This window comes from Helicoverpa zea, chromosome 15 (genome assembly GCF_022581195.2).
Source record: "Helicoverpa zea isolate HzStark_Cry1AcR chromosome 15, ilHelZeax1.1, whole genome shotgun sequence".
In the NCBI taxonomy this organism is placed as follows: domain Eukaryota; kingdom Metazoa; phylum Arthropoda; class Insecta; order Lepidoptera; family Noctuidae; genus Helicoverpa; species Helicoverpa zea.
In genome coordinates, this window is record NC_061466.1 from 11284651 (window position 1) to 11428829 (window position 144179).

The 144179-nt window shown below is 37.9% G+C and overlaps 8 protein-coding genes and 1 non-coding gene across 16 annotated transcripts in view; 5 read left to right on the forward strand and 4 right to left on the reverse strand.

Annotated features, from left to right (window-relative positions):
- The first annotated feature begins 1917 nt into the window (after positions 1-1917).
- On the forward strand, positions 1918-8428 carry LOC124637080 (cytochrome P450 6k1-like). The gene is made up of 9 exons (XM_047173405.1): positions 1918-2093; positions 4492-4692; positions 4892-5044; positions 5289-5473; positions 5819-5976; positions 6101-6219; positions 6569-6674; positions 7566-7814; positions 8135-8428. Exons 1-9 carry the CDS (start codon positions 1935-1937, stop codon positions 8320-8322), a joined length of 1518 nt encoding a protein of 505 aa, XP_047029361.1. The 5' UTR covers positions 1918-1934; the 3' UTR covers positions 8323-8428.
- A 2825-nt stretch (positions 8429-11253) lies between these two features.
- LOC124637079 (cytochrome P450 6k1-like) lies at positions 11254-17319 on the reverse strand. Its single transcript, XM_047173404.1, has 9 exons — positions 17141-17319; positions 14371-14571; positions 13502-13654; positions 13241-13425; positions 12960-13117; positions 12700-12818; positions 12318-12423; positions 11770-12019; positions 11254-11515 (listed from the first exon to the last, which is right to left on the reverse strand). Exons 1-9 carry the CDS (start codon positions 17297-17299, stop codon positions 11329-11331), a joined length of 1518 nt encoding a protein of 505 aa, XP_047029360.1. The 5' UTR covers positions 17300-17319; the 3' UTR covers positions 11254-11328.
- Positions 17320-34193: 16874 nt separating this feature from the next.
- On the reverse strand, positions 34194-35418 carry LOC124637091. Its single transcript, XM_047173423.1, has 3 exons — positions 35178-35418; positions 34723-35105; positions 34194-34471 (listed from the first exon to the last, which is right to left on the reverse strand). The coding sequence occupies exons 1-3, from the start codon at positions 35203-35205 to the stop codon at positions 34232-34234; spliced, it is 651 nt and encodes a 216-aa protein (XP_047029379.1). The 5' UTR covers positions 35206-35418; the 3' UTR covers positions 34194-34231.
- Positions 35419-35538: 120 nt separating this feature from the next.
- On the reverse strand, positions 35539-38224 carry LOC124637019 (cytochrome b-c1 complex subunit 2, mitochondrial-like). Its single transcript, XM_047173332.1, has 8 exons — positions 38042-38224; positions 37560-37789; positions 37079-37367; positions 36837-36964; positions 36410-36582; positions 36116-36235; positions 35706-35873; positions 35539-35628 (listed from the first exon to the last, which is right to left on the reverse strand). The coding sequence occupies exons 1-8, from the start codon at positions 38222-38224 to the stop codon at positions 35552-35554; spliced, it is 1368 nt and encodes a 455-aa protein (XP_047029288.1). The 3' UTR covers positions 35539-35551.
- Positions 38225-40948: 2724 nt separating this feature from the next.
- On the forward strand, positions 40949-42836 carry LOC124636782 (kynureninase-like). The gene has a single exon (XM_047172925.1). The coding sequence runs from the start codon at positions 41028-41030 to the stop codon at positions 42306-42308; it is 1281 nt and encodes a 426-aa protein (XP_047028881.1). The 5' UTR covers positions 40949-41027; the 3' UTR covers positions 42309-42836.
- LOC124636781 (ATP-dependent Clp protease ATP-binding subunit clpX-like, mitochondrial) lies at positions 42457-84101 on the reverse strand. 2 transcript variants are annotated; one of them, XM_047172923.1, is made up of 13 exons: positions 83681-84101; positions 69329-69466; positions 66812-67022; positions 62990-63168; positions 61240-61356; positions 57292-57436; positions 56746-56837; positions 56220-56373; positions 54975-55170; positions 51849-51941; positions 51223-51351; positions 46807-46971; positions 42457-43638 (listed from the first exon to the last, which is right to left on the reverse strand). In XM_047172923.1, exons 1-13 carry the CDS (start codon positions 83748-83750, stop codon positions 43585-43587), a joined length of 1743 nt encoding a protein of 580 aa, XP_047028879.1. In that variant the 5' UTR covers positions 83751-84101; the 3' UTR covers positions 42457-43584. The 2 variants fall into 2 exon arrangements, with proteins under 2 accessions (XP_047028879.1, XP_047028880.1); XM_047172924.1 differs by having other exon boundaries at positions 46791-46971; positions 83681-84100.
- A 316-nt stretch (positions 84102-84417) lies between these two features.
- On the forward strand, positions 84418-113815 carry LOC124636865 (sorting nexin-27). 2 transcript variants are annotated; one of them, XM_047173067.1, is made up of 9 exons: positions 84418-84728; positions 107725-107827; positions 108732-109005; positions 109332-109429; positions 109542-109788; positions 109874-110037; positions 110309-110498; positions 110955-111136; positions 112579-113815. In XM_047173067.1, exons 1-9 carry the CDS (start codon positions 84460-84462, stop codon positions 112645-112647), a joined length of 1596 nt encoding a protein of 531 aa, XP_047029023.1. In that variant the 5' UTR covers positions 84418-84459; the 3' UTR covers positions 112648-113815. The 2 variants fall into 2 exon arrangements, with proteins under 2 accessions (XP_047029023.1, XP_047029024.1); XM_047173068.1 differs by lacking the exon at positions 84418-84728 and adding an exon at positions 99090-99510.
- An 8125-nt stretch (positions 113816-121940) lies between these two features.
- LOC124636954 (myogenesis-regulating glycosidase) overlaps positions 121941-144179 on the forward strand; it is a 37391-nt gene continuing 15152 nt past the window's right edge. The window contains exons 1-3 of one of the 6 annotated variants that reach the window (XM_047173248.1): positions 121941-122218; positions 134308-134866; positions 143965-144062. In XM_047173248.1, coding sequence (XP_047029204.1) covers positions 134330-134866; positions 143965-144062 — 635 coding nt within the window. In that variant the 5' untranslated portion in view covers positions 121941-122218; positions 134308-134329. Of the gene's footprint in view, positions 122219-124740; positions 124915-132498; positions 132638-134307; positions 134867-136423; positions 137015-138669; positions 139057-142329; positions 142396-143964; positions 144063-144179 lie in introns of those variants that run through there. The other 5 variants (XM_047173249.1, XM_047173247.1, XM_047173250.1 and 2 more) reach the window with 5 other exon arrangements.
- Trnal-uaa lies at positions 127251-127334 on the forward strand. Its single transcript has one exon. It is a non-coding gene; the product is annotated as a tRNA-Leu (tRNA).

A 144179-nucleotide genomic window follows, 5' to 3' on the forward strand; every position in this document is an offset into this window, starting at 1 on the left:
AATAATTTTTCAAATTGGTTTTGGAGTTTCTGAGCCCTTATACCCTACAAGTAATCAAAAAAAAATGTTTCATCTATAGTATATTAGTAAAGATATAGATAAGATTCTTAAAAATTACATGTGAAATAAATTGGCCAGACAAATATCTAGACACACGGCAGTGTGTCCGCCAAGTTCGAGCAAAAAAGGCGACACACCGGCCGTGGGTTATATTACACGAACCATTTCGGGCCAAATTCGACCCCCCTGTAACTCAAAATCTATTTTATTTACGCATATCAAATTTCTAGTATCTGTTGAGACCCCCTCACTTATCTAAAATACAAAATTTCATTAATATACCTATTGTAGGTCTTGAGATATTGACGTCAGAAAATCGCTATTTTTACTATACACTCACTGACTGACTCACTCATCAAAAACCTAGACCACTTCCAATGGTCGTATTGACTTGAAATTTGGCATGGAGGTAGGTCTTTATGTCAAGGTAAAGGAAAAAATCTGAAAATGGCCAAGTGTGAGTCGGTTTCAAAATAATGAAGGTGTTTTATACCCGGTGTAAATTTATACCCCTAAGGAACTAAAACGAACTAAATTTATCTATATTTATATAATATATCTTCGAATGGTACAAAGGTTTGTATTTAGTCAAAGTAAAGTAAAAATCTGAAAACGGCCAAGTGTGAATCACTTTAGAAAATAACGAATGTGTAACTTTGATCCACGAACATAATATATGATAACATGTCATGTCAGTCAGTTGGTAAATCTAGTCATAGTTAATCTAGTTCATTTCTTTGTAGGAAACATAGTGCATATTAAAAAATCTAAAAGATAGTATAAATGAGACATTTCTTTAACTAACTTCATCATAAGAAAAAAATAAAATAAACAACCTTACAAAAATAAATGAAATCCCACCCAAAACAAAAATGTGAAAGACTGCCAAGTTCGATAATATGGGAATGCTTTGCCTATAAAAGAAGTGAGATCTGAATAAGTACCAAGTTCCATACACATACCTCAGTTAAAAATAGTTACTTTTTAATGATGATTACTTGGCAAGTTTTAATAGAAAATTAAATACTTGATTCATTGCGTTTAGTAGGTTTATAACAAGGTGTATGAAAACTTGCCAAGTAACATCATAAAAAGTAACTATTTTTAACTGAGGTATGTGTATGGAACTTGGTACTTATTCAGATCTCACTTCTTTTATAGGCAAAGCATTCCCATATTATCGAACTTGGCAGTCTTTCACATTTTTGTTTTGGGTGGGTTATCTTTTACTCAGCTTTCAGGAAGCGACATATATAGTATCGTCACTTTCACGCCAATATTCACCATGTTTAATCAATATTTAAGCTTATACTACGTACAATATGTTATTTATAAACATAATTATTTAAATGAAATATTCGATTCATATACCTACCAAATAATCAAAACGTGTTTTAAACCATCAAAAACATCAACCACATCAAAAACCAACCAGTATGTTTTGGTGAAAGAGGAACAAATATCCGGAAATTATGATTTAGGATATCATATATGCTTATTATATTAACTATTTAACACTTCAAAGATACTCGTCGATTTTCCTTTTACAGTCTGTTTTATGCCGTCGAATTAAATTAACATAATTCTATTAAATAGATAGGTATTGTTGCGCAGAAAATAAAACTGCTAGGAATTAGCTTTCTCGTTTCAATAATAAAATTCAAGATTCACTCAGACAAAGTCGCGTGCAACCTCCTAATTTACACACACAGCAACAAACCCCAATTTCTGTTTCTCAAAAATAACTAATAAGAGCTAATCAGCATTTTTGTCTGCATTCAGTTATCGGCGCGATGATAAAGGAATAATACTGGTATATATACTTAACTGCCCATGAGTATTCATCTCAGTGTAACGCAGTGTCAGTACTGATCATGATTGTAATACTACTGTTAACAGTGACGGCTTGCCTCAGTGTGTGGCTGGTCACTAAATGGAGACGGGTTAGGAGGTACTGGCTTGAGAGGGGAGTTCCTCACTACCCTCCCCATCCCGTTTTGGGGAGCCTCACCTTTTTGCAGAGGGAAAATCCTGTGAGTAGCTCTTTAGTGTTAAAAAAAAATATTAAGAAAACAATATTCATGAAAATCGGGTATAAACGATATTAAATAATTTCAAAACATATTAGATAAAATAATAAAATCAGAAATAAATTAAAAATAAGTACCTATTCTTTGTAATTTTTGTGTTAAAAATTAAACCCCGCAAAGTTGGGGTTGCTAAAAAACAGCCTCATCTAGGCTTTCGAGAATATATACAATAAAACTTAGTAATATCAGTGACAAAAATAATAAAAACAAATAAAATTCAACAACATTTCCAAAGTTATGTCCATTTTATGAATTCTGAAAGTTTTCACCGCAATAATCATAAGCAAAATAAAAGATCCACAAACGAGTTTTTCTTCGAAAATTCCAAAAACTGAAGCAGTGAAAATAAAATTCAAATAACACCGCGAACCCCCGGGGTAAAACTACTATTTTTAGCAAAAACTTTCTGCTCTGTTATTTTTACAAAATATCTACGGCGCAGTATTTTCGTGATACTCCGTATAAAAACAAGTGAGTTTGTTCGCACGACCCGAACCTTACCGACTGAATATTTTGATATAAAACCAATTATTTTTGTTGTTTCCTTTAAAAATGAAACTAATGTAAACAGCGTTGTTTGTTTGAAAAAAACACCTCAGCGACATTAATGTTCTTTGTTGTATTATCTGCGAATATTTCGTCACGCAAAATCGCGAAATGGATTTTTCAACGCGAGCTTTACCCAAAGTCAGATTCAAAATATAGCAAACCATTCATTCAGTAATTGTAGTATGAAAACTATCACAAACATTCTGACCTTGACATATGAATTCTTAAAAACTGTAATTTTATAAGTTCTACATACACAGGTAACATACACATTATAATGGCTTAAAGCTGCGAACAAGTGTGAACCCCTTTAGTGCACAGCAACATTAGGCATTTAATGCCAGAACATAATAATATTAGTAGGATGTAATGTAATGTATTAGTCGATCGATCTTAAAATGACTCATTAGGTTTATACATATGTAGGTATTTATAATTAATTACGTTTTATAATAAGTGACATAAAGAGCATGCAATACTGATTTTATTTACGTATTAGAATAGTAATTTACATCTTTACATACATTTTAAAACGTGAGTACCTATCTATATGGCCTTCTGCGCATTTTATATTAGAACTAGCTTCTGCCAGCGGTTTCACCCGCATCCCGTGGGAACTACTTCCCGTACCGGGATAAAAAGCCTATAGCCTTCCTCGATAAATGGGCTATCTAACACTGAAAGAAATTTTCAAATCGGACCAGTAGTTCCTGAGATTAGCGCGTTCAAACAAACAAACAAACAAACTCTTCAGCTTTATAATATTAGTATAGATTACTCTGTTACGTGTCTGTTACACCGTAATTAGATTTTTATGTTTTAGTTAAGGACTAAGTAGGCTACTGTTTATAGAAACCAGAGTAATATCCTCTGAAGTCAATCCCTATGCATGCGTAAAAATTTCGCAACAAAAAAATGCAAGCGACTAGACATCAGTTTTAAGTCAACAAAAATTACGCTTTTTGTTCTATAAATATTTTTTTAGACAATGGAATAGCTAATAATATTACGACGGTAAAAAGGCAAAAGGGGTCAAGCGCCACATTTTGCGATTTTAACTTTTTTATTGACCCCAACTCCACTATTTTTTCTCTTTCGAATGGTCGTAATATCGTTTTCCTAGCATGAAAAAAAGTCACTTGCACCAAAGAATTATTTGTACTGAAGTGCCAAATCGATACTTGCCAAAAGTGCTCAAGCGACACCAACTTTACCTTGCTTGGTTGAAGGACCATTTTGTGTATGCCGTTGTTACGCCTTGTCATTTGGCATAATTTTAAAAACAATATTAGAAGTAAATATGTCGTTTGTATCCATTTTTCTTTTATTTGTTTAATAACTATAACGTCGCTTACACCAATAGTAAAAATTGGCAATTAAACATAATTGGCGCTTGGCCCCTTTCTTAAATAATTTTATTTTCATTACGTTGCATTTGATCCACACAACACGCGCCAGCGCCTGGAGCTTAGGCCAAAATCTAAATATTCCAACATTAAAAATTGGTGCTTGACCCCTCGCGAAAGGGATAAACATGGTTAAAACCTGGGGTCAAGCGACATCTATCTTTGAAACTATTGATCTCAGGCTTATTTTAATGTAAAATTATTAAAGAACATTGTATTTTAGTAAACTTTTCTGAAGATTGTGATGTGATTCAATAAAGCAATAAAGAGATATTATTTTTTAAAACTTTCTTTTTACTCTCCTGAACAATATGATCTGTGGTGCTTGACCCCTTTTGCCTTTTACCCGTCGATCCGACAATATTTTATTTTCTATAATTTCCCAGTCACTATGGATGCGCAAACTATACAAGGACTTCGCGGCGCCCTACGTGGGCATCTGGCTGTTCTGGCGTCCGGCGCTGGTCATCAACAGCCCCGACATCGCCAAGAGAGTGCTCGTCAAAGACGCTGATGTCTTCAGGAACCGGTTCCTCAGCTCCGGCAAGACTGACCCCATTGGAGCACTTAATATCTTTACAGTTAATGTAAGTACGAGCGAAAAGCAAATGGTACAGTTCGCGTCAAATAAATTAGCCCTCCAGTGTTAAAGTAGTAGAGATTTGTTCATCCATTTTTGAATATATAGTGCTTTCGAGTTGCTAACTTCGGGGCGGCAATGATTTTTGACGAAAACAGAGAGATAAAGATATGTAATCACATTTTAACAGGCAAAAAATGTGACAGGATCCACTATGGAGCTCCTTGAGGAGACGTCTGACATCAGTGTTCACGGCTGCCAAGTTGAGGAGTCTCAACGGCATCACGGTCAGCAAGACCAAGAATCTCCTGAACCGTATTGATATAGAAATACAGAAATCTGAACCTATAGACCTAAGGGTGAGTAGGTATTCTGTTAATAGCCTGAAAGTCATATAACTCAAATATTTTCATGCACATTTATCACTTCTGCAAATTGCTCCTTTTAGTTAAGCGCTTAGTTTTCACAAAGTTGCTTCGCGTGTTTACTGTTTTGTCATCACTAGCTAGTAGTCAAACAAGTATGAAAATATTAACTGACCATTTAAACCAGACAAAAATGTCGTTCCAAATGGAATATTAATAACATACATATTCTTCGCAGGAAATCTTCACTGATTATACAACAGACGTTATTGGAGAATCAGCATTTGGTGTGACGAGCAACTCACTGGTTGATGGAGACAGCATTATGAGGAAGGTCACCAGGGAATTCGGGAGCTTCGACCTTCACAGAGGACTGTCCTGGTCAAGCATATTCTTCTTCCCAGAACTAGTTGATATATTCAGGTTAGTAGATTCATCCTTCTAAAAATTAATTGAAGCGAGTTTCGGAGTTTGTTTATGAAATGGTTAAGAATATAAGTACGGAGTTAGGTGTCGCTGGTTAGATGGCCATAAGCTTTCAAACTGAGTGTCCTAGTTCCTTCGATATGGAGAATCAACTAGTAAGTTTATAAAAAAAATGTTTAAAAAATTATTCTGTATTGTCACAAGGTTGTCCTGATATAAAGTTACATTTGTAATATCAAATCCGTTCCCAACTTTTTCCTCCTCTAACTTTAGCAAAAAGCGGATGGCAAAATATTGTTTTTTCATTTCTCTTTTATCATAAACCCTTTATGTTCTTTCCAGATTTTCGTTTTTCCCTAAGGACACGATGGAGGTACTGCGGAAAATATTCCGTAGTGTTATCGCTCAGAGGGGGGGCTATGAGAAGGAGGTCAAAGATGCAAGGGACCTGTTGGATGCTCTGCTGAAGATCAAACAAGAAGCTGCTAAAGAAGATGAAGGTATTTTAGGCATTTTGACAATAGAATATCAGTATCTTTCATTTGTTTTCGTCAGTCAAGATCTTCATTTAGCCAAAAATCATGCTATTCTGAGCATTTTTCAAAGTATTTACCTTCTTTCTAGAAATAAACGAAGATTTACTTCTGGCGCAAGCAGCTATCTTTTTACTTGGAGGCTTTGACACGTCAGGTGGAGCACTGACTTGGACTATCTACGAGTTAGCTTGGAACCCGCAGTACCAGGTAATGGTTACACCAAATACATACGAGTATGTACAGCCACGGTACTAAAATAGCAGGGGGCAAACAAACATCGTCCTGCCCCAACGACCACCTATCTGTGGTGCACTCTGATGAAAAATGGACGAGGCTAAAAATACAAGGTGTTGATTTGCATCTGTGCTATATTTTAGGAGGTTGACATAAAATACGTAAATATTGATTGGAATTACAGTAAACCGGAAATATTTAACATGTTGCGTACTTTTTGCCACCAACTCGCATGCAGTATGGACAAATCTTGAGGAAGACCTTTGTCCAGCAGTAGACGATTTTTGACTGTGACGACGACTAAACTAGATTTAATTTCCAGGAAAAACTTTATCAAGATGTCTTGGAGACAAAAAGAAGGATTGGAGACCGCAACTTTGATTCAGCTATCCTGTCTGAAGTTCCCTACCTTGACTGTGTTCTAAAAGGTAAGATTACAAAAAACATTATAAAAGTATGAAAATACCTGGGGACCTAAAGTTACCACAAGATATCGCGTAAAGTAAAATTCTATTTCTATTTAGGCCCATACGAAATGAAAGCGAAGCAGAGGGATCTAATTTTTAAACAAATTTTTAACAAAAGAAATTTTTAAACAAAGTCTAATCTGTTCGTTGAGTCTGCGTTACAGAACCTATACGTTATATATTCATTGTACTCTTTGCCTGGCAACGCAATTATTATCTCCATATCGTCACATTTTCATTTTTTAGTGCAGCTACATTTATCTATCTTACCCTTTTGCAATGAACCAGAAAATTAAAAACATTATATTCCAGTACAATTATAAGACAGCTACAAAGCTCCCGAGATAATTATAGTTCTCTATCTAATATTTATTTATACAACGCAAATCATTATATTATTCTATGTAAATATAAGTATGCAATACAGTTTACTTGACTCATTAGTTAGTATACTATTAACAATAGTTACTTGTTGTATCACGTTTATTTAAATAGCTACAATATGTATAAGAAACATTACCATATTAACATCCAATGTTATCAATTAGCATACTTACTTGTAGAGTGCTATGTAAAATACTAGATGTATGATTCCCAAAAGCTTTGTTTCCAATCCCAATGGGGAACATGTTTTGCTTCTCATTTTCACCAATTCCACTATTCGGGTATACTTACCAAATTACAATTAACAAAAAAATAACACATAAGCTATTTTTCCCTCAGTATGCGATTAAAACCGCGGACGAAAGCTAATATGACATAAAATGTGATTTCCTTATTTTGGATCTCCAATGTATGATATACACCTCACATAGCAAACAAGATTAGACTAGACCTATCCTTTTCTTACAGAAACCCTAAGAATCTTCCCTCCAATGGGCTGGTTGGACCGCATAGCTTCCAAGGACTTCAAAATCGACGACAACTTGACGATCCCTGCTGGCACCACGGTCTACGTAAACGGGGTCAGCATGCAGATGGACCCTCAGTACTTCCCGGAGCCAGAGGTGTACAACCCTGACAGGTTCCTGCCAGACAATGAGAGGGATATCACCCCTTACTCGTATATGCCGTTTGGAGAAGGACCTAGAAGTTGTATAGGTAAGAAGTAGTAAAAAAAATTATGGTAGACATAAGAGTGTCCTTGATTACACCATTTATTCGGGCCATTCAATTCAATTACATAGTAAAAAAGAAATAACACCGCCAGAGTTTGCTTTTATCGAAAAACTGAGTCTTTTGCCCAGGAAAGAACTATGTATGTACCCACCCCCTTTTACTGAGCCTTAAACCTGCGCTTTTTATTAAACAAATATGAGATTTTTAAGAGACAAGTCAGCTAAGAGTTATCAGTGAGTGCTAAGTACTCAAAAATAAATCTTATCTGTCAAGCTTTAAAGTATGAATTCCTCTGTTTGCAGGAATGCGTTTCGCCTTCCAGACTCTTCGCCTGGGTCTAGCAGAAATCTTACTGAAATACGAAGTAAGGGCGCTGCCTAACACTCCGAAACCTACCGAATGTCAAGTGGAGAAGAATGGATTGTTCTTCATGCCCTCCGAAAAACTGTCCGTAGAATTTGTGAAAAGGGACAACGAATTTGTATCGTAATTGTATAATTTTAAATGATAATGTAAATAATTTCTTTTTATAAGAATTTTTAAGATTAATTACATAAGTATAGTTTTTCACTAATAAACTGGATTGTTAATCGTTATTAAATTGTTTTATTTTTCATGAGTTGACAGACAATATCCCAGATAATTTCTGTTATAAACTAAGTATTTTTCATGTAAATAACACTGCTTATTAACGATAGACCAATGAAGGATCTTATAACACATAGGTACAAAGACGCTAGCTAATCTACTGAAAGTCCTTGAGCGCTACACCCTTTGATAAAAAAAAACCTCAATAACATTTTCAGGGCTTCGTCGCGTTATCGACAATCTGCTAGCGCCACATTTCCCACCCCTACAGATTAACACCCTACCAGTTTATATATCATTACTGGCTATCGATGTCGCCACCAATTCTCATTAACGATAGTGCTGCGATCGTTACGATAACCGTTATTTATAGCCGTTATTTCAAAGGGTTATTTTTTCCGTTCAGTTGTTGAAGATTTTTTTGGGTGTTTTTTTTTTTTGTGGTTGTTGATAATCGCGGGTGGAATTTAATGGCAGATGTGGTCGCAGTTCTGTAATTTTCATGTTGACTTGAACCCTTTTCTGACACTGAAAGGAAATCAATATAAACTTAATAAATTATAACAATGAAGCATTCTGTTTCAATAAAACAATAATTAAAATACCACAAACCTATTCGTAGTTATGCACAAATTCTTCGTAACAAAAACTTTCATCGAACTAGAGATGCCAACAGAGCCTCAAGAATATCGAAAAAATAACGTTAAAATACGGTTATTAGTGTCCCATGCCTAACATAGCCATTATAGCTTAATCGTTAAGATAAAGGGATAGCTTCTTTTTATGATCCCTCACGGTTTTACGACTTAAGAATAGTGTTCACTTACGGACTTTGTAACACAATGTTACAGCACGAAAACTACCTCAAATCTTCAATGTTGTGTTGATTGAAGCGGTAGAACTACATAACACCACCCTTTCTTATAAATATAATTTCTCAATGAAGTTTAATAAATATTCAAAACTGTATTTGCTGCTTATTGGTGTATGATTTGCTGGTAAGAAATTTTTTTATAATCTTCTCAGCATAACATACTTTTGCACAGCATTATATGACACTCTATAACCCACCATCAATAAAAATTTCCTTTTTTTCGTTATTAGGTGCATGTTACTAAAAAAATTAATATTATACCTATAGATCCACGCATCATCCTATCACATTTCGTTGTGTGTTCTCGCCTTAGATAATCATCCCCTTACAATCTATTAACGTAAAGTCAGGACCCTATATTCTATGTAGTTATTGATAACTAACGCGTTCTTTAATAACGTGTATCTTTGGGATTATTATAACATTATATACTTATCTAATAAATGTGTCAGTAGGACGGGAAGACGGCAAAAAAATAAGTAAATATAATTTGGAACACACGATTTTCCGATTTTGGATGGTTTGGAAAGATTTTATTCAAATGTAAAGCAGCTTTAACAGAATATAGAAAAAAACTTCCACAAGCTAGCTTATCTTTAGTAGATAATCGGTTTACTGTGGATTTTTATAAACTATCTATTGTTTTCAGATCTGTTCTTTGGTAAGGAAATCAATAGATACCTACATCTTTTCTTTATGTAAACTTTATAAAATACACGTCAGTAGGTACATACGAGTATATTAAGACACACTTCCTGAAGCCGACTATAATCTCAAAATAACTAACAAGAAAATTCAACCAAATCACCATGCAACCTTTCTTCAAGCAGGTAGACCAAGATCCGCTAATCACCGAAGACTGCCAGGGATTACTGACTAATTGCCAATCACTACTCCCCGCTTGGTCCCTGCCACCTTCCCTGAGAGAACTCCCCACTTGGTCCCTGCCACCTCCCTTAAGAGAATTTGAGGGCAGTCAAACTTCTGTAGGTGTAATTTGACCAATTAACTTCGGGATATTGTGATGCATTATTTAAGAGGGAAAGTGTCAAGAACGTTGAGATTTGGTGGTTTTGATCGATTTTGGGTCATGTTTCTTTGTCTGTAATATGTATTGATTTATATCCTTTTTCTTTTTGGTACTTACAGTTTTCTTGCGTTTGAGTAGTGTTGAGGTCTACGTATCAGCCAGAAATTTTATTGGGTCTCAGCTTATTACATTAAAAATACAATTTTGTTTGAAATTATACGAATACAAAATATGTAGTAAGTTTGCAATAAGCTCTGACTTATAGCTGTGAAAATCCTGAAAATTAGTATAACGTTTATTGGTTTATTTATTGATTAGACTAATATTTAAGGGTTTACAATATTATAATCCTAAAGATTTTCGCAAGAACTAAACATAAACCCTTAAATAAATTCGTACACCAACAATAAGAAACGCGCTCATATTTCACTGTGAATAATAAAACAGTAGGTAAGTAGGATAAATTCAAGAAAACAATTTTGAAATCCCAAGACACGAGCTTTAGTGGGACGTTAGTAAAAAAATCCTCTTACTGGTAATCTGACGTGTAACGAAACGTCCCGGGCGAAACGTTTTTGCATTCCAACGAAAAATATTCAGATGTAGGTTAAATATTTTTATGGGCCTTTTTTATAGGGAAACTGTTGTTTGTTTTAGGGTTAAAAAGAGGTGAATCAATAGAGGTTTGTATGTATGTATGTGATAGCTATTATAAAAATAATGAATGACCGTTAGGACTAGAGAGCTTCTTTCATTCCAACCCTATCATGTGATATATCGTTGAATAGGTATTTGAAATAAATAAGGGTTTACCAATATAATTTTTCAATAACATGAATATTTTCGGAAATAATGGCTCCTAAAGTTGAAAACCATATGTTACCCTACCCCCGTCTAACTTTTACCCGTTTATTAGTAAAAAAATATACTTATGTAATTTTTTTTAATCTTAAAAATCAATATAAAATACAAAAATATTAACATTATTCCTTAAAATGATAGAATTACGATACAAATTCATTGTCCCTTTTCACAAATTCCACGGACAGTTTTTCTGAGGGCATAAGGAGTAATCCATTCTTCTCCACTTGACATTCGGTTGGTTTCGGAGTGTTGGGCAGTACTCTCACTTCGTATTTCAGTATGATTTCTGCTAGACCCAGGCGAAGGGTCTGGTAGGCAAAACGCGTTACGCTTCAATTTGCTTATATAAGCGAGGGTTGCTAAAGGCTCACTAAAAGAGGGTGGGTTCGTATACAGTTCTTCCCTAGCCAAAAAGTCCCAGTATTTCTTCTTGTTGTGGTGTTACCTTATTTTTTTTCTGTGAGATTGAATTAAATGAAATTGCCAGAATAGTTTAATCAAGGGCACGTTTCTATTGAGCTGTCTTACTACTGATTTTTCTGATGTCTGCTCTATACCATAAAATTTCTAACTTCCACTAACCTATACAATTTCTAGGTCCTTCTCCAAACGGCATATACGAGTAAGGAGTGATGTTCCTCTCATTATCTGGCAGGAACCTGTCAGGGTTGTACACCTCTGGCTCCGGGAAGTACTGAGGGTCCATCTGCATGCTGACCCCGTTCACGTAGACCGTGGTGCCAGCAGAGATCGTCAGGTTGTCATCGATTTTGTAGTCTTTGGAAGATATGCGGTCCAGCCAGCCCATTGGAGGGTAGATTCTTAGGGTTTCTGTAAGACAACGAATGGTCTTATCCATACCTACTATCTTGTCTAAACCTATATGTTATGCGATGCAAGCATCATTTATGGAAGATCCAAAATAAATGACTTTGTTTATTATATCCTTCGTAAGCAATTTCAGTGGCATACCGAGGGAAAAGTAAAAAAAAACCCTCGGATCTGAGCCCAAATAGAAACAGAATTTTACTTTACTAGATATCTTGTAGCAACTTCAACGTCTCCAGGTAGTTGTCATACTTTTTACAAAAGAGTTATTTTTACAGAATAATGGTATTTGCAATCTTACCTTTTATGACACAGTCGAGGTAGGGAATTTCGGACACGATGGCTGAATCAAAGTTGCGGCCTCCAATCTTTCTTTTTGTCTCTAAAACCTCTTGATAAAGTTTTTCCTGAAAATATAATAAAAACTATGCTGAATATACTCGATTGTAGCATCTTCTAAGCTAAACTAATAATCCCTTGCTGAGGCTGGTTGTCAGAGCCCCTGGCATCTGACTGACCAATAACGACTGTCAAACATGTTCAGATGTCAGCTGAGTCCCATCAATTTAACATACCTTCGGAATCCAGAAGGAACTCGTGATGAAAAGATAGTCACCCATCCACGGACCGACCGTGCTAAGCGTTGCTTAACCTTAGGAAAGAGTTCCTGATTATACTAGTACCTGGCACTGCGGGTTCCAAGCGAGCTCATAGATAGTCCAGGATAATGCTCCACCTGAAGTTTCAAAGCCTCCAAGAAGGAAGATAGCTGCTTGCGCCAGAAGTAAGTCCTCAGTAATTTCTATAAAGAACATGATGAAGCATGTTCAGTGGGTTTAAGAATAATAATAGTATTAAAAAAATGAGAATTTCATGATTTAATGACGATGGCAAACCAAATGAAAGACACTATTATTCCATAGCTAAATTATGCTTAAGATACCTTCATCCTCTTTAGCAGCTTCTTGCTTGATCTTCAGCAGAGCATCCAGCAGGTCCCTGGCATCTTTGACCTCCTTCTCATAGCCCCCCCTCTGAGCGATAACACTACGGAATATTTTCCGCAGTACCTCTACCGTGTCTTTAGGGAAAAACGAAAATCTGGAAAGAACATAAAGGGTTTATGATAAAAGACAAACAAAAACAATAATTTTGCCATACGCTTTTTGCTAAAGTTAGCGGGGAAAGAGTATGATTTATTAGTAGAAGGATAATCCCACTAACCTAAATATATCAACTAGTTCAGGGAAGAAGAATATGCTAGACCAGGACAGTCCTCTATGAAGGTCAAAGCTTCCGAATTCCCTGGTGACCTTCCTCATAATGCTATCTCCATCGATCAGTGAGTTGCTTGTCACACCAAACGCTGATTCCCCAATAACGTCTGTTGTATAATCCGTGAATACTTTCTGTAAAGAATATTTATGTGGTTAACATTCTATTTGGAATGATATGTTACTTTCAGACCAGGAACAAAATACTCACCCTTAGGTCCATTGGTTCAGATTTCTGGATTTCTATGTCAATACGGTTCAGGAGATTATTGGCCTTGCTGACCGTGATGCCGTTGAGACTCCTCAACTTGGCAGCCGTAAACACGGATGTCAGACGTCGCCTCAACGAACTCCATAGTGGATCCTGCCAGAAAAATTACATGGGGTATTTAATAAGCTTGTTTCTTTGTTCGAATTGGTATAGCTAATTAACCCATTCTTAATTAGAGAACGCCGATTTCAAATAATGTATCTAGCAGAAAAATCAAATGGTGCAACAATTATTTATTGGTGCTTTTTGGAATTTATGTCATTATCCTCTTATCCGACGTAGGCATATGAATATATACTTCTGTTTGAATAGTTTTTGTAGAACGTTAATTTCAAAATTGTTGCCAAAATAACATTTGCATGCTTGTAATTTCATAATTATTAAAAAGTTTTTTGCTGTGTATAAAAAGATAATATTATTCTGGTCCTAATTGCAATATAATTCTGATTTGATGACCCCTTAGATTATATATCGCCGATGTCACATTTTTTGCATGCGAAACAATGTACCTAATGATCCTTATTTAAATCATTCTTTAAGAATGTTCTAGAGATACAGTTTTCGTCAAAATGTCATTGCTTACTTCGACTGCACGATATTCAAAAATGGCAAATCACTACTACTTTATCACTGGAGGGCAAAGTCCTTTGACACGAACTGTACCCCAATTACATAATGTGTTGAGGTCGGCTTCCAGTCTAACTGCATGCAGCTGAGTACCTACCACTGTTTTACACTGTTTTACTACTCAATCCAGTTACTCGTTCAACCCAATACCTTGGTAAGACTGGTGTTTTACTGGTACTTACGTTAACGGTGAAAATATTAAGTGCTCCAATGGGGTCAGTCTTGCCGGAGCTGAGGAACCGGTTCCTGAAGACATCAGCGTCTTTGACGAGCACTCTCTTGGCGATGTCGGGGCTGTTGATGACCAGCGCCGGACGCCAGAACAGCCAGATGCCCACGTAGGGCGCCGCGAAGTCCTTGTATAGTTTGCGCATCCATCGCGACTGGGGAAGTGTGCAAAGTTAAATATTGTGGAATAATCTATTTGATTGTCTGAAAAAATATTTATGGAACAAAAGCGTAATTGTTGACTAACGGCCAGTTTCTTCATCAAAAGTAAAAGTTAAAGTAATGTCTAAAGTAAAAGTAACGGTCAAATTCGTTTTTCAAGGCTAAAGTGTCAGCAAAACTAATAGAAAAATTGAATTTGACCGTTACTTTTACTAGATTGAACGACGTATATGCAATATGCATATAGGGATTGATTTCGAAATTCCAAGTTAATCCGGAGTGTACTACACCACGATGCAACAGTGTGATTCAAATATAAAACGCGCAAAAGACCATACACATAGATACTAACGTTTTAAAATGTATGTCAAGATGTCGATTACTATTCCGATAGGTTAATCAGTATTCCACACTCATTACTGCACCTTTATAAAACATAATTATGTATAGACCTGTATACAGAGTATATACCTAGATAAATTAAATTAAGAGCAATTGAGTTATGGACTTGTGGAACTTTGCATTACGTTTGCAGTGTCCTATAGGGAGTACAAATCAAATTAGCTTTAAGCCATTATATGTGACACCTAAAAAACTACGAGTTTGAAAGAATGCTTGAATATTTGTTTGTTTGTGACGCTCTCACGCAAAAATCACAGAATGAATGTACGGTTTGCTAAATTTAGAATACAACTCTGAATTAAGCTAGTGTTTGTAAAAATACTCGTAGACTTTCTATACTTTGTGTGACGAAATATTCCCAGATAAAACAGAAAGTACATTAATATCGCTGAGGTGTTTTTCCAAACAAACAACGTTGTTTACATTAGTTTTATTTTTAAAAGAAACAACACAAATAATTGGTTTTATATCAAAATATTCAGTCGGTAAGGTTCGGGTCGTGCGAACAAACTCACTTGTTTTTATACGGAGTATCACGAAAATACTGCGCCGTAGATATTTTGTAAAAATAACAGAGCAGAAAGTTTTTGCTAAAAATAGTAGTTTTACCCCGGGGTACCGCGGTGTTATTTGAATTTGGGTATGATTTAAGCTGTCACCAATTTAATTAATTTTGTGTTTCTTAAATAATAAGGTTTGCCCTCAAAATAGTAGATTTGTCACCAAAATGTAGTCACCAAACAATATAAAATCAATTCCACAATAAATTACCGAAAATCATGGAGATATGGGGTCAAGTACCAAATAAATGGTTTTGTATGTATTATAATAGGTTTGTCCTAATAGTATTTAAGCAAACTAATTTAAAGAGATCACCAATAAATCATATATTATATCACTAGAAAATTTCATGAAGGTCTAAAAATGTAGGGTGGTCGTCATCATCCTTTCAACCAAAAGAGTCTACTACTTAACTGGCCATGTGCCTCTCCCAAGGGTCTTAATTTCCATAGGTAGTATAAATATATTCAAATTAAATTTCTAGCTGAAATCAATATTTATTGTTAAAAATAACAATCACTGAATAATCAGCGCTGGTTTTGAAGGATTTTGAAGGGCGCCCCCTTTTTCTTTTCTGGCCGATAAGTAAATTTTTTTCCTCTGGTGGGGGGTTGGCCAGCTTTAAGCGTATGGCTAATCCGATAATATGCTTGCACATAATAATTTTTCACATCGCGCATCGTATGATCGTACCTACAACCAACCTACAACCCATTAGTTGAGGCCCGAAAGCGCGCCAATTTGTCTCCCTTCCCTTCCTCTTCCCTTTGAACATATTTTCATTAATAATCATAAACTGATGTATTAAATTGGTAACGAATACATTATTTTAATAACTGAACGAAATAAAATGTAACTACTGTATTGGTGACAAAATAACAAATAAAAAGGAGTCGCAGTCAGGGATCGATTAATCGATTTATTTGGTGACAGATCTACCATTTTGAACACCAAGCTATTATTTAAGTAATAAAACTATTATTATAAGAACGAAGTTTATATTCATGTAATGCACTACAATTTTATTGGTAATCCATCTCATATTTTACACATTATATTAACAATAATTTGGTAATTCATACCTGGGAACACTCTTTGTTTTCTGAGAACGAAAATATTTCGTGGCGATAGATCTATTTATTAGGTGATACAACTTGATGACAGATATAAATTTTGGTGACAAAAAATATAGTTCCCTTTGAATTTTATTTTCACTGCTTCAGTTTTTGGAATTTTCGAAGAAAAACTCGTTTGTGGATCTTTTATTTCGCTTATGATTATTGCGGTGAAAACTTTTAGAATTCATAAACCGGCGTAACTTGTAAAATGCTGACGAATTTTATTGGTTTAATATTTATTTTTGACACTACTATTACAAAGTTTTATGTTTTAATTTTCGGTATACTTAATTGCATACGTAGGGTGCATTTTAGCAACCCCATGTTTATTATAATCAAGATCGGCTAGAATCATTTCTTCCGTTAGCGATTTAATTGGTTATATGTTTAAATCACATATGTTTTAAAAGGACTGGAAATTCGTTTCTATTATTTTTTAATAAAGATTGTTTAAAAAAAAATACACTAAAATGCTACTCACAGGATTTTCCCTCTGCAGAAAGGTGAGGCTCCCCCAAACAGGATGGGGAGGGTAGTGAGGAACTCCCCTCTCAAGCCAGTACCTTCTAACCCTCCTCCATTTAGTGACCAGCCACACACTGAGGCAAGCGATCACTATTAACACTAGTATTACAATCATGATCAGTACTGACACTGTGTTACACTGAGATGAATGCTCATGGGCAGTTAAGTATATATACTAGTATAACTTCTTTATCATTGCGCCGATAACTGAATGCAGAATATAATGCTCATTAGCTATTATTAGTTAGGGATTTGTTACTGTGTGTGTAAAGAAGGAGCTTGCAAGAGACTTTTGTCTGCGTTGATTTTGGATTTTCTTAGTCACAGGTCACTCAAGTCGACATTCTTACTGCCCCGATAAAAATGACGACACGGGTTGAGTTGCAGCTTTATTAAAGAAACGCCCAGTCGTTAGTAATTAAATATAACAATAACAAAAACCTATCGGAACCCCGATTATGGTCACTGTTGTTAGTTCGAAAGCTCTCGAAACGCTATTTGAATGAAATTGTTTGGTCTACAACTTGTACTTTTAGGATGTTGTAATTTGTCAGCATATTTGTTGCCTTTTATCTACGTGTTAAATACTCCGTCATTTACTATTTTTTTTTAATTATCTGTTGTCGGACTCATAACACAAACTATAAATAGCTGACCTTGAAACTAACCGACTTACCGACCGTGTGTAAAAGATGTCTTATTTATTTATTCATATAAATAACAGATATTATTATGAAGTGCCCTAGAAATATAACAAATGTAGATAAAGTCACGTGTATATTGAATTAATATTTCAGATAGAACAGGTTAGCACTAAGACCACTGATCATTTAGGTACTTACACCAATTTATTTATTTATTTATTTAGAATACTTTTTGCACATTGTACAACGGCGGACTTAACGCCTTAGGCGTTCTCTGCCAGTCTACCTTAGGGTGACTCATCTGTTTTAATACTGAAATTTCAATTCTGGCTCTCCAAAACTCAGCCAAGACTGCAGTACAGCTACACCAATTACATTAAAATTCAACTTTAATAATATTATAGTCAGCCACGACGGCGTCCGTTTTCAAAGAAAATAAGTGAATTGTGCGGGTTGCCAATGAGTAAATTTAAGAGGTCCCTCAGAAATTGGCTTATTGATAAATGTTTTTATACAGTCAAAGAGTACCTAGAGGAGAAAGAGTTTTAATGTAAAATGATTGTAGGTACTTTTTTAGCTATAAGATTATAGAACTTTAAATATTTGCATGACTAATTATAAGTCGAATATAGTGAGACCATATTTTTTTTATTGTATCGACCATCATATTGTACCTATATTCTGGCAAATAAATAAATTTCATTTCATTTCATTTGCCCAAAGAACAGATGCACTCTATTTTCTCACTCTCATCAGCCCGATGGCAATGCAACACGACCGTGGAAGAGATCAGGCTCAGGAACGACAGGCTTAACCTGTTCTCCAAAGCATAGAACATTCAGTTATAGGCGCTATATAAATCTACCTACGAAGTACGATAAAATTCCATACATATATCGGACAGAAAACCGATTGAGAACATCGATATGGCGCTTAGAGTTCGTCCCCGGACACCAGTTCCGAAGGCTTTGTTCACACCTCTCAACTAACTTAGAGGATTTTTGTCTAAAGCCCTTTGTGACAATACTTGTAAACCCTTTTGTGTCGACTATAAAGAAGTTGTGTTCGCACGTAAGTTTGTTTTTTTGTAGAGATAATGTTTTGAAATAGTGAAAAGGAATAAGTATGAAGAATCATTTTTCTTTTTGCTACGAAGGACTTAAAGGTCCTATGCGTTTTGTATAGTCTAACTTTGAGGGGAGGGAACATAAAATCATTTCATGATGTTTTTATCATCAGCGGCATCCAAAGCAATTTATCATCATCAATATATATCTTCCGAACGTGAATAAAGGCCGCCGTTTGTACAGAGAAATCGTTGCCGTAGATCACACACACACCTTTGGTATAAGGTACAATAGTTATTTGTTATACAAGAGTGCAAAGTTGCTTTTTAACCGCGGGCTCAATTTTGATGACCGAGCAAGCGAAGGATTCTAAAATTGAAACACTCGCTACGCTCGTGTGTCGGGATTCTAAAATTGAAACACGAGCGTAGCGAGTGTTTCAATTTTAGAATCCTTCGCTTGGCTCGCTACGCTCGTGTTTCAATAATTAGAATCCTGAGCGATAGCGAGGGAATCAAAAGAGCACAAGGTGAAAAATCTTTGCACTCGAGTGCAACACGTAACTTTTCATCCCACCTCATCGAGGAAATTACTAAATGCAAAAAAACAAAATGGCGCGCACATACGAGTATCAAATTAAAAAGATGTACCTATTAAAGTTAACATATTTGAAAACTCACTTTAAAAATGAAACGACGTTAAAAATCTGTGTAAAAACAATAATAAAAAATACTTAATTAATTAAGCAGTATTTTATTTATTTAATATGTATTTGTTTGAAAAGTCTTATCAACATTGTCACAAATGGAGTATTGCACACGATGTTCTAAATTCAAATCACTTTGCCGCTCTAGAGGATAAAAACGACTTTTGCGCTCAGATATCAAAGGGTAAAATTACTCTTTCCGAGATGGTGGGATGAAAATATTATTGTTAAGCTGACAGCTGACCTGTACGAAAAGGACTACTGAGGCAAAGTTTCACCATGATGTTCTCAGCCCTTGCCACACAAATGGTTACAGTCCAAGTTCAAAACTGAAAATTCATACTCACACAAAAATCCATTTACAATGTACTCTGTAAAACTTATAATACACGCCTTCATACGGTTATAGTACTATTCAAACAGAGAAATGTCGAAACATACGTCACAGAAACTGTATGTCAACACAAACAGCTAGGTAATTCTCGTTGAAACAGGTAGTTTACTAGCCACGTGCCGCGGTTGCGCCCGGGGCTTCAGCACCTATATTTGGAACAAACAACACAAGGCAGGAACCTGTACTTAGGTACCTAGCTAGGTGTTTATGTAACAGGTAATCAGAAGAGGTGGTTATTCTCGGTAGTAGTTGGTTTGAACTGGTTTCTACTTAGCTGGGAAGTTATGTGGATAGCAGTTATCATGGAGTAAAATTGTGATGCAAAGGAATACTTACTTAAAGATCATTCTGTGAGGAAGGAAACATGCATATGGGATAAAGAAAAAGAGGGCCAAAAAACGCTGAAAAGATTGTATAATTATCACACATTTTTTTTGTGAAACCTTAATAAATAAAAAAATTCCTAATAATTCTAAGCTCGATGCTCCTAATACGCATTGTTTTCAAAATGACTGTTCTTCCTCTTGCTATATTATTCTTTATCTATTTTGCATAGGTACTACTCTACTACTCTGCATTAATAAGTTCAGTAAAAAAGTGTGAGTAAAAAGAGAATAGAAAAAAATGAAACAATAAATCATAACGATGGTGTATGGGCCGAAGGGGCACGTAAGGTCGCCGCATAAGAACGTTAATTTATTTTCTGACTGTACCTACGGCGGGAATATGAAAATTTCTTCCATAGGGACTTCTTGCAGACGAGCGGTTGTAGTATTTTGAAAATCTCAGTTTTTAAGTCTACTACCCTGGACAGAAGAGAAAATGTATTCTTAATTTCTTTCACATTCAGGCTTCAATATTGCCTTATGAACAGCTAGGCTATGGCAATAGGAGTTTCCCTGCAATATCAAAGTTTTTTTTTTAATTTAAATGGACGTACAGGTGCTTATAAAAGTCAAAAGCTAGGTTCAAGCAAGATTCCAAAGACTTAGTACCATGTTCCAAAAAAAAGGCAGGAAAACTCTATTAAATAAAATTTCTATTTGATGCACAGTTCTCATTCCTTCTATACATTTATACATCACGCTCTAGTATCCCAAGATGGTCATAAGGCCATTTACCATTTCTATTCTTATTTCAACCGTTTCACCCGCTCGTCTGCCCAGCCCTTACCCAACTGGTCCAGTTTAATTGGAACACAGTAATTTATCGTGGGATCTCTGTTATCCGATTACGGACCTATCGAAATTGTATTTGAACGAGGGAATTAATTTAACTATGCACATACGATCTCTGGCTACGGTGGCTGGTGGCTCGTGGCTCGTGGCTGGTGGCTGATTGGGTTCCTTGTCTGTTTAAGCTTGCATTTGCATTATTAATTATTATCTTGGAACTATCTCCTTGTGTTGAGAGAGCATATTTAATCATGTAAAGACAAGATATGAAATCATTTATTTGTAGCTTGGGTTTTGATTTGAAAGTGAATTCATCCGGATCAGGTAAAATATAAAAAAAAATCTTTATTCCTAAAGGCTTAGACCGTACTGAAACTATGGTCTTTCCTTAACCATTGAAAGATAAACAAAAATTCATACTAACTATAGCCCGCAAGATACTCGCAACTCCATTGGTGTTACATGTATCCATGGGTGACGATATTCAAGTAACGTAGTAGGGAAGAAGAAAGAAAAACTCTTACCACTCTACATGTACTCAGAGTGATCAAAATAAACCCAAAAACACTATAAAACAAAACACCACACGTAAAATCAAAACAGACTCCCAGTTGGGTGCCAGTTTTTCATCCAGGTGAGTTACGATAACTAACTCAAACAGGCCAGGGGCGGCAAACAGTGGGCCGCTTGTTTTGTTTCACTTTGTGATGACGACTAACGCTGTTAGCTCTTCATTTGTTTGTTCTAGCCTTTTCTCTAGGGCTGGGAAGAATTGGCAGGTGTGAGAAAGTCAATGTTTTGAAAAGTGATGTAAAGATTTATTTTAATTCGTCGATTGAAATAGTGTGCGGAAAACAAAGAAGAATGTTTCCTATTTATTCCAAGGTTATATTTAACAGTATTATACTTAGACGTAGATCATCAGTCCAACGGTCTATAGGTCTGCCTCTAGCTCTCTTGCCTGTTGGACCTTTCCATATTGTGACGAGTTTCGTCCATCGTTCACCCTTCGTTCGTATCATGTGGCCAGCCCATTTCCACTTCAACCGCATTGCATGCGTTACCGCATTTATAACTTTGGTTTTGCGCCTTATAACGCTGCTTCTTTGTTTATCTTTGAGCTTTAGGCCTAGAATGCTTCTCTCCATAGAGCGCTGGCATGTGCGTATTTTTGTTTTCGTGTATTTATTGTAGATCCAGGTCTGTGCTCCGTATGTCAGGCATGGTAGTATACATGAGTCCATGACTTTTTTCTTAAGATATAATGGAAGTTTTTTTTTTTTTTTTTTATATATTTTAAAATACTTATGTAATAGGATTAAGTCAAGGAAACAAATAAAGGCTTATTATTATTATTATAAATGTATGTCTCTTCCAGACCTCGGGACTACAGAGTCCCGGATTTTTGGGAGGCGAACGTGGGGCCGAAGCCAACACGCTGAAGCCCTTTTGAGACAACTTTAATGAAATGGTGACACAAAACCGACGATTATCCCTGTATACACTATAGAAATGTACCCAAGGACAATCCCCGGTCATGTGCTAAACTATTGCTAACTATGGATGAAAACTACTTGGGCTATTGTGATGGGATGCTAATGGACTAGGAATGGGGAAACTACGGGAACTATGGCACCTGCCGATGACAATGTATTAAATACATGTTAAAATGGCAGGTGGAGACTCGCCAACTCACTTACTGGGCCCCCGGGAATCAGTCGCTAAATCGCAACAAGGGGGCAACAGGGACATGAGCGGCTGAGAAGGGTGAGGATACCTCGGCGGACTTTAAACGCAGATCACGCGCTCCCTGTGGGTCCAGCATCACCGGCCCACTCGCCACTTACCACGAGGCACCTACCCTCCGAGCAGGACTAACCTTGCTCTAGCGACTCCACTCTGACCGGCCGATGAAGGCAAGCCAAGAGGCGGGAGACCTATCCCCCGTCATGCTTCACTCCGGCAAGCCGGAGATGGGGGACAGTATACTCTCCCTGGAGCACTCGGATATATAGCCCCGCGGGGTCGCTACTCCCCGTCATCCGCCTCAGATGCCCTGCGGGGCTTATTATTATTATTATTATACTTAGACGACGTTGAAGCGTTTAGGCTTCAATTTTTAATTGAGCAAAAATAATTTAGCCTTCAACGGAATTTTAGTGGCTGCCATAAAACCTTAAATTAATTGGTTTCTTAGATATCTCAAGGACATACTTAATCTCTTCCAATTCCATCATTCGACTCTCTATAAAAATAATTCTTAAAATCCTATCTTCATTTTTTGCTTGGTTTTCGTCACTTACCTATTATCTACCTAAGTAAGACATATTTAATACAACCACTGCTCAAACCACAGCAACTCACAGCATTAATTCTAAAATATGTAAATACCGTCTTTCAGAGAACTTGTGAAACTTCCTCACAAAGGACAGCTGATGGAAAATTTGCATTTTCTCCCACAACGATCTCCCGAACGGCTTAATCATTGGTGATTGAATAGTTGGCTGCAGCCCAGCTGGCTGGGGCTAGCTATAACGTTACATGACTCGAGAACTTGATGTCATAGTTTTCGATCGACGGGAGATGTTGATGCTATTGGAAACTGTAATTTATACTAGTTGTTAAGGTAAAGATTATTTTGTTACTTGGTATAGGATTGTAAAGCTAGAGCTTGTTTTGCAAAATAAATAAAAACTCATTATTATCCCTAATTGCCTTGTGTATGTATTCGAAAGTAAACGTAAGCAAACTTAACATTAAATTAAATCTATAAAATGTTTGAAAAATATGTAGCGTTAATTCCGCGAGAAAATCTATGCTAACCAAAAAATCTAATTACAATACTTGCAAATCCAAGGCCTCCTGCAAATAAGAACAGAATCTGTTAAAACAATTTCGCACCTCAGCGAAAATTATATGATACAAACTTATTTCTCCGAATAAGCCGAGAAAAACGAAAATCTTAACAACTACATTTGCCTTTTAAAACAACCCTTATTTCAGGACTTTTTAGGCGTACCTATACCTACATATTATTATAGTACCTACAAAAACCTTTTTAATTTCTTACAGACAGTAAAGGAATTTCGCGAAACGGTCCTTAATTAAATAATTAACATTTTGTACACAAGAGTTTTTCAAATATTCACAATCTTGTAAAAAAAAAACTGAAATATTTACGATTTTTAATTGGCTTTTATATTTTTTTGATAAAAGTTTGTGGCTCCTGAAAATATCGGAAACTGTGTTTCTGATTTGTTTGACAAACTGTTGCCTAAACCAATATTGTTTGATGACAAACGCGGAAAAACTTTGTTTTTATTTCCCACGATTTTTACTTTTTGTTCGGTAAAAGAACTGTCAGATGCAAACATATGAATTATTTCAGGCAAGTTTTTATGCTATGTATCTCCTTCCTATATATGCGGGTAAGCTCTTAGCCCAGCAGTGGGATACTAAAATGGGTGATGATGGCCAGTGCATTTTCTCCATATGAGAACAGAATAAAATACATTACAAATGAATCCGGAATTGTAAAACATACCCTATTTGCTCTAGTGTGTGTAACACAGTTTGTTATTTTATCACAAGTTTAGGCCATAAACCGATTAAAGTCGTGTCAGCCGTAATAAATGTAAAATACATTAGTTTACTCACATTATTTATTAACTATTCACTGCAAAGCGCTATAGCAACATTAAAACGTTAGTTTATTTATTTGTGGTCCGATTCATAAGTGTCAGCGATTTACGATTTGTTCCTATTTATTTCACAGGTGATCAATAGAATCTAATTCAAAAGCATTGTTTGTTTAAATATAGGTACAAAATCGGAGCAGCATTTAAGCGTTACAATGGCGTGTTTCGCGTTTACAATATTAAGACTTTGGAAGCTCATATTTAATTAACAGCTATACCTCTCTCTAATAGCAAAATTCACATGTATAGTTTTCCTCTTTCATATTTTATAATGCCCTACCACCATACTATGATAATATTATTATTCTTTATTGTACACAAAAACATATAAAAATACACACAACACAGAGAAGACATGTACAAAGGCGAGCTTAACCCAGAACTGGGTTCTCTAACAGCAAACCTTAGAGCGATAGAGAGATGCGATAGGGAAGAGAAAATTAAAAGTGCACAACATTAAACAAAACAAAGATAAAACTACATAACATAAAACTAAGAAATAGAAACTGCAATAAATTAGAAACAGATTCTGCACTATACTGCACTACACTATACTATACTGTAACTCCTTTCGACGCTAAATGTAAATACAGTCTAAGGGACAAAGTAAGTAATCATACAACAGCTAAGTTACCCGCTCCCTCTTTAGCCTCAACCCAGCAATAAAGTAGGTAAGCTGAGCCGGCTAGCAAAGTAAACAGTGCTAAACTAATGAATTGCTCGGAACCGGTGTATTTTATTACGAACATACCAGCTATGCGCACGCTGCATACTGCACAGTTATGCAGTTTCACTTACAGGGCTTTTTTTCGGTAAATATTTGAACTTTTAACCCGATACAGGGTTATGATTTTAGTGTGGTGCGTTAGAGATTTCATTTGGGCTTTGGATATATGTATAACCTTCTTTACTGAGTTCCGAATAAAATATAGTTTTGAAGGGTCTGCTTGTCGGTTTGGGTATTTGTCTCTTCGATCGTGTTGGACTTCCGTGCCGTCCGTCGGATTATAAGAGTGAAGGAAAAGAGAGTACATAGGTAAGTACCCTAACCCGTGTTTGCATAAACGATTGTGCACTATAATTATGTCCTGTACAGCTAGCTAATCTCTTTCGAGAACAGCCGTCAAAGTGACCGACAACCGATCTTAACGCCATTAAACTATGGCCAAGTTCAGCCAATTTATTTGCTGCAAATCAGCAATCATGCCTTTACATTATTAAGATCTCAAACCAAATCTGTAGAGAAATCTAACTACAAACAGACCAACGAACTTAAATTGAAAGTCCTAGCATTGATTTAGTTGTTTTGATTAATATTCGCCCTCAGAAACTTGGCTTATTTATGCGAAGGGTCAGATCAGCACAGCGGGCGTTTCTACTCGATTCTGTAATATTGTAGGTACCTAATAGCTGAAACTAGGGTGAATGTAATTTCTTGCCTAAATCTGAATATATAACAATGGTATTTAAATTCTTGATAGCGACTTTAGTAATTATTGGGCAAAGTGGTTAAAATTTCTTGCAATTTAATAATTTTGAATTGGTCAGAAACAGTCAAACAACAGAGTTGGGTACAACTGGGTAGAACTATAGGCACATTCACATTACCAATATTCTCCAACGCAACACTAGTTTGTAACCATTATTCTGTCGAATGCATCTACAAATTGCACTGGAGTGTTGGATAAGTGGGATTATCACGGTTTAGAAGACCCAAAACTCTTTTATAAGAAGAAGCCCAATTCCAAAAACTATTAACATTAATAACTGCACTTTAAAAATTATATAACAACTCCTTCTATCACCATAACGACTTCAAGTTTGGGCGTTAAAACATATTTACGTCGTAATGCATATGCGTCTCAGAAACACTAACGAGCCGGCATGAACGTTAAACTTTCCACTAGAAATAACTTCAAAAGGGTTCAAAATTATGAAACGTCATTAAGCTATGCCAGAAAAAAATATATAATATAAAAATCCCTTTGAAAGAGCGGAAAAATATATTGAATATTCATGACACTCTAATATACCCCTCCAGCAGGACTGCGGCTTCAAAAAAAAGTTAATTGAATTTCCAGAGGAATATTTGGAAGTCTATTTAGATTTAGTGAAGCCTTTTATTTTTGTATTGGTCGAGGAGCTGCCGGTTTAATGTTTGTGTTATTTACATACCAATATGCCTGTTGAGTATTTTATATAGGTACAGAATATAATATTTTAGGGTTTGATAGTACATTTATCGAAGAAGGCTATTTAAGGCTACATTTTATCCAACCACGCCAATAGTTGTCACCGGATCACGGATGTAAACCGAACAAAAACTTTGTGACCCAAAAGTTTTTTACATAGTTCCAGTGCAAAAAAAATCATCTATGGCTATTTCCCTAAAAGTTGCAGCTTTCTGAATATAATAAGTACCTATAATATTTATCTTCCATTCAATCATAAACTAAAGCAAATATAGCCGTGCCCCTGTCGACGGCGTCGTCTGATTCAACTAAAACCGATTTAAACCTGTGCCAATTGGATTTTGGTTTGCTTTCTACGGAAATTGAATAATTCCACTTTCCTCTATCGCTGTACTCTCTGTTGGGGCACTAAGTAGGAGACTTAGAAGGCCAATTGTAAATGCCAGGTTCAATAATCTCGGAGGTGAGTACCACATGGGTCGATCGGTCCTAAAACTCGTGGCATGATAGCCTACTTTGTCTAGAGTCTAGACGAGTTCCTCCGTGTTTATGAAGGCACGATAAATCGGTGGGTTTCGGTTCTCATTTGCAAATTGGCATTCGTTTCAGCTACACAGAAACCAGAAATTCTGACAACCCGTCTTAATAAGGAGTACTTATCGGGTTGAGGCGACCGTCCTTGTAAAACACTGATACACAGTTGCACCTGGTTAGACTGGAAACCGACCCCAAAATCATTAAAAGGATAAGCAGAGTATGATAACAGTGTTTAAACTACAGTTCATAATAAAGTCCCCGCAAATTCGCAAAAGTGGATCTTCTGTATTCAACTGTCCAGCTAGCAATTTAGTATCGGTAGTGTCCATTAATTTAATTTTATTCCGACCTCTGGCCGACGGGGTCACGTTCCTGTTTTTATTGCGATCTAATACGTTTATTTTGATGACAACTAATGTACTTTGTTGGCTCCATTCCTCCTAGTTACTGGTTAATGTCATCATCATATTGAATTTTAGGGGGAATAGCGGCTGAATAAGAATCTTGATGAAAAGGGCATTAAAAGCTAGTTATGAAAGCGTCAAGGTTATGAAGCTGCAACATAGGAGAAAGATGTTTCGAAAAAGATCTTGTCCTTGCCAAAACCAATCAGAAAGTTAATGAACACAGACCTTGGTCAATGTCTTTTTATTTTCTTCACTATTTGCTAATATTTTCTAATAATTACCTCATCAAGTCCAAAAGCAATTATGGACGCATAAATGACGGGTATTAAGCTAGTAAAAATCTAAATACATACACTTTTTTATTTTATCTCCACTTAATAGAATCTAAATAGTTAATCTTTTCAAATGTTTCTCATTCCCAACTTTCGATATCGGGCGTAAAATTTAATTATCATCAAGAATTTCTTTTATTGAACTATAAAAATTGATAGCGCTGTAAATATTGAGATTCGTATTAATTTCGCACTCCTTTGGCTGTTGATAGAACTTTGATATTATCATCACTGTTATGGAGAACTCGATGTATTTTGATATTTTGGTTCAGGCCATTGGTGCAGTAATCGCATGTCTCCGAAAAATCTATGCCTACAGAAAGGATTTTAGTTGTAAATTGTAGTATAGGGCTAGCTAGAGAAGCATTCCGTAGGTAAGTACTCATAAAAATGCCTTAGGTACAACATTCGTTCACTCACTGTTTTTATTCCATTTGAGTTAACAAGATTACAAAGAAACAAATGATTATGTGCAAATAAGTTAAGCTCGTTTCTCCAAAAGTAACTTAATATTCTTTTGATAGTATCGCCATTCAAAGAATACTTTTTTGTACGAAATACACTCTTAATTTACCTACTTGTTATAACTAAGCGGAACTTGAGATAGACTGATGTTAATGAATTATTTATGCTAAAATATTAGAGTCTTTGAAGAAGACTGGGTGGCTAGCCGACAGTGAATGCTAAGCAGTTTCCTTGATGATAATTATACACTTAACTGGCTGCTCTAAGACAGATTGTTCTACGTGATTTTACATCCATCGACGAAATAATGTTTCAACGTAGGTTTGTTATTTTCAGAATCGAGATCATTTGCATACCAACCAAATATTTACCTAAAACGGTTTAGTTGTTTTGACGTTAAAGTGAGACATACAGAAAGACAGAACCTAAATGCTACCGGTGGAACACTATTAAGTTGTTCTATAATATTATTATTGTAATTTTCTCTATTATCAGCAGCTAAAACTAACTTACAAAAGGAAAATGTAGGTATAACTACTTCTAGAAATATAGGTATACCTAAGTTTTTCCAACACATTAACAAAAATACATTTCAGAAAAAGAAATGTCATTCAGGAGATTAATATTCATAAATTACAGCGTAATAAACATTCTTATATCCGAGGGTTGTCATAAAAACCTCAGATCTGGCGAACGCTCGTGGGTAACTCGCGGGTCGCCACGGGTCGCCTGGGAGGGTCGAGGGCGCCAGGAAATTGGACGCCAGACTGAACTATCGCGGATTAAGTTCAAGAAATGGGGAATAAAAACTACTTTAATGGCATTTTTTTTTTGAAGAAAATAAATAGAAACCGTAGAGCTGTACATACTCAGGGTACCTTCTATAGCGTATTGCTACTTACAGCCTTTTTAGCCAGGGTTTGCTGGCCTGACTAACAGCCAGTTTCTTCATCAAAAGTTAAAGCCAAAGTAAAAGTCAAAGTAATGTCTAAAGTAAAAGTAACGGTCAAATTCAATTTTTCTATTAGTTTTGTTGTCACTTTAGCCTTGAAAAAACGTATTTGACCGTTACTTTTACTTTAGACATTACTTTAACTTTTAATGAAGAAACTGACCGTTAAACAACCAGAGTTGTCAGATTTTCTGACTCCTGAATTAACAAAACTCACCAACTTAACGTGCCTTCCGAACCGGGGGAACTAGTTAAGTCCAAATGGATACCTATCCACGGAACTGACCGTTTCAAGCGTTATTTAAACTTATAATTCGATCGACCTGGCTGTTACTTATCCACGACCTCCTCAAAATCATAAATTACCACAAGTAATATTATAAGCGAGTAACCGCCAAATCAAATTACCGCGCCACTATCCAAGAGATTCCTAGCCTCTATTATAAGATTGAAGTCTTTGATGTTATCTACTACCATGCTCAGTTGTTCGTATTTCCGTCTGTGCGTAGCTTATGTTTGTGTTCTCTCAGCTGTTAATCCTGCTCCACTAATTAACTTACTTATCCACGTCATTTCGAATTACTCGGAAGCTCGTTTGATAACGACCTACTTAAACCTTTTGTGTTATCCTTAACACCTCGTAGAGTATGGAAATAGAAGATCTAGGTGGGTAAGTAAATACTATTACTTACGTAGTTTATCTGGTGGTGAGTGAATTAATTGAAATTATACGTACATTGATTTGATTAGATATTTATTCGATGAGTTCTTACACTCATCTGGTAGGAACTAGCGATTCTTCACACATCCTGATGGCAAGGCCCGTTAATAGCCTCACCGAGAAAAAAAAATGAGGCGCTGCGGTAGAAGATGTAACACTCAATAGTGCAACTTCTCATAATGAAAATACCTAATCGAAATAAAGTATTTATTATTTAAAGAATTTTTCAATTGACAAAAAAGGCATTTAAGTAGGTATGCCACCACAGATAACGAAAAAATAACTCATTTAGCCATTTTTTACACTATGTAAACGCAGCTATCTTTCTCATTTATAACAGTAGGAAAATTTTAATATTAACCATTATACATAATGTAAGTGGATAGAAATTTCTTCGTAAAGACAAACTTTTAAACACAAGCGTTAACAAACTCTTAGTCTGATAGTTCAATCAGCAACAGCAAATACTTGGACACCTACATACAAAATCTTCCTACAAAGCCCAAAATTGTGAGCACTAAGTCAAAAATATCGATTGTCGGTTCCTGTAGGAGACGCCATCTTTAGAAGCAAGCCAGTCAAAGGGCGCCGTGGAGCGTGCGATGTAGATAAACGCTTTGAACTCACTTTCGTGAAAGATCTGCTCATAATGAATCCGTGATTGTCTGACTGCTGATATTTTTGTATTTCACTTTGAACGAGATGCTTTTGAAGTTCAGTTTGAATAACTATACCTTTAGGTGTTATTTAAATAGGTGGGCCTTTTCTTGAGACGGTGTCCTTGATTTAGGTTTTGTTTGGATTTCAAATTAGGCGATCTTTGCGTATTTTCTAATACTTATTATTTTCGAAATCTTCTCCACTTCAGACCAGTTAATTGTCTCACTATATTTACAACTAGGTATCATTTATAAAAGCGCGTACCTTTCTAAATACATAGATCGAAACATTATTGGCACAGTTTGTTACAATGCATTTCCTTACCCACTTAAGGCTTTTACTTTTCATTCATAAACCATTCACAATCGCGGCCCAGATCAGCAATACAAAGGTCCAACAAAAGATTTTCAATCATTCAACAATCCCGTGTCAATCCCGGGATCCCGTCATAATACAACCGCGGGATAATATGTATTTACACGGGACACGAGGTCGCATGTAAATAACCCTGTAAGAAGGGTCGCGAGAAGGGAAAATGACAATAGTCATATTTTAAGCCTGACAACATTGTTGATCAGGGGGATTAGAGTGAGCTTGTAATTAGCTGAATCAGTAGGGGTTGAGTTATTGAAATAATGCTCTAGCTACTGTAAAATAGGGATACCTAGACACTTGCGCGCCTTAGTGCGCTTTGCGACTCATTTGGAAGATCTTCAACATGAGATACGAAGAATACACTGTAGAAAAATACCTTTATGTCGATATCTACATAAGTCTCTGAATTCTGATCGTTATTCACCACGAGAAATTGATACTTACAACCATACCTCACCAAAAAATGTAAACAAACCATCAAGTCCAAACACGAGGGGTCATTAATCCATGTCAATGAAACTCCGAATTTGTAATTAAGTCCGGTAAAATGGAAAAAATAAAGCGTTTGACAGCGAAGCGACCTAAATATCGGAGGCCAGAGATAAAGCGGAGCGGAGCGAAGCGAGCAATAGGTAATGTACATAGTTACCTACTCATTGAAATGCTTACCTTATCCAAAATAATGGTATATTATACTCGTTCGTATGACGAGTGTAATATACCATGATTATTTACATACATTACCTACTTACTTGTGAATTTGTTAACATAACTGGACAGGGATTTGGCGCCCACGTGGGCCTTCAGATAATCAAGGAACATAATATAATCAAAAAAGTCCAACAAGGAACTTTAATTTGAAACGACCTTCCTACAAAGTGATGGCTTTCCTAGGTTACTTATAACTTGTACGAGGATTTAGGAAATTAATATAAATTGACCCTCAATGGATACCTATTACAAGACTGATAATATGTAGGAAAGCTGCACAAGTTCGAAATCTTTTGTCAAAAATCGGCCACATGTATCACAATTAACGACTGAGAATGTAAATAAATAAATAAAAATAACCGCCCCAAAATAAATGAAAAGTATTTTGTAAACTCGCTAGCAGTGTGACCGCACCCCACTCTACTAATCTTATTTTGATTTGCTCTGATGAATACGCGCAAAATATTTCTTTATTTTTCGTTTTAACTAAGTCAATAATAAATCACAAAGAAAGCCGACATTACTTATGCACTGCAGCTCGTGGTTTTCTTGAAATACTTACAGATATAACACTGGGAACTGTGGGTATGCCTACAACACTAGGTAAGTTACTTGTGACGTCACACTTCTTTACGATTAATTGAGAATTAGGGTTGATTTATATTAGGCCGGGCCGTGTCCGGGCCGTGTACGTGGCTCGAACGGGGCACGGACGTGAAACGTAAACGTAAAAGCCCGGCCGTGGCCTGTCCGGGCCACAAACGACGCTCGTCATACAAAATGTATGTAACGTTTCACGTCCGTGCCACGTTCGAGCCACGTACACGGCACGCCCCGGACACGGCCCGGCCTAATATAAATCATCCCTTAGAGATAGGCAGATGACCGAATGTACACCGCCAATTTAATCCCTTATGTAGTACACCCTATGAAATATCTTATGTACAATACTTATAGACTCTCTTATGTACACCCCCATATCATATTATCATGTTTTGTTACTGTTTTTTTAATTTTTTAAAGCCTTTTTGTTTCCATTTATTTACAATAGTATGTTAATTATTATTTGTTTTAAATTTTGATTTAAAAAATGGATCCCATATGCGTATAGGCCTCCTTCATCTTCTTCCATTTTTCTCTATATAGGGCAACAGTCTGCCAACTGGGCCCTGCAATCCCAGCTATGTCATCGGCCCATCGCTTTTTAGGTCTTTCAACTCTTCTTTTGCCTTTTGGACCATTCCAGTTTGTAGTCAGGAGGGTCCACCTGTTGTCCTTGCATCTGCATGCGTGGCCCGCCCATTTCCATTTCCACTGTTACTGTTACAGCCTTTTTATCGTCCCACTGCTGGGCAGAGGCCTCCTCTAACACAGAGAAGCATTAATCACCACGCTTGCTCACTGTGGGTTGGTGATTTCAGATTATATAGTCCAGGTTTCCTCAAGATGTTTTCCTTCACCTTTTTGTCAGCCATTGGTGTCCAAGATATACTTAGAAAGTACATACAAACTTAGAAAAGTTGCATTGGTACTTGCCTGAACTGGAATCGAACCCACACCTGCATACTCAAGAGGTTCTTCAAGTTGGTTCTTTACCCACTGGGCCACCATGGCTTCATGTATTGTATAATACTCCTATGTACTACCTACCTCACATACTCATTTATCTACTCCCTATTTAGTACATAGGAACAGGGAGTACCCTACCTTTGTACCGCTTATGTACCTCATTACATATTGCTACTATGTAGAATCTTATGAACTCACCTCAATACCTTTTTGAAATCTGCTATTTAAATTACTCCAGTGTACTCTGTCATCCATACTACATTACCCTAAATACTCCAATATGTAGATACTCCCCCTATGTTCAGCCTTATAGGATGGAAGTACCCACAACCTTTTTAGAGTGCTCCTGTTAGTAGGATTACCAACCTTTCTAGTCTTAACTTTCTAAATAACAAGCCACCATCTAAATTAAACTACTTTAATTCTTAACAAATCAAACTAATCAAGCTTTGTAAACATCTGTGTGTTTATAGTTAATCTTCTTGTCTATGCCCAGTAGTTGTCTTATGATGAACTCGGGTAAACGCTTGTGTCTCCATCGTGTGGGCAGTGGGGTGTGGTTGGCTCGACGTATCTTCCCGGCTACATACTTCTCAGCTTCAAACTCATTGGCCTTTTTTACCATGGCCAGTAAGGAGTTTTGGAAGATTTTTTCCTTCTTTTGGCGACGGTGCTGCTTTATCTGAAATTGAAGAGGAAAATATTTGAGTAAAAAGGGTTTGTAACATATATCAGTGAAGCCTCGTTTTCACTGTAAACATTTATATACATTGAATAGATTGCTTTATATGAGAAATAGCAGACAACTCAATACAGGAAAGTGCTACAACTTTTGGATCTACTTTCTTATTGCAATATTGTGCAGAAATCAGAAGGTAATGTTACGTTGTAAATGTTTATAAATAAGTATTTTAATAAATAATGAATACATACCCTAGCCCAGGTGTACCTCATCTTCTTCCACAGCTTCCTTCTCTGATGTTTCTTCATCTTCTTTCTCCGAATGACTATCAACCTCACTGCATGCATCTCTTCTTGCCGTATAGCTGGTAGACCAATCTCATCCTTCCTCCACTCTTTGTCCAACAGCGGGAGGATAGAACGAGGGTTCACAATCGGTATGTACGGTATTGGGTCCTGAGTTATACCATTGGGCTTTCGTTTATCGATAATTTCAACGCCGACACTCCTCGGCGCAAATGATAGGACTTTAGGATTGCAAACCAACTCATTCTTCGCTTTTACAACGTGAGGAGCAATAGGTTTACATTCCGATATGGTTTTCAGCGCCGTATTGAGGTTGAGAAGGCGAAATTCTGAAATAATATAATGAAAAATTGAGAATAATATTTAGGGTAAGTATAACCTCAAATCAGTTGCATACATACGTTTGATGGTATTGTGAAGAGAGTTCATTGTAAAGCTTTCTTCTTAATATCTAAAATATTACATAATTCATATAGTACAAGTAAATAGGACGAATTAATTGTTTTTGGAGTTACACAAGTTTAGGTTATAACTATGACTTGACACACTGACAGATTGACATTGTCAACTTGTGAAATGTCAGTGACACTGTTGACATTTGAGTGTTGCCAAATAAAGGATTAACGAGAATTTTGTTTTAAATTGTTTTTAGTTGGCATAAATTAATTTTAAAAATGAGTATATGATTGTTCAGTAATTTCAATATTATTTATTTCAAAGAAGTACTTCTAAAATCAATAAATCATATAATATTCTAGTTTTTGAAAACGTTTCTTCAGAAACCACAAATAAGTTCTTTGTCGTGGGGTACCCGTCCGACGTCACCTACCACTGCTATAGCCATGTCTCGATCTAAAGGAAATATAACACAATTTAATTTAAGTAGGTTATCACAATTAATATAAATATTTAATATAATATTTACTTACATTTACTCGATAAACTCTGCGCAGTACCGGATATTTCATCATTAGTAATCTGATCGATCATATTCATGGAAGTCTTGGCACTGTCTATTTGAAAGCCGCTGGCTAATTGAAGAGCTAGACCCTCAGTCAACTTCGTACAGTAATCATCGTGGATCGCTAAGCTTACTTCTGCAAAAAATAATGTAGGTTTGTACTTAGTACTCATACAAAATACTCGCAGACTCCAGCAAATCACGCTACCACAATCTATCAAAATGTCTTTTATTGATTTTCAACTTAATCTTGATCAGTTTAAGGTTCAATGTTGATTGGAGCAGCTTGATGTACCTACTGGCGTCTATATCTACACTCTCTACTGACAAAGGAGAAAGAGCTGACTATACAGTCACCAAGTAAGTTAGAGAACTTACTTAGCCTCTTCTTGCCGACGTCAATCTGCTTGAAGTTGAGATCTCCAACGTTCGTGAGGAACTCGGAGGCAGCAATCGCGACGTTCCACGCTGTATTTGAGCGAGTTTTTGCTACTATACCTGGAAATAACAAAAATGATTTCAGTTCATTGATCTCCCAGTCAGACCTGATAAAACAATAAGCGTTTAGGTAACCATCACAATAATCGAAATTATTTAAAAATCAGGAGTTATAGCTAAGTAGGTAGTCATACTCACTTATCAATCTGGTAGAGTAGAATACTAAATGCTTACCAAAAACGCCAGTATCGGCGTAAGATATGTTGAAGGCTCTATAGGTAGTGTGTACGTCTTCTCCTGACATGAGACCTAGTGGCTGCTGCGGCGTGCGGTCCATGTGGTGGCTGCCGTCTTGAACGTTCCCTGTGCCGCAAGCATGCGCGATTATTGAATGCTTGAGGAGAGACCTGGGACAGATATCGAATTTGAAGATGTCGGTAGCTACGGAGAAACTGGTACTAAACCTAATCTTGGCTTAACCTATATCTTCAATAAAAGCTAAAATTTTGTAATTTTAACAACCAGTTTTACCTAGCAGTGAGTACCTACATACATAAGTGGGATATCTAAGACGTCTTACAAAGGGCCATATCACCTAACATATGGTTGAAAAAACACTATAGGTACTTAATATGTATGATGATGATGATAGGCAACTTACGGTAAATCACAAGTGCCGCATCCGGGTACCACGACACATATCCAGGTGTCGGTGCAGGGTCCCATATCGTAGTACTCGAACCCTCGCCGCGCACGCGACTGTACGTGAGGCCTTGATGGTGGTTTTTCCTGGGAAGATAGTTATTGTTAAAGAAACAGGTTTAATTCAACTGGTTTTAATTTACCCAAAAATTTATTCAGCTAACTGAAATTAATAACCACAACGCTAATGGCAACACTCACTCGTCTCGGCTCTATCGCTTCTGCCATCTTCATTGTTTCTTCAAAAGGTACACCCACGCTAGCCACCGTACAATGATCAGTCTTGTAATGATAACTAGTGTAGCTGTTCAGAAGTTCACCAGTTATGCCCTCTATCCTACATTCCTGACAGTACATAGAATTGGCGAGTGGGCCTCCCCAACATGCTGTTTGGGCCAAGTCTATTACACGTTGTTGTGGGTGAATGCGGTGCAGATCATCTTTGATCAATGGTTTTAAGTCTTCCATCTCCCATTCTTTGAAGCAATTCCTAAAAAATGAAGGCATAAGATCATTTTAGAATGATTTACTTGAATAGTGTGTAGATAAAAGAGTCGTAGGGGTCTTAAATCTACAAAGAAATTAAGAGACGATTTGCTCTTGATATATAGAAAAATATGTGGGAGCTTTTTAACTTACTTCCCAAAAAGAGGGAGGTTCTAAATTCCATTCATAATCATACCTGAGAACAGTATCCAACAAAAAGCACTTCATTTCGGAGAAGGTAGTGACGGGACACCTGAGCGTGTAGGCTATGGACTGCCTGTCGCTGGTGCACGTCAGCGAGGCTCCTTGTTGAGTCATGTAGCGCATCTTCGTGTATCCGGAGAAGGCGCAGCTTGAGGCGCAAGAGGCGGCGCGGATGAAGTGGCTCGCGCCGAGGAACTCGTCTTCCTCGTAGCGGGACCCAGCCTAGGTGAAGAATGTGGGTAATGTGATTTAGATAGAAGGGGTTTTTGTAAATAACGTTTGATCTCATTATAAGTAATTTTGGAAGTGGTCCGACGAGTCAGCACGTCCTAAAGATACTCTGTGAAGGGGCAACACACGTGTTTCTAACATTTTATTTTTTGGGCCGTGAGTCCTTCGTCAATTTTTTTTATTATTATTGGTCCTACGTTATTGTTCACATTGTGTACGTTTCTAAGTTGAATGTGCATTTACCTGGTACATAACAGTGCAGGCACCAATCTGTGCTCCAAGAGGCTTTGCTGCTGCCACTCTCATCCCATTGAGCAGCACAGACCTCTGAACATCCATTGGACCATAGTCTGGTTTACACGTAGGAGACCAGCCTTGGTGACTCACCGAGAACTTTCGCAAGGGAATTCGTAGAAAAGTTTTCATGTTGAATAATTAAAATTGCGCGTGATATTTCTTATTGTCAGGTTGTCAGGTTTGGGTTGTCAGCATTTGTCAGTAATAAGAAAAAGTTTTGATAGATAGGTAGGATTGTCACAACGAAAAAGTCAATACCAAAATGGATGCATAGGTTAGGAGTTTATAACTAAGAATTTTACAGTAGGAGTGATTCATACTTGTAAACTTCTAGTTTATAGCCGCATTTGGTGTAATTTTATATTTCGCGATTGAATGTACGTCACCCCTAGCAGGAATATTTGTAGGTTTCGTATCGCAAACGTATCGAGTCTCCGATACGATAACCGAATAAAACGAAAGTGGGAGGTCGTAGATAGCTCCTTAATTAACTTTTTGATGATGCACACCTGAGGTACACCAAGTCAGCTAAAAGATCTTAACAATTCGATATCCTTGATCGATTTATTTAGTATCTATGCGTAATCATTCCAGTGACATTTTTGCGAAGCTCCAATTTCCCTATCAATTAGGTTGATCGATTTTTCGATATGTACCTAAAAATTAATGGAAACTTATCAGGAAACGTTGTTATCGGTGTGATAGTTATAAAGTTCAATTAATCTCGTTATTTATTAAGTTTATTACGTAGATTATCGTCACAAGGTCAGGTTTGCGTAAACAACACATGGCTAGGTTACAGGGTGTATTTTTGAGGGTTGATTTAGATTTTTTTTGTTTAGGTTTTTGGTCAATGACCTAATGTGACAATTTTGCCTCAATGATGATAAACTGTTTATGAAATCGAAACCTGGGATAACAAGTTTCTTGACAAAAATTTAGGTACCTAAATGCTTGCTCATTGTATCAACATCTCTCTCTACCTAATAGAGAAAAACTGAGGACTAAGTATCTAAATCTTATCTAAGATCTCTTCTTTTAAGCATCCACAAATGACAACAATCACCTTACCTTACCAACAGTTTTTGTAATAAGTAGGTACCTACTCAATAAAAATAAAAAAAAAACCTTATGAGCGATAACTAGCTAGCTACTCCAAGAATCAATTAAGAAAATTAATGCAAATAGTTCAAGCCCACCTCTATACCTCCTTACTTGTACGGAGAGACATGCAGCCACTTAATATTTAGGCAGCCCTAGAAGTCCTTTCTCGGACATCGGTCTCCTGCACCGTAAAACGGTTACTCAACCAAATTATCCTGAATGCACTTTTTGATCACACTATATTATTTACTATTTTTTACGCCTTCTTCATCATTGACCGCTTAATAGCTGGTGGTATCGTAAAGCAAGGAACCAAATTCGTTATACCGAGGTAACTTATTTGGAAGCTGCCTGTATGCAGGTACATATAGATTGTTTACTATGCTACTACCAATGGCTGGCACTCCTCTTCATGTCTTATTCAATACGAGCATCGTTTACGTAGTAGGTAGGTTCTTAGATAAGTAGTCAAAACTTCATAGATCTCAAGTAGGTAGGTACCGAGGTCCTCAAAACTATACATACTTGACTCAGGACCTAAGCGTGGGTCAGTGACCACTGTACGATAAATTGCACTTACCTTTCCTGAAGTATATAAGTGAATCCATTTGAACAGCTTAGACAGCAGACATACACAGCAGGATCCATCACTGAAGACATATATTCTTGCTGTTCAACCCAGCCTTGACTTGCGATTTTTGAATTTACGAGCTCAGAGTCCCTTTTGATGGGCGTTAAGTATCACTGCACTCTAGTTGAAGGAACCACTCCACCCGACGTCCCTTCTAACAATACCTACCTACATTCTATGCTCCGGCTTGGATAAACTTATTAACTTATAAACTTTTCGGACCCTAAGGTTTGGTTCACTTTCATATGCCAATTATTATCTATATTGTCAACATTCCTACTATCAGGAAGTCAAAGTATGAAGTCTCCCACACTAATTAAACGTCATTTTCCCACGATCTAGCCAAAATCGCGGCACGGTAAACAAACAGTGATTTTTGGCAGTTGCAGTATCAACCTATCACTTTTATGATTTAATCCGCACTTGTTATTGTTATGAAAGATAAGTGCGTGCTTTGATATCGACATCGGGTGACTATGATTTATGGAATAAACGAGACACTTTTTGCCTCGCGTAGGTTTTCAGGGGAAAACCTGACGCGTGGTTTAAATTTTTGCCCGAATGTGCCAAACCGCCACATTTCAATGTGTAATGTGGTAATTCGAAACGGGTTTGGTAAGTTCTCGAATTCTTTATCAGAATGTACGCTGTTAAAATGCCTTATGCATTACCTACTTGGGAATATGAAAAAAAAAAACACCTTATCTTTTTCAGTGCATGAAATTCGTAAAAACACATTTCCCCTCATATTGGTAACAAGCATGGTACGAAGAAGTTTTCGTTTTAGATAGTTCACCTGCAGCCGCTAATTCTTGTGCCGAAATTAAATCTGGAAAAAGTGGAAATATAGAAACAGGTACTAGTATGTACCTCTCTTGCTCTGCTTAGCTTATTGGCACACATAAAAAGTAATAAATCTTAGCATTGAAACCTTCATAATAACCAATAGGTACCAATGGATGTGTGATTCATAGTCCTCTTGCAACATGGTCACACTACTTGGGACAATGCTCCTTCAATATTCGCATAGCTATAACATTATTACCTGTTGTTAACTTAAGATAAGCTATCGATGCGCAACACAATAAAAGGTTTCGAGTATTTATATACCAATCAGTGGCACACCCGCTTTAACATCCAAAAATTATCCGCTTAGTCATCAAGACCGCAGACAAAACGATTTCTTGAAAAGTCAAAATGAAGGCCGAATATCAAGATGATCCTGAATATCCAAAACTACTGGACAACAATGACAGCCTGGGACACTTCAGACAAAGGTTTTTCCTCAAGAAAGACTACATCTACATGTGCGGTAACTCCCTAGGACTCGCTACTAAGGACGCCGAAAAATGCGTCCTAGAAGTAATGGAGAAATGGAAAGACGAAGGCATCAAAATCTGGATGGTGGACAACAATAAATACTACTTATATTCAAGATACCTTGCCAAGCTCATGGCACCAATCGTTGGAGCTGATGCTGACGAAATCGCAGTTTTTGGAGGCACCACGATCAACATCCATCAAGGCATCAGCACTTTTTATAAGCCGACTAAGGATAAGTACAAAATATTGGTAGACGACGTCAATTTCCCAACTGATCGTTACGCAGTGGATAGTCAGGTAAGACTGAAGGGTTACGACCCTGCTGACGCCGTCAAAGTTGTGAAAAGCAAGGGAAACTTCATGGATGAAGATGAAATTATCGACGCCATGACGGAAGATGTAGCTCTCGTTTTTCTTCCAAACGTGTATTACAGAACAGCCCAAGTTCTAGACATGGTGAAAATAACTAACGCAGCTAAAGAAAGGGGCATTCTTATGGGATGGGATCTTTGCCATGGCGTTGGAGCCGTTGAAATTAATCTGAAGGAAGTAGACCCTGATTTCGCTATATGGTGTACTTATAAGTACTTGAATGGAGGTCCCGGGTCTTCTGCGGCCATATACATTAATAGGAGACATCACAATAAATTACCAGGCTTAGCCGGATGGTATGGAAATAAGATTGAGACACAATTTCTATTGAGACAAAACTTCGACCACCAGCAAGATGCTAACGGCTGGCAGATTGGTACTCCGAATATTTTATCCATGGCATCCTTAGAAGGCGCTTTGAGGGTAATCAACGAAGCTGGAATCCCGAACATGAGGAAGAAATCTTTGCATATAACTGGTTACATGATGTATCTTATCGAAAAAAAGCTGTCAGCTTACGGTTTCCGTGTAGGCAATTTGAGAGAAGATAGTAGAAGAGGGGGTCATGTATGTTTGGAACATGATGAAGGCTACAGAATCAGTATCGCGTTGAAGATGAGAGGGATTGCGCAAGACTTTAGGGACCCCAATGTGATCAGATTGACCCCAACAGCTTTGTACACCAGCTACGAAGAAGTTTATATAGTAGTGGAAACCCTTTTAGATATTATGAAGACCGAAAGCTACAAAGAGATCGATAAGAATAGAAGTCTTGTTGTATAATTTGTTTTTGCGTGTGTTAAACGAAACGTAATTACTCCTAGTTGATAATTTAGTGGTATAAGTTTGTGTGCAAGTGGTTATGTTTTCCTTGTGTAGATAATAATATATAATAGGATAAATTAGGTAATTATGAATAAAACAATCAGTATTTGGTTTTCTTTATATTTTAAATTGAAAATAGGCTTATACTATTTTACTCGAGTTGCAATGTGATTATATCAACATGCCATAAAATTTATCCTATCACAAGTCCAGAATTATATTAGACACATATTTTTGGAGGTTGTTTAACAAAAAAATATTCACACTTATTATAATCACACCACAACGATCCATTTATAAATAAAAAAATAATTATGTATAACAATTAACAAAATGTCAAAACGTCATTCCTTCTCAGTATTGCAGGCCGAAATAAAAAGAATCTATTTTTCAACTAACAACATTTGCTGTGACTTTTCGTACTTACAACTTATCTGGGATGTACAATAGTGAACCCTATTTATTTTTAATAAACCTTAATAATAACAGTTTTTTTCTATTTATCATTATTATTTATTACTATTTACAGTAATTTACATCACAAGAGTATGTTGTATGGTGGCCGATACAACATTTTAATGTTTTCCAACATAAACTAACGTAAGGAACTGATAATAAGACCTTACGGTCCGAAGTCTACAAATACCAGGATTGATTCATCCATGATTTTGAATTTAGAGTATAAAGACTATTACGTAAATCTGTCGAAAACTTTGAACAAAACTGAATTTTTCATGAAATGCTAGTTGGAAACATGTCTACTCAGGAGTCCTAATTAACTAACATTACCTATCGTTTTAAACAGACATACAATTGAACTTGGCTGAATTCAAATGCTTTTCTAATATATCTATTTTATTTACAACTACATTTGTGTGTAACATCGAGATATCAACTACATTCAAACCTAGTAAGTACGAACTTTACGGGTGGTTTTAACACAAGAAAACCGTGTTTTCCGTAAAATAGGTACCGAACTCTTACAGGAATGATGTTAGGAATACTATTACAAACAGGACTCCCGGCCGTCACAATGAAGCACAATTTCACAAAAAAAAAAAACGAAAACAATGTTTTTTTTTCTATTTTGTATTTTTTTAACACTTATATCCCTCTTGGGGGGTTTTTTATGTCAGTAACGAGTGTTACCTCGGTTGGAAAGGTAGAGGGCGTTGGTCGTTACTGTCGAATCGTGGGCAGATTGTTGGGTTGTGTCCACCATACATGTTTCCGCTCACAGCACACACGAATGAGTGACAGATGGTTGCGAGACTGACGCTTTGAGTCTCTGTAATAAATGGAAAATATATTGTTAGTATAACATGTATGAATACTTTTACTAAAATGAACTACGCTTATTCACTACACTACCTGTTAAATTCTACATACATAGAAAGACAGCTAACACATGAGAAAAATACGAAAAACGTAAAAAAACATGATGACAGTCAAGATAACTTTTAAAACAGTACACTACTATCAACTATGGACATGCCTAAAAAAATGCTCTTCTAAAATGATAACGATATGATATCTTCTAAAAGACTGATAATCTTGATATAATATGTAAGAAAAAAATTAAGAAAAAGTCGACTAACTAAATCACATAGAACAGCCATTTTGCGATCTCGGCCAAACAGCAGTCGTTACAACATTCTGTAAAGTAATTCAAACAAAATACTATTTGCTTGTAGTTCTTAATATGCTTGAGTTTGAAGGTTAAGTAAAAAAAATATGGATATCAAGTTGCTCAAATATTGCACAGTAACTACACAAAGCGGAGAAACAAAATGCTCGGGCCAGTCGTGGATGTCTCGGACGGCGGCTACACTACGTACAGTTGTGCAGGCGACAGTCGTGGATGTCTCGGACGGCGGCTACACTACGTACAGTTGTGCAGGCGACAGTCGTGGATGTCTCGCCGGCGGCTACACTACGTACAGTTGTGCAGGCGACAGTCGTGGATGTCTCGCCGGCGGCTACACTACGTACAGTTGTGCAGGCGACAGTCGTGGATGTCTCGCCGGCGGCTACACTACGTACAGTTGTGCAGGCGACAGTCGTGGATGTCTCGCCGGCGGCTACACTACGTACAGTTGTGCAGGCGACAGTCGTGGATGTCTCGCCGGCGGCTACACTACGTACAGTTGTGCAGGCGACAGTCGTGGATGTCTCGCCGGCGGCTACACTACGTACAGTTGTGCAGGCGACAGTCGTGGATGTCTCGCCGGCGGCTACACTACGTACAGTTGTGCAGGCGACAGTCGTGGATGTCTCGCCGGCGGCTACACTACGTACAGTTGTGCAGGCGACAGTCGTGGATGTCTCGCCGGCGGCTACACTACGTACAGTTGTGCAGGCGACAGTCGTGGATATCTCGCCGGCGGCTACACTACGTACAGTTGTGCAGGCGACAGTCGTGGATGTCTCGCCGGCGGCTACACTACGTACAGTTGTGCAGGCGACAGTCGTGGATGTCTCGCCGGCGGCTACACTACGTACAGTTGTGCAGGCGACAGTCGTGGATGTCTCGCCGGCGGCTACACTACGTACAGTTGTGCAAGCGACAGTCGTGGATGTCTCGCCGGCGGCTACACTACGTACAGTTGTGCAGGCGACAGTCGTGGATGTCTCGCCGGCGGCTACACTACGTACAGTTGTGCAGGCGACAGTCGTGGATGTCTCGCCGGCGGCTACACTACGTACAGTTGTGCAGGCGACAGTCGTGGATGTCTCGCCGGCGGCTACACTACGTACAGTTGTGCAGGCGACAGTCGTGGATGTCTCGCCGGCGGCTACACTACGTACAGTTGTGCAGGCGACAGTCGTGGATGTCTCGCCGGCGGCTACACTACGTACAGTTGTGCAGGCGACAGTCGTGGATGTCTCGCCGGCGGCTACACTACGTACAGTTGTGCAGGCGACAGTCGTGGATGTCTCGCCGGCGGCTACACTACGTACAGTTGTGCAGGCGACAGTCGTGGATGTCTCGCCGGCGGCTACACTACGTACAGTTGTGCAGGCGACAGTCGTGGATGTCTCGCCGGCGGCTACACTACGTACAGTTGTGCAGGCGACAGTCGTGGATGTCTCGCCGGCGGCTACACTACGTACAGTTGTGCAGGCGACAGTCGTGGATGTCTCGCCGGCGGCTACACTACGTACAGTTGTGCAGGCGACAGTCGTGGATGTCTCGCCGGCGGCTACACTACGTACAGTTGTGCAGGCGACAGTCGTGGATGTCTCGCCGGCGGCTACACTACGTACAGTTGTGCAGGCGACAGTCGTGGATGTCTCGCCGGCGGCTACACTACGTACAGTTGTGCAGGCGACAGTCGTGGATGTCTCGCCGGCGGCTACACTACGTACAGTTGTGCAGGCGACAGTCGTGGATGTCTCGCCGGCGGCTACACTACGTACAGTTGTGCAGGCGACAGTCGTGGATGTCTCGCCGGCGGCTACACTACGTACAGTTGTGCAGGCGACAGTCGTGGATGTCTCGCCGGCGGCTACACTACGTACAGTTGTGCAGGCGACAGTCGTGGATGTCTCGCCGGCGGCTACACTACGTACAGTTGTGCAGGCGACAGTCGTGGATGTCTCGCCGGCGGCTACACTACGTACAGTTGTGCAGGCGACAGTCGTGGATGTCTCGCCGGCGGCTACACTACGTACAGTTGTGCAGGCGACAGTCGTGGATGTCTCGCCGGCGGCTACACTACGTACAGTTGTGCAGGCGACAGTCGTGGATGTCTCGCCGGCGGCTACACTACGTACAGTTGTGCAGGCGACAGTCGTGGATGTCTCGCCGGCGGCTACACTACGTACAGTTGTGCAGGCGACAGTCGTGGATGTCTCGCCGGCGGCTACACTACGTACAGTTGTGCAGGCGACAGTCGTGGATGTCTCGCCGGCGGCTACACTACGTACAGTTGTGCAGGCGACAGTCGTGGATGTCTCGCCGGCGGCTACACTACGTACAGTTGTGCAGGCGACAGTCGTGGATGTCTCGCCGGCGGCTACACTACGTACAGTTGTGCAGGCGACAGTCGTGGATGTCTCGCCGGCGGCTACACTACGTACAGTTGTGCAGGCGACAGTCGTGGATGTCTCGCCGGCGGCTACACTACGTACAGTTGTGCAGGCGACAGTCGTGGATGTCTCGCCGGCGGCTACACTACGTACAGTTGTGCAGGCGACAGTCGTGGATGTCTCGCCGGCGGCTACACTACGTACAGTTGTGCAGGCGACAGTCGTGGATGTCTCGCCGGCGGCTACACTACGTACAGTTGTGCAGGCGACAGTCGTGGATGTCTCGCCGGCGGCTACACTACGTACAGTTGTGCAGGCGACAGTCGTGGATGTCTCGCCGGCGGCTACACTACGTACAGTTGTGCAGGCGACAGTCGTGGATGTCTCGCCGGCGGCTACACTACGTACAGTTGTGCAGGCGCACCGAGGGCCAGTCGTCGAGGTCGTGCGGCGCGGGGCGGGCGTCGGGCTGCTCGCGGCGCCGCGACAGCTGCGGCGGCTCCGAGCGCGACACGCAGCCCTCGTGGATGTGCACCGACGAGATATCCGACCCGGGGATCTCGAACATCACTTCTAGGAGTAGGTTTTCCTGAAAAAGAAACAAAAGTTATAGTGGATTCTTAAAATCAATCAACAGTCGTTCGAAATTAAGAATCAACAAATGGATGTTGACAGCATTGAACACTCAATCTGTTCACGTGTCTCTAGGTGCGCCCTCATAGAGTAAGCAGGCGGGCATTCGTCGCGCGAGGCTGCTCGTTCTCAGTAGACGAGCCTTGAGTGAGGGAAGCACGTGCGCCATCGCGGCCGAGTGACCGCGCGGTGGCCACCATGACTCGTGAGTGTCTGTTTTGCACAAAAGCGCCTAAGTACTGGGTGTCCCAAAAGTCCTTTAAAATTTAAATTTCGAATAAAATTCAAATGGCGCGCGGGGTGCGGGGGTAGCACTAACAGTCTTTCTGAATTCATTCACCATGGTACATTTTATCGGAGCGGATCGTGCTTTTTGTGTGCGTGAGTTTTATCACAACAATGATTCGGCCACCATTGGCCACCAGTGCCGGACTAGATTCGCCCGCGAGAGTGCGCGACCCACTCTGATAGCGACACCACGCGCCACGACCCTCCAAACCCATGTTTTTACTTATTATCAACACATAGTGTATTGTCTGTGTCCCGTGTATGTCGATTACTTGATTATAGTACGTCTTTTCACACTCTTCATTCACCTCGAACAGCAGCTCGTACTGGGCTACAGGACAGTCATCATCATTATCCTAGCGTTGTCCTGGTTGCCCTTCCGGGCCCGGGGTCCGCTTTCCTGCTTCTTCTCCTCCACTTCGCTCGGTCTTTAGCATCCCTGGTGGTTAGTCCATTGGCACGCAGGTCATCCCTTACGACGTCAAGCCAGCATTTCCTGGGTCTACCCAGTCTGCCCCGGCCAGGCGGAGGCGCCATGGCTAGACATTTGTTCCCCACGTAAGTGGCCGGTTTCCGTAAAACGTGTCCGTACCAGCGTAAGCGACACTCTTGCAGTTTGTCTGCAATGTCACGGACATGAAGGCTGCCGCGGATGCGCGAGTTCCTAACGCGGTCTTTCCGCGTAACTCCACACATCCAGCGCAGCATTTTCATCTCCGTGACCCGCAGCTCCTGCTTGTGCCGCTCAAGCACAGGCTACGCTTCACTGCCATACAAAAGGACAGGCCTAATGATGGATTTATAGACCTGTCCCTTCAGCTTAACCGGCATTTTAGGGTCACAAATGACACCAGACACCTCACGCCACTTGGCCCATGCCACCGAAATTCGTGCCCTGACGTCGCAATCGATGCCACCAGACGCGTGAAGGACAGATCCCAAGTACCTGACCTGGTCCGTCTGCTCAACCATATTACCGTCTATGCAGACGGAGGTGGGATCTGTCGAGTTGCAGGCCACGTACTCAGTCTTCCCCACATTCAGCTGCAAACCGCCGTTCTCGAGTGACTCCTTCCACATGTTAACACGCTGCACCAACCGTCCCTTGTCCGCGTCTGCCAGCGCGATGTCGTCAGCATACATGAGCAACCACGGGGGCTGCTCATGCGCATCTCGGATACTTTCGGACAATAAGTCCAGTATCACGCTGAAAGGACGGAGCCCTGGTGTACTCCAACGGTAACAGGGAAGGGTGTAGTGTCACCAACAGCGGTCCGAACCACTGAATCGGAATCCCGGTACATGTCTTGGATAATGTCAACATAGACTTCTGGCACCCCTTTGGACCGCAGCGCCCACGGGATCATCATGCGAGGAACACAGTCGAAGGCCTTCTGCATGTCCAGAAAAAGGAAATGCAGAGGTGTGTTCTTCGCCCTGTATTTCTCCATCACGATCCTTAGGGCGAAAACAGGGTCCATGGTTCCATGACCAGGGCGGAAGCCATACTGACAATCCGAAACAATGCACTCCTGCCGGAGCCGAGAGTCGACGATCCGCTCAAAGAGCTTCATGGTGTGGGACATGACCTTTATACCGCGATAGTTTCCACACTCCTGCACAGACCCCTTGCCCTTAAAGACTGGAGTGATGATACTCCGTCTCCATTGGTTCGGGATCCGGCCGGTGTCCCATACGCGGTTAAATAGGTTTGTTAGGATGCCCACCCCACGAGGCCCCATAGCTTTCCATACTTCGATGGGGACTCCATCGGCTCCGACAGCTTTCCGATTTTTCATGCGGCGAAGAGCCAACTGGACTTCGTCAGGCGTTATCGGTGGCACCAGTCCTTGATTCGGAGGGAGGTCCGGTGGCTGCACTTCTCTGTGCTGCTTATTCAGCAGCTCGTGGAAATAAGAGCGCATCTCTCCTTCACCGCGAGGTCCTCGCATAACAGGTTGCCGTCAGGATCTTTGACACAGCGGCACTTGGAGATGTCCTCATCATCATCATCATCTTCCTGTCCTGTTCCCAAGTCATTTGGGGTCGGCGCAACATGTCTTTTTCTTCCATTCCTCTCTGTCAGACGTCATACTTACATCCACTCCTTTTTGCTTCATGTCTTCTTTCAGGCAATCAATCCATCTTTATACTTGACATATTGCAAATCGATTTGGCTATATTTTTATGACCGGCCGCCTGCCTGACGTCAACCCTCCTTGGGAATGCTATTGTTGGCGGTTTTCCCTCCGCCTGAGGGTCGACCCATGGTGCTGAATACTATGCACGGGTCCATAGTTTTTTCCCTTAGTCACCTCTTACGACACCCACGGGATGATATGGGTCAGCCCTATTCGAAACCGGAAGCTGCACGGCATCACTTGGAGAAAGAAACTTTAATCCTGGAACGCGCCAACTTATAAATGAGCTTTTGCCCCTCAGACGTTTCCAACCTATCATATAGTGGCTGTAAGTGGTTACGTCTGGCTCTGGCTACAGCTCGTTTTGTGGCTCGTTTTGCAAGCCTGTAAGCGTCGCGATCTTCGGGAGAGTTGGACGCTTGCCACTTCAGAAAAAGTGCTTTCTTCACCCTAGTCTCCCTCTGGACTGTGTCGTCCCACCACCAAGTTTCCTTGTCACACTTGCGTCCACCCTTAGACATTCCCAGCACCGCCTTCGCCGCCTCCGTGACAGATGCCTGAATCCTGTCCCAGTGTTTTTGAACAAGTTCGCCTTCGGCTCCGTCGCACTTGTCGCCGATAGCCGAGGCGAGCATGTGGGACTTGTTTTCATCAAGCATCCACCACCTAATTTGGCGTTGGAAGTGCTCCGGACGTTTGTCTTTGGGCTTCACACAGAGATCCATGACAAGGAGACGGTGTTGCGCAGTGAGACTCTCGCCGGGTATGACCTTGCAGTTGGCTACTTTGCTGATGTGATGCCTTCTAGTGAGTAGGAAGTCGATTTGGGTCGCGTTTCTCCCGCTGCTGTAGGTGATCAAATGGTCAGGTTTCTTTTTGAAAAACGTGTTCACAACGGCCAGGTCGGCTGCGGCACACGTCCGGAGAATCTCTTTCCCTTCCGTGTTCCGGTTACCGTATCCAAAGCCTCCGTGAACCCGTTCAAAATCCACCCCCAACTCACCCACATGACCGTTCAAATCGCCCCCCAAAACGATGTCCTGCGACAACGGGATGCCACTAAGCACATCACCGAGTTTATTCCAGAACGAAATCTTGTCAGCATCGCTACAACCGGCCTGTGGTGCGTATGCACTTATCAAGTGGGTTTGAACCCCCTCGATAAGCACCTTGACTACCATAAGTCGGTCGCTAAGGCGTTTCACCTCCAAGATATCGTCGTGCAATCCCTCGGCTAGCACTATAGCTACCCCGTTCTCCCCACCAGGTGCACCCGTGTAGATCAGCTTGTAGCCATTCCCAATGTACCGGGATCTGCTGCCTTTCCACCGAGTCTCCTGCAGGAACGCCACGGCCACCCTCCGCCTGATGAGTGCGTCGGCCAGCTCCCTCGCGCGTGCAGTCAACGTGCCAATGTTCCACGTTGCGAAGCGGATCTTCTTTTCGGTAGGGGCTCGCTTCTTTGACCGTGCCCGCCCGTGGCACGGTAGCCCTTGCCCACTTGCCACAGGAGTCGGGCGAAGCTCCTGCGCGCCGTTATGCGGCGGCGCCCTATCCGTGACCCTTTTCCTATTTTTCCTATCCATTGATATGGCTATAATGTGGCCTTTACGGAAGCGACTGCCGTCTGACCTCCCAACCCCGAAGGGAAAGCCTGCGCCAGAGCCTCGTTCGTTTTTCAGCAGGTGTACCGACTAGCAGGTGAGGTTGGCTTGGGCCCGATGATCTTGGTGGGCCCCATACACCCACTGGGCTACAGGACAGTATAGAGTACATACCATGATAGCCCGGAGGCCGCGGGCGCCGGTCTTGCGCTCCATGGCCATGGCGGCGACGGCGGCCAGCGCCTCCGTGCTGAACGTCAGCTCGCACTTGTCCATCGCGAACAGCAGCTTGTACTGGGATACCTAAGGAAAATATAACATTGCCAAAATGAATTTTCGATAATTTATACTGAAGTTTTTTTTGAGGAAAGTCAAATATAAGTACCTATACCTACGTCATTTTCAACAACATTTTTCTTCTCTTGTGTGCATTTCGCTATCGCAATCTTATATGCGTTTTGTGTGAACTAGCCGAAACTGTAAACACGTGTTGACGTCACGAAGTACGGCGCTTAACTGAGTAATGACAACAAGTGCCCTCGCCTCTCCGCCCCACCGCTCACATATCTAAGGCGCGGCCAACCAGTTCCGCGCGGATTATACTAGAACTTTTTATCATGGTTCGAGAAATAGAACATGGGTAAAACTATTGAAGCTTTATTTTATTCTATAAATAAATGTATAAAATATTCATTTTATATTGTAATGGAGTAATCAAATGTGGGTAACTCAAATAAATACCTATATAAATTATAGTACTCAGTAGTAACTCTTTAAGTAAAGTATTTGTTTGAACTCACCATAGCGTTTTTAGGTTCCGTTAGTATCCGTACAAGCAGATCTTGGTTCAGACTATGGAAAGGTACTAGCACGGGGAATCTGCCCACGAACTCCTGCAAAATGAAAGAATAACATTTATAAAGTTCAGTTTGTATGATCATCATCATCATCATCTCAGCCATAGGACGTCCACTGCTGAACATAGGCCTCCCCCTTAGATCTCCACAGTTTGTATGTAAGGGTTTATTTCAGGAACTATTCTCAAATTACAAATTCACAATATTTTTTGTAGTTCAGGTTCAGTTGCGGGATGCAGTTTCCTTGGAAAGCGTATGTAAATGTTCATCATCATCAGCCTATCACAGTCCACTGCTGGACATAGGCCTCTCCAAGTGCACGCCACTGAGATCGATTTTCGGCTTCTCGCATCCAGCTCCTGCCAGCCGTCTTGCGCAAGTCATCACTCCACCGTGCCTGAGGACGTCCTACACTACGTTCATATTCATATTATTTATTTGCATTCCACAATGTATAAAGTAGGTTTGCCGAGGCGTGGTCTCCACTCTAGAACTCGTTCACCCTTCGTTCATCGGTTCTTCGGCTAATATGGCCAGCCCACTGCCACTTCAGCTTGCTGATTCGGTGGGCTATGTCGATGACCTTGGTTCTCTGACGGATTACCTCATTTCTGATGGGCTCCCTCAGAGAAATGCCGAGCATAGCCCTTTCCATAGCCCGCTGAGCGACTTTAAACTTGTGGACCAGCCGTACCGACAGTGTCCACGTTTCGGCTCCTAAGTCATGACAGGTAGGACGCACTGATTGAAGACTTTTGTCTTTAGGCACTGTGGGATCGACGATGTTAGGAGTCGACCTAGCTTCCCAAATGCAGCCCAACCCAACTGAATTCTCCTATTCACCTCGTCCTTAAAGTTGTTTCTACCTTACTGCAATGTCTGCCCAAGGTATACATATTTCAAAACAACTTCGAGAACGGCGCCGTGTATCGCAATCGGTTCCGGTAGAACATGTTCATTGAACATGACCTTGGTTTTGTCCAAGTTCATCCGTAGGCCGATGCGTAGAGAAGATTCAGCCAGGTCGTTCAGCATCTGTTGTAGGTCCTGCAGCGTTTCCGCCATGATGACGGTATCGTCAGCAAATCACAAGTGGCAGATGTGTTCGCCATTGATGTTGATGCCGCGTCCTTTCCAGTTCAGCGTCTTGAACATATCCTCCATTGCATTAGTGAACAGTTTCGGGGAAATAACATCCCCTTGTCTCACTCCTCGATGCAACGGTATGGGCCTAGTTTGCTGATTCTGTACTTGGACGGACATTGTAGCGATAGCGGCTTCGTAGAGACATCTCATCACTTGGATGTATCGCCAATCTACTTGACAACGCTGCAGGGACTCCAGAACAGACCAGATTTCAACCGAGTCAAAGGCCTTCTCATAGTCCACAAATGCTAAACACAGGGGCTGATTATACTCTTCGGTCTTCTGTATAATCTGCCGCACTGTGTGGATGTGGTCTATGGTGCCGTATCCGCTCCGAAACCCAGCCTGCTCCAGTGGTTTGAATTCGTCGAGTCTCCGCGCAAGTCGGTTCGTGATCACTCTTGAGAACAGCTTATATACGTGGCTTAGGAGGGAAATGGGTCGATAGTTCTTCAGCTGGGTTTTGTCTCCCTTTTTAAAAAACAGGACGACAACACTCCTACTCCACGCCTCTGGAGTTCTCCCTTCAAACAGGACGGCGTTAAAAAGCTTCTGGAGTCCCCCAGTACGGGCTTACCTCCTGCTTTTAATAGCTCTGTTGTAATGCCATCCTCGCCAGGGGCTTTTCCATTTTTGAGTTGTCTCAGAGCGATCTCGATTTCGCCACTGCTGACTTCTGGCAGGTCTTCGGTGAAATGGCGTGTTAATGTGGCTCTAGAATCCTCATTTCCGGGATCAGGTCGAGATGCATGCGATGCGTATAACCGGCCATAGAAATTTTCCACTTCCGAAAGGACTGCCGGCACCGAAGAAACGACTTCTCCACTTGTTGTGGTCAGCTTCGTCAAGTGGCTTCTTCCAAGAGATTGTACGAACACCTTTGACCCCCGATTCAGCTCAATTGCTCTTTCAATGTCAAGAGTGTTGGAGCATCGGAGGTCGCGTCGTACGTGCTTGTTGATCTCTTGGTTTAGAGCCCGCGTAGCTGACGAAGTGACAAGCAGGTTTTCACGTCGTTTCTTCATAAGCCCTAATGTCTCTTCCGAAAGCTTTGATTTCTTGCCCTTACGCTGCATGTTACAGAATCTCGAACCTCCCTCCCTGAGGATCCGAACCACATATTCGTGGTTCTGGTTGACGTCTGTTGTGGTCTCCACGGCGGCAAATCGGTTCTCCAAATTTGACTGGAACGTTTCAGATCCTGTCATGGTTTGGAGCAGTGTTGGTCGGAGCCTGGCCTTCATCAGACGGAAACGTTCGGCCTTGAAGTTGATATTCAGAGAGCCCCGGACAAGTCGTTGATCGCTACCGGTATTAAACCTATTGATCACGGAGACGTCTCTGACTATGTGCTTCTTGTTCGTCATGATGAAGTCAATCTCATTTTTAGTCATAGTGTCGGGGCTTTGCCACGTCCACTTCCTTTGGGGCTGCTTTTGAAAAAGGAGTTCATCAAAAAGAGCCCCTCGCGTTCGAGGAAGTTGACGAGCATTTGCCCCCTATGATTCCTGCTTCCAAATCCATGGGATCCTACTGCCGATTCGCCGCAAATCTGTAGTCCCACTTTAGCGTTAAATGTTGTAAATGTTGGCGGAAGCTAATAAAGTATTTTTTTTTCATGTGTATATCTACACACAGATAGGGCAGCCGCTCCTTATAAAACATTGGTATTCAGCTGCATCTGGTTTGACTGGAAGCCGACCCAATATAGTTGTATAGTAGTAAAGGCTAGACAGATTATAACAATATAAATAAAAAAAAACCCTTTTTTTTTCAATTGCTCGTGTTTGATGCTTATTATACTGAGATTTTTTTCTATGTATCGAGGTAGGTTGAAGGTTACTTTTAACTACAGTTCCATCGGAACACGGGTGCTACTGCTGAAGCTAGTAAAATATAAAAAATATGTAGTGATATACTCACGGGTATCATCCCGAAGTCGATGAGGTCGCGGGCCTGCACCTTGCGCAGCCAGGCGTCGCGCTCGTCGTTCTCGGCGCGCGCGGAGTCGAGCGGCGAGGCGTCGGACGCGGCGGCCGCCAGCGCCGCGCGGCGCCCGGAGCGCGGGTCCCACGCGCCGAAGCCGAGGTACTTCTCGTTGTTGCGGCGCTGCACTAGTCTAAAGAGGTGGGAGTGTTTAGTTAGGCTGAAGGCGTGAAACTTGTGACGAACGAGCGACAACGGGGATGAATATAAAAAAAGCATTGTGCGAACGAAGAGATCGGGTGAAACACGGGCGACGGGGAAGCGACGGTAACACAAGATGGTTTTGTCGCTTATCGGGTATATATTGGCGACAGCCCTCTAGTTTGTTTTGTGCTCACACAATCGCGTCGCCGCATCGTCATCATAAGTTTCGTGCCCGAAAAAAATGAAGACGCCACTTTCATTACAATATGACAGTATACCCAAGATGGCGGCTCAATTATTTTTAATGTACACACAACATGGATATCAAATGAAAAAAAAAATTACGTCACTCTTAATCCAAAATGACGGCGGACTTGTAAAAGCTCGCAAAAATTAGTTTGAAATAAATATCTTCAACAGCTCGAGCTAAAATTTGGTTTATACTCTAATCTCTATAAATAAACACAAAGATTAAAAGTGTAATAATAATGAATAATGTAGATTGAAAGTGTAATAATGTTATAGTTTTATTACTGAATATTTGTACACCACCTTACTTGGTAGAGCATAGTGATACTTTTTATACAGGAATGAATTTTATCCAGTGCGCAAACTTTGTCAACTTATAGTTAAATAAGTTTTATAGATACGTATATTTTTATTTTGTCGTGTTTTAGTACAAAAAAGAAAAGTCATTGATATCCAAAGATGTTTATTTTGTAAACGATTGTACGGTCACAGTCGTCATAGTAGGCACGGCGGCAACGCGAAACCGGTTTACTGACGCGAGCGCTGCTCCAAGCGCGTAAGAATAGTTGGTATCCATATTTTGCTGATTTTAGGGCGGACAAAAGAATGAAAAAAAAAAAAAAAATTTACTGATGATGCAGATATGTTCTGTTACTGATTCTGGACCACCAGTTTTTTTTTGTGCACTGCTTAAAATTAATTCCTGTATATTTAAGATCTGTTCTTACCTATGGTTCACAAATAAATGTTTTGATTGATTGATTGATTTATAGATATAATAATAATTACCTGTCGAGACCATTATAAGCGCCACTGGCGACGAACAATATATTGGTGGTGTCGACCTGCACGGCGTCGCCGCGCAGCTTGCGCGAGTTGCGCTCGGGCACCGACACCACGGCGCCTTCCAGCATCTTCAGCATGCCTTGTTGGACTCCCTCGCCTGGACACATAAGTAAATATACATGTCTAACGTATGTACGACATGAACAAAACTGGAACGAGGAATGAAATGGCTGAGTTTTAGCCCAGACTCTACCAAAAAAAGGGCAGTAAAGAAGTTTGAAATCTACCGAGTGGAAAAATGCTACTGGTTGTTCAAAACTCTCTGCGCTCAGTTTTGGGGAAGTCTGGACTCAGAGGGACGATAGTTATGAGAAAATGAAAAGTTTTGCTAATGACAAGGTCCCAAAAGAAAAGTCTTATGAAGAAAAACTAGGTCATGCTAACTGTTCGAAAATCAACTTTATGTCTGATTTTGTAAGGCATATATTGCAACATCACAAGGATGTTGTTAATAAAATAGTATCCTCACCTCCGACATCCCTGAGCTGGTGTATGCCGGGCACGGCGCCGATTTTGTCCACCTCGTCTAGGAACACGATGCCTGTCTGTGCTCGCTCAACGCTGGAACAAAGAACAATTATTTTAATAAAAACATTCGACTAATGCGTAGTTTAAGGCCTAAAACTGCACATTTTTAACATTTATGAAGTTTTAAAAGAAAACACCACTTTTTAATATACACCCAAGATTATTTAGGCTCACATTATGGGTAACATGGCAACTTTGTGATAGGGAGAGATTATTTTTAGTCTTTCTTAGCATTTCGACTACTATTATAACATGTGTGTACTAATAATTAGTATGTTATGTAAATGTGGTATTTTTATTGCACATAAAAATAAGTAGTATACTTTTTCGAATGGGCAATAAAAAAGTCATCTTGCTGTAGAATTTCAGGCGTACTAAAACCCAAAAATTTACGAGGCTACGATAGCTACCTACCGAGTAAAAAAAAACTTAGTTTCAGTTTTCAGAATTAGATTCTGTAGTGTTATTTTGATACAGCAAAACTCACTTAAAGTTAGCATCCTGCAGCAACTTAGCGATGACGCTCTCGATGTCCTCGCCGACGTAGCCGGCCTGCGTGAGCGTGGTGCAGTCGCAGATCGCGAACGGCACGTCCAGGCACTGCGCTATCGTTTGCGCTAGGAGAGTTTTACCTGCAAAATATTGAGAATAATATAATATTTTATGTAATCACCGTTGTTTGTAAGATATAGGCTGCCCTGGGCGGGTATCGGTCCGACAATAATTGGACAACAATAATCGTTGGAGCAATAGTGCAACACAAAAAAAATCGGTCAGAAAATCCTAGTCAGACCCACAAAAATCGCCCCGATTATCTGTCCTACAAAAAGTATGACGTGTGGCCTTACCAAGAAGGCCTTTTTCTGGCGAATTTGTCCGCATGCCGGGAAAAGTCCCGCCACGTATGAAACTTGGAATAACTCTGTATCTACAGTCCTTATATACAAGTCATGTGTCCCCATGAAAATAACTTCCCTGCCGATTTATTGTCATGTCCTTCACTATAAAGTGAATCTACCTTCTGCAAGTTGTATGTTGAAATAGGTATTTTATTCAATGACTCGAGACAACCTTGACTTTTTAAAGAATACCATCGTAATAGTTATTTCAGACGTTCTATCACAACCTTGTAAGTACCAAATAAGGTCCGAAAACATCCATAAAAACTAGACTGAATAAGTTATTTTTAAACAAATCAAATGTTACCTAAATACATTTATTTAGCCTTGCAATCTTCATTAATTGCACGAGAATCCAAAAATAAACTTTAAAAGTGTGTTGCCCAATATTTACCTTAAAAATGATATTTTTATCTGGCAACACACGCTAGTCATACATAAAGCTGATTATTTTGTTGTAATTGGAAAGGGTTGGACGTGTGATGAATAATGTACTGACTTCGTTAGTGGAGATTGTGTTATGAAATTGTTGCAGTTGTTACGTAGTTTGGGACATACCCTTTTATGTTTATTTGAGTCATTTTCGTGGTTAGTAGAAGCACAAATATCAAGACAGAAATGTTCTTATTAGCTTTGTACACTTAAAGGGGTCCAGTGTAGATTAAAGTACATAAAATTATCATGAGCCTACGAGAGACGTTTTCAAAATTGTTTGATAATTTCATTTAATATCCAGTAGCTCCTTTTCTGGGTAGATTTAAAATTACGTCCAACGACAGATAATGGGTCAGTTTTACATTGCAATATGATTGCTAACCTGAACTAATCCTTTACTAAATCTAGGCAAAAACTTCTGTCCACACCATTTTTTGCAACCTAAACTATTACAAATAAGAAATACTATTACTCAGAAAGCAATACTTCATTATAACACAGTGGTATTGCAACAAGTGCATTGCAAAGCTAATGGGAATCCTGTAATTTGCACTTTTCGTTGCAAGCATACGAAATAGTTTTGTATCGTTTAGTATTCAAACAAGGATTTTATAGTGTTCCCACCCACGGCAGATGTATTGTTAAGGAATTAATAGAGATGTGACGAAATAAAGGCCTTCGATTGCTATAATGTGGTTTATTTATTAATCTTAATTTATGCTAATATTATGCAGTTGTAGCGTTTTTTTGCTTGAATGCGCTAATGTTAGGTACTGCTGTACCGAAAACACATTTCTGTGTTAAATAGCCCATTTATTGAGAAAGGCTATCGGCTACCGTTTATACAGAAACGCGGTGGAAAATTCTAAATACTTGTACAACTTAGTCATACAACAGTTTGATTGTAGGATGTATTTTCAATAGCCTATGTCACTCGGAGAAAATAGCAGTTTTAAATCCGTTCAATATTAATCATTTTACTAGAATTAAGTACCTATTAGAATTAAGTTACTTTCTGACTATAGTACTATTTTCAGTCACAATCAATCCTTGATAATTTCTGACATTAACCTGAGCTCTAATACAAAGATAATATCAACAATGACTAAGGCATATTTTAGCTCAATAAGATGACAACCTTTACGAGAAGTGTATTGCAAACATTTGTTAATACAATGAGAATGAACAAGCGTCATTTTATTATTTACTTAATTAGGTTTACTATTTAAATATTTATAAACGTATTGATGACTCATGCAACGTCACTTGATTACAAAAAAAAAATAGAACATTATCATGTTTAATTCAGTAGTAAAAATGGGACATTTAAATCTTTCATTCTGTTGTCAAAGAAAAACACTTAAAATTAGTTTAGGCCCAAGTATTCTGACAACATAAACGTAAGTGGTCTTATGTAAAACAACTGAATACTAAAAATTTTCATGTAAAAATGTTCATAAACAGTTGTTTGAAGAAAAACTGATGTTAACATTGTCGGTGATCTTAGCCCCAAGTTGTTCTAAAAACATTGAGTATTTTGTCAGGTATGTGCTAGTTCAGAAACTCCGACTTCATCCACACAAAAAGCATTCATCTCCATAGCAACCGTCGAGAGATAATGGCTAAACTTCAGGTACCTGCGCAAGAGTCATCCATTACAACAAACATAGTAGGTTATATTATCTTGACTCACCTCTAATGGAGTATTGACTCTTCATAAACTAGAGATTGTTGACTTTAACTCGTTTATAAGTCAATCTAATCAAATGTTGAAAAATATGCTAAGCGTTAACCTAATTCACACTGTATTATAGCTTAACAAATTGATTAGTAACACTTAGGCCTCATTTACGGAGGCGCGGGGCGTCACGCGTTGCGTTGAGCGGCGCGACCCGCACTGAATTCAAATATATGGCGTTGTATGAGTGGCGTTAACGGATAAGCGATTTTAGACGCGTTTGTTTGAATTAGGGCGTTTTTTGCGGCCGAGCCCGCGGATGGCACCGACGCGTCCCACGCGGCGTTTATCGCGGCGGCGCACGCAGCGGCAATTCTCGATGAAGCTATGTCCGAGGCGGAATCTTCTGTCAGTCTTATTTATTTAGATTTGATGGAGGCGAGCGTGCGCCGCCGCGATGCCCGCCGCGCGCTTCGCTCTTAGAGGACTCGCCGCGGGCGCCGCGGCGGGCACCGCCACGCTTCGCTTCCCGTCTCGCTTCTCTATGAACATGGTCGTATATTGCTATAAGTTTGTGTTTACGCGTGCGATGATGCGTGCCGCTTCACGCGTCGCCCCACCGTAAACAGAAAAAACGTCCGACGCGCCGCCAGACGCCACGCCACACGCGACGCGAGACGCCCCGCGTCTCCGTAAGGCCTCTGCCTCGAATTTTGCGGGCAGCGGGGCGGCGGCGGCGGCGCGGGAGCGGCAGGATCTTACGCGTATAATCAAATGGACCGGCCCTCGAATACAGCGGCGCGGGAGCGGCGCGGCGGCGGGCAACGAGCGGTGCGCTCCAGTCAAGCGGTGACCGCCCGCGTTGAGCGTCTGCATTGTAGGCATAGTGTTATACATTTTTTTTGTGACGTATCAAAATGTCTTCGGACGTGCAAGAGCTAATTATTTCGGCCATCTTTGAGAGGACACCCATATGGAACAGCAAACACAACAGAACACAACACTACACTGCTATATTGCCGCGCGATCTGCCCGCTAGTTTCGAGAACAGGTATGCGTTGCCCGCCCCGCTCCCGCGCCGCCGCCGCTGCCGCCCCGCTGCCCGCAAAATTCGAGGCAGAGGCCTAAATGAGGCCTTATATGGACGTAGGCTGCAGTACCTAAACTTTTCTTGGTTTAATCACAAGCATGTTAAAAGAAAAACTAGGTTAATTATTACCTTTTTTAAACACAGTCATACTGCAGTATTACTAACCCCCACTAACTTGTCTAAAAAAAATGTGTCTGCAAATCGGACCTTATTTCAACGTCATAAATCTGTCATTTTTTAGGCAAATGTTTAACAGTTGTTTCAAAGTTTTTGTGGTAGGACGGTAAATGTCTCTGAGTGCAGGGGTAAGCTTACTAACTCTAGTTCACTCACCGCATCCAGTAGGACCAAGCAGCAGCACATTGCTCTTATCGAGCCTCAACTCGTGATGCTGTCGCTCAAGCACCTCAGCGCCGCCACTGTTGTTGCCGTGACTTAGGTGAAGGAGATCTGGAATCAAATAATAGAATTATGTTAATTTTATTTTACTCCTATATGATACTATCTATAGCTAATGTGTTAAGTTAGAGTAACAGACAGTCGTGTGTTGCTGAGGAGTTTGTTACACCACTTCTTCCCAGCAAAAACACATAGGGTGGAGGGTGTGCGTGGGCATTTAGGGGGCATGTCTCATATATTTTTGATGTACAAAAAGTGCTGTTCAAGACGCTACTTATTAGGTAGTATTTGAAAACATTCAACATCCTTACTAGAATATAATTGAAGAGTCAAGAAAAGGTCTACCAAAAATATTATTCGACCTTTATGGACAAATGTGTCACATTTGTCTCCTTCTAGTTCATCTTTGATTTATTTTATAAACAACTCTACCGTCTGTAAGTGTAAAACGACATCAGGTCATCTGTACCTACAAATATTTCAATAACTTTGGATCGGCAAAGTTAAAGATGATTGACCTCACAAATAACAATGACAGATTCGTTACTAGCTTCTTGATTGGCTCATCCGCCCGCATTTCGTAAATAAGTGTGAAACAGTTGACGTACGTCGATTATTTGCTGATTCGATACAGATCCTATTGTTTGCACAATGGAATTTGCGCAAACCTACTGAGAAATATTTGGAGCAATTTTTATTTTCTTAACAAGCATAATATACCTATGAACGTCTGTTATAGCAGAAATAAAATGACCATAATTTTTGCATCGTCATATAAAAAAACCGGTCAAGTGCGAGTCGGACTCGCGCACGAAGGGTTCCGTACCATTATATATAAAACTGAGAAAAAATCACGATTGTTGTATGGGAGCCCTCCAAAATATTGATTGTATTCTAGTTTTGAATATTTGTTGTTAAAGCGGCAATAGAAATGAAGGTTTTAATTTTAGAAAAAAATATAAAATTTTAGAACCACAAATGTACAATTTTCTCGAAGATGGCACGCACAAAGTCAGTGTCAAAAATTAAACTTTCCCAAAACTTAAACCAACACAGCTAAGGAGAAATTAGAACCGTGAAAATGGTAACAAGAGAGCCTTCTATTTTCAAGAAAAAAAAAACTGTCATAAGGTCACCTGCCCACTGAGGCGTAATGACCACGAACTTCGGTAATTCGTCACACTTTCACGGAGCAATTGAAAATTGTTTTCAGCAAAAAGCACCTGCGCTCACGACTGTGTTTATTGTGATCTAGTAGACAAGAGGTTTTGCTTTCGAAGTTTGTTTAAAGGACTTTGGGGAAAGTTGGGGGAACTAGGCTATGAAGTAATCTTTGATAGGTTCGACTTTGAAACAGACATTTACGTATTTTTGATTTTTATGGTAACTCATGTCAATTCGTTGCTTTATTCTTTAAGACTATCAACACTTCTGCATTGTGAACTAAGGATGAGGAAATGAGATGTCAAGTCTAATTTAATTATGATTAAGTACTACACCCATATTGTAGAAGCGATGAATAGAATTTCTACTCTCGTGGATGATGCTGAATGGGCGGAGACAATGTTTGAATAAAGAAATTCTATCAGTTGTTTAAAAACATCTCCGTTCCCCTCGGCTGTAGTGCCGTCTTGACCTCAGTCTGGTTCAGTTGCTATAATCTAATACTTATACTACTTCTGACCTCTGTGTGTGTGATGTAAGGGATGGTGTGCGTCTGTGGGCGTGCCGCTGGTGACGTTGTTGTAGATCCTCTTGTAGTGGTTGTACACTGCCACCGACAGCACCTTCTTGGCGTACTCCTGACCCACAACGTGCTTGTTCAAGTATTCGAAGATCTTCTTCGGAGGTGGCGGAGGTTTTCTGAAGAGAAGAAAGATACATATAACACTAGTTAAGAGAATGTCAGGATTATAGCTACTTAATTACCTTTAAGGTTTGAAAAAGACCCCGAGTCTTTAGGCTAAGTTGAATGTTTGACGATCGGAATCATTCATGAATCTGTATCTCAAAAAGTAGCAACAAAACAAACAGACGGAGATAACATTGTAATGACCTATTCGCTATCAGATAACCAGACAATTTTATCAGGTAAAATATTATTAGAACTAGCGCGAGTGGAGGCATAAAATACAGATGTATTGCTTTCCGAAAACTACACTGACCAATCCAAATCAAGAGTAGTAGTCTTAGAAAGATAAAAAAGCATACTCCTCTCCTGTTCGATAGGTTTTACGCATGACCTACTAACACAGTACAGGAACATGCCACCCACCACTACTCCATATGCATGACTCACGATTAACCCAAATCAGAAACACAAAAGGGAAAAAACCCGTTCTCAATTTCAAAATCGTTACAAGGACAGTACTCAAAATTTTTAACGAGTACCAGTGAAAGTTTAATCCTTAAAACATGACACACGAGCCCACCGGCCGATTTCAGTATCGTTTTACGTCCTTTTTTAAAAAACAATGCGCTTGGAAAGTGTGTGACAAGGAAATCATGACGGATTTGCTAACCAGACAGACTTACACGTTCGTAAAGATGGTTTTCTTCCTGCATAAAAATTCATGCTCAAGATTTTGTTTTGCAAAAGCTATTTACATGCCCTTTCCTTTGATAAGCTCAACTTGTAACTGTCTACATGTATTCTAAACTCTATCTAATCAAGATAGTCAGTCAGTCATCTTTGCAATTTTCATTTCGTATACCAACCTAATAGGTTAGGTAAGATGATTTGTTACATATTCTTCGGTACATACATGACAATAAATAACTCACAAACTGCTGACATTGATGAAAGTGTTGTTGTACATAAATTCTTATAGTTAGTCAAAGATATTGTATTTGCGATCGGAAATAGACACTGAATGTAAATAAGCTGTTATGTCCAATTTATCAACTGTAGAATACAGCAATTAAATACTACACAGTATATATTAAGCACCTAGCAATAGCATACTTTGGCAAACACAAATCTCAATCAGATAAAGAAAGATATGGTAACACGGTTGTATTGTCTGACAATTTGTTGATAAACAATGTTTGCTGTGTTTACATAATAAATACTAACATTATGCAAACTCAACATTCTGGTTTGTACGTTTTTAACTATCCTAATAGAATATCAACGACACATGATGTCAGATTAGACAGCGACGGGCCCACGATTGTTCCTTGGGTAATCCCAATCTGCAGAACTAAATCGGATGTCGCGAATTTGTCCAGAGTGCGGTGCGAATATAAATGACCTACGCTTTATTGAATGAATACATTATTTATAGGAATTGAACTGTGCACGAATTTTGTTGTAGATTTTTGATTGAAAAACTGTTTAGTGAATGTTTAGTCATAGAGATAGACAATATCTGCAACTGAAATAAGTAATTGAATTTGTTTCCTCGAGGTATGGTATAATACCCGTATGGTAAACAACAGCTCATAAAACAAATTAACCTTTCTATTACTTGTATGTCGGAAGGTCGATAGCCTTTAACAGTTAAGGGATTCAATGCAGCATTAAAATCTAATTTGAACGAACAATGTACCCACAGTCAGTGTGACCGTTAAATCTTCAAACAAAATTAATTAGAAAACATTTACAAAGTAAAAAACAACCGTTTGATTTGTATGCGATGATGCCTACCGAAAGATAATGTCGACCCAAATAATGTAAAAGAACCAGCTAAATCACACTGATTGAAAAGGCTATCAGAGAGAAAACGGAAGAAATGGATCACAACACAAGTTAAACGTCTGTCATACAAAAGTTTATATTTACATACGATTTCAAGATATTAACATTTTCTTTAAAATTCGGGTGCAAAGACCTTTATTCAAAACTCAAGTGTTTTTGTTGCTGAAACCTTTGTATTGTCAAGTCGTGAGATAAGTGGGGACGTTCAACGAACTTATTTGTTTCAGGGTTGGCAAATAAAACTTATATTTTTCACGCCGGTAAACTAGGTTTATTGTAAAGGTTGTTATATATCCCACTCTATAGTTGCAGGCTGTTTTACAGACCCTTACATTTTTTTACTGTCTTTCTCTCTATCATTACCTTCTGTATTTTCCTACCATACATCTAAATCGGCAGGTACATTATTCATTTTAGGCATGTCACCTTTTACGCAATCCTTCCATCAAAAATGACTTACGCGATCGTTTATTTTGACAACTTTAAGTTTATTACCAAGTCCTGTTAGTTAATTGACAGTTTATTGTGCATCTATGTCATAGTCAGCAGTTTCATTGACATATTTGACACATTTATACTGTAATTGGCAGTTCAGCGTGACATTTATATTAACCAACCCTATAAAAAATTCGATGTGTACGAAAGATAGATGAGTTTATTGCTTGGTCATTGTTGCTGCACACTACATACATAATTCATATGTGTTCACATTTCACACCTCTGTGTGTGTTCTGGCAATTTTATGATCGTCGGAATAAACAATTTGTAGCGTCGGAGTCTTGTTGTCTAGTTTTGACTTTGGCGCTATCACTATGCGTGGGTTCAATATTCGTGTTACGTAGATTTATTTACACGTGAAAATGTTTATACATTATTTTTGATTGCGTAGTTTTATTGAGCGCTATGAACATTTATACTATATACAACAGCTTTTTCCCGGTTTTTAAATTATTCGTAATTTAAGAGCGATTTACAAAACTGCAGCTTGTAGTCATAAAAATAAATCAAGTGCTCAAATATGAAATCAATTTATCACTTGGCACTGACAAAGTCAACAATCTAGGAGATCATGAATAAGAGTCATGTCAGTATTTACGATCCATCAGCGTAATTGTTTCACAAGACACGACACGTGTACGCGATGTCACGATTCTGTGTCAATTCGGTCGTGGTTTGTTGGCGTTGCGAAGTTTTCTAAACCGATTAGATGTCTTATCTGAAAAGCGTCTTCGTTTGACTTGGGTTTTTTAAAAGAGGTCTACTGCATAGCCTTTTTCTGTAATATTTTCGAAATTAGCAGGGATTATGATGATAGTAATTTTACAATTCTATGATATGATGGGTACACACTACATTGACGGTATTTATCATTTGAAGTTAGATAATGGATTTATTGCATAAAGCATGAGCAGCTGACCATTCTTTCTCTGGTATTAAATCCACGTTCAAAGTTTTCATTTTCCTCTGTGAATACATACTGCATAAATTATGTAAAATAATTATTTTATTACTGCTTACTTCCTTATGAACGAACATAACTATTATTATGCGTTACGTATCGGTGTCGATAAACTTTGACAAGCAGTGGATATGACTACTATTACATTTCCCGAAATCAAATATTGTGATTGATTTTGTAATAGTGTTTTTGCAAGAAGATTTATGAATGATTGTTACTGAAATAGCTAGAGAAAAGATCTGCTTAAGAGATGCCATTATTTTCCCGGTAATTTTAGTAAAGAACAGAGTTATTAACTTCAGCAAAATACGAACGAAAAATATAGTAATAAGTATGAATGTTCTCACCTATAGAATCCAGACTTATTATCCGCATTATCCTTGATGCTCTTCTTGGTGTCCACTTCGCTTAGCACCACGAAGAAGTGGTGGCATTTATCGCACTTGACGAAACGCGTGGAGCTGACGAAGGTTTCCACGTGGGTGCACGGGTCCCCGCACTTGGGGCACGTGAGGACCCCACTGCCGGACCCTGACTTCTTGCCACCTGATGTAGTGCCTGGGGAATTACGACAAAAGACGATGAAGACAGGGTTATTGATCATTTTTGGGAGGTAAGATATGGTATAATTGCCCAGATAGAAATAAGAATGTTTTTATTCAGATAAAGTCCATTTCTATTCTTAAAACTAGATCAAGTTTCTTCTGGAGTCGTCGATTCGTGTTCCGGGGTTGTGATACGTCATTCAAATAATCCAACAGCCCTGGAAGAGATAATGAATGCGGTAGGTAGTATAAGGGATCTGATAGCAGTAATTCTAGCGAAAGTCGAGTGTAAGTGTGAACGTACAAAGATAGTACGGAATAAAATAATAGTACTCACTACAGTGTAGCTTTCGCTAGAACACCGCAACCAACTTTACTAGTTTAATGCTTAGGGAAATGCTAAGATCTACAAGTTTTACAAAATTAACCAATTACCTAGAAACCGCATAACGAGGTAAAAATAAACATGTAATTCTAAATAAACAGGTATTGCATAACATATGATTAGGAGGCAACGAACTGTAATAATATAATGTTTAAATCATTTGCGGTGCAATCGGCCTAGCATCTAATGAGATAGCATTTGCAAGAATTGCACTGCACATATTTCCTTCAATTACTAAATAGCCTTCAAAAACAATATTTCATACAGGCTTAATTTTTTGACTCTACTTTCTGAATTCATTTTGAATGACCTTAATTAGTCGAAAAAGGCTGAACGTTACTATTTTATTGCAAGAGAGAGGAAGGACCTCAAAATCCTCTAGGTCAAAGCCTAATACTAATGACGATACTATTGACATTGGTCTAATAGATTTTCATAACACCTTAACCTTTATGGTCATCGGCACTGACGTCCACTACTGGATAAAGGCCTATTCCAAGCTAAGGGGATTTCCCCATACTTACTGCGCTGGGAATGTGCGTTGGTGAGCGATGATGATCAAATACGTCAAGAAGATTTTTTGAATAAGAGAATTAAATACGAGACGAGACGTATTGATCTAGTGACCAATAAATGTACACAAAGGTGTTTAAGACCTTACTTAGCTGTTAAGTAAATCTGGATATTTGTTTAGCTGACTTGACATTTGGCAGTTTTTTGTCTTTCATTATGTACTACATGTAGCCTTAGCATAAATAATTTTGCGTATCGAATGGTACTCGGCTGTCGAATAAAATACATAATTTGCATAACATTCTTATTAAATTGTATGTATTATGCGCATTTAGTGTTCCACAGAAATATGATTATGCAATCTTTATTTAAGCTAAACGTATATTTAATTTCAAACCTGTATTACAAAGTCCACTTTCGTTTATGATTCGATATTGATATTTTTTTATGTTGCAACCACTTTCTTATTGGTCAGTGTGTATTTGTCAAGTTTTAGTTCCTGCCCTTAATCCTATTATAAGGCACACCCAATTGTGCAGGTCATAGCATGTAGGCCATTAATGATGACTTCTCTTTGACTCTTCATCAGAATATTACTTAATATAACCTATCTATTGCCCTTCTGTAGCCTTTAAATTCCTTTGGAACAATCAAGCGCAGCCTAATCATGGTTGTGTTATGTTATCTGCCGAAGCCCTTATCTTAAGGTCATCCTCCGAGCCTTTTTCCCAATCATATTGGGGTCGGCTTCCAGTCTAACCGGATTCAGCTGAGTACCAGTGCTTTACAAGAAGCGACTGCCTATCTGACCTCCTCAACCCAGTTACCCGGGCAACCCGATACCCCTTGGTTAGACTGGTGTCAGACTTACTGGCTTCTGACTACCCGTAACGACTGCCAAGGATGTTCAATGACAGCCGGGACCTACAGTTTAACGTGCCATCCGAAACACAGTCCATGGTGTCTAAGATATACTTAGAAAGTACATACAAACTTAGAAAAGTTGCATTGGTACTTGCCTGACCTGGGATCGAACCCGCGCCCTCATACTTGAGAGGTTGCTCCTTTACCCACTATAGTTCGGCCATTCAGAGAATGCGTTCCTGACACGTCGCGATTGAACTGACGACGTAACTTTGCAATGGCGTTGCAGTTACGATAAAAATATTTTTGCTGGTTGTTTACCGTTTTAACAATTGAGGAGCATTAAAACAACATTATTATATCAATAATCAATGAATGTAGTTACGTCGTCAGTTCAATCGCGACGTGTCAGGAACGCATTCTCTGAATGGCCGAACTATAGGCCACCACGACTTTTTTTTTTAAGGTCATCGACATAAAATAAAGAAGCAAGATATGAAAGCAATTGAAAGCATGCAAGATATAGAATACAAACCTAGGCTTATAATGAATCTTACCTGCAGCACCAGCGGCATCTTTAGGCGGGTGTGGATGCGGCGGGCCGGGCGGCTGTTCCGTGGGGCTCTTGCACATCACTGAGCACGTGCTGAACCCTCGAGGGCACGACCGTCGGAGTGTACGACATTGTTGTACTCCTGATGACAACGAGAACATATGTACATTAAACTAGGCCTTCACAAAAATTTGAACATTACTATTTAATGACAATGTGAGTTAAACCCCTGAGGAGTTTGATCCAAGGAGGTCCGTAACCCGAGGTTTTACTAGCAGGATGCTAACGCAACCTCAAAAATATCTTAATGTGCATGTTACATATTTTGGAAAGTAATATTGAGTGTTATCGGTGTCCATTTCTTATGTAATAAGCTTCCTGGACATTTGAAATTACTTTCGAAGACCTCAAGACCTAGTAAGCTTTGCATTCAACAACAGGTTTCAAAACAGAAATGGAAAAAAAAGTACGCAATAATTATGACAAAAGGTTAAAAACGCTAAACCCTATTAAAAGCAAAAAATAACTTTTAACACTACGTAAACTAAATTTTTTCGTGTCGGGGGACCGCTCTAATTCATTACTTTAGATACGTGTTTTTTTTTTTTAACGAATGTTGTAATTAGGTAGGTATCATTTGATTTTTGTAAGTATTTATGAAGGTAAAAAGCGGTCCCCCGACACGTCAAAATTTAGTTTACGTAGTGTTAAAAGTTATTTTTTGCTTTTAATAGGGTTTAGCGTTTTTAACCTTTTGTCATAATTATTGCGTACTTTTTTGGGTCGGGGGTTTTTTTAAATTTATAATTTAATTTTATTTCATGCTTTTTAAAGGAGCTCCTTAATTTTTCCTTCTTTCATTTAATTTATTTTATCTTAAGATGGGGTCGCTATATGCGATCTCGGCCAAAGGAAGTTGTTTAACAATCCTCATGACAAACTGGCTCTGGGAGAATTGCACAGATTGAGAAACATTTGGACATTCTAGATTTTCAGCAAAAATATAAATCGGTTTATCCGTTTCATTCCGGCATTTCAGGGTTTCATCCGCCACATCCCATTTCCAGCATCAGGTTCTCGTCAATCAGAAACATGAAGAGAACTTGTCAAGACAAATTCAACGAGCCCAAACTCGATGGGTTTACTAAAAGGCAGTTCAGGGTTACGTCTCCTACCTTCGTGCCCTAACAGCAGACCAGCTCAGTGATTCCAAAAGACATTAGTGTTTCAAATTTCAGATCCCACATATACTTGCAAGTAAACTGATCGTGTAACATTCCTATCACATCTAGCAAACGAGCTGATGACCTTGAAGACCTGAACCGATTTCCACCAAACATAGCTAAGAACACTCCCGACTGACATACCTTCTAAACAAAAAAAACCGCATTACAATCGGATCATCCGTTTGGGAGCTACGATGCCACATACACACACACACACACACACACACACACACACACACACAGACATGTCAAACTTATAACACCCCGTCGTTTTTGCGTCGGGGGTTAATGAACCTAATGCATTTTTAAATAAATATTATTACGTAACTAGATACCTACTGTGATTCGCAAAACCATTTGTATCACAAATTACTCATTTCTACACGCCACTTTCATAAAAAAATCTTAACTTGCAAATCGTTAGTTTCCTTACAATTTTAACTTTCTCGGAAACATAAAATCGTTGCAGATTACATACAAAAAATATATAATAAGCGTAACGCTTTAGGCAACTCTCCCTTTCTGAGAATCTAAGCGAAACACCTCATAGCATCAACAATTTTATACGTTACTTTTTATTGTTTATCCGTCAGCACTTAGAGCAACGTTATGCAGTGTCACGAAACGGATTAACACTTTCCTATTCAATTTATCTCCTTACAATATACAGCCTTTTTAACACGACAACATTATAGAATTACTTCAAGGTGTATATGTAAGGAATGGACTGCATAGACATACTTTGGTAACAAATACTACCCCAGATAGAGAAATTAACAAACAAGCCTTGATATATTAAAATCCAAACAAGCCACCATAAAATAAAAGATCATCCGAATATAAGAACACTCATATTAAAACCCAAGGTTACACAAAACCGGTAGGTCATTTAAGTTTTGCATAACCAAGGTCAATATCCAAAGTTAAATCTAGCGTTAAATAAATACATAATGATTATGTTTGTCTATGTAAAGAATGGGAAAATTTTCTTCCTACTGAACTTGACATCCAAAACTGAGGTCATACATATGGATTTTGGAATTAAACTCAAATATACAGTAAGTTGGCTGGGCGTTTCTTGCATTGGAACGACTTTTAATGAGCTAAGTCTTACAGCCTCGGCATATGCAGATTCGAAGACTTACATAATGTGTTAGAAGCGTGTTTAAGATCTGAGATAAGAATTATGTAAAGACTACCTTATAGGCAAATGGCATCGTGATAAAAACTGTACTTAGTTACGCGTTTAAATACGATAGCCAAGATGAAAGTTATATCAACAAACCTAGACTAGCTCAACTAAAATATTGCATGACAAGTTCCAAAGAAGCCATGCTCGGCACAATATTTCAAGGACCCTTAGATAACTTGGCAGCATTCCATGAGGACAAATGTCGAACTAAGCAAAGCTTTTAGCATTTACTATAGAAACTATAGCTATAGTACCAAGGTAAACAAAACCGGCGCCAAAGGCATTGCAAAACGAGTATGCACGAAAGAAATTAATCGGTAATAACAATTAAAATATCACAGATAATTTAAAAGTCGTTTCATAATATCCACTTTTGCTTTCTTCCAATGCATCAAGTTGACCAAAACAATTATTTTCGATTTCTACGTTGATGTTTGGCAGCCGTAAAGACTACGTCGTCTACATATCTTGCGTTTACTCAGGGAGACTTTCTGCCAATTTCATTGATCATCTGTGTGTCATTTGAGAAAAAGAATGTTGGCTATGTAAGCAAACTCGAGAAGTGTTGAACAAAGGACAAAGCAAAGCCATCATACCGATGTCTTTTCACTCTAATTATGCAGAGTTTACAGACAGTAGATAGGTATGGTCTCTGAGAACTTGTTATAACAATAGGCACTATTGTTCATGACATGTCATTTTACTTTCTTGCTTTATCAACAGCGGCATTGTAGTCTTGGGTTGTGAAAACTGAACCTTTGCACCTTTCTAATGCAAATCATTATCTCAATTGGACGCTTGACTTGACCACAGTTATTGAAGAGCAGAACGATTTGGAATAGTTCCTAAACGCAGATTTCAATTTTAATAGAGAAACATAATGGAATATTTAAGAAATCAATAATAAATGGCTAGGCTAGAAAGACACCATCAAAACTTTCGATCATGATTAATTAAACCAACACGAAGTTATTAAAATAATTAATTAAGGCATAAAATGTTAGGTTGTTGTAAAATATCAATGACATGCGTGTAATGCAACCTTTGCGATGTCAGTTAATATGCCGACATTGAATTAGTCTTAGAACCAAAACAGAGTCAAAATTCTAAACGAATTAAATTGGACCCAAAATCAATTGTAGCAAGGCCACATTGCCATTCGATACTGCATAAAACAAATTCTCGTTTTTTTCAAGTAGGTAATTGAAACGAGTTTGGTTAATTCCATAAGTAAACCAAAAGGCCAAGATCGATTGAATATTTTGAGGTTTACCACAGTAAGGTTTAGGTTTCACAATAGATAATATGTATTGCATATCCATAATTTTGATCAAATGTTGCAAGCAAACAATTTTGCACGCTCGTTAAGTAATTGGCGATTTGAATTATCGTGTTATACACCTGAATATTTTGCTTATCTTTTAATTTCTTCAAACGTTCACACAATTAACCACTTTACCTAATTAGCAATTATTTTTTCAGTTACAACAAATAATTGCTGAGAGAAGACATTTCAGATTATGATGAGGTTCATTCTAGGACTATGATTATGGATTAAACTGCCCGTCAAATGAACCTTGGACACGTGCTACCTTCTGATGTTACACACGAGATGCAACATGACATTTCGTTAAAACAGAGGCCACACAATTTAAAATAAAAACCTCTTCATTAAGCTCCACAACATACTTAAAGCTTGACAGGTGATTTTTTTTGGCCAAAGTTAAAAAGTCAACAGCCCTGACCCAACTCATTGCAAGCATCACTCAAAAATCTTTACCATATATGCAGTATTTGAATTGTCGTAAAATGCAATAAGACACTTGCATTTTTATAGTTTTTGAAGGATTGTAATAATGACTAATTAAATCAGTGTAACCATTAAACGTAATTGTTACCGCTTAATATTGTTCAGCTTCATGTCAAGGTGGCATATTGTGTAAGGCTAAGTGGTTTTTACTCTTTCAAATGAATTTTACGGACAAGGATAACGACGGCCTTAATGGTCTAAAGGTTTTTTGGTTCACTTAAGTATTTCTGAAAAAGAAATCATTTATTTTTTTAACCATCATTAGCACCATTGCAAAATTTTTACTTTCAACACCAAACGTATATTATCAGTGATGGACGTAACGTAATATCTAATTTTCCGTGAACAGGAAAATCTTAACTCCAATACAGAAAATACCAAATTTTATTTTTCTTTAAGTAAAGATATACGCAATAGCACTATATCGTTTCTTGTGTGCAAAGCATGACCGACTCTGCCACCTCGAGAAAAGCAAGATTAAAACAATCTGCGTTTTGTGGTTTATCGATGTTTTTACTATATGAACCTATAAAACCCATATTTACGTTGATTAACTCAAAAAATAAATATGCGGAGATCGTTTTAAACAATATTGACTTATTATCACATCTGTAGATTTGAGTCGTAAGTTCATTCATCTTGAACGATGAGGTCAGAGTAAACAGTTTTTTGGATGACATTCACATTTACTACGATGTATTAGTATTGTTTGTTGGCCTAAGCTATAAAACCAGTCCTTTGAGGATTTCTAAGCAATGGACTTTTAGTATTCACATGACCCATGCATTGTCCCAAAATGTTTGAAGCATGTCAAGACTGTCAGTAGGTATCATACCGCTATAGACAGTTACAATGTAGTACTATGCGGTTATGCAATGCGAATTTTAAACAAACCCGTATTGTATGCACATGCAGCGATAAAAGAAGCAAACGCACTGTTGTGACTAGGTCGCGTAACTTTTCACAATGTATCATCGTGTTAGTGTAATTGACAGCTTGGTTTTTATTTGTTTACAGGATGTTGTTATTATGTACTGAGTAAACTATTTCTCCCATCTTAACTTTAACTAACAATCATTATACATTCAAAGTTCCCTGCACACAAAGTTTCCCTTTTCCTATCAGCACGAGAGATCATGAGTAAAATGCAACATTACTTTCAGCTTATCGCGTCGATCAAACAGTTTAAACTCATAATTTAAACAGTTATGAACTGGAAAGCAGATTCGGATCAAAAATACTTTAAAAGGTTATGCAAGACCATTCTCATGTTATATGTAAATAAAAAGTAACGTGGTTATGATCCCGCGCATCGATCGTTACAGTGAAACGAAAAGGCAAATCGGCTCAATAACAATAAAAATTTATATAAAATGGTTACATGTAATAAAATGATAGGTGTGACGTAACAGCTTTCACTTTCCTAACTTTAGATGATCTAGGTGAAGTTACAAATGTTATGAGCAGCTCTCGGACATTAAAACTTTACTAGGTACCAATAAGGTAAAATGACGTTTTTATAGCTCTATTTAGAGTTGATATTTGATTGTTATCTCGTTGGTTGCTTTTTTCGGCAAGGCAATCATCTTTCACTGCCGGCTGCGGACTGGAGTATAATTTAAAGTCACATTATTGAATAATATGTATATTTACATCGTAAATTATGCGTTTGGTATACCATTAATCATCTATGCATGCATATTTTCACGATGCATAAGTAAAAGTGATTTACTTGGAAGTTTTATCTGACATAAACTGTTTAAATCCACTGAAATAATGGACCCAACCAGTTCAGTTTTCTGTCAATATTACAGTAGGGGCGGAATGGGAATTTGACGAAAACCCGACACAATATCGAGTGACAATTGACCTGATTAAAACGAAAGGGATCATTCATCTTTAATCTAATTATGATCTTTAATCCCAGCTGTGCGCGCGCGACGTGCCTTTCTACTCAGTGTTTATGACGTAGTGTTGACATCAACACATGCGTCAGCTACATTGTAACAACAAAACAAACTTATAGAGGTCAGAGGAAGTTTTGTTTTAAATTCTCTAAGATGAATTTGGCAAGTTATATTTTTACCAGCTTCCATTTCACCCGTGTCCCGTGGGAGCTAGTCCGTACACTCGCAAAAAGAAACCAAAAGCCTTATTCGAGAAATGGGCTATCTAAAACTGAAATATTTTTCAAAATAAATCCAGTAGTTCCTGAGATTAGTGCGTTCAAGCCGGTTAGAACATTTCTATGGTTAAAGCAAACAAACTCTTCAGTTTTGTAGCATAACTTTGATTAATAATTCTAATCAAACACTGCCTTATTTGGTGTAATTTATCTTTACCATCAAGTTTTGATAATCATAGTATTTAATAACGCTTCAATAACAAAGATTAAGCAACTCACTAAAGAGGAGCATATTTATTGATGTTACGCAAGTTTTAGACATGCGTACGAATGGCGCCAGTGAATGTGAGAAGAAAGCTATAATCAATGAGATGATGTTGATTCAGCCGTGGTCGATTCAAAGTATAATTGGTACCTGTTTAGTGACTACTTGAACCAACAACTTAAGGGGTGAAATCTTCACAATGTTAATATTGTAGGTATGTATCTACAGAAGTAATATGATGTCATCGAATAGTTTGAACCTTCGGACTATACTTTGTTATGATAACCTTTGGCACTCCTGTATTACTGATCCCATGAAGACTAGCATTATTATATTTTAGCAGTCACCTATTTTCATCGCATGCATTTATGGGAATGTATACCAAAAAAGTCACCGTCAATAAATTCCGCACTTGGCAGTCGAAGGGAACACGATTTCCCAAATCTAATATTACCCACACGTGTCTCAATTATAAAATTCCGTTCTATTTTTAAATCTACCAAAAATGTCTAATTATACGTTAGCAATCAATGGAGTGTAACATGATCGCTGCTAAAGAAAGTGTGAAATGGTTACGTAAGGCAGTAACAGGGTATAGGAAACGAGAAATGTGTCTACCGCCAATTTTGCTACGTTTATTTACTGATTTTATAATGAACTGTAATCATACGGTTGAATGGATGTGCGTACATTTGGCGGTTATTGGTGTTTCTTCTGTATGTGCTGAGAAGAATGTTTAATTTGTGGGAAGGTTGGTTACAAGTTATTTGTTGTGGTTGACATGGCTATGGGATATGATATACCACCTAAGGTACGTTTCTAATATGTTTGGCTCAATATAAGAATGTTAGGAGGTATTTCGAACCGACAGTTTAACTTTTTAGAAAGGCGTTTATTTATTGCGGGACAGGACACTTTCTACTATTTATTTAGTTTATCAAAAACTAAATATCTTTCGTAATACAATCTCCATTTCGTATGCAGATAAAGGTGAGACAGTTTTAAAGGTTGCGGTATAGAAAGCCACAAGCCGAAATGTATATTTCCCAAAACAAATTAAAAAGTAATTATGAACTTTTACTCGAAATGCAACCAGCGACCAAAATGGCGTGGTTTCAGAAGGAAAGCTAGAATTCCGCTAGATAGATAAAATTCTTAGTTTTACACTTGGTGGATTAGAAAACCTAATTATGTTGACTAATTAGTGTACCACTTCACGTTGCTGATTAAGCGTAATGGCTAAAATAAGTGGCGCCAAAGACAGCCTTAAATTGGAAAGCTTCCGTAATTACGTTCGAAATGTTTTATTAAACTTCAGATAATCAGTTGGAAAAAAATAGTATGCCTATTGAGCTGGATTTTAAAAATCCTAAAAATGGTGAGGGGAATTAGCCGAATTTGGAAGGGTAATTGCTAAGCTCAAAATTGACATGGTTAAATTGCTGTAGGTTTAGAATTCACATATCCTATAATAGTGTGCAGCAGATGATTTTTCACGAATATTGAAATCTCTTTTCGTTGTATTTCTTTGGAGTTGTTGTATTTTTGTACTCCTTCTGGATAGTCAAGCATTAAGATATTGTTATTACTATGAAGACTTTCATACTATCAGTACCTACGAATACATAATTGCAAAATTAGTCAAACTACTATTACTGTTGTTTTTTGCACAGGTATTTGCAGTTTATCTTCACGAGTTTCGGTGTCGCGATAATTGTTGGTTTTCCGCCTTAAGACAGTTTGCATATTGTACTTTAACCAGAGGTTTATAAAGTGAATGAACTCCTTATAAGATCTGATATTTACGGAAGCAATTACCAACAACTTGAGTACATCAGATAAAATGGTTTTAGAAACTGGTTTTAATTATAAGTTGAGTTCTTTCTTTTTAGATTTCCATACAATATTTTACTGAAAGATGGCAATCTCGCAATTTTTTACAGGGATCTTTTTATTGCATTTGCGAATAACTCTATTTATAATTTGCTTTACAGCTTCTTATTTGTCCCTTAAATCTCTGTGTTTTGGTCCTAGACGTCGGTTAAGTTTAATGAGCGATAAGTTTTATATTTATTTGGCACGAACTTATTTGTTGATAAGTTTTTCATTCAATGTTTTTTATACTTCATAGTTATTCCGCCAGTTCCTGATAACACAATGTCAGAAATCGTATTTTTTTTTCGGTTACAAAATCACAACAAATTAATTGAAGACTTTGCATAAGAGGATTTTAGACAAATTTTTATTAGTGCAAATTAAACATTTCTGAGCGCTTGAGCGTTTCTGTAGATTTTTTAATACGTACGTTGATCGCCAAGCAATTTTCAATTGAACTAAATCCATATATATAATTAAAATTATTTTTAGTTCGTAGATACGTTTTATCAGTCCGGTCACGGTGTATTATCATTAAAAAGTTCATGTCAACGCACCAAGTACAGCGTCTATATGTAATCACTTGCGCCCGATAAGGTGGGCAGATCCTTAGCCGGTTCTGACGTTCTGACACGTTCAGACATATCGGTCAGGGTCAGACAGTTGCGGCCGTTGTAGGGACCTGGCTCACGTAGTAATCTGATGGTCTCATCTACACTACAAATAGTTGCCAATATTATGTAAGGTGTTTCAGTGAGCTGAATTTAAAATTCCCTTGTTGTATTGTTTGTCTATAAATTACTTTTGTGTGTGCTGTGATGAATTGTTAGTTGATCTAGTCTCGAAAGCTGTGTTAGTGATGCCTTCAAATCGGTTTTGCGGGGGGATAACTGTAGATCTTAAATTTTGTAAAGTTGTACCTACTTTTATTTTAATTTATAGGCATTTCAGATTAATTGAAATAAGTTCAAAGTTTCAGTGTAAACAAAAATAATATTAAGGTTTTTGTTTGATTGTTCCTGCTTTTATAGTTTTGAGATCACCATGTTGACTGAATTTTATACAGTGTAACACACGGAAAAACGCATCTGCAGCTTGTCTGTAACACCAGTTGAAAAAACAGAAGAGTGACACACCAAGAGGTTGGCGATCATCTCTCTCTGTCAAAAAAATCAAACTACAAAATACACTCCCTTTCAAGACACATAGAATTTTATTATTTGCTATAAAAACCTCTTTGAAATCTCAATAACAATAATTTAATTACTAATATCAACCAGGCCACTGATAAATGTTAAGCAACAATTGCAAGGCGTCTGCATTCATCCATTCCGCCGTCCCATTGGACGATAATAGTAATCGAATAGAGAGCGCATCTATCTTGATTTTATTATTTAAGTCTCCACATAAACTGTTCCGCTTTTGACAGCAAACTTAATAGCAGATTTAATCAAATTCCAGCAATCATCAAATGCTTGGCCTATTCCCAATGGTGTTGAGGTTGGCTTCCAGACTAACGGGATTCAGCTGAGTATTGGTGTTTATTATGGATCAACAGCCTATCACCAACTCTGTCGCCTTGGCAACCCAATAACCAATTTCCTCCAGTATGTTTTCTTTTATCTCATTGGGCAATGCCATCTACAGGGTATTGCAACATGTAATAAATGTTAATTAAAGTTGTTAACCTTGCACCAAAAACTGCAGATGTAAATACCTTTATTTTATCCTCAAGAAAAACAACAAAAATAATACTGAAGAGGTCAGTATCAAACAGGTTATTCAACTTAACTGCTTGAGGTCAGAAAAAAAAAAAATGGTAAATAAATCTATTATCAATTGATTTGAATTGTAGAGTTGTTTTTAAATGAGTTCTTTAATTTATTTAAAAGTTAACAATTGCAGTCAATTGATTTTATTAATTGGCTTCATCTGTTGACGGATAAATAGGATTTGTTATGGCTTTTACAGCGAGCTTGTTGCTAGCCAGAGTTTGCATCTATATTACATTTTTGATATCTTGATGAAATGCTTTTATTATGCATTTTTTCTATTGATAAAAAGTATATTTTATAATGCAATTATTTTTATTATGCAATTCAATCCAATAGTAAATAACTAGTGTCATTAATCCAGTTGTTTTCAAATAAGAACAACAAGACATACATTCACGTTCAGGGAAGATCATCAATGTTTACTAAATGACAAGTTCCTATTACAAAATTACGAAATAATATACCAGTTTCCAATAATTATGTGCGGCCAGTGTCATTCTACACGTGACTCCCTTGACCTTGCATCCATATTCGCCTTGATAGGGCTGCTCACCCAAATGGAAGGAAAACTGCTTCACATTGAATTAATTACAATGAGAATGTTCAGCCGCTTTGCACGCGCCATCACGCATGTTATGCACGGCCACTACTAGGAGTGGGTGATACAAAACGTATATAGATATTGAATCTATATATTGGTGCAATATCTAAAATCCGATATCGGCTTAATCTGAATCTATATATCGGGCGAAACACTATATTGCTCCAAAACGTATCCGAGGGCGAGTATGAGCTTGTCGTACGTATCGTATTAAACCGATTTACCGAATAAAGACCGAGTATACACGATGTGACACGATCTCTAGTCTCTACACCGACGAAATAACTTAGCAGCCGGCCGAGAGAGGGAGCGCGTGATTAATAAAACCAACGTAGAACGTAGCTTAATAATCCGTAGGTACTATTCTGAACCTTATGTCAAATGCAATAAGTCTGTTTGAAGAATTGTTTTAGTATTTTGGCAAGATTGTTAAAGGAATTTCAACTTTCTTTTAAAGTAATAATGATGCATATTACATTACATAATTTGCAAGGATTTATTAACTTCGCGCATGACGCTTGTTGTCCTCTGGCCTTGAACTAGAAAGCAAAGAAATTTTAAAATTCTATTTTTTAGTTTCGTGCTAGCAATTATTGAGTGAGCGCATTATTGTTGTTCCTCATTATTACTTACTTACGATTTGATTTTCTGTTAATTTGTGTTAGTTTAGTATTTAAAATAGTTTAATTTCTTAACTTGAGTATTAATGTGTGTAGGTATTAAGGTGTAAATAAAATTTAAGTGTAAAAATTAGAGTAGGTTAGGTACTTATATTGAAACATTTTGTGACTCGTGTTAAAAACTATTTTTAAAAATGTCTCGTATAAATTCGAGTATTTTATGGGACTATTTTGACAAAACAAATTTAGTGGACAAAAAAGCCAAATGTCGTGTTTGTGGTGACAGTTATAGTTATAAAGGTACGACAGGCAATCTAAAGGCACATTTAAAAAAAAAGCATTTAGATGCATATACGAGAGTTGCTACCGGGCAGCAAGATATTACGACTTTCCAAACTGCCTCAGCAAGTCAGATTATTGCCGCAGATTCATCTGCAACACCGTCAACATCGGCTACAATAACTACGTTAGCAAACCCAATCGCCTCAACTTCAACAGCAGCGAATCCAACAGTTTCACCCCCACGTCACGTAAGACAACAAGGTATAGAAAGATATGGCGCCACTAAAAAAATATCAGGTGACTTGAAAAGAAAGATCGACAATGATGTACTAGACTTATTCATAGATAGTTATCACCCCTTTACATTAGTAGAGGAACGAGCTTTTAAAAAAGTTATGCGCTGGATCCCTGGCTATCAACTCCCGACTAGAAAAACTATTTCTAACGTCATGATTCCTGCCTTGTACAATAAAAACGAAGAAACTTTAAAAACGACATTGGGTAGCATTGAACATTTGTGTCTTACAGCTGACTTATGGACGTCAAGAGCCAATGAATCGTATTTGGCTGTTACCGGTCATTTTATCACGGAGGAGTTCGAGCTAAAGACCATCTTGCTGGACTGTTCTAATTTCGAAGATTCTCATACGAGTGAAAACATTCAGAGTGTGTTAAATGATGTAATGAGTAAATATGAATTAACATTAAACAAAATTAATTTTATAGTAACTGATAATGCGGCCAATATTCAAAGAGCGGTTACTAACATCGGTTGGAAGCATTATGGATGCTATGGACACACGCTTAATTTGATTTTACAGAATGCCATTACAAGAGAGCAGACTCTACAGTCCGTATTAGATAAAGTAAAAAAAATTGTGCGCTTTTTTAAAAAAAACAGTACCGCCTTAGAGAAATTATTAAAAGCACAAACTAATGATCAGCCAAACTGCGTACCAAAACGTTTGATTCAAGAAGTTCCGACGCGCTGGAACTCCAGCTTTCACATGATACGGCGCTTCGTGGAACTGGAACATTGCATTAGGTCTACAGTTGCAGTCATCAGAAAAGACCTTCCCATTATTACCAACGAAGAGTGGTTGCTACTTGCCGAAGTCACAAAAATATTGAAACCGTTCGAGGACGCGACAGAATCGATGAGCGGCGAAAAGTATATGACTGGTAGTTCAGTCATAGTCATGACACGGTGTCTAATATCATCATGTGATAAACTCCTGGACGAAGAATTCTGTGATGTATCTAAAGAGCTAATTTACACTTTAAGGACAGGACTAATAACCAGATTCTCCAATCTTGAAAGAAGTGGAACATTTTCGGTATGTACATTTTTAGATCCTCGATACAAACTGGCTGTCTTTTCTGACGAAAATGAAATTATAAATACTAAGAAACGAGTCCAGGACTTAGTAAGTGGTATTATAGCGCAGGAGAGAGCGCGAGAAGAGGCACCCGTCTCGGCATCTGAGGACCACAATGCTGATAAGTTTTCACCATGGACAATTTTAAACGAAATAGTGGGAAAAAAGCAAAATGTCGGGACACCGGTGTCAAAAGCCATTAAAGAAATAGATGGCTATTTGAATGACGACCTGTTGCCAGTTTTCACAGGAACTACGTGGAACTGCCCTCTCGAATGGTGGCGCAAACATAAGTTTACATATCCATACTTGGCGAAACTATTAAAAAGATATGGAAACATCATGGCGACGTCAGTTCCATGCGAGAGGATCTTTAGCAAAACGGGACTAATTATAAATGATCGTCGCACTCGGCTGACAACATCAAAAGTAAACCAGCTCGTATCTTTGAACGTAAATCTAGATGAAAACAGATTTAAATAAATGCTGAACAAACAACGTAAATAGTTGAAAATGTAAAAAGACAATGTAAATAGTGTAAATATAAAAAGTTTGTATATATCATCAAATGAACTGTTAAATACGCCTGCATTATTTTATCGTTCGGCACCTACATTTAGGTATAATTTATTATAAAACTTTTCATAACAGACAATAATGCAGCCAGTCCTAAGCCTGGTAAAAGTATGAAGGACAGTTCATTGATGATGACGATTGTATGTTTTCTCTAACTACGTAATAGGCTTTTTCATCACGTGAAATTAGTGATGTTTAAACTTCAGCTAAGTATCTAGACAAAACCGTTGTTTGTAATTTAGCTCCTTAGAGATACATCGTATTACGATATTTACAATATCGCATGCCTAGGTGGTTCTCACTCACAATACGCTTTATGGAATGATACAACATCATGAGACGGATTACGCGTATCTGTTAATATATAGTTTCAGAAAATATATAGTTTCGAAATCCGATATCAAATATCAATATATAGTTTCGATTTGATATTGTGAAAAAGCTATATTACCCACTCCTAGCCACTACACCACGCAAGATAAGCAACATAAAACATCACGTTTTGTTATCAAACACCTAATCGCGTAGCCATTCAAACACAAAGAACATCGCCAGATACTGCGACATTAGCCTGGATCGACGCCAACCAGCAAAAAAACAACACAGTACAGAGAAATTATATGCACTCACCTGATATTTGTGAATTTCTTCTCACTGCTATCCTTCCCACGGATACGAAACTCAATCTAACACTACTCATTATATAAACTTCGACGACGATTCAGTAATAACATCAGCCCTCAACCAAACGACAGAAACGTTACACGAGCCAAATAGAAATTACAATAAGTCGCCGTAATAAGCGAGTCGCAATTTTTATTGTATTTGTTTGTCAGTGAGAGGTCTCTGTCATGACGCAACACTTTTAGTCAACATCAACACTATTCGCAAATGTACAATTAGACGGTGTAAGTACGAAAACTGCACTTTACTGTTTTTTTTGTATGATTTTACAAAAACAATTTTATTTTTTAGATAATGGAGCGGCCATACTGATGTTCACAGCTGATTTTGATGTGAAAGAAAATGAAATTTTTGTACCACGTTGTTTCGATGCTACCGCACTCTATCGAATTATTCAATTAACTTTGGCACTGTTTTACCGTAGGAGCATCAAGTTGATATATTTTTGAAACTAGATGGCGCGAAGTATGGCGTAAAATTTAAATATTTATAAATAAGGGATAAAATTTAACAATAAACTTGCATTTTTCCTACCTTATTTTAAGCATTATTTAATTGATTGTTTTAAAATTATTGTATTCCAAATAGTCGTCATTTTTTACCATAATTCAAGCTTTCGAGAATAACAGTCGGCTAATATTTGAAGTATAGTTTCACGATCTAGCAACCCTGCAACTGTAACGTCAGATTGTTATTTACGATATCTATGATGAAAATTGTTCAAAATGGCTGAGACAGAAACCGATAATAACAGTATTATCAGAACCGAAAGAAATAATAAGACTCCAGTTCCTGCCAATGGGCCCCGTCGCGTTACTATCTATAAAACTGAGACCGGATTTGGTTTCAACGTGCGTGGTCAAGTGTCGGAAGGCGGGCAGTTGAGATCGATTAACGGTGAACTTTATGCTCCCCTGCAGCATGTCAGCGCTGTCCTGGAGAACGGGGCGGCGGAGCAGGCAGGGATCAGGAAGGGTGACCGGATACTCGAAGTGTAAGTACTTAGAATAACTTGTTTTTCACCGCCCACTATTTGACTGCACAATCTAAGTTCCCATTGGATTTTCCCATAATTGTTTGTATTACTTAACATAGCAACGCATTTCCCGCCGGTTCTTTGTGTTTAAACATTTATTGGAATGTTATTCTTCGGGAGAAGAAGCCTAATTTACATTATATTTTCGTACATACTCATTTACATAATGTTTGAGATGAATCATTGAAAACTTGTTTAAGTTTGTTAACGGCTTTCAAATTGTCTCGTATCTGATTAGGAAATTGTTACATTCGTATTGTTATTGTAATTTTAGTTGTAATAAGATCATATGTCAACATAATGTTGGTGAAGACATTTGAAACATCTCAGGAAGATAATGTTCTTGCATTTATAAGTAGACAGGTAGTTACTGAGTGACTGATCTTAACAGGGTCAATGATTTCAGTGACACATACAACTATTTATATAATACACACTTCCTTGGCATAGAAACTGCTATTATGACTGTACTTTTTGAATATAAGTACAATTATTGAACTAAAGAAGTTATGAATATTGTTTCTCCAATAGTAATATTGAGTGTAGAATAACACAACTTTTTGCAGTATATAAGTTGAATTGCTCAACAAGCTGCTACGATAAATAAGTCAAACACATTAATATGCTGCTTCATATTCACAGTCAAGTTATTAAAATAAAGTGAATCGTCAAATATAGTTATCAGAGAAACTGATTTCATCATAACTACTTATTTCTTATGTTGTTTTTTATAACTTAGAACTTTGTACTCATAATATTTGCCAGCAAATGAACATTACTGCTATAGTTGCAACATTTAAAATGGCTGATGCATTCTAAATAAAAACTTTTTATATCTAAAGTAATGTTTGAAACAGGTCACCCCAATCTAATGTTTGCTGCCTAAATAACTTGTTGACATTGCTTGAACCTTTAAATCTTGAACACAACAGTTTATTTTATTCTTTATCTCTTATGTATGCATATGAATTTTAATACTTTTGACCTCTTTTTTTTTAACAACTTCAATAAAAAATCGGTAAAAAAACTTTTAAGTTAAACGGTTTTATATCTTATGTGCACTGAAAAATAAAAAATAAAAAAACAGTTACTTACCTATAAACCTACGTAGGTGGTCCCGGTCATATTAGACTAAAATAAAAACGTGGGGCCCATTCCGTAACTATTGTTGTAATACTTTCTTCTAGCTAGAGGTATAATAGGTGTGGATTGCATCGACTTACTATAATCATAACTGGAGATTTTGACAATCAATTATCAGCCGTAGCGGCTTCATCAGCGAACGCCGAGCTCACGATCTACGAAAGTATAAAGATATGCTTTGCCATAAGTAGGATTTCAGAGGGCCCCACGTTTTTATTTTAGTCTTATATGACCGGGACCACCTACGTAGGTTTATAGGTAAGTAACTGTTTTTTTATTTTTTATTTTTCAGTGCACATAAGATATAAAACCGTTTAACTTAAAAGTTTTTTTACCGATTTTTTATTATCTAGTTTTTAGTATTTAATGAAAATGCCTACCGAATATTCTTCATTCTATACATGGGTCAGCAGCGGTGAGGGAGTGCTAGACTCTTACTGACTAAAAACCGTTGTTTTTCGTCGTAGGCCTTTTATGTACCACGACCACGGTAACTCTTTAGGACAATCCCGCAGCCCAGGCAGGCCTTGGCCCTGTTGGGCCCCGTTGGGGTTGCTGACAGTATTCTACTTGAGTAGCCCTTTCATTTGATACCCATATTGAGGGGGTTGTGGAAAAATATGTAATCCGCCATTTTGTACCGGCGGCCATCTTGGATTTACAATGTTATTGATATTACTATATTGTATTGTCATCGGAATTAAAGGTGTATACCAAATTTCAGATCAATCTGACAACAGGAAGGCACTGAAATTTTAATTTCTAAATTTGACCCAAGAATGAATAAATAATAAATAAAACAAACGGGGTGAGCTAAATAAAACCGTTTAAAAATCATCAAATGACCCCTCCCGCTGTGGGTTAGCAGTGGTGAGGGAGTGTCAGACTCTTACTGACTAAAAACCGTCGTGTACCGTCATAGGCCTTTTATGTACCAGGGCCGCGGTATCTCTTTCGAACAACCCGCAGCCCCGGCAGGCCTTGGCCCTGCTGGGCCCCGCTGGGGTTGCTGACATCTCTTTGAGGAGCGCGTGGAACAACGCGCGCCGTCGACACGGGTCTGTCGTCTAAGTAGACAGAGGGACGATGAGCCACCCGAACTCACCACCCACAGACCCACGCCTACGGTGGCCGTGATGAGAGGTGCGTACTCTCTGGCGTTCCGCCTCCTCCTTCTCGAGCATGACCGCTTCGCAGAAGGAGGCGACGGCATCCCATTCCCTCTCGCCCCGGACCATGGCCTGAACCAGGGCCGAACGCGAGAGGTCGCCGCCGCCCAAAGCCTCGACGAGGAATACTTTTGACCTCTGAGACCTATTGATTGTGATTTCAAGACCAATGTTTTATTTCTGGAGTAATTTAGAATGATCTTGTGACATACAAACAATAATTAAAGCATTCATAAATAAATTCATATTTTTAAAGAATTTACGAGTTGAGTAAAACCGTAAAACTAATAATAGAAGCAAATGAAATAGTGGATAATATAGTATAAAAAACTTGAACATGGAAAATTAACTTTACCCAACTAAAACCTGCCTTTTCTGCACAGGTGTCTGTAAAAACTAAGTAAATAAAACAGATGAATTCTTTTATGGCACACAAAACAATTAATGTTTGATAAACAATACAAAAATATGCCAGAATGCTGAGAAACAGCAACAGAGGCGACTATACTGATATTGTAAATCTAAAGAGTTTGTTTTGCTTGAATACGGTAATCTCTAGAACTTTTGTCCGATTTGAAAAATTATTTCAGTGTGTATAGTGATAGCCCCTGTAAAGAGGAAGGCTATAGGCTACTTTTTATTGATATAGATGAGAGAGAGAGATAGAGATTCTATGGGACACATATAAAACCGTTGGTGGAAGCTAGTAATTTAATATTTATTTGGTGAAATTGTTTAACAAAACTATACTTATTACTTTTAGACATTATATTTTTTGTATATCTATAATCTATATGAAACTAGTACTACTGCATTCTAATACGGAAATACTATTGAAAGTCTAGTATACGTTACAAATTAACATACCTACCTGCTTTGAAGCAGAACCTGTTTCTTACTGCAAAATAATAACACACGTACAAGTATAAAAGTATTGTGATTCTTATTGAGAGATAAAAACTATAATACAAATACATAGTTTGAATTGGATTTAATTAACAACATAGTTACAATATTTTTGAAGCCAACCCCAAGGGAAAAAGGCTCGGAGGATGACTTACAATATTTTTGTAGAACACTCAGATACAGGTAAATCAAAATATGGTAATTTGTCAGATTACAAGTTTCTAATAAGCAACACAGGATAAGCAAATTATTTCTATCAATTTTATATTACCTAATTAATGGCTTTAGGGCTGAACTGACCAATTCTGAAAAGTGTCACGATATTGTTAAAAAGCCTTACAATACTATTTCCAACGGCAAGAGTTCTGTCTGAGAATCTTTAGCATGACTTGCATTTCTTGCATTCATGCAGTGTCAACCAGCAAACCAAAACCGGATTTCTTAGTAGAATAATTCTAAATACGCGATACTTAGTTCCTACGTCAAGTGCGAATCGGAATCGACCATGTAGGGTTCCGTGCCATTTATCTTTAAAACGGCAAAAAATTACGTTTGTTTTATGGGAGCCCCTAAAATATTTATTTCATTCGAGTTTAAACGTACGTAAATGTAAATTGTATGTTTTAGTATATGTATAGCGGTAAACAGAAATACATCAACCGTGAAAATATCACCTATTTAACTATCATTGTTCATGAGACAGACGTTCCTACTGCGAATCTTAGAAATAGGGTTTAGTAAAATTGGGTATAAAATTAACTTCTCTCTGAGAGAATGTTCGAAAAATCTGACGTTTTTAGTTCAGAATCGATTTTAGTTCAGAAAAGACTTTCCAGGCACGTATCTCATTTCGTGTTTCAGATGAAGATCGATAGGCATATTCTAATTTGTAACAGTTTACTTACTAGTCGCAAGTAGTGCTACACTGGTAAGGTTTCTCTCGTTGAACCTTGACTCAAATATCAGCATTTCTACTTACCAACTGTTTTGTAATGCGAGTCGGGTAAGAAAACAGGTGCAATGTGTACCTATCTTACGTCCTTTTCTTTGCAATTGCGGGTATTTTAGCCCATCACAAGATGCTTTAATAATTAAAACGTGTGGGTTAGGATGTGTTGATGAATGGACAGATGAGTTACTTGACCGTTATATAGCTTACAAGCCTGAATTATAAATTAGCCTACTATTTATCTGGATGCAGGGGGATGAAGTTCGTTCAGGACACGGAAAAAACTGTCGGTATAATTATTTTATTCTACACGTCTTCCTGGTTCATCAAAATCATATAGGTACTACAAACCCTTTCTCTAAATTACTACTATCTTATTATAAAGAGTACAGGTCTTCATAAAATCTCCATTGATTCCTAAAAATAACCATTTTGCTACCTGACATTTTCGGCCCAACTAACAAGCTCTTGAACACAGTTGAGTTGTGCCGCAAACGGCAAAAGTTTTCCTCCATTCCTCTATTCAATGCCAGTTGTAGAAAGCATATTATTTTCTAGCTGTATGACGAAATAACTAACTTTAATTCATGTTACATACAATATTGCATCAACTTTCATTTTGCTGATAAAGACTTTACTATCCTCTATTCAAAATACTATGAGTAAGGATTTAGTGGTTTTGGTAAAACGTGACGCTTACTCAATAGTATTACACTATCATTCATTAATCCCTACTAATATTATAAATGCGAAAGTAACTCTGTCTGTCTGTCTGTTACGCTTCCACGTCTAAACCACTGAACTGATATTAATAAAATTTGGTACAGAGATAGAGTTGACCTTGAGAAAGAACATAGGATAGTTTTTATCCCGGACTTTTGAAGAATTCTCTTGAAAACGCGGAAGCTATTTAAACATTAATTTAGAGAATACATGAGATGTACGAGCCCGTGACTTCATTACAAGACGGATCGATTGATCAAAGTAACACTATGCAAGCTAAGCATGTCTCCATTGTCGATTGACTATCAATTTATTTGAATTCAATCTCAATAGAATTAAGGGGAACTCTTTGATTGATGTTGTGGTTATAAGGTATGCGTTTAGCAGTAAATTGATAGTCACTGAGACATCTAAGAGATCGGACAATATCTCTCAAAACTATAGAAAACTTCAATCGATTGAGTGTCACGATCACTTTAGTTAGAGGCTTATAATTGACTGCCAGCCAATAACAAAGGTGTATCGATCATTGTATCATTTATTACAAAGAATCCGTCAATTCAGAACGAATTTACGCTTTTTTGTTAGGTGGGAAATCATCAAATGACCTCCCGCTATGTGCACAGAAGAGACTTACCGACTAAAACCCGCCCATGTTCCTTCTGAAGCCTATTTGGTACCAGGGCCGTGGAAAGAGTTATCTTTCGGACAATCCCTCACTGCTGATAATATCAGTATTTGTGGTTTATACAGGAATTGAGAGCGTGGTTGTTTCCTGTTGAAACAGTTTATTTTTATTTATTAGATCATACTGTACATATTACGATGACGGCAAAACATGACCTTTAGGTATCCATGCGATAAATGTTGGTTTTGTGTCAGAATAAAATTAATCCCGCGATTATAAATACAATTGGTGTTTCTGCTAGGCATTCGTTTGTTTTGCTTGATTATATATTATTCGATGATATATTATTGCGCCTGCTGCCTTTTTTAAGTTCAGTTACTTCTTCCCATAACGAAAAGATCCTTTTGGATAGCAAAAGACTGTCGTCCATCAAGTAAGATACTTCTTAAGCAGCCCTTGGATGAAATAATAGAGTTTTACCATAATGAAGTTGGAATATAATCCCAAATCTCTCACTCTTATCATTGCATTTCATTCGTCAGATTCTGGAATGTGGAAAATCAACCCCAAATATACTAGAAGTAATTTTTCCGTTCAAAAACGGTCACGCTACTCGAGAATGTCAAGCAGTTTCAATTGCAATAATATAGAAAGGACATTATGATTGGTAATTGTTTCGCAATGTACGCTATCAATCAATACAACTATTGCTGCACTGCACTTGTTAACTGGGGCATGTGTTAACGCATACAGGGTTGCCAATTTCAAAGCTAAAACATACTCAGATGTAGGTATTGACGAAAGTAAGGTTTAGTTTTTAATTATTTTAAGAACATCTTCAGAAGTAGATGTGAGAAAAATCTCCATTTGTAGCTTGAAGCAGATGAAAATTTTAAAAATTTTTTGCGAAACGCAATAGTACGAAATGGTAAATTAAGCATAGTAATTTTCATGTTCACTCTCATGTTTAATGCGAGAGCAAAGCAAATACATGTCGGTTGCATTTACTTTGTACGCCTGTTCAAAGCTTATTCCAGTTCATAAGGACTCTAAAGGTTTCCATTTTCCATTAGCTTACGTTTCATTTCAATTTCCGTCGCATTTTGTAAAATGAGCTGGGAGATTTCTGATTTCATAAAGTTCAGTTGTTAACTGTGTTTCAGCCATTTTATCCACATGGAAGTATAGAACTTACCTCTCAAAAGGTCACTTCTAGTACAGACGCATGTTCTAATATTATATTAACAATACTCTCAAGAGTTTTAAGACCCATGACGACATTTCCCTGTGTATATTCGTAAGGAATCCAGTTCACAGCTCAGAAATCATGTACTGAAGGAATCTATGCGCTATTCTTTCCCACAATAGCTGATGCAGTACAGTTTCACAATCAAGCATTATGTTTTATTGCATTATCAGCGACGTTCTACATTCGCTACTTCTGACACGAGAGGTGCCTAGACCTACATGTTTAAGTATGAATTATTCAAGTTCTATAAAAACGTTGGTGGGTATGTTCCGCTCTATAATCCCTAATTTGAGTTGGTCACCACTTATGGTGTCAATCATTTTAACATTATAACTAGTTGTAACTACCGTTTAAGTGTATACAAGTACATCTATTCGTCATCCACAGGATTTCATTCGGTTTTCAAAAGGTGGTGTTTCATTAGAAATTCTTACGATTTCTGTATTTTGCTGAGATTTGTAGGTACTTATTGCCGGAAATGCATTGGGAGCCAATTCTCGTCACTTTGGCTACAAACAAGAAACAGTTGATTTGTGTTATCTATGATAGGTGCCTTACTTTATAGTTAACACAATTTGCCTCCTAATTCTTGAAAAACCCGTCTACGGCTATTTTCTCATGACGATACTATTTCTTCTGAGTATCAATTACGTTTTATGACACAACAGCAACTCCTTAATAAAATGTTATTGCGCGAGAAAGCACGTCAAAGGAGGAGTGTAATAACTGTCTTTGTAACGAAGAATAGAAACTAATAAAAGACAGTATTCTGTAGAAGAGTACTGTGGATGATTATATTTGGTGTCTCGATTATTGTTCTCAAGATTCTTTAAGTTGTAAAAACAAGCTTGTATTCTGAGTAGTCTTAATTCAATTTCTGTTCAAGAAATAAAACAGCGAATGTCACTTGATCATCGCAAATATTAAAAGGGACGGTATTTTAACTTCGAGCGTTAGATCTCATCGATATTTGAGTAAAGGTTTAACAACAAATATGAATTATAACAGTACCTGTTATATCAGTAGCTACAAAACCTTCTATCTTCGCGTTTATAGGAAACACATCCAAGGTTGGGAGAATCCTATATTTAGCCGAACTGATGATAACAAACACCGTAGGTGGTTGCCTATATTGTTAAACCATAAACTTTTGTAACCGTCAGTCTACACGCCCATAACTCTGAAACAGCTGGGCATATTTTAGTGTTGTTTATTCTAATGTCTGCAAGATTGATTGAGGATACCTTTTTAAAAATTGTTAAAATAGATCATGCGCAGAAAAATTTCAGGTGTCTTGTCTCAAATTCATCTTCCTAAAGATCGAGCAAGATTCATGTTTAGCTACAAGTTTGGTGTATTGGCTGAACATCACCTACAGTAGATTCTTATTATTAGGTTTCCAAGCATCGTACCTATAGAAAGATAGGTACTATAAAGAATACGTTCTTGACAAATAGAACTGGGGGCTGCAATCGGGCAAAAATATTAAGTTTAACAAAATTCTTAGCCTGACGTCAATTTCATCTTCTATTATTTGAGAGAGTTAAAATATTTAACTGGCAATGCTCTTACATTTTTCTAGATATTACACCATTAACACTGTTTAGTTAAGGAAAAAAATCTTATCAGGCTGTTGTCACCTAGCCTTGGCACTAAAGTAAATAGCAGAAATATCTTCATTTTTATTGCGAAATAACATAATCAAATCTATTAGTGGTGCAACAACAATGATAATAACCAATAGTGCATTACTATCAGTGTTCGCCACCGGTCACTTTCTCTGTTTGGTTTAATGTTAATTGTTATATTGGAAGCTACAATTAACTACTTAATATTAATTAAGTGTGTTGCGTTTTTGTTGTGAGTACGCTAATTTTAGCTCGTTTGACTTGTTTTTGTCACTTTATCAACTCTCTTTGCGTTAGAATCCTTTTAAATAACAATAGTTAGTAGTGGTCGTTGCATATTATTCTATTTGCGCTAAAAGTCTCATCTATCTCTCAGCGTCCCCAGGTTGGCTTACGAAACAATTCTTATATGTGCTATTGATTCAATCATTCCCTTTGATATTTTGTTGTGTCTGATTTTAGTCATAACATATTACTGTATATCATTGCCTAAATTCTACCTAGCTTCTTCCACTTCCAATTTCCTTTCGACTGCAAAAATATTCATTTGCGTCTTCCTGTCATCTCTTCGTGGCCATGTTACTGAGTAGTCCATTCTAAAATTTAACAGATTCAGCAAATCTAAATTAAACTTATAATAAAGTCATAAGTTTCACTGCACATAGTAGCTTATGTATCAGCTCCCATATTAACACCACACACAGCAAACGATACCTAAGTTAAGTACATAGGAAACGGCTAAATAGATAACTATGTTTGCATAAAATAACATGGTACCTACTACATGATACTGATATGGTGTTCATATTGAAACTAGTAATTGATTGATAACAGGAATGAAACACTGGCATACTATTGCATAGTATACAGCACGTGCATCTATCTATTCAGTATAGTGGCCAGTTAATTGATTACTATATTTGAAGCTGTTTAATTGATTCCCCTATCTACAGTCATGCCGCTTTTACTTCACGTAAGTTCAAGGGTCCATTTCATAAGGAAATTATATCTTGAAGGCTATTTTAAGAGTTGATCTAACACTTCTTCGAAATTTTTAACATTAACATGCATGCATTGTCTGTAAAAGGTGCAGTAACCACCAAAATTGATTTGAATGGAGCCAGCTTTGAATCCTTAATTTAGTATCGATCAAATAATCCGACATTAATGTTATTCTGCAGTGCACACTAAAAACGTATTCTTCTAATTCTCGTCTATGCAATTAGGCGAGGTAACTGACTCCAAGAATCGTGTTAGCTAATTACATAATGAACTGCAATTGTAACAATGATCTTTTGCCAAATACTGGTCTTTTATCATTCAATTTGGTAATACGAGGAAGCGGTGGGATTATTAAGAGTTTTATAATAGAATTGGAAATTAGAAATGAGAGCCTCTCTAAAAAATGAACTCTTTGAAATTAAGAAATCATAAAAAGCTTAGCTTATTGTCATCGGTTCATAATGAATCAGAGATGACATAAACACTTCAGACTGCGGCTTCCATTTTAAACAGAATTGTAGATTTGTCACGTTTATTGAGACCGTTCATGACATTGATATTTGACGTCGATTTCCTAGCTATAATTGTCCTCGTTGCCATGCTGACACAAACATTAATATTAGATACCGAAGTTCGGCTATCGATTGGGTCTTTACGTTGTGTTTATGGAACTAATAATTGGGGACAAGCTCACAGCTTGGTAAATGACAAACTTGGTATTAACTTATCCATCAAAAGTTCAGGGCTTTAGTTTGTTTGGTTACTGTTCGATCTTTACTTAATCACTTAAGTTCTACTCAAGGGACCTAAGTGGACAAAAAGTATTAACGTACAGATCTACATCACTTCTACGATGTTTGCGTAAAAACATCTGCTAACGTTCTGAATACGTCATCAAAAACAGATTATTCCTTTGAAAACGTTCCAGAAAAAGATTTGAATGAAGCCTTTGAATGCATGTGACATTATCTTTTTGCTCGATTTTGAAAAGGTCTGAGTTGATGATGTAAAAGCTTTCGAACTTAGATAGTTCCCGTGCGAATATAGTCCATAGTATGTGAAACTACCACATTTACGTATTCACAGTTCCTTTGTTCTTTTAAACGCGCGTTAAACAATACATTGTATGAAAACAACAAGATGATGGTCGCGTCAGAGAAAGCGTTTCTGCGTGAAAGTGGTTCCTATGACGCGGTCCTTAAAACTGAGTTTATTTGTCTTTTATTGTCATCCACCCACGTTACTCGTGTATTAGGTTTCTCTTTAAGTTAGGTGCTATTATCGGTTTTAGAACTTGATATAATGTTGTGTCTTCATCCTTCAGTCGGAATTGATTGGTTGTATTGTCGTCAAGCTAAGCTATACCGACTTGAACAAAGATTGTATACATACTAATTTGATCAGCAGTTACCTAATGTTTGAAAAATTTTGCAAGCTCCCGATTTGGCGCCTGTCAATGACCATATTAAAAGACGACTTAACTACCTTAACACCCACAATGTACCTACTAACTTTCTTTTCATATATATAACACACGGATGACGTGATAATCAAGTCAAACGAGTCTCGAATTACATAAGTTTATTTTGTCCAATTTCCGATGATATAGCCGCAGTTATTAAACTTGCTTTGCCTGCGGAACAAGGAGCAAACAGAAATTCGTTATTAATAATTCATCCAATCAGAAACGTTCTGTAATTCGATTTTAGCCAATCAGAAAAAAGTTTAACGGTTTTTGTGTAATGCGGATTGTTAGGGGTTGTGACAGAAGATGTTTAACAACATGCATTGCTTGTATGAACCGAAATTTCGACAGAATGCTGTTGAGAAAGGAGGATACACTCTGCTGGATTCTAGGTATGTGTTTTATATATTTTACAAATGTTTACTCCTTCCTCTTTGGTCTAGTTAGCGGTTGACGGTGTGAATATTGAGGATTCAGTCCTGTATTATGGTGTACGTCTGCCGAATGAATCCTGGCTTTGACGGTTACAATTTAGACTCACATTTTAGACTCCTTATCTAAAACATTCTACTTTTCGCTAAGCTCAGACTCAGATTCTTAATGTAGCTTCAGAGTTAACGTATTTCCGTAAATTATTAAAATCGGGCCTGAAGCAGCGGAACCAAGTTCAGCTAACTTTCTTAACCTTATTGGAGGAAGTTTGCATCGATAAGAAGCTACTTAAGATTAGGGCCTGTACATCCTTTACTGTTACATTTTTGTGTCAATTTTCAATATCTTATTACCGTCCCTTAAAAAGGAGAGTTGTTCGTTTGTCTGTCCTAACACTTAACTAATTTATATATTGAAATAGCTTGAATTCTATCTCCAATAATAATCAAAGATTTTGTAATCGGAGGATCCTATAAATACCAATTTAATTAAATCTTTAATATTCTCTTACATTTAGAAATGAAGCTAGTTTGTGCAGCGTTCAATCTACAGCCTCTTATCTGCCACGATCAATTAGAAAGTATTCGCTATGTCTGCGTACCCGCAAGTAACACCAAATCTTTACTCCAATCGTTAGGTAACTGCGGATCTAACATTCCTATCTAGAAGATATTGCTAACATATGGATCTTAGAAATCTGATAGAAATGTAATTTATTGAAGAATCCTGAAGTGACCTTTAGCGGCCTCAGAGGATTTATAAAATGTCAAGTGTTTTCGTTTGGGTTTTGAAAATTCTCCCGTCTTATCTTTTCTCTGAAATCATGTGTAAGAATTTTTGCCATACTCCGGCGAAAATGCAGTCTTAAGTAGGATTATATTGAGCTTGTCGGTAAGCCTACTAATCCATAAACAATATTGATAAAATATTCCGGAATCTTGGAACACTAAACCTCATGTTTATCACAGATGCAATATGCAGTTGAATGCAAAGATAAAATTCATGAGTAATTTATTGAAGTGCAATAAAATTTTCGAACATCAAAGATAACCCAACGTTCAGCGGTTTTACGATTTTGCTGGAAATATGAAATGTCGCAAGAAACTCCCCAGCAACACATTTCTGTAGTCTCAAATTACTGTGTACGCTGTATTACACTGGTAAACTCGAACGAGTGTCAAGTGTAATTGGATCCCTTTGAACCTAAGTCAACTTGTCCTCAATTCACTAATTTGAACGAAGTTCTATTCCTGACTCAGGTGATTTTTTGTCTTTTGTAGTTTTGTACTCAGGAATCAGGACAGAAGAATTTTTGAGGAAGCTTTGACCCTTATGCAAACATCATTTTAAATCAAAGAGCAAAGAAAAACGTTAAACCTTGCTACAATAACTTCATCAGAACACAAACCAACAAACGTAGTACAAATAACTGGGTAGTTAAGTAGCTACAGACAGATAAAAGCTTATTATTACAATCGCCAAGTATAGTTATTTTTGTCGACAATTTCCTCATACTTAACAAAGTTGCTCTGTAAACATGAATGCTCATACGTTGTGTTATACTATGTTGTTACTCGTATATCTGAAGCCACTGTATTTATGTGTCTGTTTACATAGATACTTAGATTCAAAAGAAACGCATATTCTGTGAAACCTTGTAAAAACAAAATCAAAGGTATTTCTTGTAAAAAGTTTGTTTTTTAGGGAAGCGTAGACGAGGCTTTAGTTCGAGTAAATGATGATGGCGAATATGTATTACATAGTAATTTTTCATCTCCCAATCGCAAATTCGTTTTGCTCCTATGAACTCTGAATCGATTCTCCAAAAGGTTTTCCACAGAAAAGTCTAATCTAAAACTCCCATTTGCAAAAGTATCCAAATGCACCTCCTACTTATATCAAGATCAGTAAGGTCTGATGTGTCCATCTCATTGGTTCGAGAGTTACAGCAATGACTATCAACTCTAGACGCCTGCATACCCTTGTACTAAGTTCACGGCTGCCTCGGGTTCTAACCGGTTGCAAAACAAAATAGCCCATGACTGCATTACTACTCTAATAACCTATTTTATCCGTTATCTGACGGACAAGAAATTTAATATTCCCGCTAATGTTTGTGCGTTTGGTGCTGTTTGTGGCTTTATTTATTTGTAATTTGTATGAATTAGAAATAGTAGCTTCAATCAATTAATCACAAATGCTAGAAATAATGAAGTTTTTAGATGAAGAAGTAGGGGTGAAAGGACCAACTCCAGAGTTGTTACAATATATGAAGCAACACAACTATGTATGAGAGATATAAGCTGTGTCCCTCGTGCACAAAACACAGACGACGCAGCGGACAGAAGCTAGTACATATGTGATGAAAAGAAGACCGTCTGGCTTTTTCAGTGTTTAATTTTTTTTGTTGAGTTTTTCGCAGCCTTTTCGTCCGCACCAATACACTTTGCTTTGTAGGTACTTCAAGTTTTAAAAAAGGATAAGGTCAATAACTTAGCTTTAATGTCAGCCTGATAAAGGTCAAACGTCATTGGTCAAAATATTGCAAAATGGAGCTTTGTTAAAATATCGATGACTTAATTTTTGTGGATAGGTAAAAATCGCATCTATCCTTATTGGGTGTTACTGAATGAAGTGATAAGGTAATTAAATAATGAAGGTAATAAGGAAATGGATTTCAAAAGACCCTCCATTAAGTTATCAATCAATTAGAAGAGACAACTGAATGTCAAGTTTTATCTTGTAATCTGAACTTGACTTAAAGCCGCTATTTCCTAAGGTTATAGGAACCCTTGGCGCTGATGAAATATGCTAGCAAAGTTGCGTATTCAATTAATGATATCCGATTCAACCATTAAACAGCTACCTTACGACCTATTAACATGTTAGAGGTCAGAACTGCATCTAATCAACTCTCCTCAACGGACGTGACCCATATAATTTAACGTCGCAATTCAAATATCAATGTTTATTGTTAAAATAAATCTAATTAATGATCATTATTAGTTTGTTACTGTTTCTGTTCGCGCGTGTTAGTTGTATTTCTGATCTACTATTGAAATAACAAACTACTTATTTAGTTATAATCTAGGATTTTAGGGCAGTTAACGACAGAAACTCGACGGTACCAAGTACTCTAAGTTCGGAACAATATTTACACAGGAATAATTTCAAAGAAATCTGTGTGGTTTCATTTCCTTAGACCTCGTGACATTTAAGTTTTGTTATTAATTTCGGTTCTAACAAAAGAGGCGCTTTCGTAATTTGAAAAGTTCGCCGTGGCGCGTTGGTGTGCTTGCGTGTGTGGGTGTCAATGTGCGAGTGTGTGTCACAATGTCGGTGCAAAGGGGTGGAGTCGGGACCTTTCGGTACTGTTTCTATTATTGTGCTACCACAGACTTTGAGATATATGACCTGGAAACTGAGGACTCTGCAAAGAATACTGGGTAAATATGTGTTTGTAAATCTTGAGACGCATCTCGTTTTGGCAAAGATTAAGTTAGATTCACTATTAGTCCTTCAAGGCTGACATCGATTCACAAAGGAATCCTACGCATTCATTCATTCATTAGCTGTCTATAGCTGTTAGCCGTTCTCTAGTAGACATAGGCCTTGTTCGCTAATTAATTCGATTATCCAGGTCCATTTGCTAGCCAGCCTGCGAAGAGGCCACTTTGTCTGCCTAAGATTATTACCGATTCGTCATACCCATACCCATCCAAGATCTCTTAGTCTAGTATTAAGTAGGTAACGGTTATTAACTTGAGTATCGTAGATAATCAGGTTCATCCCACGCTTGGAGCAGGCTAATAACATTCTTGATTGTTGTTGCTAAGTTTCCGAGCTTTAAGTCTTCTCCATCTTTATTATTGTGACTTAACAGATATAATTTCACATTTCTTTCCATTGCACGTAAAGGTTTTTTTTTTTTCATTCTTTGGCGGCAGTTTATGTATATGTTTGACCGTGCAATTGAATCTAAAAATAAATGAAAATACGGTTTATTTTTCACAAACTATTTCCGCTTATAATGCAGTAATAGCTTATCTTTGTGAACGGATGTAATAAAGCATAATTATTGTGCGAATATCAATTCTGATTAGGCATTGACCTTCACGGAGCATCAGCTGCCCGTTTGATTTGTACGCGAACTTCGTATATTCGTATTTTTGGATGGTTTTACGTTTTCGTAAGTTTTATTGAATGTGGTTGCTGTTCCATTGGCCCATTAAAACAGAGGTAAACGCTAATAACATGTTGATGGGAAGTTCCAAGGGGTCAGATTTTCAGACCCTCTTTAAGGAATTTTTATTTCTGTAAGGTCGTCAACATAGAAACTATGCATAAGCTTTATATACTCGCATTTTTTCTCACAATCCTCTAAACACCATGTGCTCTGTTTTACCAACCCACACATAACACAACCTTGGCCGAATGTTTAATTGAATCCCCCTTATCTGTTTCCCCAGATAATTGCAGAAACAATACGAGTCCAATATAAACAGATATTGGTTAATACCAACAGTGTTTGGTATACATGTCTCGTTTACACTGGCCGGTCGCTTTGCTATCTGTAAACAAAGCGCCAGTGTATGATGTAATGTGTTGACTGAGAGTTTTGATACTACGGTATCATTTGTGCCCTGGATTATGTTATTTTCTGGATTTCCTCCTTTTATTTTTTTTTCCTCATTATAGTTCACCGCAGAAAAATTAAATTTTCCTATCCTGATCCAGCACTGGCTACACTGTTTATTTCCGAAATCATAAATAATGTAGTTATTCTGTCTATCTCTCAGTCTCATTATCGCAATGAAACGTCTGAAGTGATTTGGTGCAGACAAATGAGACGATTCCATTGAGAATTCTATAGTCTGTTTTTTAATCTCGTAGACTAAATTGACACTTGCAAAATGTCGAACTTCCAAATAATGTTGCTAGCTCTTTGGTGCAGTGTTGTACTTACGATACCGGTTTTTTTTATCGTAACTTTTTATCTATAGTAGACGAATTTAATATTCATTCAAAGTTTTTTATTTAAAATTCACGTACGTACACACGGCTGTACGACGTGCTACAGACTGCCAGGGATATCTGACCACGCAAAACCATGCGTAATCATCAAGGATAAGCCCATTATTTCAGGATGACTTATTGTAAAAAACGATACTTGATTTTATTAACGCTAAGTTTCGGTCGTGCCACATCACTATTTAAGAATTTGCAATAAACTGACAATACTCGTAATGTCAGTTTAGTCTACGAGATTAAAAAACAGACTATAAGATAAATGAAGCTACTGGAAGTAAATTGTTGAATAATGATCCCTTAGCAGATAAGGTCCTAAAACAATACAAGCAATCATTTAATGTAACAATCAAGTTGAAGAGAAATACTTGTAAAATCTATTAATCCAATTGCAATTAAAATAATTATATTATTTAAGCTAATACACGTCCTGTAAGCAACAACAAGCAAACAGATAATTTTAAATCACATACGCATTAAGTCATACTTATAGTCTGTTTTTTAATCTCGTAGACTAAATTGACACTTGCAAAATGTCAAACTTACAAATAATGTTGCTAGCTTTTTAGTACAGTGTTGTACTAACGATACCGGTTTGTTGAATTTAAGATTCATGCAAAGTTTTTTATTTAAAATTCACGTACGTACACACGGCTGTACCACGTGCTACAGACTGCCAGGGATATCTGACCACGCAAAACCATGCGTAATCATCAAGGATAAGCCCATTATTTCAGGATGACTTACTACTATATTTCGATTATTTTACGCACCGACCTCAAAAGTTATATAAACAATCATTTCACTGATATTTTTATCGTATCAATCTTGCGTATTAAATTCTTGACCGTTATTTGAAGCTTACTAGTTTGAGATAGGCACCTACGTGTTTTCCGCTTTTATCTCTGTCCTTTTCTACCCCATATCTTGCATCTCTCTCGCACACCGACCAGTTTCACTCCCCACCAGGCAGGAGGCGACGAGTGTTCTCGGCGGCCACAGTTCGTCATTGGCGTCTTGTTTTCCGCCCGAGAAGGTTGGTCTAACCAACCGCTGTAGTATTTCGTTGAAAAATAAACTCAGTGCTCTCGCAGAACACAGGTGAGTTTATAATATTTTATACAATTTGTTAACGGTTTTACCGTTCGATATTCGATTTTGCGAAATCAAGTGTTAATATTTTGTACATCTACCCCTTTTTTGTCACGAGTTTCTTCCGTGTACTTTTTTTTTTTTCAGTAATTTGTTTTCAGAATGAGTGACTTATAAAGCAAATACGGATGCGGTAAATAATAAAGCTACCACAGCCCGTGCACGTGACTATGGAAAAGAAAGCAAGCCCGAAGTTCCTAAGGCACCTGTGGCCCTAGTTCAATCCTGCAAGGCGTTCAACTTTTTGACAAAAAAGAATGGTGTGAGGTGCGGTCCAACCAGCATCTCCTTAGTTCGGACTGGTCACTACCGCACTTGAAGAGGGCTGGTGGTGTCAAGAAAGCTTTTCGGCCTTGAAAGACTTGGTACGCTCCCCTCGGACTGCCAGTAAGTCTGTTAGCCACCCCCCATGGGGGTCGGCTCATTATTACGGCGTGTGATGGTTTTCGGCCTTGAAAGACTTGGTACGCTCCCCTCGGACTGCCAGTAAGTCTGTTAGCCACCCCCCATGGGGGTCGGCTCATTATCACGGCGTGTGATGGTTTTCGGCCTTGAAAGACTTGGTACGCTCCCCTCGGACTGCCAGTAAGTCTGTTAGCCACCCCCCGTAGGGGTCGGCTCATTATCACGGCGTGTGATGGTTTTCGGCCTTGAAAGACTTGGTACGCTCCGCCTAGGACTGCCAGTAAGTATACTAGCCACCCCCCGCAGGGGTCGGTTCATTATCACGGACCCGCGCAGGGTACCAATCTTGCATTTTGCGAGTCGCAGCATCATTACAAAGCAGGGACCAGTAAGTATACTAGCCACCCCCCGCAGGGGTCGGTTCATTATCACGGACCCGCGCAGGGTACCAATCTTGCATGTTGCGAGTAGCAGCATCATTACAAAGCAGGGACCAGTAAGTATACTAGCCATCCCCCGCAGGGGTCGGCTCATTATCACGGACCCTCGCAGGGTACCAATCATGCATGTTGCGGGTCGTACCATCATTGCAATCTACCCTCGCAGGGTGGCTTTTTGGATCGACTTTCGAAGAGTCGCCATTATAACCTTCCCTCGAAGGGAAATGGTAATCACACTCACGCTGAATGGCGTGTGACGCAAAACTCTAAAAGCTCCCTTGGGATATCACGAGTAAATTACAATAGGAACCATGTCCAACAGAGGAAACAGAAAGCGTCCAGGACCGCAGGCGGACTTTGATGCGTCCAACAAGGCAGGTAAGTTATGACTTTCCAGGCGGGTTGCCTAACATTATATCAAGACCAATGGAAAGAAATGGGAGCTCCGCCTTTCTTGTTGAAAATAATAACTGGGTATCGCATACCATTGGCCAAAAGCCACCTTTGATAGATAATGCCAGATTTGACCAGAGAGTCCAAAGAGATGGATGTCGTCATATCCCAAATGATAAAACAAAAAGTTCTATTGATAGCTGCAAATTCTGCAAGCTTTCTTTCCAATATGTTTCTTGTGCCCAAAAGGCGACGGAAAGAACCGTCCAATACTCAATCTCAAGGTTCTCAACAAGTTCATAATTACGGAACCCTTCAGTTTAATAAATGTTTTTCGGGTGCTAGAGTTTCTTCAGAAAGACGAATGGCTGTGCAAGTGGATCTCGCCCAGGCTTACTTCTACCTTCCGGTAGCCGAAGGTCACAGATATGTTCTTCGACTAGTATACAGAAGAAGACTGCTTCAGATTACGTGCCTACCATTTGGCTTAAGCACGGCACCCAAGACCTTCGCCACAGTGACCAATTTGGGTGGCTCAAACTTTGAAGACTCAAGGGATACTTATAATTGTGTATCTCGATTTTCTGGTGGCTCGCCATGATATATTTGCCTACTTTGGGATCATTTGCACCATGTTTTGGATGGCAAGTGAATAAATCGCAAGCATTATCAACAAGATAATGACAAAACGCACTACGTGACAAACAGCACGACAAACTTAGAAGACCTGCATAGCTTGATAGGACTTTTAAACTTCGCAAGTTTTCGTTGTTCCATACGGCAGACTGCATTACCGGGCTCTCCTCACTATCCTCAATGCTGTGTTGAACAGCAATCTATACCTACCCTATTCATGGAACCGTGAGCCAAACGGTGAACAAACCATAAAAAGGGTTCTTATAAGTCACGATTGAAGTAATGATCATATTTTATAAAAATAACTACGAAAGTAATATACTGACAACATTAGAAATGATATTTTAGAACGATGTCTGTGGAACTTATGCAATCTTTTCAAACTTAATTGAAATCAAATATGTATAATAAATGCCGTAAATTATTTTCTTAATTTTAATGAAATATGTAGTAAATCGTTTACATGTAAAATGAACCTAGAAGTCTTGACTGTCATACATAGAACCCTACTTAATTGAAGACCACAGATACTAAGAACATTTTACATAAAAATGTGACGTTTTTGTCATCGGTCGGGTTATACCCACCATTTTGAAAAAGTGTCATTCTTTGGTTACATTGTGGGCTCACGGCTCGGTGAATGGAGTATAGCAATGTTGAACCTACCAGCAGATACCTTAGCAGATCTAAAGTGGTGGCTGGTCAGCTGCCACCAAACCTTGGATATTCATTCGCCACTTCCCTGTCACCTTATAACCACGGACGCCTCCGATGTAGGATGGGGGCACAACTGAACGGAACTCCCGTAATGGGTTCATGGAACGAGAGAGAAAAAGGCTTTCACTGCGATCTGAAAGAGATGCTTGCAGTATTAACTGGAAAATCACGGCAAGTTGCTAAAGAGATCAACAGCCATTTTTCAATGCAGAAATGGGACTGTGGTGTCATATCTAAGAAATCAAGGTGGCACCCGATCAAGGAGCCTACCGAACTTGACGTACAGAGTATTCAGTTATCTTGAGCTGTATCAAATCTATCACGTCGTGAATCATACACCAGCCCTATTCAACAGTCAGGCAGACCATCTCTCCCGACACAAACCTCCACCGGAGTGGCATCTTGTATCAGCAGTGAACCTATTTGCCTCGAAGCGAGCCCAGGGACACATAGTTGTGTACTACGTGCCCCTAGATCTGAAGGACCCGAAAGCGGGGTTCCACGATGCATTTTTCTCAAGTTTTGACTTACCCGCTAGCATGGGTATTACCGCCACCTTACCTTATACCGTAGGTCCTCAGTCATCTCAATTCAGGAACGGGAGTTAATCTCATAGTAGTTCCTTCGGTGGCACCAGGTATTTTGGCGAGCAGATTTGAAGTCCCGATCATTAGCAGTACCCTACACATTGATGAACCTCGAGCAGAAACCGATAGACACAGCAACGGGGATACCCCCTGCCAAGATCAAGGAAATGGGGGGGGGGGGGGGAGGGACAAGGAGTCTCTCCGACTGAAGTCTTCTTCAATCCACACGCAACACTTATCAATCAGCTTGGAGTCGATGGTTAAATTGGGGCGAAAAGTATGAAATTGGATCCTATGAATCCTTGAATCCCTATTTGGACCTATACTTACCCAATTTTTAGCGGACTTACACATAGTAAATAAACTAGCATACAATACTATTTTATTACACAAGTCAGTTATAGCTACACTATGCAATGCAGAAACCACTCTAGAAGTAGGTTCACACGTTCTAGTCGGACACATTTTAAAATCAATAGCGCTGAGCAAACCTGTTCCCCGGGAAGCCGTCCATCTGGAATATTGACCAATTGGTAACCTACTTAAGTGCAGTAAACGTAGACGAGAATAATCCATTTGCAACTTCCAGGCACACTGCTGCTCTTTCTTTTGCTAGCTTGTTTCGGAAAGGCGAGTCCATGATCTTTCCTTGCTTGCAATAGACCCAGAACATTTCAAAAACAACAAAGATAATTTAATCTTATGGCCAGTCTTTGGCTCTAAGACCGACAGTTCTAGTCATAGGCAGTCGGGTTGTTGTTTGATGGATAATCAGGAAAATATAAATCTAAGTCCAGTGTATTGGGTCAGAAAGACTAAAGCCTTGTTAGAAGATAGACGGACATCGGCTAATTCCTTAAATTTATTTATATCCGTTAGAGGCCAACCAAAGGCAGGCACCCGAACGATGATGCGGGTGGATTAAGACATTGTTAAAAGAGGCAGGAATAACTACAACCCCAGGAAGCTTCCACTCGGCGGTAGCGTCAAAATCTGTGTTGACAATATACCTTTGGACGATATATTAGCAAAGGGTAATTGGCGATCAGGCAATACATTTGCCCATTTTTACAGAAGGGAAAGATACCCACTAAATAGAAGTAGCAAGTTATCTCGATTATTTAATTAATCCAGCTGATTAATGTCTATATTTTTGTTACTATTGTTATTAAGAAGTATCGCAATGTTTTTGTTAATTACTATTAGAAAATGAAATCAATTTTTGCTTTTGTTCTTGCATCTCTCTTTTAATTTTTATTACTCATCCTTCGAGCCCCTTTCCCAACTATGTTGGGGTCGGCTTCCAGTCTAACAGGATGTAGCTGAGTACCAGTACCAGTTAACTTTGATTACATTAGTATTCCAGGATGCAATACACATACTTACATGTGATTACTCGTGTACCTAAGTACCTATTTACATACACAATTTCATTGTGCTTTTGCTCACATTGGCGTCCACTTCCACCAGGCGATAACAAACACGTCTCAAACTAGTAAGCTTCAAATAACGGTCAAGAATTTAATAGCAGCGTTTTACCTGAAATAAAACGCATATTAAATACTTACCTTATTTGAAGCTTACATTTTAATTTCTGCCTGGTGTTTTCGACTCAATGACGAACTGTGGCCGCCGAGAACACTCGTCGCCTCCTGCCTGGTGGGGAGTGAAACTGGTCGGTGTGCGAGAGAGATGCAAGATATGGGGTAGAAAAGGACAGAGATAAAAGCGGAAAACACGTAGGTGCCTATCTCAAACTAGTAAGCTTCAAATAAGGTAAGTATTTAATATGCGTTTTATTTCAGGTAAAACGCTGCTATTTAAAATTTTCTCAAAACATATTGCTTGTTCTTGAATTGCGATATCAATTTAAGTCATCTCGGTTCGATATGTTATTGATGATGATAAGTTGTTAAATAATCATGCTAAACGGTAGTAATTTGTTGTATTAAATGATTCACACTCACTATTACTATAAATATGCTGTATCATACTGCATCATAATGGTTCCTTATCAGTATCTCAATTTTATTGAATATTTTGTGTAACAAGATCAAACACGTGTTTTAATGTAATACGCATTTCGCTGGATTGTGCAATCAATTTGTTTACAAATTTGTCTCGTGGGGCTTATCTTAGTGTTTATAGGGTTGGTAGTATCAGACATCTGTTATTTTAAGTCAAGTGTATTCTTCGAATTGTAATTCATTAATCTTTTTGACCACTTCTTCATCTCCAGCTATTTTGGCGTAGACTGCTTTTGTATCATCTATATTTACAATTTGTTGTTTGATTGTTTCAGTAATGGCGTGAACGTTGAAGGCTCGACCCACAGACAGGTGGTGGACCTCATCAAGTCTGGTGGCGATTGTCTCACACTTACTGTCATCTCTGTTACACAAAGAGTAAGTTATCTTTTTTTCCTGTGCACGCCGTTTTCCTCCAACATTTTTTTAGGGAAAATACTCCATTATCAATATTAGGTAGATCCTTTTTGGAGATAAACAATGACGGTGCTGTTTTAAAATCCATTCAAAAAATAATCTAATCATCATCATATGCGTTTCACCAAATAGCTCTATCATGTAGCAATGTGTTGTGTCCGGATTGTCATGAATTCCTGATCTGTAGTTCTCAGCTGTCCCCTATAATGTAAACATTCCCATGTCCTTATCCCAATTTGTTGAAGTAGACTACAATGCGTGATCATTGGTCGAAATTGCTGGGAAGTCTTTGCTGATAGTTACAAGGCACATTTCAATACTTACTACACAAGATAACATTTATAGAACGTAGACCCCAAACTGTCATGTTTCTGATGACCTTCCAAAAGCAATTGAGCTATAGAAGTAATAGAACAGTAAAAAGTTTCGATATATGGTGGTTTACTAGTGATTCACTTTCATCGTTTCAATTATGTAATTGCTGTTGACCGCTTTTCCAAGGTGACGAGCAATTGGATACTCATTACTCAATCATGGGTTTTCTGAATGGAACTTTAAGTGTAGATTGAACATGTGTAATTTAGGGAGTCTAAAACCCAGTTGGCACAATCGACGGAGCTTGCTAAGTGATTGTCCGAAGTTACAGTGGCACTCAGGGCTGAGGAAACAGCATAAAATACATCCACACAACACTTTACGTAAATTGTCTGTCAAAATGTATAAGCAGAACAGGTACGATCTTTTACCAAATGGAACACCTTTGTATACCACGTTTTATTCGGATAAATATATCCAAATCTATTCGTGTAAAGGGGAAAAATTCATATGAAGAGGTTTTTAATTGACTGTTTATTATCTCTTCAAGGAAGCCGAACGACTAGAGCCATGCGACGACGGATCAGCGCCCGTAGGCGTCATAGGTGGCGCTGCGAACTCCCGCGCGACCGTCTACCAACGTTACGATTACACGGACAAACGATCCCTACCCGTCTCGATCCCAGACTACAGGCTTGTCATGGAGAGGAACACGGGCCGGTCCTATGTAGCCTTTAACGTCCATATGGCTGGACGACATCTGTGCAGCAGAAGGTACAGGGAATTTGCCGCGTTGCATCATACGCTTAGAAAGGAATTCTTAGGTAAGTTATTTTAGTTGGGTATATGAAAGGCCTATGATAGACCCTCGGGGTAAACCTACATATTTTAATTATAAAAACTACTGTTTTATTTGCTTTCTTTTTGCTGTTATTTAGTTTTTAATAGAATGTATACTTGTATTTATGTGCTAAAAAAACACAAGAAATAATAAAGTGAAATAATTTAGATTGTACTATGTACCACAATTTTACTATGGATTACATTAAAGTCATAGAAGGATCGCCACTGTTGACCTGAGATGTCGTAGTAAGGTAGCTACGCTTTACACTAGTAGAGTATTCAGCTTATAAATTGCGTTGCTTTACAGGTTTCAATTTTCCAAAGCTGCCCGGCAAATGGCCATTCACATTGAGCGAACAACAGTTGGACGCTAGAAGGAGAGGTCTTGAACAGTATTTAGAAAAGGTAAGACTAAAGACATGAAACCTCCCAACAAAATACTGTAATAAATTGAACCATAGTTGCTTTTAATAGAGTCTAGAATTCCTTAACTTTATCACAACTATTCGATTACTAGGTATGCGCAGTCCGAGTGATAGCAGAATCAGACGCTGTCCAGGAATTCCTCACAGACTCGGACGATTCCTCAAACCCAACACCAGTAGACCTGAAAGTCCTTCTCCCTGACAAAGAAGTGGTCACCGTCAGCGTCCTCAAGTCTACCAACGCTGACGATGTATACAGAGCGGTTTGCGAGAAGATCGGCCTGTCCAAATCGGTGCAAAAGTATTTTTATCTGTTCGAAATTGTCGAATATAATTTCGGTAAGTTATTACTACTATACCCAACTTTACATTAGAATTTTAGAGTAAAGAGTAATTGTTTTATGGATGATATTTTGGTTTTTAGAGCGTAAACTACAACCGAATGAGTGTCCGCATTCCCTATACATTCAGAACTATTCGACGGCGTCCAGCAGTTGTCTGTCGATACGCAAGTGGTTGTTCAACCCTCGCACCGAGATATCTGTTGTGGCTGAAGATGCTACTGCTGCCGCTTTCATATTCTGGCAGGTCAGTTTATATGAAAGGAAGTAACTTGTCTTGAGCTATGTCTAATCTATCTGGATGATCTCTTGTATGGTCTCCTGGAAATAAAATAGTTGTCAAGGTAGTTAGTATACATGTAATATTATTTTACTGAGCTTGCACCTCTTATGAAAGAGTTAGTTTATTGGGGATCACTTTAACACTGTTATATTTAGGATAAGGTCTGTCCTGATAAAGCGGACGACTTATATCACATAGTTTCGAATAAAGATATGTGTGGTACTTTCTATTTCAGGCCGTAGAAGACGTGAACCGCTGCGTATGTGTAGCAGGAGCGCGGTTATACCAACTTAAGGCGCTACAAGACGTGCGACGAGCGCCCGATTATCTAGCACTCGCTCGAGCACTGCCTGGTTACGGCCACGTGGCGTTCCCGCCCGCAAGGACCGATTGCCGTGCCACCCCCGCTCTCGCCATCACTGTCGGTAAGTGTCTTACAGAACCTTATGTGGACTCTTAAATAAAATTCATTTGTTTTGGACATCCAAAGATTCATATTTTACATGAATACATTTTCATGATGATGTATGACGGTTGCCAATATTACTTATATTTATCTGTTAATTTACTTGAATTTTGACATAATATCATGTTTACAAATAATTTTATTTTAGGTCGCTCATTGGTTACGTCTTGGGGGGAAGGATTGTGTTAAAATCGTAATGTCTTATAAATCTACCACCACATCTAGCGAATGCGCAGCTCGCGGACAATTTGCGAAATACGCGCGTGCGCTAAAGAGTTGCGACACGTTGCCAAACTATTGTTGCGACTGTGAGCGCACGGCGAGCAAACAGCTCGCGAGCAGCGCGTTCGCGGCACATTCGTGACGCATCCTAAGAATTTATTTGAATATAAGTTTGTCTCGTGTTCTGTTGCAGGTTGGTCAGGGCTGAAGCTGTCGAGCTGGTGTGAAGGCGACGCGAGTGGCGCCGGCGCTAGCGTGGAAGTGAGCTGGCGCTCGGTGGTGTCGTGGAGCGCGGACGACGACGCGGCCGCCGCCAGGCTCACGTACTCGCGCCACGACACCCACACGCGCACACTCGCGCTCTACACGCCATACGTGAGTACAGCATGCCACACGACACGCACACGCGCACACTCGCGCTCTACACGCCATACGTGAGTACAGCATGCCACACGACACGCACACGCGCACACTCGCGCTCTACACGCCATACGTGAGTACAGCATGCCACACGACACGCACACGCGCACACTCGCGCTCTACACGCCATACGTGAGTACAGCATGCCACACGACACGCACACGCGCACACTCGCGCTCTACACGCCATACGTGAGTACAGCATGCCACACGACACGCACACGCGCACACTCGCGCTCTACACGCCATACGTGAGTACAGCATGCCACACGACACGCACACGCGCACACTCGCGCTCTACACGCCATACGTGAGTACAGCATGCCACACGACACGCACACGCGCACACTCGCGCTCTACACGCCATACGTGAGTACAGCATGCCACACGACACGCACACGCGCACACTCGCGCTCTACACGCCATACGTGAGTACAGCATGCCACACGACACGCACACGCGCACACTCGCGCTCTACACGCCATACGTGAGTACAGCATGCCACACGACACGCACACGCGCACACTCGCGCTCTACACGCCATACGTGAGTACAGCATGCCACACGACACGCACACGCGCACACTCGCGCTCTACACGCCATACGTGAGTACAGCATGCCACACGACACGCACACGCGCACACTCGCGCTCTACACGCCATACGTGAGTACAGCATGCCACACGACACGCACACGCGCACACTCGCGCTCTACACGCCATACGTGAGTACAGCATGCCACACGACACGCACACGCGCACACTCGCGCTCTACACGCCATACGTGAGTACAGCATGCCACACGACACGCACACGCGCACACTCGCGCTCTACACGCCATACGTGAGTACAGCATGCCACACGACACGCACACGCGCACACTCGCGCTCTACACGCCATACGTGAGTACAGCATGCCACACGACACGCACACGCGCACACTCGCGCTCTACACGCCATACGTGAGTACAGCATGCCACACGACACGCACACGCGCACACTCGCGCTCTACACGCCATACGTGAGTATGCACGGCATCTCCTCCAAGGCCTACATTATTGTCGGGGAGCACATTGTTCGCGCACGTTCCGTGGGTGCCTGCAGTCCGCGTGCTGCACTGCGTGGCACGTAGTCGCCCACTCGCCACGCACGCGGCCCCAGCCCAGGCCTTCTCATCCTGAAACAGTAGCGAGGAAAGAGCGTCTCGAGCCCTGCGCGCTTAAACATTCCTGTATTTGCTTGATTTACAAACTTTTCAAGACTCATCTTCCGAAGCACGTGTCGCATATACAGGAAACAACGACAAGCCCATCCGATCCGTGAAATGTGGCATCGTTTCTATCTCACTCACTGAAAACCATTTTACTTTTCAAAATTATAATTATCATTGTTTTATTTCAGTACCAATTCCTGTGCAACTGCATGGACAGAATAGCTGAAGAGGCGAACTGGGTGGACACCGGCGAATAAGTAACGTCACATCCTCTCCCACCACTTAGGAAGTAAGCCACGGAAACGGTATTATGCCACCTCAACGCTGAACTATTTAGTAGGAAAATAATTTCATCACTGGCAACACGGCCTCAGGTGTTGCCACTAAATAAGATTCCTACCAAAATGTCAGCGCGGGAGTATTAGTTCGTTATTCTTATTCTATAATATAATGTTAAATATTAATTATTTATCGTAAATCTTTTACCTAACTCCTAATTATAAAGTTATCCTCATCAAATCTCTATTTCTCTATAAGATGTCACTAATAGTTAAGAATATTTCAAGGTCTACATAAACTTAATCTGTTATTTAAAATTGATTGGTCAACTATCACTATTTAGTGTCATCTTGTATTAGAAACTATATATAATGAATAATATAATAGACCTAGGTAGCTACATCTATTCCCGAATTGGACGCAATATTGAAACTTTAAGTGTAGAATTATACTAGTATCCTGTAAGCTATGCTTACGGTTCATTTGTAGTGTAATAATTATTACTACATTTACATACTTTTTGTAGAGTTTTGTGAGATACAATGAACTTTGATTGAATATTGGATCCCTAGGATCACGTAATCCTATTTGCTTGTCATTTTTGCTAAAAATATAGGTCGGATTTAAAGTACACACAATTTGTTGCCATTGAACCAAACAAGTATTCTACTTTAGAAGACTGTAATTTTTGTTTTTGAGCTGTAAGAGCACTTTTACATGCGGTTCTCGGTTTTTCTAACATTTTGTATGTCAAAAAATCAATTGCGCTGTTTTGACTTTGAACCTTTTTCTGACGGGGGAAATTATAACTAATGTTTCGATAGTTTCATTGTATCTCACAAAACTCACTAGTTCCCACTGTTTTCTACACTTAAAAGTCTCTCTTTGTCTAAGTTAGGTTTTTTGTACTTACATAATTTTTATTACGGTTTTATTTCTACTTTAGATCTGCTTCACTTATTTTACATAATGTAAACTATTTAATTACTTAGTTTTTGTTATAATTTGGAAATGAGTCGTAAACGTTATTCCCAAACATTAGAATAAATATTTTAGTAACAAATCCGTTAGTTCTTTATCGAATAAACTTATGAATCGATTTCAAAGAATCAATCAATTAATTAAAAATAAATCATAATTTAGAAATTCCGTTTTTTTTATATTTTACCCATCATAATAGCAGCTAAAAGCTCAGGTTTTTTTTTATTACTAAGACAATTTTATTTAGCGATAATTTTAATATATTCATGTAGTAAATGTAGTATTGTGAATCATTAACGCATTTACAGTGATAATTTAAAATGTATAACAAAATAAAGGACAATGGGCACTTTGTATGGGATTTGGTACCCGCTCCAACAGTAACGTATGATATATCATTAGAAAGGTATTTACGTGAACAATAATAAAAACTATGGGGCTTGCCTCAATTAGCTGTCCTATCCGAGTAGCGATAAAAATTAAATCGACATAGAAACAAGTATGTCATCCATATATGCAAATTCATTAAGAGGCATATGTCGTCAGTATAATAATTTTAAACTCAGTTAATAGACATCTTAAATTGTTTGAGATACACTCTATTATAATCTAAAGGTTGTAATAGTCTATGGAGTCATACTACGGAAACACAATCGTCATCTGATTTGACAAAAGTTCAAAACATTTCTGAAAACACAACTAATCATTTTAGTTACATACTATCTTTAAACATACTGGCTTCCATGTACCTACACATTATATGAAATAAAAAAAAAACCTGTTATTAAAACACGATAATCATTAAACATTAATTGATTGTAAATACTGAAAGACTTTCATCAAATACATAAGCTATATTCTGCGTGAACTGCAAAGGTTTGCGCACAGACTTTTTTTAAAGCAGTGGGCAGGCAAACATTCTAAGAAGGCCAAATTCTTGTTTTTTTGTTACTTTACCAGTTTTTATTCAATACAGTTGGATTTAAGAACTACATCTACGTTGATGATTTATGAACATTATACATTCTATTAGTCGATGTCACGCGGAATGGACAAGGAATTGGGACTAGTCGTCATAGTAAACATTTTTTGGCTTGCCAAGACCTACGCAATGTTACTAGAATCAACACTGTTGGACAGGGTACCAAAACGCCCATCGTCCTTTAAATAATCTTCACTATGTAGTAAATTGTGTTTGTGATGAATATTTAATTATTAATATTAGAAAAATATTGTCGTAGTTAAAGATGGCGTTCGATCAAGTTTTATTGTAAGTCCGCTAGATGTCGCTATCAAGCGCCGTGCACACAAATCGCGCGAGAAAATTCATAGTAAAATTCACAATTTTTAATTAAATATTTTTTACAAATCACCACTTAATAAGAATATCATTAATACTATTTAAGCAAATCAATTATATAGTTCGTGAGGTGTATGTGTTAGGTATTCGAATAACCGCCTTTATACTATATTATCATTTTTAGAGTTTATTTGTGGCTGTATAAGTAATTTATAACTAATAAAATCATCCTTTAACGGCCTCTAAATATTTAAATCTTTATCTTCAAAAATGGTAGCTAATTGCCATTTATAAATCTGCTATAGAGTTTCTCTTATAAGCTTGTTCTAAAATATAGAAGTCGGCTTATACAAGATAAACTTTATAGCTTTGATTTTATAGAATTCCTGTCTCTGTCCCATTGAAGAACAAGCTTCGGAAATGTTTTTTTAAATCAACATTACATATGACTGTTTGTTGCTGTTATGAACTAATTTCAATAGTTTAAGCCTCTCATACATATCTATTATTATACCCTTAACTTACATTATATTAAAAGATTTTATATAATCGTGTTTTTATAATGATTATTGATTGATGGCGGCGAAATGTTTCTTGAAGGGTTAGTACAAATACTAAGAAGGAAAGTCGTCATTTAAATGTTTTTCTTTGATGGCAATGCAAGAAGTTTATAGTCTGTGCAAGAGTGAAATCGCATGGAAATGTGACCAAGTACTATAATTGTCTGTTGATTCAGTATTAATTTAAAGGAATATATGTTGGTGCCATAAAACCTCTGTGTTGCTTGCGTTGTTAAAAAAAAGTTTGGTCACAAAACTGTTTTTAATAAAAAAAATATGTAATGGGGTTTATGCTTCGATAATATAGCAGAAAGAAAGCGGTACGATATTTATTAAACTAATTAACAAATCGACAGCATTGATCCCAATAAAGCTGTTAATTTTTTACGTTGGCAACACTAGTTTGCACGGGAATGGTTGAACCGTGAGAGATAGACAAAAAGTGTAGTCACGATTCTATAACAAGCAATAAATAAACCGCAACGCTTAAACAACCTGGCTTAGATTGTCTTATGTCGGATTTTCATATACATACGTAGCTGCAAACTTGGATAAATAGGTACTACTAATAATAAAAATGCAAATGTCTGTAACGACGTCCATTACTGTTTCATGCAAAAACTGATAAATTAATTATGATGAAACTAGATAAAAATATATCACAACATGTAGACTTTTTATCCTCAAAATAGATCTATTTTCAACCATTATATCTTCCAGTTATGATGAAATACATAAATATTAATTATAAACAGTATACTCCCAGGCATTTTTTCATTTTACAATTCACAAGTACACTCCACGCCAAAAAAATAGACCCAAACTATCTTTATTTACTTTTCCAAGTTAGCAGGTACGTAGCCGGCCAATGTTAGCCTCGCACCAATGAAGTTGTAAATTCGCGGTAATAGAGTAGAGTAAGCATATTATAGGCGCAATAACAAAACGTTATAAATGTAGTTTGGCTAGCTCTGTGTTATTTCGCGGAATAGTGATTTTGAAAATATCTGTTAAATCAAGAAGAAATACTCGCTTTAGAGCAATACAGATGAAAAATAGGAATTCATCAGGGTTGCCAGAAAAATTAAATAATAGATATTTTATCTTGGCAACATTTCGTCAAATGTAATGAAGCAGTAGTTTTAAAGCTGAATTTAACTACTCTTCATTAGATATTGAATATAATCAGTATCAATTATAGCTCCAATTTTCAAAAGAGAACTCAGTCTGCACTGTTGAATCGTCAAAATGAAAATAATCGTTACTTCATTGACACTATTCCGTAATCAAAATATATCTCAAAGGAACGTTAAAGCACTTTAAAAATATTAGAAACAAATATCATCTAAACGTTGCTATTAATATAGTTGATTTATCGTCCTATTGTGATCGTAATTTTATGTTGTTTAAGCCGCGTTTTAAATGTAACGTATATGTTGGTAGGGGATTTTCATTTGTTACATTGGCTTGCAGAATAACTCGAATTTAATACAAAAAAACAACAGTTTCAAATTTTTACAAAATAAAATCTATTGCGTAAATCTTTAGTAAATTTTTAACTGTCCTGTCAAATATCTGACCATGTTTTTCTGCACGACAGTGTAACAATCTCAGTAGTAATAATTATTAGATGTTTAGCTTCTCATGACAAGTGGTAACTAGTAACAAGTACTTATTTAACTCTCGTGTCGGATGCGTATGTTAAACTGAATGAAATATCGACAGAAGGCAGAAGCTACATATTTTCAAATAAATACCGAAAAATATTTGTAGCTGTTATTTGTGAAGGCCGTGAAGTCCGAAGCCAGTAAGTGTGACAACCAGTCTCACCAATGGGTATTGGGTTGCCTGGATAATTGGGTTGAGGAAGTCAGGAAGACAGTCGCTCCTTGTAAAACACTGGTATTCAGCTGCATTGGGTTAGACTGGAAACCGGCCCTAAAATAGTTGGGAAATGGCTCGGGAGATGATGATGACCAAAAGATATTTGTAATGGGTTTTTGTCATGTAGCTTCTATCTTGTGTCGAAGTTAGTAAATCATGAATTGCAATAAGTGCTTTAAATTGCGTTGGCCCTAAAGGTAGATGTTTATATTGGTTTATTAAGTGTTAGAAAATGAAATAGCATATATTTCGTTAAAAGAGCAAAGTTGTTTCGAAAAGGTGCCATTGCACGAAGGACTGAGAACGTGGTTATATAGTCTGTGGTATTTGTTTAAAAAGATATAAGTTGCTTTATGGCGAGGCTGCGTAGTTTTTGCTGTTTGCATATTTTAATGAAAAGCGATATAACATATTAAATATGGTATCTCGCCTACATGTTGCGTTGACATGTCTATAACTACAAATTAATAGAATTATTATCCATTTAAATAATTTTTACTTTTTAGTATTTTAACAGTCGAGAATACTTATAATTTTTTGTTAATTTATATTTTTATAGTTAATTTAGCGTATTTTTGTCTCCTGTGTTTTAAATGTAAAACTTTTGTTATATTTGTGATAATCAAATCTTATCAAATTATAAACAATTAGAGGTCACTAATTCAAGTAATATCAAAATTAAAATAATCATGAAACTTTTTTATTGCACTTCAGTGTACTATTATGGATAGTGGTATCTTAGTGTAAGAACTAAAATCTCATTTCTCTATTGTAACTATTTGCTGTGTTTACAAACATTGGCTTTGATTGGCACCAACACACCAACATGACCAATACTTTAAAGGTTCTAAAAATATGTTGGGCCACATTTGTAGCCAATATTTGTAAACACAGTTTACTGTATATTAATACATTCCAATCATAGTTCATAGATTCACTTCACGCTGTGTCCGATACTTAGCGGTTGTTGGGCAACTTTTTAGTCATGTATGTGTTGCGCGATTGTTTTAGAATACTAAACAGAAAATATACAATGAAAATGAGGTGATATTTTTACTCCCTTACAGAATAAGATCGCAATATACGTGTTTTCTATTTTTATTTAGACGGATAGCTGTTGAATAAAAATGCAATAATAGTGTCCCAACCGTTGGTTAACACTTAGTTGCTCGTTTTTACAGGAATGTGACAGATTAGAAAGTTCTTCCAATTAATTCCATTTGCGCTGGTTGCTATAACACATATCTAAAAAGTCGTCCAACTTCAATATAATTATATTTAATAATAATGTATGTTGTTCACAGTGTTTGTGTGATAAAATCAGTATGTATAGATTTCGCTTAAATAAATAAAATTGTATTCAAGTCTACTCTTTTTTTAATAGTCGTTCATTATACTTAAAGCGGTTCTTCTGCTTCAGCTTTGTAACAACTTCTATCATTAGAAGTAGTGATCTATGTCTCGCCAAAATTAAAGGCGTCTCGCAACCAACCTCTGAGCACACTTTTGTATCCTGCACCCTTCGAGTAGTGTCTAGCGATTCGGCGGATGTTCCGAAACGCCATAACATCGGCGAGAACCATACCTATCTTTAATTCACTAACATGAAACGTCAAGTGGATCTAACGTCCTAACTAGTCCGGTCTGTCAAAGATTCTTGCTAGAAACAGGATTACCAAATTGCTTACTCCGAAACACATTAATAACGCCAACGCTATAGATAAGAATCGAACCTCCGACCCTGAAGTCAGAATCCCTCACTGCACTAAATAGGTCAATAACAGGTCCTCAAATATCGTTTTAATTTGCACTTCCTTTCCTCAATTGAAACGCAAGACAAACCTAGTTATTTGGACTATTTCAAACGCTTGTGAATTGGTAAATTACATAATGCACGTGTGAAATCCTGTCTGGGCAGATGAAGATGTCATGACTAGTGGACATTTTCAGTAAAATGAGACGCTTGTGAGCAAAAAGTAAGATAAACTAACAAAATTCTTGTTTTTCTTACAACTTGGGCTTCCTGGGTTACTTTTAAATGCTTAAAAACACTTTAAAACAAAATAAAACATATGAACTGCATATTAAAATTTAACTGTGACCATAACCAGCTTTGTATTTATCAAATCCTATCCTAATTATAAATAATCCTCTTCGGTGAATCAACTTGAACACCTAACCACAGGCCTATCAGAAACTAGAAACGGTATTCACACCAAAAATCGCTAATAAACTTCTGTGATTAAAGTACCTAATGATAGCGCTAAACATTCTCACGTGATTGCTCATGTCTCGCTAAACGGTCAATCACGAACCTGACTGCTAATTTACCATCATAATTTCTGATGACGGATCCTACATACTTGGTGTTAAAACTTAAGTTATTTAACATTATACGCAGATAGATCCAACTTTATTTTGTGGAGGTTCCTACTACCACATACGAGGTTTGATAAACCTACTACTTCTAGTCAAACAAACACGTTGATGGGTACAGGGGATCACAACACTTACTAAAGGTTGATTTAAAAAGCTGCATACCAAACTCATGCTGTAGCTAGTAGTAATTCGGTAGGTAGCTGATATAGTTATCGGCACGAATCTTGAGCTCTGACCTTCACCTGCGCAGAAGTAATTTATTGGGTCCCTTTTGTGGTATGAAGTGAGGCGCGGGGGCGGGCTAAAGCGGTGATTCGCCCGCAATGCATCGCGTCATAGCCGTCACTCGGGATTGGTTCTTTGCTAATAAATTACTTCTGCGCAGATGTAGGTCAGAGCTCAAGATTCGTGCCGATAACTATATGCATGCTTTGCAAGCAACTAATTGCAGCCAGTATTTCAAGAAATGATAATGAGCCAGAGAGACAGACGTTCTGATGCGCACGCCAGAAATACCTAACAAAGCAGCTAGGTAGGTACACCATGATCCTTCTCGTAGAAACGCAGTACAGAAACTACCTGCCTACTTGTAACTCCTCACTAGAGCCAACGAGGCACGGCCAGTTAGCGCGGCGCCGGATCTTATTGTCGCATTAACGCTTCCTCCAGCCTCGGTGACGTATCTACGTGTCTGTAAAGTAGCCCTATTTGCATTTGAAGAATAATGATAATAATAGCCCCGCAGGGCATCTGAGGCGGATGACGGGGAGTAGCGACCCCGCGGGGCTATATATCCGAGTGCTCCAGGGAGAGTACTGTCCCCCATCTCCGGCTTGCCGGAGTGAAGCATGACGGGGGATAGGTCTCCCGCCTCTTGACTTGCCTTCACCGGCCGGTCAGAGTGGAGTCGCTAGAGTAGGGTTAGCAGCCCGCTCGGAGGGTAGGTGCCTCGTGGTAAGTGGCGAGTGGGCCGGTGATGCTGGACCCACAGGGAGCGCGTGATCTGCGTTTAAAGTCCGCCGAGGTATCCTCACCCTTCAGCCGCTCATGTACCTGTTGCCCCCTTGTTGCGATTTAGCGACTGATTCCCGGGGCCCAGTAAGTGAGTTGGCGAGTCTCCACCTGCCATTTTTACGTGTATTTATTACATTGTTATCGGCAGGTGCCATAGTTCCCGTAGTTCCCCCATTCCTAGTCCACTAGCATCCCATCACAATAGCCCAAGTAGTTTTCATCCATAGTTAGCAATAGTTTAGCACAGAACCGGGGATTGTCCTTGGGTACCTACATTTCTATAGTGTATACAGGGATAATCGTCGGTTTTGTGTCACCATTTCATTAAAGTTGTCTCAAAAGGGCTTCAGCGTGTTGGCTTCGGCCCCACGTTCGCCTCCCAAAAATCCGGGACTCTGTAGTCCCGAGGTCTGGTAGAGACATACAAGATAATAATAATAATCTGCAGCCGCGGAAAACCTCAAGCGGCACAAATATGTAAACCTCACCGGCAATTGCATTTTTGAGCCGTTTGGGGTTAAAACCCTGGGACCATGGGGCCCAAGTGCCCACAGACTCTTTCGAGAAATTAGTAAGCGATTAGTGGAGTCCACTCGTGACCAAAGGGCTGGCCTATACTTCGGTCAAAGGATATGCATTGCCATCCAGCGTGGCAATGCAGCCAGCCTTTTGGGCACGATCCCAGCTGACAGCGATGCGGATGAATATTTTGATACTTAGTTTTAATATTTCCCTATAATAAGATCATATCCTGCTTCGTAAAAATATTAAACCCATATTAATATTTTAGGCAGATTACGAAAAACGGATACAAACATAATCTTGTAACATTAGAATAATATCAATCTGTTTTATCAAATATAGGTTTTTTTTTTTCATGGTGTTTGCCAAATTTTAACACCTTATTTTGTACCCATATTCTCTGCAAAATAAATTGATTTGCCATTTGTTTATCATCGACAATTTTCTACGTTAAATCTTTAAAATCGGTTCGTCACATTGCATACTTGTAAAGTATAACATTTCTATTATTTATATTGTCCCTACCTCAAAATACCGAACACTTAACAATATGTCTAGCGTCACAGCCCTGCGGACTTAGCTACTGGGTGCGTAGGCCGCAATCATAGCTAGGTAAACGATACGATACAAATTAAGCGACTCAATTAAACACTGCCCATACCCATTGGTGGTAAGTCGTGAGGAAATCCTCACGTGTGTTGTCGTCACCACACTACTCAGTTTGCGGCACTCGAGTAAACGCAGATAATGAGCAGTATACTTCGCGCCCCCGAACGACTCCTGCGCATGTAGACGCGGGACCGCGCGTGATTGGCTGTTGGTGTTAAGTAGGATTTGAATGTGGAACCTTTTTTTTTCTTAAGTTTTTAAAGTTTCCTGGCTGTGATTTTGTTTTGTTTTGTGAAGTTCGTAAGTATATTTTATGTGAAATTATTTTAATTATTAAAGTTAACTAAGAGTGAAGTTTCTTTAATATTTTAAGGATCTAGAGTCGGAGAGCTCGGCTAGATAGGAAACTTAAAAAGCCGAACAATAAAATTGCAATACTTATATGATTTTGTAGTGTTAAAGATTGCATACCTATTATAAATGAAGGCAGATTTAATTTAATCAGAATGTGGGTAGCACCAACTTGGTAACTAAGTATCTACCCACATAAGATCATAGGTTAGGATAGATTGCTTAATTAATTGAGAAGGTAAAAACAAACAGACCATAAAATAATCTTACCTTAACTCCTCATATTTAGGACCTATATTCGGTGTGTTAATATTTGGTGTTTTTTTTTTTTAATTCTAACATTATTTACTGTTTTGTTATTAATTTAGTAACTATCTAAGCAATGAATTGCAGGAAGATTATTTAACCCAGACCTAGGTAATTATCTGCGTAGTTACTATTTATCACCCTCTGAAATCTGAAAGAATTAATCACACATAATTCCTTAGTTCAAAAGTTCTCATATGATAACACATCCGTCGTACCAGTGTTAGTTCCTGGATCCACTAAAGCGGAGCATGGCGGAGAAGTTTTGAAACAACGAATAGAATTTCTCCATTCAGGGGAAAATACCTACCCAATTAGTACTTAGGCGGAGACATCATTCTCCGATTCTCCGATCCTTTTTCCCAACTATGTTGGGGTCGGCTTCCAGTCTAACCGGATGTAGCTGAGTATCAATGCTTTACAAGGAGCGACTGCCCTATCTGACCCCCTCAACCCAGTTACCCGGGCAACCCAATACCCCTTGGTTAGACTGGCGTCAGACTTACTGGCTTCTGACTACCCGTGACAACTACCAAGGATGTTCAATGACAGCCGGGACCTACAGTTTAACGTGCCATCCGAAACACAGTTATTGATGTCTAAGATATACTTAAAAAGTATGTACATACAAACTTAGGAAAGTTGCATTGGTACTTGCCAGGTTGCTTCTTTGCCCACTAGGCCACCACACCACTGAGTAGGCGGAGACAAGACATTTAAATAAAAAGATTATGTCGGTTGTTGTAAAACTTCTCGGGATTTTAAACTTATAATTCTATGATCTTATTTTAGCACTGTTAAAGCAGTTTTCACGGAACGCGAGTGAAAACTTTTGGTCTTGAAAAAAAAGGCAAATTTAGTAGATTTCATTTACCGCAAACTATCCAGTGGCACCTAGTCATCTTATGAATTTCTATCTAGGCGTCTATTCATCGTTTTCCATAACAAAAGGTTATGCATATATTTCAGTAACTTTAACTTTGTTCAAATCACGTATTTTCATTGAAAGGGAAATCACGTTAACGCGTATTCCATAAATATTTTATAGTGTTGCTATCGTAAACCAGGCATAGGTAAAAAGGCAGGCTGAAAACCTTTGTTAAGTAGTTAACCTTATATTTTAATGGAATCTACTTAATGTTATAACTTTTCTTCTATTCAATATTAGGTATCTATAAATATTCAATATTCTTTCGAGTAATAGCTTCAATTAAATTTAATCTATTCCATGTTATGAGGTACTTACTATATAAAAAAATAACTGCTGAATTGTCCTTTGCTTCTTATCGAGTTAATTATCATTTGATTTTTTTTTTCTATATTTCTTACCAATAAAATTCCAATCAGGATAGGTACCACAAAAGTCGTTTAACATATATTTTTCATTCAATGTTTAACGCGTATTTTGTATTACGTATTTTGTAATTTTGATTGTGTTTGTTGTGCTGACTGTACCTCCAAATAATTATAAAGGTTCTACTATATGTTTCGTAGTCCAAGGGAATCGTAAATCTATTTCTGATGAGCTACAACTCAATAATTACGAAAATCTGTGCAATTTTTGAATTACCTCGTAATGTTTTACTTCCCACAAATAATGAGTAAATTGTCATGTTTACAGTACTTAATTGACTGGTTGTTTTGTATATTTTTTTCTGTTTATTGTAATTTCTGTATTTTCAAAGACTTGACAAAATTATCTATCTACCAAGACTTAATGAAGAACTTCAAATATTTGAGTCCCCGCATCACACTGCGGACAAAACTGTAGGCTTATAGTGGGCCCGATGGTCAAATGTTTATTTTGGACGTATTCGTGAATCCAAACAAATGATTTGTTCGGCCCGATACCAGCCCTAGGTCCTTATACCTAGCAATGTGCGCACTACGCACTACCATTCAGGTGTCTGCATACTGATGTAGCTATGGACTAGTTTAGCTTTAACAAACTATCGGCCGACTAAAAGTTTGCAGTGTGCTCTCACAAAACACAATTGGAGTATTACCTATTTAACAGATAGTGACTCGATGGACTGATATTCGATAACCTTTCATTCGAATACGATGATAACCGTCTCGAGTGCTTGTTCACGATTAACATCTGGCAATAATACCAAACGATGCCGCGGTGACATTACTTATTTTAATTTAAATATATTTTAAGACTTGTTTAAATAAAAGTGATAATTGGACTGTTTCTTATGTTTAAAAAATTCTGAGGAACTATGTAGAAGAGCTACTTACACATTTTTTTTGTGAAACTTGGTCAGATGTGTAGAGGCTAGATCGATTTGTGTTAAGAAGATATGTGTGCTTTTGAACGAAGCAGGAATGAAATGGTAAGAATATTTTTTTACGGATTATTTGAGTGCCTACTAAGTTATTGTAGACGTCCGTGTCATTTTTATATTATTTTTATTTGTCTCTCCGGTCGTGTCGGAATACCGTCCCATCGAGCTATGAGAGTCAATGAATAGAGAGTGCGCCCGTGTCTGCATAAATACTTGTGCATTACTTGTGCTCTATAGTGTCTATAGTATATTCTGCGCAGCTGGCTGATCTCCTTATACCTATGAGAACAGCCGCCATAGCCGAAATTGGCCTTGGACGCTATTGATTTTAAATACAGTTTATTTTCTTTATTTTGAAAAATATTTAAGAATACACAGATAAGAGAACATGCTTATTATAGGGTTTATCCCATACACTCACAAATTATGATTTACCTCCTAATTAATTTCATAGCTAATTTTTTGTCAGACATAGCAAGTGAGTTAATCCCATACAGATTAAACGAATTGGGTCAAGGATTTTATGCAGTTTTTGTTTTTGAAATTACTGATAAGGTAATAAATCTTATCAGCAAACTTATTTAACAGGTAGCTGATAAAGATTAACGATAGTCCCGACAAAGGATTGCCGATAATGTAGGTTTTGAATTATCTGGCGGTATTTAAGGTTTTGCTTTGATGTTGTACTGGGGAAGGTTTCAGAACAGATTCTGTACTTTCAGAGAAAAGTAACAAATGATTCTTCATAAAATGAGATGATTATTGTAATTTATTTACGAAAAATATACAATAGAATGGGCAGTATAAACTATGTAGGCAAAAATTTTGAAATAAAAACCGGCCAAGTGCGAAACGGACTCGCGCGCGAAGGGTTCCGTGCCATTATTTATAAAACGAACATATTTATTTGATTCTAGTTTTCAGTTTTTCAACAAAAATTCATCATCTGTGAAAATTTCAGCTCTCTAACTAACACGGTTCATGAGATATACGGACTGGTGACAGACGGACGGACGGACAGAGGAGCGAAAACAATAGGGTCCCATTTTACCCTTTGGATACGGAACCCTAAAAATAAAACTGATGAGTATTAATCACGAATGAACCTAACCTAACATTAGATTCCACACAGAGATATTTTAAAAATAATCCACAAAATTTTTTAGTGACTTAAATAAAATCACAGATTTACACCACAACGATCAACCTTATCCCAACGCAACAGATAAAATCACGCACAAGCACCAATTATCTCACATCACCACCACATAGGGACCGCATTGACATAACCAACGCTATGTAAACTACGTGCAGCTAGTCAATGAGGCCTATTGTTCCACAAGGCCTAATTACCATGCTAATGATCACCATCATGCGTGATACTCATCTCCTGACACGTGTGGTTGCTTCAATGAGGGTCTGTTTTGTGACGTCATAGCCTATATGTTTTATAGGATAAAATATAGATCTATTTAGGACTGGCCGGTGTACCTATCGGCGGTTCTATCTACCAGTGTCGTTAAAGTAATGACATCCGAAACAAAATTTTGCCTGCTATATCCTTTCCCAGCTCTAGACAGTAGACTATGTAAATTGGCAGGACCAGGTTAGATGAAGATAGATAGGTAGGTCCATTGGGATTTAATTTACTTTTTATTGTGATTCTGTTCAGGACACAGGTAAAAACGCGGGAAACGGCCACTGGGGAATATGGATGAACTAACTTAAAGTACAGATAAATTAAGGTAATCTGTGGTACAGAGAGCAGGAGATCAATTATTTGAAAAGAGAGCTCGTCAAAGTTTTTCCAGTCTAGCTATTTATCTTTTATGACAATCATGAGAGGTTCCACAGTAGGTATTGTTTAACATGGATATAATTTATTTATTTATGTACCGACATCCACAGGTACCACTATATCTTACTTAAAAAGGATTGTATACCACTCCGTGCATAAACAATAGACTAGTTTGATTGAAAAGGTCGTCCCTTGAGACCGATATTGGCATGACAGCATACCATGATGGCAAGTCCCAGAGGACCGAAAGACATACAAGCTCAAACATGGATTACTTACTTACCTAAATAAAGCTAATGTATGTGTGTTTGTTTCAAGAAAAAAGGGCATGAATTAGGTTCTGAAAAAATTATGTAAGGGAATCGTTTTCAGTCCAATAGTTGATTGTTTGATATTACGTAGGCAGGTACTCGTACTTTTCATCATATGAAATCACGAATGAACGCTTGATTCGTCTTACATAGACATAAACATACATTTTACATGGATGACTAGTTATAAAACGTGGAAAATTCAAGCGAAAACATCGTCCACCCCTGTTATTGAGTAAATGCTAGAGGTTGGTAATTTCGGCATCGCTTATCAAGTCAGGTTGGCCGAGTGGTCTAAGGCGCCAGATTTAAGCTCTGGTTCCCGAGAGGGAGCGTGGGTTCGAACCCCACACCTGACATAAACAGTACATGTTATTTTTGATAAATCCTATACCTTTTTGAGTACCTATGTTGTTAAAAGGAATAAGGGTCCTTCATAGTTACACCACAGATTATCTTAATAGTTACTTAACCCAGGCTTTGATTTTCCCAGGCGATTTTCCCGAAATCTTACGAAAATCTTGAAATATATTCAAGTTTTTACCTTCGAAGAGTTTTTAACCATGAGTCTCACGTCATAGATGTTGTAATTATGCATAATTATGTTTCTTCTTCCACAACATTATGTCAGTTAAATGAAAATTCTTTTAACCCGAGGACTGTCATACATATACATATTTCGATCGTTATCTAAATAACCGCAGACGATCACAGTAAAATACTGTAAACTACATACTTATGGTATTACTTATACCATAAAATAGGTACGACAGAAACACTACTTGACATTTTGCAATAGTATTCGAAAATAATTGACTGAGGTTTGCTTTTACATTCTATTATGACGTTACATGTTGATCTGATAAATAAATAAGGATAATTAAATTGCTATTGTCATCATCATCATCAGCCTATCGCAGTCCAATGCTGGACATAGGCCTCTCCAAGTGCACGCCACTGAGATCGATTGTCATCAATCGAGAAAAAATCTTAGCACGACCTCCATATCTCAAATTGGGAGCCGATGCAAGGACGTTAAATAACATTCGCCTTGAATAGAAAAATCGGTTTCGCCTATCATCGTATAGTCTCGATTTTTTAAAAGTCTAAAATCAAACACAAACTACCCTAATACTTATCGGGAGTACCGAGTACCCTATTGAGGAAAGTCAGGAATATTATCACTTTGGTAGCCACATCCCAAAATGAAAATTAACTTTTAAAAGAGACTGCACCGTGTTCACTAAATATCTCATACCTCATCTGTAGCTTTTACAAGCCTGCCATCTCTCCCTATAGACCTTCTGTAAGCCAACCACACAGTGTACCAAACAAACTGAAACAGTTTAGCACAAATAATGTATTGTTTGGTCAGCATTACCACAAGCGTCTCGTAATGATCGGCAATCATCTTGACGACAAGGCCTCAATGTGCTGGATTTTATCGTTTTCCCACATATATCCCATAACTTGAGATTGCTTTGAACATTGTTGTCATAATTTGAGACCTCTACCGATATCACCAGATTTCAGAAAATTTTCTGTTTCTCGCGGTTTGTTGCCAATCCCGGATAAAGTATAACCAACCACAGCCTCAGTAATAGTGAAAGCAGTTGAAATAAACTAAGAAAACCTCTTCATTACCTATATAATATTAGTTTAGAGAAATACTTTGAGGCTTTTTTTTAGGGCTCAATACTTATGCGATTTTAGGTTTATGGCCTAGTTTTACCTACCAACTCAGAAAAATTACGGCCTAAATGATGACGTTATTTATCTATACAATCACCATCAATTTAACCACATTGTCTTATCGAAGAAGTTAACCACTTATTTAAGGCAAACTAAAAATAAATATGTAATTAATTCCTTTTACAATTTATTTCCTAGCGGTAATTAACATTTAAAGTGATTGTATAATTAGATACCTCTTTGCTTGATTATTTTGGTTCAGTTATAAAATTAACGATTTTTACTTTAGGAATAACTAGTTAGGAGTAGCCCAAGGTTTCACGTACGGTCCATGGGAACAGATACGTGGGAAGGTAATAGCCCATTTGGACTAACGCTGAAAAAGATTTTCTAATTGTATGAGTAGAAAAAGCGGATAGAGTGTGGAATTTCATATTTCTGAATTAATTCTGAAGCTGACCTGACAGGACAATTTCTTTGCCCACAATTTCTATGAAGTTTCTTTCGTTAATTCTTATGAAGTATTCTTACTTGAAGGAGGGCTGCCGAACTTCAGAATAATTGGAAATTAAATACCTAAAATGGGCGTCATATTCCATGATAACCATCAGCTCATTATCGCCATATCTCCACTTCCTGGTTTCCCTGGCAACCGGCAAACTTCAGCCTTTGGTTAACCACTGGTAGTAATTAACACAATTAACGTTGTTGTTTATCCGATTACCGCTTCATTTAGCGTCATTCCGCCGTCAGGCTAACCGAACTTTAGAACATAAAAACCGCTCAAGCAAGTCACGCGGTGATTGCTAACCAATGGTTTAAAAACCTTCTAATTTTCCTAAGTGTAGTTCATTGAAGTCGGCCTCATTAGCATGTTTTTAAATGCAATCATTATTGTGAATTCAAAAAACAAATGAAAGTGACGTAAAACTTTTCAAATTTGGAAGAGTAACTGTCATTAAAAAGCGTTTAGTCATGTCTCAATGTGCAGCCAGTTTCATAAAGTTCGGCAAATGGTGTTTAGATCATTTAGACTATATTGTCTATGGGACTTTAGTTTCTATAATAGTGGTTCTGTTTCTGTACTTTATGCTCGCGTAGTGTTGGCTGATGGTAAATATTCTTTTAATACCGACTTATCTAAGTTAAATAGCTTATTACTTGTTGGTTTAAGTTCGCTTGTTCACTGTAATTCCGTTTTCCAGGTAAAGTTTTGATAGCGTTGTAAGGTAGTATGTATCTGCATTCTTTTAATGCACCATATTATGTATTTCGAATTTTCCTCTATCTGAAAACTAGTATCGGTATGTACCTAGTTTATTTGTAGCCGCTAAATAGAGCCCAGATATTTTTCTTTCTCCTTGGTCTCTTTAATGACTGAACACTCCCGTGTGTACCAGAGTTGTGGTAGCTTTTTTGACAACCCCACATCGCAGTAACTCTTTCGAACGAAAACTTCCGCAGGACCGGCAGGTTTCCAACCTAAAGAGCCCCACTGCTAACTGCTCTTTGAAGAGCACTTGGCAAGTTACCTATTGGCAAAAGTGGTGGCTGATATAGACTTTTAAACTTCTAAAATGGGCACAGAAGGACTATCATAAACTCGTGGATAGGTCGTGTCATTTACTCCAATAGAGGTACGGGGTATCTTTTAGGTTAACAAGAATAGCATTTAGTCTTTTGATATACCGTTTGTAAGCTAGAAAATTGTAAAGTAATGTAAATTCTATCGTAAATCCATGAAAAACTACAAGCTGTTTACAGTAACCCTCGTATCAAAACTGTAAATCTGCAAATACGACTATATGTAATGTCACGCCAATGATTTTATGGAATTTGATTTTTGTAATTATTATGTTACAGTCAAGTATAACGGATTATTATAGCTGTAAGGATTTTTCAGACAATTTTTTTTCCAAATCCATTGGTAAACGACGAAGATATGCGGGAACAAACATAAATATTGGAACATATAAATTGAGAAACTTCTTTTTGTAAAATCGATTAAAATAGCAATAGATTCCTTCACCTATTACTTATACTTCTATGTATGTATTGTATACTAATATTTGGTATTTAATATTAGCTTGAACGCACTTATTTCAGGAAATACTGGTCCGTTTTTGACAGTGGCGGATTTAGAAATTTGCCGCTAGTAGGCCATTAAATTTTTGCCGCCCCTAATGATTGTGAACTTAATGATATTTCTGTCAGTTACTCTTACTAGATTATTTTGCAACCCGCTATGTACCGAAGAGTTTAATGTTGACCTAACAAGTTTATTTGACAGCGACTTTAAAGCGGAAAACCTCTGTAACTTTTAAACAGCTCAATCGATTTTCATCAAACATGTCCAAGAACACTCGCCCGTAAAAATCCTGTAATAAAAAAAAAACTAAATTGAAATCGGTTCATTCGTTCGGGTGCTATGATCAGTGGCGGCGTAGCATCAGGTGGCACCCAAAAAAAAAACGACAAAATATAATCACGGACTAAAATTGTAATTGAAGTACTTAAAAATCGTGTAGAAATCATTAATGGTAGTTTTCGCTGGGTTTAACATAAAGAAACCGGAGACAGATCACTGCAAACTTATAAAGCTCTAGCTATTTTTATAAGAACCAGTATCAAGTGAAAAAGCCGTGAGCGCGAGCGCGAAATTGTTGAGTTTTGGAACAGTAAAGTACCAAAACAAGTTTTAAAAAACCGCCGTAAAGTAAAAAAGTTGCGAGCGTAGCGAGCGCGAAATTTTTTAGGGTTGGGAAACAAAAGTACCCAAACAAATGTGAAAAAAAACCACTGCAAAGACAAGAAGCCGCGAGCGTAGCCAGCGCGAAATTTGTGATTTTTGGGACGCAATGATACCTAAAGAAATTAGAAAAAAGTCACTGTCAAGCGAGCGTAGCGAGCGCGAAATTTTGGAGTCTTGGAACTCAAAAATACTCAAACAAGTTTGAAAAAAACCAGTGTAAAGTGAAATAGCTGTGAGCGCAGCGAGCGCGAAAATTTTTGAGTTTTAGTACACGAAAGTCTTCCACCTCCTAAACAGCTTAGAAATCGTCAACGTAGAGCGTCAGTTGTTTTTGCTAGTTCGGTGCTTTAACTTTTTGTTAGATTGAGGACTCAAAGTGCGCAGAATAGACCAGAAATGATAAAAAACCGCGAGCGAAGCGAGCGGATTTTTTTATTTTATTTTTATTGAAACGCTATTGGAATATTTTAAAATTCATGATCACATACTCATATAATTATATAAAAAAAATCTGTAAAAAAAAAATTGGTAAATTTGCCGCCCCTCTAAATCTGCCGCCCTAGGCACTGGCCTACTTGGCCTATTGGTAAATCCGCCACTGGTTTTTGACAAAAATATTTCAATGTTAGATAGCCCTTTATCAAGACCTCTATAAGGCTACTTTTTGATATGGTGCAAGCAATTCCAATCAAGATGCACTCAATATTTTCTTATCATTAAAATCAATTGTGTTTGAGATGAAAGGTTGCGTTCGGCATTTTATCAGTAGGCCGATAAAATAATGATGATGGTTAACTCTTAGTAGGTATATATATTAGCGAACCAGTTTCTTTACTTTTCTTATAAATACGTTAGAACCAGTAGATAACATATAATTATAAGGTCAAGGGCACAATTTTAATAAGTCTCAATAAAAACAAAATATTTTTTTTAAACCATGTGTTAGTAGCATCACATCTGACGTCAGAATATACAAAAAAGCAAGCAGTGCTAATCACGCGATAATCTTATAGTAAACATGAGCTAACCTTGCCAGTGTGTGACCAGCCTTACGTGCGCAAGAGTCGATCCTAACGCGTTAACGTTTCAGTGCGTAAATATTGTAAATCTTTTGTGATAGTGGTTATGTGACTGAAAAATTGTGGTGATTAAGATTTTTTGGTTATTTAAATAAAAAAAAATTGTAATAGTGGATTTTTGTAGTGTTTTTTATTGCCAGTAAGAATGTTTTTAAATATAATATATTTCAATCGATTACCTTTATAAAAAAAAAATATGTTATATAAATCATACAAACAAAATAATGCATAAAATCACTTTTCGGTACTCCAATAAATAACAAGTATTATTTTTCCGGAATTAATCGACAATATCATGGTTGATTAGGAATCAAAACATTTAAATGACAGGTTTATCCTAATATCCGATGCTCATAATATTCTCTTGTTCATAACAATACCTTTTCTAAATGATATTGACTAACTTTATCTAGCTGTATTTAATTTAAGCTACCGAATAACCGAATTAAGATACCGAGTAAGGCTTACCGATCTTAGCTGAGGGATTATTCGAAAGAGTTACATCACATACAAAAACGAACAAAGGTGGCTTTCAGTCAGTAAAAGTCAGATACTCCCTCCCGCTGTGCTCACAGTGGATAGGGTCATGATTAAAACACAAAAAAAAATCAGGTCTTACACATATTGGGTATTTCATCAGATGTAGGTATACCTAATCTCAATGTAATATTTCTCAGTAACATCCCTGAGGCCAGAACTGTTAAGATGAATAGGTACTAGAGTCTTGTGTTATATTTTATACCAAACTTCTTTCTCTAAGGTGACTCGGGATGCCCGGGTAACTGGGTTGAGGAAGAGAGATAGGCAGTCGCTTCTTGTAAGTACTGGTACTCAGCTGAATCCGGTTAGACTGGAAGCCGACACTAACTTAGTTGGGAAAAAGGCTCGGATGATGATGATGATTCTTTCTCTAAGGTACTACCTACACCTCGCTCTGCCTATCGTACAAGTATAAACATAAGCGTGATATTATTATAATTCTCAACACATACAAGTAATAAATCAAGTCTGTTTGAGTGTGACTCAGTACGTATACGGGAGGCTCTAATCATTTTGCGTCACTACTATGTCAAATGTCTGCATTTGGGTGCAAGTCACATAGTTTGCTTAACTACTAAGAAGTATAGCACGTCATTTTGTACATAGTATAGTATTGGAAACAACGTGCTTCATATAGTACTTACAGTTTATAAATCGGATAAGTTGATTTCAAAGTTTTGAGAAATGTGGTTGTGATTGTCAAAAGGGTGCAAATATTCTTAAGGTGGTAAAATAGTGCGTTATTAACAAATCAAAACACTCTTTCGACAAATTATCATTATTGTTATATTAGTGTACTTCATAATTGGCGTAATGTTTTGTATGATGATTTAATGTAATGTACTGTAAGCTGTGAAGTTACCTATCATAAATAAATAAATAATATTTTCAAAAATATATATGCAGGTTAAAGTACACATAAATCAATGTGACAAGCTACAAAGCTATCAATTTGGTATGGTTATCTAAAAATGTACAAGAGAAAAAGTTAATCATGATAAATTATACATGTATACAAAAAAAAAACCATGAATATGGTTAATGAACCTGTTTTTTCTAACACGTACAAAATCAAATGTGTTTGCGGTTGCTATAAAAACTTAATGAGACTGTTGCCTTTTCTTCTCGATACGAAATAAAAAACACACACTTGAAGATTTCGATAAAGATCTGAACAAGCAAATGATTTCATCCTGTCTCATAAATCAGCAAAGTATGTAGTCATTCCAGTTCATAATAATTTAACATGAGAACATTTTCTATTTCCAGATCCCTATTATGAATTAAAATAATGGAAAACAAAGACAAAGTTTCAAAAGACATCGAAAAAGGATTAAACTCTCCTGAATTGAAAAGAAACGAAGACATTCCATACGTAGATGATTTCATTGAACTGAATCTAGTCAAACCCGATGAGCCAATACCTCCAAGACGCACGAAGAATGAAAAAGAAAATGGAGATGTACAAGTTCCAGAAAAAGATAGAAAACTGCACGCCTCAGATTTGGGAGAAGTTCATTCTTCTCCAAATAATGATACGATAATAGTGAACACACCAGAAGGGACTCTATATATTACTTTAGAGCCTGATTCTGCTAAGTCTTCGAAGCCCACAAGCCCTACCACGGAGTCTACAGACTTGGACATTACTCCTAGTACTTCGAAGAGTTCTGGGGCTGCAGAATCTGAAGAGCTGATAAGGAAGGAGAGAGAAGCTATGGAGCAGAGGAAAATGAGTTTGAGGAGAAACTCAATATCGATGCCGACGCTACAAAATTTGGAGTTGGAGGTGCTAAAGCAGCAGTATATCAATAACCCACAGGATGAGGTGAGTTTACATATTTAAAAGAATATTAATTCCCGCTTACGCTTCTATTAACCATTTCTAGAAAGCTGAAACCTAAAACAGTACTGCCGAAAAGCGCGTTTCATTGTAGTACGAGCGCCTACTGTATTTATGACATTCAATACACGTAGCGTCGTAAAAATCAAGCTGACTTGATAAAACAGTGTCGATAGTGTTTTATGCGATCTCTTTGTAATTTTAATAGGTGTAAAAGCAAGAATATTGGATCTTCTTTTGTTTTGTCAGTCATATAGTTACTTATTTGTTTTATAATTTTACTTTCTGACCCATTGGTATGGTCTTGAACTTCGGGTCTGCCTTCGACTCCCAAGTCTTTTCGATGTTATTAGATTCTCAAAGTTGCAAGCTTGGTCTAGATTAATTCTGCCCTTAATGTCATGGATAGATATTTTTACAATAAAAATTAACCATATCTGCGGCATTTTAAAAGAAAGTCATCATCAAATAACCTCGTTCGATTGTATTATCGGGACAAACAAAGGCTTATCTGCCACTTAATCCACACACGATGATCCAGATTGCTTGAGCATCAATAACCTTGCTCTGGTTAAAACACAGACATATTTGAGTATCTCTATGGTTTAGTCCATTTCCATGTGTTAACAAAGATATAAAATATGCTGTTTCTAGTACCTACATTATTAGGAATAAATTCAAACTTAAACTGAAAACATAGGCCAATAGTCGGTCCGACGACTGACAATTCATTTTTACCTAATCGTTGTAATTTGCACCACCAATTGTTTACATACTGATTTATGAGCCTGATTCAATTTTAGTCGACTAAAGTTTACAAATTACAACCTTTAAACTGCTAGATTCAACCCTAAGTAAAGGTGGAAGCACTCTGCATAAAATTACAAATGAATGCATTAAGATGATCTAGAAAATAATTGTGTCTCGATTAGTATTCATGACTATAAGAATTACCGATACTGGTTTAGCATAAAATGATCATAACAGGCTTATCGTATCATCGCAAATCGAATAAGCAGACAATACAACAAATATGGAAAAAACTTCATTAATATTCTATGAACAATATAATTATCACACTTTGAAGGGACAACCCGTAATAATGGTACGCGAATGTAATATATTTATTTGCAAATTCAATTAAATGAAGTAAGTAAAAACTACTCAGTACTCCAGAATAGATCTTGGACAACAATTAAACCATTGGTGATCACAACTGGCTGCATTTAAAGCAAAGACCAGGCAGATAACGATAATTGATATTCTCAATATTCCCAACTGGTATTTAAAAACCACAATCTTATTTAGGTAAACCCCATTTAAAGGAGGAATTAAGAACACCAAAACATCGATAAAGACTGCTGATTATAAGATCATCTGATTTGGCTAACCCGGTAATGATAAGATTGAAAACACAATGATAACTAATCCGATCATATGACAATAAATAACAATTCATTACGTACTATTTATCTACACTGCTACCATTGGTGCGAATTTGATAAAACGAAGTAAAGAAAAATTCTTAGATAACATTTAGGCAACAGAAATTATCGACTGTTCCAGTACACAGTGAAAAAACATTATGTTGTAAGAGGTTACAACATACATTTATAAACGACGCTTTAAAAGTGATAAATTAAGTAACAGATGAGTGTCTAAAATTATCATGTGATAGTGTTAAAAATATATCGGAAAATTTCGTTGTCCTTCATTAAAGAATCTTATCAGTGAGTGAATGAACAAAGTGACAAAATGAGAGTACGGAAGAAGCCTGATCTTCGTCTTGACATACCTTCGTATCCTCATGACTATGTGGAAATGCCCCCAGAGACTAGACAGAAAATAGAAGAAGTTTTACGAAATAGTGTGAGCCCAAGCATTGATGTTAAAGTAGAAACACCTTCAACTAGTAATACTGGTAGTCCTGACGATATAAGAGAAGGCACAAGGACTCCTGAAGTGAGGATAGTAGGTCCTGAAGATGTGAAAGTGGAAAATGAAAAAACACCACCCAAAGAAAAGTCTCCTGAAGTAGATAGTCCTATAGTTTACAGAAAACTTCAAAGAGTAGAAGATACAACTTCAAATGAGAACAATAGTGAAAAGCAAGACAAAAAGGATGTTCTAAATGTAAGTTTGACAGCTATAGACATCTTTTCATAATAAATACTAGGAACACTGATCCTAGGCAGTTAAGGCGATAAATAATGAATTGAAAGGAACTAGGAGCATTATTAATTCTTCTATCCAGGCTATAAAATGATGGAAACGGAAACCCATTTATTACAGTAGTTATTGTTTAAATTCTTTGCAGCTATCTGAGTATACAATGCGGTTTTCTATAAATAATCCCAAACACCGCATTAGAAAAACAAACGAAACCTTGTTTGACTTGAAATTATTTTAATTGTTCATCATTCCCAAAATCTCAGTGTCGTAGGTCACGTTCCAACATTCCCATATTTCTTCTCACACCTTCTTCGAGACTAAATCCAGGTCTATTACCATCACTTGATACGGAGCAATCTGCCGCGTGACACTGAAAGCTAAGACCATCAGATAAACTGCGACATCCTGCAGGACGATCAATTTAGGACTGCTAGTCTTGGTATCAGTTTCATCTCGGATTTACTTGTTAGATGGGATTTTATTCGAGGTCTCTTAATTTGAGGTACTTTACTTGAATAGGAATTGAAGATTATAGGTATGTATAATGGTTACCTGATCGGGTATATTCTTCAATTCGTATGTCATGTTCAAAATGAAAGTGTCTTATTTGTCTTAAACATTGGATCCAAATAGGTTCATCAATTTAAAAGGGACAAACTGACATACATCGTCCCTCTTATTGTGTGGGGGTTAAAAAGGTTGACTAATAAACATTTATTCATCTTCTTTAGTGAAGAGAAAGGAAATAGGGCAAAGCTATACCGACTGAAAACTCAAATTCTGACATCATTGTGGTTATTTGACAAATAGGTATGCACAAATTACTGTTATCTCAGATTAACGGCCTAACATAATTTACACGATAAACTTACGTACTTAGATAATCTTCTGATAACGACTCATGGTACAATTTTAAAGTCATGGGAACTCTTGAAACATGAAAATGAATTTTTGATGAAAAAAAATGCTTGATCATCAGTTGCTCATATTTTTGAAGCCAAAATCCAGGTAGTAGCTGCAGTATAAAGAATAATATAAATGACGCAATGATCTGGGAAAGATTTTAATTTACCGAAATAAATAATGCCGGGACGGGACAAATAATGCCGGGACACCTTTTCACACATGGTTGGTTAGCTCCATGGTAAGTTATTAATTAACTTGTGTTATGGGTGCTAACACAACTGATAAACTACATATAGCTACATATATACATATTTATAAATACATATCATAACACCCAGACCACGGCCAACAAGCATGCTCATCACACAAATGTCGACCGAACCGGGAATCGAACCCGGGACCTCAGATTCGGCAGTCCGGCTTGTTGACCATTGCGCTATAGAGGTCGTCAAAATTCGTTTAAATATTTCTGTAGTAACAAACTGACAGTTATACTATTTGTAGTTTATAATATTCGTAAGGATAAAATATGGCAGTCTCCAATTGCACGTCCCTCGTCCTATTTGCCTACATTCAAATTGTTCGGATTTGTCCGTGATCTTAGAACCAGATTCGTCTCATACCCCCTCCTATACACATCACATTGCATCACTACTTCTGTTTTCTTCTGATTTTGTATTGTTATTGTTTACTGCAATTTGATTACTTGTGCTTCATGTTACATTGACAATCTTTTGAATTGGATTTGTTGTATGTAACAGTTTCTAACTTTCTTTTATACCTAATGTTTGTTCTAATTCTGTTTTTGCACTTTGTCCATCCCTACATTTATAAAGTCAATCTCAATGGCAAGATTAGCTGCTTAATCTTCTATTTTCATTCATAATTCCCTTATCATGAACAACGAATCGAAATTCAGTGCTTTCGCCCAAACATTCAAATATCGATCACCATTATGGATCGAATCGGACTCTGACGTGAGCAAGTCCAGTGACTCTCGTGATCGTGGTAATGGAGGCTTGTGCAATAGTGATGATAGCATCGGCTGTCACAGCAGTGATAGTTCTGGGAGCATCAACAACTTTCTGGACTCTAAGGTTGAGATCTGTTCTTGTTTTGTTAATTTGATCTTTGTTGGATTGGTTTAAAGTTCTATCTTGCTTAACATATCTTGTATCTACTGCAGGATAAGTTCTATTGTTGGTATCTTCCTTCGAATAAAAGGGTTAAGCTAAATTAGTTATGTCACTGTCTCTTCTTAAATGGCTGTACCAATTTTGCGTATCAGTTATGCATGCGATGCAATGCGCATAATATTTTCTTCATAGCTATTGTTATCTTCAACCTATCTTAACAATTTAACAATTGGAGTCCTAAAATGAAAGCAAGTACTTACTGTTCATACGTAAAATTGCTATAACAAGAATACGACACTAAATTCTCATCACAATAACTGACCTCTAAATCAGTACCTAATCTCTTTCAACCGTTGACCGTCATGTAGAGGGCTAAATTTGTCTTCGAACAGCCATTTCTATTTGAAGAAAATGCTAATTACTCATAAGCAATGCAAATGCACATCATAATTAGTTCCACACGCATCTTCTGCACGTCTCATTAGAATCTATTAAAACTTGCGTTGCAAAGATATTAGTAGTTTCCTTCAAGAAACATTTTACTGCAGGAGAATCAGCAATTTTTATTTTATAAAAAATGTGTTTAAAAAATATTATATGGAAAACATATTTTTGCGAGCTGTTTTTTTCTAGTTTTCTAGTTTACGTTAAAGAAGCGCTATCTAGCGGCGGCATTTGGCACTAACATGTAGTTCAGTTGTAGCTTTGGATGGCGCTTCGTTGAACAGACATAGTTCGTGTAATCATTGATAGATGTCGTTAACCTCGTAAGTTTCTTTTTTTGACACAAGTTTTGCAGTTCTATAACATAGCAGAGGTAGGTATGGGAAAAAAATCCATCCAAATGAATTTTATACATTAAGGTAAAAATGACATACTTACACAATTTTATTATATTATAATATTTGACGACCTCTGTGGCGCAAAGGTCACCAAGCCGGACTGCCGAACCTGAGGTCCCGGGTTCGATTCCCGGTTCGGTCGATATTTGTGTGATGAGCATGCTTGTTGGCCGTGGTCTGGGTGTTACTATATGTATTTATAAATATGTATATATGTAGCTATAATGTAGTTTATCAGTTGTGTTAGCACCCATAACACAAGTTAATAAATAACTTACCATGGGGCTAACCGACCGTGTGTGAAAAGGTGTCGCGACATTATTTATTTATTTATTTATTTATTTATTATTTACATAATATTTACAAAATATTTACATTAATTTTATAAATTAAATTACATACACAATATACTTACACAATTTAAATTAGTTTCACCTAAGTAAACTCAAAATAGCACCAAAATCTAAAATTAGCTTTGTGACACCTGATAGCATAATTTTAAATTATGAATCGTTATGTAGGGTTAGCAGAAACACTTGGTAAACAAATAATTATTTTTCTTATATATAAAGAAACCATAAGTACACACCAAACCACAACCAAAGTATCTGTATTTATTCATATGTGATTCGGTTTAAAGAAGTTTATTTTTTTATAAAAACTGTTCAATTACAGTATATAGTATCTGTAGCGCTTATTACTAATTATATAATTACATATTTACTACATTACATTTTTACATTTATTAACATTTTTATTATTGAAGATTAGTTCCCATGTTAAATTATATTTCTATAATATTGCATGTTATTTGCTATTAATTAGTTAATTTAAAATTGAATACTTTTTATTCTTAGTTAAACATTATTTCGAGTCACCTCCAGTGTGCTGAGATATCTTTTTACCCGACTGCCAAAGAAGGAGGGTAATGTTTTTCGAGTGTATGTAAGTATGTATGTATGTATGTATGTCTGTTCCTTTGTGACCTCCTGTAGCCTAAACGGCTTGATGGATTTTGATGTATGAGGTATCGTTAGATTTGTCTTGATTACGGGAGTGTCATAGGATACATTTTATCCTAAAAGTCCCACGGGATATTTTTTCTAAATTTCCCTTTAAAAAAATATGTATGTGGTATCATTAGATTCATTTCAATCACGGGAGTAATAATTAATATAGGATACGTTTTTTCTCAAAATTCCCACGGGAACATGTTAATTCTGCGTCAACGCAAAGCAACTCATGCGTTAGCAAGCAAAAAGATAGGGCGTGGCCTGGCATGCGGCGCGCGGCGCGGTGCGGAGGGGGATATGCTCGAGTATACAGCCCGAATGCGGGCACACGCATAAGGGCACACGTCGTTGACGGTCTTCAGCAGTAATGACTCACCTAATTCTTTTTCTTCTTCACTACCAACAGTCCAGATTGGCGGTAAATTTATGTTGCGGAGTAACATCACTCGTAATCTAAAGCCAAATGTCGTCGAAATAATTTAAAATGGTACTTACATATACATAGTCTTCTACATCTACAACATTTTCGTTAAATAAAAACAGCTAAAAAGTTATAAATAAAAGAATTATTATTAAAAAAACAAAATACCCGACTGCACACTAAAAAAAGAGTAAAACAAGCCCCACAATAATATTTAATTTATAAATATTGATGGAAAGCATCGCAGGCGGGGACCACCTTGACCGCCACCAACGAAAATTCTGCTAAATGGTGCACAACCGAAATGACTATAAATAAGCCTCTGTTGGTCCCCGCCTGCGATGCTTTCCATCAATATTTATAAATTAAATATTATTGTGGGGCTTGTTTTACTCTTTTTTTAGTGTGCAGTCGGGTATTTTGTTTTTTTAATAATAATTCTTTTTTAGTTTCATCTTAAAATTGATTCATATACATTTCCTTTGAATATTTTAGAAGGAGGTGATGTTTATGGAAGAATTAGACTACCATAATAAAAAAAGCAGATAAATTCATTAAGTACGAAAATCACCATAACTTTATTGTTTTGAATCGAACCCATTGATTTACCTCGGGGACTACAAAACCGCTTTGAAAAAAGTTCTCCTAGTATGGGATAGCGAAAAATGTCGAGAAAGGCTATAGGATACTTTTTGCCTGTTGAGTTTCCCTCGGGTCACAATTTCAACGTTGACAGAAACGAATGCTTTTGAAATACCCTAGCTAGGAACTTCATTTAAAATGTCTTAATTTACCTCTAAGTAACATCCTTATACCAGACATCTGAGACACCTCGGGTGATTAATGCGAGTTAATTAATTATAATTGAGTTAAACTCACAACTAATGTGTGGTTGCATGTTGCACTTGCAACTGAACGACAAAGTGAATATTAGAATAGAACTCGTAGTTAAAGTGACTTTCAATAAGTTAATATGCGAGGGTCCTGGCGAAAGGACGAGTTTGAATCTATACCTCTTACTCAGGTAGGATAAAGTCACGTGCTCTTAATTTAGGAAGGATTTGGTAGTAGAGGCAATTTCGTGCATCGTGCACTTAGTGGCAAAAGAAGTGGTCCATTTTCATTTTCATGCTTGTCATTATTCTATGGCTGATGCCATCCGTGTTATTTTTAACCGACTTCCCAAAAAGGAGGAGGTTCTCAATTCGGCCGGTATGTTTTTTTTTTTTTTTTCTATGTATGTACATCGATTACTCCGAGGTTTATAGACCGATTTACGTGATTCTTTTTTTGTTCGACGCGGAATAGCTGCCAGATGGTCCCACAGTCATCAGGTCAGGATCTGATGATGGAAACCCTGAGAAATCGAGAGCAACCTTAAAAAGTTGTAGGCAAACATAGGGTAAAAAGTTAACACTCAGATGTATGCCTGAAAGCACTATTCAACAGTGAAGGTTTGAAGCTGACCTGATGATGGAGACCAGAGAGGGTCGAGGGAACTCGACAACTGAATATGTAAACTACCTCGTGTTTGGGCTTATAATATTTGTATTGACGAGATCTTTGCAACAGTGAAGGTTTGGAGCTGTCCTGATGATGAAGACCAGAGAAGGTCGAGGGAACTCGACAACTGAATATGTAAAAACCTCGTATTTGGGCTTAAAATATTTGTATTGATGAGAACTTTCTACTTATACGGATAGTGACAGCTATTTGTAACTGTGCTCTGAAAAGCTGTAAATAAAAAACTTTTTTACAAAAAAATTTAACCGACTTCCCAAAACACTAAAAAGGCAAAAAATAACTAATTTTAGGTGCATCGGCCTAGAAGTCTAGGCACATCCTTGATTAGACACCGACTTCTAGGCCGATGCACCTAAAATTAGTTATTTTTTGCCTTTTTAGTGTTTTGGGAAGTCGGTTAATTTTTTTTGTAAAAAAGTTTTTTTGATGCTAGGTTTTAGTGAATTTCATAGAAATTAGAACATCAAGAGATTTGCCAACCGCGGTGTCTTGTGTTAGTTCCATTAGCGTTTATTTAGAGTATCTTTGCAGAGCTACTTTGTCAAAGTAATTTTCTTGGGGGTCTTTGAAAATGACTCAGATAAACAGATAGGCTGTAGCAGTTATACATATTGGTAGATGAGTAACAGTGGCACATATTTGTCGGAGTGTGATAAGCGGAAACAAAGTGCAATTTTCATATTGGCAGCATCTGTTCTGATTAAAGCTAAGCGGTGAAGATTCTTGATGAAAATAATTTGTGTTAGTCAGAACTCAGCGTTAGGTGATATAGGAAGTTCATGACTAAATTGACCAAATCAAGCTTCCTTGTATACTGATACTGATTACTAAGAACTAGAAACCACCTGCGGTTTCACTCGTATCCCGTAGGAACTACTCCCATGACCAGGATTAAACCTATGTTCGTCTTCAGACTTTTGTCTTCTACCACGTGTGCAATTTCCAATGGTTCAGATAATTTAACGTAATTGCATAACACACAGAGTTACTTTGCAATTTTCATTATTCGTAAAGATTTTTTTGATGTTAATGGTACCTTTTTGCTCAATCTTGTGCGGTCTACTTCCAGATACCGGAGCATCATCAGAGCACAGCGTCAGGGTTCAGTGATGGAGACAACACGGCTGATGATCACACTGAAGTCCTGTCTGATGATGAGAGGTCCAAGTAAGTACTTTTTTTTTTTTTTTTTTTTCTTATATTCAATTATCTATAATTTAGAACCCAATGGTCTGGCACGCGACGATGGCAAGAGACCAGACGGTATGTCGTTGTTCCCGTGGA

Bases quoted from the DNA above. Each gene is read 5' to 3' on its own strand.
- LOC124637080 (XM_047173405.1), top strand. From the start codon at position 1,935: ATGATTGTAATACTACTGTTAACAGTGACGGCTTGCCTCAGTGTGTGG. The intron at 5,474-5,818 runs GTTAGTAGATTC...TGTTCTTTCCAG, and splicing joins GAACTAGTTGATATATTCAG to ATTTTCGTTTTTCCCTAAGG. The intron at 6,675-7,565 runs GTAAGATTACAA...CTTTTCTTACAG, and splicing joins CCTTGACTGTGTTCTAAAAG to AAACCCTAAGAATCTTCCCT.
- LOC124637079 (XM_047173404.1), bottom strand. From the start codon at position 17,299: ATGATTGTAATACTAGTGTTAATAGTGATCGCTTGCCTCAGTGTGTGG. The intron at 13,426-13,501 runs GTGAGTATTTTG...TATTCTTTACAG, and splicing joins CTGAACCAATGGACCTAAGG to AAAGTATTCACGGATTATAC. The intron at 12,020-12,317 runs GTAAGATTGCAA...GTTGTCTTACAG, and splicing joins CCTCGACTGTGTCATAAAAG to AAACCCTAAGAATCTACCCT.
- LOC124637091 (XM_047173423.1), bottom strand. From the start codon at position 35,205: ATGAACTCTCTTCACAATACCATCAAAC. The intron at 35,106-35,177 runs GTATGTATGCAA...ATATTATTTCAG, and splicing joins TCTTCACAATACCATCAAAC to AATTTCGCCTTCTCAACCTC. The intron at 34,472-34,722 runs GTATGTATTCAT...CTTCAATTTCAG, and splicing joins TGAGGTACACCTGGGCTAGG to ATAAAGCAGCACCGTCGCCA.
- LOC124637019 (XM_047173332.1), bottom strand. From the start codon at position 38,224: ATGAAAACTTTTCTACGAATTCCCTTGCGAAAGTTCTCGGTGAGTCAC. The intron at 37,368-37,559 runs GTATGATTATGA...TTCATTTTTTAG, and splicing joins TTGTTGGATACTGTTCTCAG to GAATTGCTTCAAAGAATGGG. The intron at 36,236-36,409 runs GTAAGCATTTAG...TGTTATTTCCAG, and splicing joins CGCCGATACTGGCGTTTTTG to GTATAGTAGCAAAAACTCGC.
- LOC124636782 (XM_047172925.1), top strand. From the start codon at position 41,028: ATGAAGGCCGAATATCAAGATGATCCTGAATATCCAAAACTACTGGAC.
- LOC124636781 (XM_047172923.1), bottom strand. From the start codon at position 83,750: ATGAGTAGTGTTAGATTGAGTTTCGTATCCGTGGGAAGGATAGCAGTG. The intron at 61,357-62,989 runs GTCAGAAGTAGT...ATTTGATTCCAG, and splicing joins CTTACATCACACACACAGAG to ATCTCCTTCACCTAAGTCAC. The intron at 56,838-57,291 runs GTGAGTTTTGCT...TCTTTGTTCCAG, and splicing joins CTGCAGGATGCTAACTTTAA to CGTTGAGCGAGCACAGACAG.
- LOC124636865 (XM_047173067.1), top strand. From the start codon at position 84,460: ATGGCTGAGACAGAAACCGATAATAACAGTATTATCAGAACCGAAAGA. The intron at 109,006-109,331 runs GTAAGTTATTTT...GTTGCTTTACAG, and splicing joins GCTTAGAAAGGAATTCTTAG to GTTTCAATTTTCCAAAGCTG. The intron at 110,038-110,308 runs GTCAGTTTATAT...TTTCTATTTCAG, and splicing joins CCGCTTTCATATTCTGGCAG to GCCGTAGAAGACGTGAACCG.